This window comes from Alligator mississippiensis, chromosome 13, assembly GCF_030867095.1.
Source record: "Alligator mississippiensis isolate rAllMis1 chromosome 13, rAllMis1, whole genome shotgun sequence".
Taxonomy (NCBI): Eukaryota; Metazoa; Chordata; order Crocodylia; family Alligatoridae; genus Alligator; species Alligator mississippiensis.
In genome coordinates, this window is record NC_081836.1 from 20,561,537 (window position 1) to 20,705,715 (window position 144,179).

The following is a 144,179-nucleotide window of genomic DNA, read 5'->3' on the forward strand; positions in this document are numbered from 1 at the left end:
GCCCCTAGTGACTGAAAATGGTACTGCACTTGGAAAATGGCTCTCTAGGTCCCTTTGGTGACTGAAAACAGTACTGAGCTCAGAAAATGGCTCTCTAGCACCCCCCTAGTAGTCAAAAACTCAAATACAAACCAGGAAATGGCTCTTCAGCACTCCCTGGTGGTTGTTAATGTTGCTGTGCCCAGAAACGGGCTCTCTAGTGCTTCTCTGGTGGCCAAAAACTGTACTTCACCGAGGAAATGGATGTCCTGCACCTTCTGCTGGTGGAAAACTGTACTGCAAATTATGAAGCAGCTCAATAGAGGCCCCGGGTGGCCAGAATCTGTCCTGCTTTCCAGAAAACAGCTCTCTAGGGTCCCCTGGTGGCCAAAAACTGTAACACACCCAGGGAAATGGTTCTCTAGTATCCCCTTGTGGCTGAAAATGGTATTTCACCAGGAAACAGCTCTCTTGTACCCCTGTGGAGGCTGAAAATAGTACTGAGTCTGGGAAATAGTTTTCTAGCACTCTCTTGTGAAAGAAAATGATACTATAACCAGGAAACAGTTCCCTAGTGTGTGCTGGTGGCCAAAAACAGTACTGCAGGAGGGAAATGGCTCTGTAGCACCCCTCCCCAGTGGCTGAAAGTGGTACTGCTGCCTGGGCAATAGCTCTCTAGAGCCCCCGGTGGGCAAAAAAATTGATCTCAGGAGACAGCTCTCTACCACCCCCCAGTAGCCAAAAATGGTATAGCTTTCTGGGAAACAGCTCTCTAGCACCCCCCTGGTGACTGAAAACATTACTGCAACCGGAAAGTATGACCCCCTGGTTGCCAAAAATTATATTGCTTCCCAGGAAGTGACTCTCTTGCATCCCCTGGTGGCCAAAAACTGTACTGCACCCTGGAAAATGGCTCTCTAATACCCTCTGGTGGCCAGAATCTGTACTGGTCTCTGGGAAATGGCTCTCTAGGGCCCTGGTGGCCAAAAATAGTACGTTGCCCCTGGAAATAGCTCCTTTGGGTGGCAGGGAATGGTACTTTGCCCTGGGAAATTTCTCTCTAGCACCCCCGGGGGGGGGGGGGTCCAAAAACAGTACTGTACTCGGGAAATGGCTCTCTAGTTCCCCCTGGTGACCAAATACTGCACTGTACCCATTTAATGGGATTCTAGTGCCCCCTGGTAGATGAAAAGCTTCAGAAAGTCCAGAGAAGGGCCACATATATGATCAGAGACATGCTGGGCAAGCCATATAAGGAAAGACTGAGGGACCTGGGACTTAAGTGTGAAAAAGAGAAGGCTGAGAGGGGACTTGGTAATAGCTTACAGCTATGTTAGGGGACTACTTCAAGGGCTTGGTGAACATCTGTTCACCAGAACACCCTTGGAAAAAACCAGGAGTAATAGCCACAAACTCCTGGAAGACCATTTCAGACTCAACATTAGGAAAAACTTCTTCACAGTCAGGGTGTTGAGACTGTGGAATAAGCCACCACCTCCAGAGGTGGTGCAATTACCTACCCTGGAGATCTTCAAGAGGAGACTGGGCAGTCACCTTGCTGGGGTCACCTGACTCCAGTTGTCTTTCCTACCTGGTGCAGGGGGCTGGATCCAATTATCTTCTGAGGTCCCTTCTTGCCTTATAATCTATGAATTTATGGATCTATGAAAAATGGTACTGCACCCAGGAAATGGCTCCCTAGCAACTGCTGGTGGTCAAAAACTGTACTGCACATGAGAAAACAATACAGTACCACAAGAAATGGCTCTCAACCCCTTCCTCCCCCTCCCCAGCCCCATGGCTGAAAACTGTACTCCACCCTGGAAAACATCTCTCTATCTCCCCATGCTTGCTGAAAACTGTACTGCACCCCACAGAACTGCTCTCTAGCACCCCCTGTTGACCTAAAACTACACTGCACCTGGGAAATGGCTCTCTAGAACCCCCTGGTGTCTGAAACTGGAACTGTGCCCATGAAATGGCTTTCTAGCACCCCCTGGTGACTGAAAGTATTACTGGGCCCGGGAAAGGGTTCTATATCTCCCCTCTCCCCGGGTTGCTGAATACTCTACTGCACCCTGGAAAATGGCTCTCTAGTGTCCCCAAATGGCCAGAAACTATACTGCACCAGGCTAATGGGACTCTAGAGGCCCTAGTTGTGGCAAACTACTGCACCCAGGAAACTGCTCTCTAGTGCCCCCTTGTGGCCAAAAATGGTAACTTGTCCTGGGAAAATGCCCTCTAGCACCCCCTTCTGGCTGAAAATTTCACTGCATCTGGGAGATGGCTCTCTAGCTTCCCCTGGTGGCCAAAATCTGTACTACCCCCAGAAACGGCTCTCCATCACCTCCTAGTTGTCAAAAACTGTACCATGCCCCAGGAAACAACTCTCTAGCACCCTCTGGTGGCCAAATATTGTACTGCAGCTGGGAATCAGCTCTGTAGCACCCCCTGGTGACCAAAAATGGCACGACACCTGGGAAACTGCTCTCTAATACCCCCAGGTGACTAAAAACAGTACTGTGCCTGGGAACAGGCTCTCTAGTACCGCCTGGTGGCCAAAAGTGGTACTGCACATGGGAAACAGCTCTCTAGTTTGGGCTTGTGGTCAAAAACAGTATTGCACCAGGGAAATGGCTCTCTAGCACTCCCTGGTAGCCAGAAATGGTAGTGCACCCAAGAAACAACTCTGTATCACCCCATGGTTGTGCATCAGGAAACAGCTCTCTAGCATCTTCTGGTGGGCTAAAACTTTACTGCTCCCTATGAAGCAGCTCTATAGAGTCATCCAGTGGCCAGAATCTATACTACTCTCTGGGCAAAGGCTCTTTAATGTCCCCTGGTGGCTGAAAATGGTAACCAGGAAATGGCTCTCTGGCACCCTCTGGTGACCAAAAATGGTAATGTACCCCAGGAAATGGCTCTCTAGTGTCCCCTTGTGGCTGAAAGTGGTACTTCACCAGGAAATAGCTCTCTAGTGCCCCCGTGGTTGCCAAAAATGGTACGGGACCTGGAAAACAGCTCCCTCAAGTAAGAAAACAGTACTTCAACAAGGAAACAGCTCTCTAGCATCTGCTGGTGACCAAAAACCATACAGCTCCAGGGAAATGGCTCTGTAGCACTCACCTGTGGCCAAAAGTGGTATTGTGTATTGGGAAACAGCTCTCTAGCACCCCCAGTGGCCTAAAAATGAACTGAGACCAGGAAAGGGCTCTCTAGCATCCCCTGGGTGCTGAAAATTGTACCTCACCTAGGAGACAGATATCTACCATCCCTCATTGGACAAAAATATACTGCATAGTGAAAAATGGCTCTTTAGCTCCCCGTGGGGGCTGAAAATGGTATTGAGCCTGGGAAATGCCTCTCTAGCATCCCCTCATGGCCAAAAACTAGTACACACTGGGAAACGCTTCTCTTTCACCCCCTGGTGGCAAAATACTGTACGGCACCCTGGAAAATGGCACTCGAACACCCCTGGTGTCCAAAAACTGTATTGCATTCTATGAAATGGCTCTCTAGTAGGGCTGTGTGAAGCTTTGATTGCTGATTCAATTTGGAGGAGATTTGACTCAATTCAAATTGAATCTGAATCAAATTGGGAGACCCATTAAATGGTCCGAATTGAATATAAAGTCTCTGGATTCATTCAGAAAAGATTCAGAGAGATTTGGATTGGCCAGAGAGAGGATAGGCACAGCCAAGAGGCTGCAGGTTCTCCTGCAGCTCCTTCAGCTCTGCCTGCCTCTCTCTGGGTGAAAAGAAAGGAAAGGGAAGGAAAGGAAAGGAATCCCCTTGCCTCTCTGACATCCTTGACAGGTTAGGGACTCCAGTCCCGAGTTATCACCCCAATAGCTGGCCTGCCTTCTTCCTCATCATGGGGGAACAGGAGCAGCTCCATTTCACCAGGTATTACTGTCATGTCCTGATTATACACACTATAAGGGCAGGGATCACACTTCAACAGTAACTGAAGACAGCCACTAAACTACTTCTTTGTCAGCATAGGTGGATTAAAGCACAGGCTCATGGGGCCTAGGCCCAGGGTCCCCTGCCAATATGGGACCTCCAGGGTGCCTGGGTTAGCTTGGGAAACAGTGGGTTTCCCCTTGTATGTTGGAGATTGTTTGTCCCCAGATAGAACACTTTACACTTCTCAGTGTTGAACTTCATCTGATTCTGATCTGCCCAACTTGCCAGCCTGTCTAGGTCCACCTGTATCTGCCGCCTATGTTCAAGTGTGACCACACTCCCCCATAACTTGGTGTTGTCTGCAAACTTGGACAGTGATCTCTTCAACCCCACATCCAAATCATTGATAAAGATGTTGAAAAGCACTGAACCAAGCATGGACCCCTAAGGGACACCACTGGCCACTTCTCACCAGGATGACACAGATCCGTTCATCAGAACTCGGTGGATCTTACCCTATAGCCAGCTTCCTATCTACCTAACTGTTGAGTAGTTAAGCCCACAGTCCTCCAATTTTCCCATGAGGACATAATGCGATATGAGATCAAAGGCCTTTTGGAAGTCTAAGTATACAATGTCAACCTCTCTCTCTTATCCAGGTGGCAAGTTTACCTGGTCATAGAAGGAGATGAGATTGGTAAAACAAGACCTGACCATGATCAAACCATGCTAGCTGTCATTCAGAATCCTGCCTTCTGGAAACGTATTCCACATAGACTGCTTGATGAATTTTTCCAGGATTTTCCCTGGGATAGAAGTTGGGCTAATTGGCCTACAGTTGCCCAGGTCCCTCTCCTCCCCTTGAAGATGGGAACAAAATTGAACCTCTTCCACTCTTCAAGGGCCTCCCCCAAGAACCACAAATTTTGGAAGAGTTTTGCCAGAGGCCCCATGATGACTTCAGCCAGCTCCTTCAGCACTCTTGGATGAAGTTCATCCAGTCCAGTCATTTATAAATGTCTAACTTTTCTAACTGATTATGCACTAGCTCAATATGAACAGTAGGAAGGCAGTCATTCCCACCATGCCCATTCTGAACCTTATCTAGTGTGATTTCCCCCTTAATCCGATGAAATACAAAAGCAAACTAGTCATTCAGGAGTTCAGTTTTCTCCTGAGTGTCAGTAACCAGTTGTTCTAAGTTGTTAAGCAATGGCCGCATACTTCCATTTGTTTTTCTCCTTTTCCCTACATACCTAAAGAAGGACTTCTTATTGCCATTGATTTCTGTTGCTAGTTTAAATTCAGTCACCACCTTAGCCTTTCTAATCTGCTCCCTACAAGTGCAGGCCATTGTTGTACAGTCCTCCTTGGGGACTGTCCCAAGCTTCCATTGTTTGTATGCCTCTTCTTTTTCAGGAGGACCATGATATCCCTATTAAGCCAAGAGGGCTTACCAGCCCTTCTGCTACCTATCCTCTACATGGGAATGAACTTCTTCTGTGGAAATGAACTTCTCAGTAGCACCACCACCAGAGTCATTGGTTCACTTCTTCACTGCGTGCTTTGAGGTTTATGTCTTTGAGGAATGACCACTCTTTATGCATTCCTTTCACTTTTGGTCCCTGGTCCCACAGTGCTTCCCCTACTATTGGCCTGAGACTGTTAAAATTTGCTATTTTGAAGTCCAAAACTAAGCCTGCTAGCTATTTTGCCTGCCTTGTAATGGACAGTGAACATCATTGCTGCTGCCCAGGCTACCCTCTATATTCAAGTTGCTCACCAGATAGTCTCCTTTGGCCAAGACGAAGTCTAGGAGAGTGTTACCTCTTGTTGGTCCATGCACTTCCCTAGTCTGGTAGAGTTCTTTGATACAGGTCAGGAAGCAATGAGAACAATCTGACTTAGCTGAGTGTTCCTCCCAAGAGATGTCTGGGTAATTGAAGTCACCCATCATGACCATGTCCCATACGTGTATGGCCTCTGTCAGTTCTCAAGAGAACTCTAGATGGAGCTCCTTCCCCTGGTTTGGTGGTCTGTAGTAGAAACCTACAGTTAGGTCTCTCTCCCCCACCTCCCCATAGTTTGAACCACAGGGTTTTGAGCTGCTCTTCTTTGGAGCTGATGTCAGCCTCCAAGGAGGTGTACTGCTCCCTCACATAGAGAACTACAACTCCACCTTTCTTCCCTACTCGGTTCTTTCTGTGCAGGGTGTAGCCCTCTATGGCTACGTTCTAATTATGTGAAGAGCCCCACTAGGTTTCCATAATTCCTATTAGGTCATAATGCCAACTGGAGAGAGGGAGGGCTAGCTCCTCCTGCTTGTTCCCCATGCTCCTGGCATTAGTGAACAGGCACCTGAGTCCTCTAGTTGAGACCCTCAATTTCCTGTCACCCTGAGGGAGAACCATTCCCCCAGCTCTTGCAAGTGTGGTTCTCCTAGTGTCCCCAACTTCGGAGTCTTCTTGTGTGCTGGTCCCCAGGCATGCTCCAGTCACTGTTTCCCCATCCCCCAGCAATCTTAGTTTAAAGTCCTATTTAGAAGATCAGCCATCCTGGCCAAGAACAGGACTTACTTCTCCATGTGAGGTGGATGCCATCCCTTCCCAGGAGTTCTCTCTCCCTTAAGTGTGTATAGTGGTCAAAGAAACTGAAGTCCTTTCAGTAGCACCACCACCAGAGTCATTGGTTCACTTCTTCGTTGCATCCTTCCCTCATAGGTCCATGGCCTGCAACTGGGAGCAGGGAGGAAAAGACTATCTGTGCCCCTGACCCCTTGAGCCCAGCCTCCAGAGCCCTGTAGTCACTCATGACCTGGTCCAGATTACTCCTGGCTGTGTCATAGATTTATAGATTGTTAGGGGCTGGATGGGACATAGGGTCCAGCCCCCTGTTCTAGGCAGGAAGACAGCTGGGTTAGGTGACCCCAGCGAGGTGCTTTTGGGGTTGTTTTTTTTTGCGGGCTGCAGCATCACACTGCCGGCTCATGTTCATACTCTGGGATATTATTACCCCCAGATCCCTTTCAGTCGTGGTGCTGGTCAGTTTGGCACCACTGAGCCTGTATGTTGGGGATTGTTCATCCCCAGATGGAACACTTTATACTTCTCAATGCTGAACTTCATCTAGTTCTGCACAGACACGTGCATGCATAGACATGCACATGAACAGACATATGCATGGACATCCAGACATACATGCACAGATGCACAGACATGCATGCACAGACATATGCACACACAGATGCATGCATGCACAACACATGCATAGACATGCACACACAGACATATACACATAGAGACACACACAAAAGCAGACACATACAGATGCACAGATGCACACATATGCAAACAGTGAGCACATGAACACACAAATGCGTACATACCAACATGCACACACATGCACTCACATGTACATACAGACATGTGCATGCACACAGAGCTGCACGCACACATGCACACACATACAGACAGAGACACACACACCCAACCACATACCAGTTCTGGGGAAAGGAAAGTGGATGACAAATAAAATTGTGTGCGAACTTTATCATGCATGTGTGTGTTGTGCCGTGCTGTTGTGAGGAGGTGAGGACAAGGGGCCAGGGCAGTGCTGTCATACCATCCTACCTACACTATAGTAAAGTTAAGTGTGTGCATTCATGCACGTTGAGGAAAGAAATGACCCCATATTCATAAAGCAGGCCACCATGCTTAATGGTCCTGCAGGATCACGGAACAAGGCTTTCTGTAAATCCAGCAAGTGAAGCAGTGGTCCCTCACAGGACCTTCTCACTCCCCCACTCTCCAACACTCCCAGCTATCCTGGCCCCAGCCTGCCCCCCCCCCCCAGCCCGGGATGCAGGGAAGCAAATGCAAAAGGCAGGGTTTTAAATTTGGTGCCATTTTTGTTTCCCTGCTGGGAGACAGAAACGTACCAAGTTTAAAATTGTGCCTTTCACTTTCTTACTGATCAGGAATCTGGAGCCTCAAATTGGTAGGGGCTCCTGGGCTCATGCCCAGCTGGCCTATGCATTAATCTGCCTATGGTTATAAGGTGAAACTACCCTGGAAATGCCTTGTAGCAACCAGGGTTATAAGGTGAAAGCCCCCTGGTAACCTCCCCTAGCAACCAGGATTGAGGTGAAAGCCCCCCAGAAACCCTTCTAGCAATCATGGTTATGAGGTAACTAGGGTTATGAGGTATGAGGTGTCATTCATGCCTATGTGGATGAGGAGCATGGGGATTGGATTGGACAAGCCTAGGGACCCTCTCTGCAACTTCCTGGATTCAGGCCCCAGGGAGTCAGCATACCTCACAGGATAGGGGGGCTGGACAGCAGATGGTTCCCTTGGTGCCCTGCAGGAGGGAGTTCTCCCCCCCCCCCACTACCGTGCAGCTCCTCTCTGGGGTGGCAGTTCACTGACTACCTACCTCTTCCTCTGCTGTCTTCATCAGAGCCTTCTCATGTATGGTGAGGGAAGCATACCTGTTGTGCAATGCCAGGGGAGGGGAAGCCCTAGCCCTGCAAGTCCTGGAGCTTGAGACATCCATCTTCCGGGTAGCTCTGGGTGGGTCTTTTTGGCCAGCCTTATTGTTGGCCACCAGGTTGGAACAACAGATATGCTAGTGCCATCCTGGTAATTTTGTTTCTTTTGTCCATACTTTTTTGCAAAAAGGACACCAAAATCTGTGTAGGTAAAAAATGAGCCATGGGTATATGAAGGAGGGTTCTCCACAGGGTGCCTTTTGGGCCATGGCACAACAGAGGGCTAGCCACCAGTCACCCGTGTGTCAAGGCACCAGTCCCTGTTCACAATCTCCATACCTGGTGAGGCAGAGTCAAGATTTGAATGAATGAATGAATGAATGAATGAATGAATGAAAATGTTAGCTATATGGCATGTCCACCCAGAGGAAGGCAAGGAGGAATTCCTCTAAACTGTTAGGGAACAGTTTCAAGTTGGCTGTAAGAAAGAACTTGTTTACTGTAAAGGTGACCAGAAACAGAAATAGACTACCCAAGGTGACTTTTCAGTCCCCAACCTGTCACCAACCATGGAAGTCTTCAATAGGAGAGTGGGTAGATGCCTTCCTGGGATCATTTGATCTTGGCAGTGTTTCTGCCCTGAGTAGGGTGGTTTGAACTGGATGATCTTTATAGGTCTTTTCCAGCCTTTACTTTCTATGAATCTATGATTTCTATCTGGCCATTCATCAAGCATGTCAGCTGAACACTGTGAAGCAGACTCACTCACACATTGTCCACAATGGATGACGGGGAATTGCCATGAATGACAGGAGCCAGCATGCATACAAGGTCTGTGCTGGCTCTGTCAAGTTCAGGAGCATCATGATTATCAAGGGAACACTGGCTTCCTCCCCCTCCACCTCCATGCCCATCATTACTCTGACAGTGGCACAAAATGAATAACCACTTCTCAGCTTTGACTGCTTTCATTTGCCCTTTAAGCTATTATTTGGTTCTCCAACTCCAAGGCTGCACTCATTGGGGAAATACTTTGCCCCATGTTAGCTACTGCTTTCCCCCTGTACATTTCCTGGGTCATACAGAGGCCAGACTTGAGGCTTCTGTCTGTGCCAATGCCAGGGATGGGGCAGGCATGATCATGGTTGGTTGTGGGGGAAGGGTCAGGCAGGGGGAAGGGTCAGGGAGGGGTCAATCGCTCACAATGTCTGGGGCACTGAGTTTGGTAAAGTTTTTTATCCTCCGACCAACTCCTCAGAAACCCCCATGGGTAGCAACAGGCAATTCTGTGCAGGACACTCACAGGAGCCAGTGAAAACTGCTACTATTGCATTGCAGAAAATGTTAGCTGAACAGTGGTCCCAAGACTTTTCACAAAAGCAATGGCCTTGAGGAACCACTGCTACCCCTGTACCTCAACTGAATGATACCTTTTAGTTGTGCTGTTTAAATTTCCAGAACCCACTCCCTAAAGCCACTGATTCACTTACTGAACTTACAGAAAGCCCGAAAAACATTGTTTGGTGATCCTGCAGGACCATTAAGCATGGTGGCCTGCTTTATGAATATGGGGTCATTTCTTTCCTCAATGTGCAGGAATGCACACACTGACCTTTACTATAGTGTAGGTAGGATGGTATGACAGCACTGCCCTGGCCCCTTGTTCTCACCACCTCACAGCAGAGCACAACACACGCACATGCTTGATAAGGTTTGCGCACAATTTTATTTGTCATCCACTTTCCCTTCCCCAGAACTGGGTGGGAGTGAGTGCATCCCTCACACACTCAGGAAGGCATCGACAGAAGCACTGTGGGAAGACAGGGGGGTGGAGAAAAGTGTTCAGAGCAGTGACCACAGTTGCTTGTGGCCATCATCTGATGGGAAACTTCCCACAGTGGACACAGTGGGGTGGGGAGGGGCGAAGCATGTGACAGCCACCTGGTCACTTGTCTGACCACTTGACTTACCAGTCTCACTGTGCACCACTGTGCATGGCCAATGATCTGAGGAAAGGTAGGGTACTGCAGTTGTTGGCAAGCATCTTATCTGTGAAGTGTGCCAAAATTTCACAAAGGCTTGTGTCTCTTGGCTCTCCAGAGCCACCATCTGTATTTGGAGAGCAGTCCAGTTCCAGGTACAAAACACCTCAAGGTCACACACATGGCTAAATATATAAATTGTGTTTAAATATGGAAATCTAAGTCTTTATGTCTGACTTCATGACTATTCTGCCAAAGGGTGCCACTTGCCAACCCTGTATGGGAGGGCACTTTCCTTTTCAATGTAGGATATTACCGAGCCACTTCACATTTCAAAGAGGGTAATTATCACATACTCAGGCTGATCTCCCTGGCTTTGTTCTCCTTCTGCAGCAACACAGAACAATTGACAGAGGGGGGTTGTTAAAAGTTTACCGCCATTCTTCACTTCCCACTCCTGGATCCAGCCATTGTCAACCCTTCCCAATAAAGAAGGCAGAAAGGGGTGGGAAATGCAGTTTAATTCCACATGAGAATTTACTAAAATGGGAACACATAAGAACAAATAGGAAACCCTCTCCCTTCAGTTGGCTTTCTTTCCTGATAGATGGGTGGGAAACTGGCTACAGGGTCAGACCTAGAGAGTACTTATAGATGGAACTATGTTGATCTGGTGGTCCCCCAGGGTTCAGTATTTGGACCAGTACTTTTCAACGTCTTCATCAGTTATCTGGATGTAGGGGTAAAAAGCACACTGGCAAAGTTCACCAATGACACTAAGCTGTGGGGAAGTGTGGCCACACCTCAGGGTAGGCTAACAATTTAGGCAGAGCTAGACAGATTATTTAGATGGGCAGAACAGACAGTGTCCAACACTGAGAATTGTAAAGTACTCCATCTGGGGAGGAAAAATCTGCAACAAACTTAACAGGCATGGTCATGCTACACAAGCTAGCACCACATCTGAAAGGGACCTGGGGGATCATAATTAACCATAAAATCAATATGAGCCACCAATGTGATGCTACAGTTAGCCGAGCAAACTATACACTGGCATGGATCAACCTGATGCATTTCAAGGAAAACTAAGGAACTTACTTTCCTACTCTACTTGGCCTTGGAGAGGCCACAGTTGAAGTACTGCATCCAATTTTGGGCACCATACTTCAAGAAGGATGTGGAGACGCTTGAGAAAGTCCAAAGAAGAACCACTCATATGATTACAGGCCTGAAGAGGAAGCCATAAGAGGAAAGGCTTACAGATATGGGACTGTTCAGCCTAGAAAAGAGAAGATTTGGGGGGATTTGGTGGCAGCTTACAAATATAAAAGGGGTAAGCATCAGGGGATAGGAGAACAACTATTTACCAAAGCGCCCCAGTGGAAAACCTGGAGCAATGGTCATAGACTGCCAGGAGAAGGTTTCAGATTGGATATAAGGAAAAACTTCTTCACAATTCATGTGACCAGAATCTGGAATAAACTCCCAGAGCGGGTGGTGCAGGCACCTACCCTGGAGATCTTCAAAAGGAGACTGGACTCCTTTAAAAGGAGACAGGTGCAGACTCTCAGGATCTGGGCTCACATGAGCATCTCTGACTGGTGGGAGTGAATCATTCTGATGACTTGGAATGATCAAGTGGATTGAGACATTCCAAATGATATGGGAGACATTTAATCACATTATCTCAATGCTGGGGCTTAAAATAGTGAGGTAGGACACTGCCATACTTTGGTCCCTCATGTTGGACAAGATGGTGACAATGGCCATCATGAAACTGGCCACACCCACCAGCCTCCACTACATCACAAACCAGTTTGGGCTCCCTGCATGGCTGGGATGGTGACTTGTGAGGTATGCCAGTTGCTGCAGGACGTCATGTTGAACAACTTTATTTGCCTCAATTACCCCCAGGAAGTTACTGATGGATTTAATGCCATGGTGTTCCCTAACTGTGTGGGGGGCTTTAGACAGCACACACATCCCTGTGCTATTTCTCTTGCAGTTGAGTAGGAACAGGAATGGATTTGCCTCAGTGACACTACAAGCCATGGTGGATCAACAGGACCGGTTCACTAACATTTACACAGGCTGGGCAGGCAGTGTGCATGGTTGTAAGAAAAGAGAAGGGCCACAAGGGACAAAGATTAACCCACCAGAATTGCAAGCAGCTGTTCCAGCCCTGAGGCTGCAAAGAACCATGCAGGGATCCTTCTCCCAGTGTTTCCGGAGGAGAGGGGGAGTAAGCATGAACTCCAAGATAAAAAGAGACCCAGAGTAGGCAAGGAAGGAATGCCCAGAACCAGAAGTTGCTGACTTAGCCAGAGAGGCAGCAGGACTGACTGAAGGTATAGAGGGAACAGCTAGGAAAGGGTTTCAGAGAGGCAGCTCTGTTGAGGGAGCTGCAAGAGAAGTAACCCTGAAGGAGATGCTTTCAGGGAAACTGAAACTGCAGTGAGGCAGTCCGGAGAGACAAGCAGGGAAGGAGGTACTGTAAAGACCCTAATAACGGGTCTGAGAAGAGGTACTGTAAAGACTGGACTATAAGGGCAGGAAGAAGTCCCAGGTTTTGTTTTTTTTTCTTTTCTATTTTCTTTGGAGTGGGAGAACATTGCTTCCAGATATATCAGGATTATGAGACACAACTATCTGGACAATAGGTCAGGAGCAAAAAACTGGTTAAATACAAGTCAGGTCACTGTGTTGCTTCAAGCCTGGCAGAGTATAACCAGTCTCAACATGGCTATTGATTTGTCAGATCCAGAAACGTAAGAAGCATTTAGACATCTGTGAGACAGACTGCACAGATTGTTGAATTAAGACCCAGTGGAATGGGTGAGGGTGTAGGGGTTGGTGGAGCCATTACTACACTGAGGCAGACCTCAAGAGCAACGTCAAAAGCTGCATGTCCAGGCATTTCTTTTCTTCTTTAACAACAAGTCATTGCAGGAGAGATTGTGGGCGTGCAGGAGGTTCCATCAAGACATCATGGTGGGCTTCAGCCAGATGACCAAAGTGATAAGACTGTCTTAGTATAGAAAACAGAGTGAGGAAAAAAGAGGAAACCTCCCAGACAAAATAATGAGTATGTGAGACTGACTAAAATACAGAAAAATTGAGGCAAGCATCTGGCCCAAAGTAGATGGATGGACTTTGGTGAGAGCCTCCTTTGGACAATTATGAGCATGCATTTTGAACTCTGCTGCCTGGCTTGATGGAGAAGCCAATATGTGTCTGGAGTCCCTGATACAGTGATCAGTGGTGTTGTTGTCTCCCCCTCCCCCCCTCCCCCCCGCCTTATTATAGCAGACACTGATTACTCCCTGTAGACCTGACTCATGAAGCCATATGGAGGACATGTAACTGACCTACAAAAGATGGCTTTCAACTACTATCTCAGCAAATGCAAGATGGCTGTTGAATGCACCTTTGGCTGCCTCAAAGCATGGCTGGGGGCACTGAGCAGCAGGCTCAAGTTAGAAGTGGAAAACATAACAATCTTTATAGTGGAAGCCTTTGTGCTCCTGTAGGTGGCTGTGCCTTGTTTGGGTCTGCCACTCAGGTTTCCACTGAGGTATATGCCCACCTGAGTCATCTTGACCCGGATCTCCTCCCACCTCTCTTTTACTACTTTCATCAGCCCATGAGGCTTATGGCTGTCATCTAACTCAAAAGGGGAAAATTGTGTTGAGGCCTACAGTACCTCTTGCAGTGCAAATAGCAAAGGTGTGATCAGAAGATCCCATTTCCATGGGTCCTTTTGGGTACATCAGTGCAATATTCTCTTTAACATCCCATTTTACCTTTCAACTAAGCTGTTGCAGGCCAAAAGGCCCAAGGGGCTGAAAACCCCTATGATGGGGATGGGGGGTGGTGAAAGAATGACAAAGGTTTGGAGAGATGGCCCAGAGAGGGCCACAACCAGGAGATACTTACCCATCCCAGGTGCAGTGGAACAGCAGCCAACACTGCCCACATGGTTTGTAAGTAGACTCTTGGTGAGGCTGGGATGGTGCAGGGGCATCATTAGCCGGCACCAGAAAACACCTACAAGAGCTGACACAGGGCAGAGAGACAGGGGCCAGCAGTGGCACAACAGCTGCAAGCTCCCAGCTGGCATGCCTGGCTGTCCTACACCCTGGAGATGCTGGAGGAATCCTGCAGGGATTCACTACCCCACTGGGAAGGAAGGGACCAAGTACTCAAGGGCCCAGTACCCTTGAGGGTTGCATGACTGGGAGGAGGGACACTGCCTCCCTGCTTTCTACTTTATTTCTGTGGCTATGTCTTGGTTTTTTTATATTAAGGAGATATTATTTTGCTGCCTCTGCTGGGGCCAGGGTGGAGAACTGTACATAGACAGGACTAGAGGGTCTGTCCAACTAAGGGGAGCAGTTCTAGGCAGCAAGGTTGCATCCCAGAAGTTGATAAGAACTGTGAGCAATATCTAACTTTTGTTGAAGTTTCACACATGATTCTGGGTAGGGAGTAACCCCAACCACTTCACAGCAGACCTGCAGCTGCAACGCTTGCACAACTGGCCTCACCTAGAGGACACGGTTCATCTGTCTAGGATAGGACATCAGGCTGTATCATGTAGGAACCCAGACCATTGATCACAGCTAGAGACCAGCAGGCTAGTGCATGGTTGGGGTGTAGGGGAGGTGGAGCCCCAAGAAACGCCTGTACAGAGTGCCTCCATGAGAGTCTGTGTCACATGGGAGCTCCCACATCTACTTCTAAAGCCAAGTTGTGGTGGGTGAGCAACAGAGGCTTCCCTTAGGAGACAGAACCTGGTGGACATTAGTGCCAAAGGCTGCCAAGGCCTAATGTAGGTCACCAGGCCTTGAGCCACTCATGGGGTACTTGCTTGGGCTTAGGAAGGCACATAAGCCATTTGTCTGTAAGTGGTATATTGAGGTGTGGAGTTGTTTTATACGCAGCATTTGACACATTCATGAAACCACCCCTTGGCACAGATGGGAGGGAGTGGAGGGGTTGGGGGTGTATTTTTGAAAGCTACAGTCTCCTGAAGGCTCATACCAATCCTTTCACCCCATTACACCTGTGCCAAGGAGCAGTTTCATTAACCCCCATGCCCTTCCGCAGTCCTCAGTGGCAGCCAGCTATTTATCTAGTGATGCCAATTATTGAGACACCTTTTGATCATATCACACTGGATATCATAGGGCCTTTACCTAAAAGTAGTACAGGGTACCAGTTTATTCTGGTGATAGCAGATTATACTACTCGTTATCCAGATGCTGTGCATTTGGGCACTTAAAAGCCCGTTGAAGATCACTCAAGTATAGTCTAGAGGTCAATGCTGAGAACATCACTTCTTTCGTAGTGGCATGCATGCTTCATAATATCTGTGAGACAAGGGGCAAGGTTTTCAGTAAGTCTAGGAATATACACTTAAGGGAAGCCAGACATGCTGCAAGCTGTTGTGGAAAGATTGAGGATACCTACCTAGAGAACACCCCTGGTCAGAGGGGTCCATTCAGCCACAGCAGCACAGCCATGCTCTGGAGGGACCTCCTGATCCATCCCAGCGTAGCCTTATCAGCTCATTGGATTAATCAGATTGGTTTAATTAGGCTGCTGGGAGCTATTTCTGGCCCCACGCACTGGGATGAGAAGGAGGAAAAGGAGAGAGACAGGGTTGGCAGAGTGGGGTAAATGCCCATCTGCCACCTAAGACTGAAGTCTCCAGGAATGGAGCAACAGACTCATGAGATCTTTAGATCTCAGAGGAGCTCAGAGAAAAAAAGAAAAGAAAAGTGGTTCCATGCTAATTGGCTGACACGGGCAGTCAATTGAGCCAGCAGGACACCAATTACTGGAGAACTGCCATCAAACCTACAGGCTGAGGGGTGACCTTCTCAGCTCCACTGAGGCAGAAAAAGATCTTGGAGTCATGGTTGACTCCAGGAGGAACATGACTCACCCATGTGATAAAGCAGTTGGCAGAGCCAATCATACCTTGTTGTGCATCCATAGGTACTTCACAAACAGGTCCAGGGAAGTGATTCTCCCACTATATGCAGCACTAGTCAGACCGCAGCTTGAGTACTGTGTCCAGTTCTGGATACTGCAGTTCAAGCGAGATGTGGACAACCTGGAGAGGGTCCAAGGGCCACTCACCTGATTAGAGGCCTGCAGGGAAGGCCCTATGAGGAAAGGCTAAGGGACCTTAACCTCTTCAGCCTCTCCAAGAGAAGGCTGAGAGGGGACCTTGTGGTGGTGTACAAATTCATAAGGGGAGAGCAACATGAAGTAGGTGACAATCTGTTCACCAGGGCACCCCCTGGAATGACAATGAACAATGGCCATAAGCTACTAGAGAGAAGGTTTAGGCTGGACATTAGGAGAAAGTTCTTCATGGTCAGGGTTGCCAGAATCTGAAATGGGCTCCCAAGGGAGGTGGTGCTTGCCTCATCCTTGCGAGTTTTCAAGAGGAGACTGGACAGGCACCTGGCTGGGATCACATGATCCCAGGGTTTGTGACTCTTTTCTTGCCTGCCAGGGGCCGGGGGTCAGACTAGATGGCCCACTGAGGTCCCTTCCGACTCTATGAATCTATGAATCTAGTGTATAGTGAATAGTGAAAAATAGTACCTGTTATATAGTATATTTAGCCCGGCCTCACCAGTTATTTGGGAAGAGAGGGGGAACACAAAGTCCCTCCCTTGATGAGAATGTTGCTTGCCTAGAGTGTAAGTGCTAGGGTAGTGGAGAATAAGATACAATAAAAGGGAGGTGGTGATCTCCCCTACCCTGGGGGTCTTCAAGAGGAGGTTAGATAAGCATCTAGCTGGGGTCATCTAGACCCAGCACTCTTTCCTGCCTATGCAGGGGGTCGGACTCGATGATCTATTGAGGTCCCTTCCAGTCCTAACATCTATGAATCTATGAATCTATGAAAAGTGCTAAGCTGGCAGATGCACAGGAAAATGGTACTTGAAAGGGAAACAAAAGCAACAAGAATGTGCTGAATGTGCTATAGACAAAGACCCTTAGCAACTGTTTAGCAATGACAAAGGGCACCACTAGTCAAAGTATGGGGGGGAAATAAAGTACCATATGGGGTTATCATAGTATGCAAAGCAGGTAAACAGTAAACAGGAGTGGAATCATAGAACAGGAGGTAAAAGGCAGGAGATGGGAGGAAACAAGGTGGAGTATATGTTAATTAAGTTTAATAAAAGACTGTTGAGAAGAATGCTCTGGGTCTCCAGTTTTGACTGTCCCAAGTGCTGTCGCAATAAACCACAGTTTTGCTAATCCAGTGAGTGTACTGACCTGCTGCTATCTAGTCTTTGGACATCACATGGAGTCAGGGTCTAACAGTAAGTATGAATGTATGTATATGTTAGGGTGACAATATTTGGATCTTGGGGAGCACTGGGTGTGCAGCTGAATAAAGCAGTTCTCATCCTGCATGTTGCACTCCACCTGACTTTAGCCTGTACTCTCCTCAAACCACTGCATTCACATTCCTGTGCCACCCAGGGGAAACGCTCTCAGTTGGGCTGAGTCCTTCTGTTTCTGGTGTGCTGCTGTCTCTCATCCACCTCAAAACTCTTTCATCAATACAGCATATACACACCCCAACCACTGCTCCCACAATTTATAGGCCTTGAGTGGGTCAAGAACCCCGCCCTTCCCCCATTGGTCTCATTTTGGCATTAAAAAAACGCAAGACAGGCTGGCACCGGGCTGGAAAAATGCACGAAAAACCCCATCCAAAAAGAGCCAAAACAAAATTGTTCCCTGGGCAAAAAATGGCCTGTTACCTTACCTTGTATCCATCAATTCTTTGTTGCCTGGTTTACTGTATTGGGCAGTCTGACTTCAGCCTCACACCTGGGTAAGAAATCAACCATGGTATTATTTTCCCCTGTGCAGTATAGTATTTGGAATTTGAAGGGTTGCAGGGCCAGGGACCACCTAGTTATTTGGACATTATCAGTTTTGGCCCTGCTTAACCACTGTAGGGGCATGTGGTCTGTTATGAGCTTGAACTCCCTCTCCATCAGATAGTATTGGAAATGGTCCATGGCCCACTGGATCACAAAGCATTCCTGCTCTGTTGTGGTGTACCGTGTCTCTGCAGGGAGAAGGTTATGACTCACGTATGCCATGGGCCTTTCAAGTCTGGCATCCTCTTGGGTAAGAACAGCTCCTATGGCTGTTTCTGATGCATCTGTCTGTAAAATAAAAGGTTTGTGAAAATCAGACATGTGTATCATGACATCTTCACACAGCATCTTCTTTAGGAGCTCGAAATTAAGGTTAATCTCCATGGTTCATTTTAGGGTCCCTGCCCTTTGCCCTTTCAAGGCTACCATGAGAGGTGCCACCAGTTCTGAGAAGTGGGGTATGAACTGTTGGTAAAAATTGGTTAACCGCAAGAAGGACCATAGTTGTCCACTGTTTTAGGGCATCACAAAGTTATGAATGGCTTCTACTTTATCCACCAGTGGCCTGATGGTATCTTGTCCTACTAGGAAGCCAAGATATTTTGTCTGTCTCTGGGCTACCGCGCACTTCCATGGGCTTGCTGTCATCGCCACTCTTCGCAGTTCTGATAGTATGGCTCTTAGTGCTCTCTTGCCTATGTCTGGATAAATATGACAATATCATTGATATAGGCTGCAGTGTAACTGGTATGTGGAGCCAGGATCCAGTTCATTAGGATCTGAAATGTTGCCACCACCCTGCGGAGTCTGAATGGCATCCAGATAAATTCGTAGAGGTCCCCTGGGGTTCCAAAGGCTGTTTTTGTGCAGTCTCTTTTGGCTATCAGTATTTGCTAGTATCCTTTGGCTAAATCGAGTGTTGTGATGTAGTCAGTATTTCCTATATGCTCTATCAGCCCAGCTACATGGGGCATCAGGAAGGCATTGGTAATCCACGCTGTCGCAGGGCACCTCGGTGCCCCTGCTCCTGGAAAGGAGAAACTGCCAGGGAGCGAGTGAGCGCGCCCTGGCCTGACATAACGAGCCCAGCTGAGGCTTGCTCAGGTAATGAGCGCAGCTGTGGGTTGCCGGAGCAACCAAGGGGAACCAGCTGTCTGTAGGAGGCAGGGCCTGGCCCTTATAAAGCTCAGGGCTGAGGCCAGGCTGGCAGTTCTCTGCCAGCAGCCGGAGAGGCAGGAGCTCCCTCAGCCAAGATATGGGGAGAAGCCCGATGGGCAAGTACAGCTCATGATAGCCCTGAGAGGATTGGGCACTATGGTTTAGCCAGGGGGCTTTATGTTTGTGTTACAGCCAGGAGGCTTGTGTTTGTTTGGCTCTGTTATTACACCCGGAGGCTTGGGTGAGGCTGTAGGGGTTGGAGGAGGCCTCAATCACAGGGACCCCAGAGAGTGTGGGGTGCCCTAGTGCCAAGAGGGTGCATTATTTTCATAGCGCCAGGGAAGGCGCAGCTCGCACGCCAGTGCGTGAGCAACTGGCGGCGAGGAGCGCGGCCAGTGGGTTGCGGGCGCAACCCGTAGGTTGCAGACGGGGACCTAGACCCCAGATTGTGTGTGGGGGAACATAGACCCCGGCCCCAGAAAAGGGGCGGTATTATTGAGTAGCCCAGCGTGGGCACGGCGAGCCCCAAAGAGGGGGAGCGCCATTGTACGTTATTGAGTAGCCCAGCGTGGGCACGGCGAGCCCCAAAGAGGAGGAGCGCCATTGTACGTTATTGAGTAGCCCAGTGTGGGCACGGCGAGCCCCAGAGAGGGGGAGCGCCATACTGAGCAGCCCTAGAGAGCGGGGCCATATCGAGGAGCCCAAGACGGGCATAGCGAGCCCGGCCGCAGGCTAGTGCGGTAACACCCCTCAGACCGAGGCAGGGCGCTGCGGTTGCCCCGAGAAGACAGAGAGTAGCAGCGTCGTGAGCCAGGGTCAGAGAGGGTGCCCGTGCGGTTGGCCCATAGGACCGGAGGCCCGTTAGAGAGTCCCTGAGTGGAACCACACCGGCAGGGGAGGCCCAGAGTGGGCAAGATGAGAGTTCCAGCAAGAGGCTGGGCATGAGAGAGGGAGCCCAGAGTGGGCCACATTTGAGAGGAGGCCCGGGAAGCGGGCATACAGACCGAACAACGTCCATTACATCTGCGAGGCTTGGGGCGTGGTGTTAGGGGCTGGTAGGAGCCACGCATAGCCCATAAGGCTAGGGTGTCCGAGGAACACCCACCGTATCGGGAGACCCCCAGGGGGTCCGGAAGAACCGCGGGGACAGAGGTCCCGAGTAGCCGTGCCCAGGGAAGACACAAGGCAGCCTCCCAACATTATATTGACCAACAAGACGTGGCGGGCGAGAATTAGAGGGTGTCTTGGGCCGGCCTGACACGGAGCGAGGGACCTTAAGGAGATCACGGCCCTCCGCGAGGACCCCGCCGTGACATTTGGTGCATTGGCCGGGAAAGCGGCCGTGCACGGGGAACGAACCCATGTCCCTGACAAGGGAAATGAACCTTAGGGCTATTTTACAGATCAACAAGGCAGCGAGATTGAGGGGCTTGAGAAGGCAAGCCCAGATCAGGAGAGACACTGCCAGTTGAGAGCGTTTGAGGACGTTGGGTCTGGTTTAAACCGAGAACAGAGTCATGGCAGGTATAGAGGACATGGAGAGCCTCAAACAAGAGAATTTCACCTGGCTATTAAAAGTGAGCGAGCTGGAAGAAGACATTGCGCGGCTAGAGTGGGAGCTGGAGGTAGCCCAATCCCAGAAGGAGCAGGCGAAGGCAAAGGCCGCGGGATTGGAACAGTGGGTACAAGCAGGGAGAAAGGAAGGAGGTCCTAAAGGAATTGGGCGCCTGATTGCAGTAGAGGCAGGGATCACTGCCCTCCGTGAGGACCTCGCCATGACACATGCATAGTCAGAGGGATCCATCTGGTTTTGGAATGGTGACCAGGGGGCTCTGTGGTGGGCCAGTAGGGGGTGCTCCTGCATTGAGTCACCCACCTCACTGTGCCCGGCCACCTTCCAAGCTCCGAGTGCCTCCCTGGGGGCACCTCACGTCTAGCCAACCCCCTTCCTGGAGCACACCCGCTAGCCTGGCGGTTCCACTGACACCGCCCAGGCTTCTGGACTTAACTCTGGCTCTGCACACTCTGGGAAACACAGGCCTAGTAGCCCTCAAGGGTACTTGATTCACTTCAAGAAGTTGGAATGCTTCCTTCAGTCAGAAGCACAAGTAGTGGTCTTCCTTAGTCAGCCGAGCCAAGGGGACCCTAAGGCATAATCTAAACCCACTCCCAATAAGTTTCCCACACTAGGTACAAAGAACTTTATTGGTTACAAAGGGTAGGCTTATAATAGGGTACAGGATAGAGCAATATCAGAGAAATCCCATAGAGCAAACTCCTGTGGCAGGGGTATCCTTTGATCTCGCATCTGAGTTACTGCAAGCTATATATCTAGTTAGATCTCAGGTAGCTTACTCACTAATATCATCCAGAGGCAGGTGGAGAGTCCCTCTGGAGGCAGGCAGTTCCTTGATCATGAGTTTTGAGAGAGAGAGCAAATTTCAGATGGTTCAGCTCATCTCTGTCTCTGAGTTTCCCTCATGGCTGCTGCCCCCTCCTCCTGGGCAGTTCTTAACTTATATAGCCCTTGTGACCTCATTTACCTGGTCCAGCGGAGGCCAGCACCTGTTGGCTGTCAGCCAACCAATTTGAAATACATCATTAGTTGCTGGGCAGACTCTAGCCCACCAGGAAGGAAGCCCCTCACCCAGGTATGTGATACTAGTCACGTAGGCAGAGGGAGCAGGTTTCCCCCCTCCCTCAGGAATGTATCCAGCTCAGATTACCTAAAGAGATATGGTAAAGGTGTGTATCCTCTGCTGGGCCTAACCTAATCAAATTGTCACAGAGCAGAGTTTTTGGGTGAGAAACAAAAGTGGCTTTCTGCCACAGGCTCCACCAGGGGCTCCTGGATGGCTGTATCACTCCCTGCTCTAGTATCTTCTTGACCTCTTTGTGCATCTTGCTGAGGAGGTGATGGAGTCGCCACCTCTCTTTCACTATCACTCCTGGTGGGGTGTTTGTTCTGTGGCAAGTCCCCTGGACCCATCCCAGGTCTTCGCGGAAGACCTTCCTGAAGCTCTGCACCATCGTCCTCGTTTCAGCCTTCTAAGGGGCTGACAGTTCTTCACTTATCCAGACTTGATCTTCTGGCTGGGTTTTTGGCTCCTCCCTCACTATTCCCTGTGTTTCTAGGTCTTCCATCTTGCCCTCCATGAATGTAGCCCACCCCTCAGGCTCGTATCATTCTCTCAGGAGTTTTATGTGGTAGATCTGTCTTTCACGTTGGTGCCCTGGCCTGTGGATCTCGTAATCTACCAGGCCAATCTGAGTATCACCTCCAAAGGGCTTGCTTGTGGATATAGGTAGGAGTACCAGAATCTTCTAGCTGGGCCTAAACTCCCTTTCTCTCATGTGCACATTACATCTGTCTTTCTGGGGCTGTTGTGCTTCCTGAAGTTTATCTTTGGCTAAGTTCAGTGCTGTTTGTATGTGTTGTTGGAATTCCTGTTGGTAGGTGGCTGGGGTTCTCATGTTTCCCCCGTCTTGTTCCCAGCCTGCTCTCAGCGCCTGTAGCAGACCTCGGGGGTGGTGTCCCAAGATGAGCTTGAATGGTGAGTAGTTTGACAAGTCCTGTGGGGTGTCTTGGATAGTGAATAATATCAAGGGGAGAAGTAAGTCCCACTTCTGAGGGTCACCCTGTATGCACCATTGAAACATCTTCTTTATGGTGCTGTTGAGATGCTCCCCAAGACCGTTGATCTGTGGATGGTACACGGAAGTCTTTAAGTGCTTTATCCGCAGAACATGGCATGTGACTCATAATTCCCCGGACATAAAATTCCACCCTTGGTCAGTCAAGATCTCCTTTGGTATCCCTACCTGTGTGATCCACTCTATCAACTCCTCTGTGATTTGCAGTGCTGTAACTGCCTGGAGTGGGATCGCCTCTGGGTAACAGGTGGCATAATCAATGAACACCAGAAGAACCACCAGGCCACCTTGGCTATAGTTTTGTCCCAGCCTAGGTGCCCCCCTGTGGGGTTCACGTGGGCCAGCCACCATATTAGCCAGCAGAACTAAGTGGGCACTATCAACTGGGTGTCCTCCTGCCCTATCTGCCTCCCCAATACAGCAAATGGTTCCTTACCTCATATTGCGAGGCTCCCATGGTCATTCACCGCTGGTCATTCTCTGCTCTGAGGACTCATGTCTGGATTGCTCAGAGTTCCTCATATTCTTCTTGGGCTTCTCTGAACTGGGGCCCACTAATCATGTTGTGCAGATCTACCTCCTCTGCATCAATTCCCTATCTTCAAGCTTCCCGAGCCATCTGTCATGGTCCCAAAGCTGTTGATGCCCAGTCTCAGAGTCCCAGACCCTCTCCAGTACTTCATAAATCAGGGTCCAGTCTCGCTCCAGCAACATATCACATGCCAGTCATGGGACCACTCCGACTAACAGGTCCATCTGGTGTTCCATTACCTGAAGTCAGATCCATTGGCATTCATCCCTTTCCACCTCTCCTTGGAGGCAGGCCCTTCTTACTGGTGTTGCCTTGCTGTCCATCTGGGGAGGGATGATATCTGCCCACACTAATGACTGGGCACACCCTGAGTCTACCGTGGCCTTGATAGGGAAGTTCCCCACCCATGCCCCCATCATGGGGTAGCTCTAGATGGCACCGTCTCCCCTGGACACATAACTGCAGTCCATCAGATCACTGGCATCTAGTTCCTTTCACCTCTCTGCCTGCCCCCTTGGGGAATCATTGGGCCTCCCATGCTCTGTCGGGCTCTCGTGAAAAATGTTCTTTCCTCCCACATTGAAAGCAGACCGTCTCCTTCCGCCTGCCCCATTGGGGTTTCACCTCTTCTCCTTCTCCCATGGGTGTGTGTTCACCAGGCCCAGCACTGGCTTCTCCCAGCTGTATACTATTTCAGATGCCATGAAGGCTTCGGCCAATCTTAAGGGCTCCTCACATTTGGTTGGCAAGTGTTGGTGAACCCAGCGTTATGTGAGCTCATCCAGGTCATTCTGGAACTGTTCCAGGAGTATTTGGTCAGCCAGCGGATCCTGGTCATAAGTGGTCAGGCTCACCCACTTATTCAGAAGATCTTGGAGAAGTTGCATCAGGATCCGAGGCCGTTTCTCATCAGGGGCCTTCTTGGCCTGGAACTGCTTCTGGTAGTGTTCTGGGTTGATCTCGAACCTATATAAAATGATGGCCTTAACCCACTAGTAATTCTGGGTTTTGTCCTGGGCTATGGATCAGTCTGCTGCCTGTGCTTTACCTATGACAAGTGCCCCCAGCTGCCTGGCCCAATAACCTTTATCCAGTCCATCCATAAGAGCGTGCCACTCAAAGGCTTCAAAGTATGCTTCCGGGTCATCATCCTGAGTCATCCTGGGCATCTTGAAGGTGACTAGAGTATGATGCATCCAGTTTTGTTGCCGATCCATCATTTGTTGCTGTGTGTCTATTATGTGGGGGACAGCCTGCAGGTTCTGGCTTAAGACACCAGGAGGGGCAATTGCTGCTAGCTGCATCATGATGCCATTGACTTCCGGCAAGTCCTCAGTCAAGCTCCATCTTGGGTGCTGGTGCAGCCTGTTGTGCGGCTTGGGGAGCAGTCCTGCCGCCTGTCTACACCAGTCCTCCCCCCTCCCCCCCCCCAGACATTTTCCTGCCGCCAGCTTTTATTTCAGCCAGGAGGTGCTTTTCAATGATGTCATCTGCCCACACCACTCCCAGCTGGCAATAAAAGCGGTTGATGAACCATGTAGGCAATCTGTCCCAGCGTGGTTTGTCTGTCTCCCTTTTCCCTGAGAAAGGTAAGCTTGCCCTGTCTTCAAAGCTTTTCTCTTTCTTGTTGGGATGGGTTGGCCCTGCCCTGGGTCCTGCCATGGGAGGGGTCTTTGGGCTCTCTGCCTGCATCCACCTGGGACACACACACAGCATAAGAGAATGGCCTGAGGAGCAGAGCCAGCAGTTGCTGCAGGGATGCTGCCAAGTAAATATCATCAACTAGAGCTCTTCTGTTCCCAGGTACATCTGGAATTCAAGGGTAGGAACTATGGGGGTGGAGGAGGTTCCTAGGGACAAGGTAAGTCTTCGGATGCCTGAGGCCAAGTTTGGGCCAGAGGCCGAGTGTGGCCCAGCAATGGGGTTGGGGGAGTAATAGTGGATTTTGGATGCCATCTGTAAGACATGGAACATGGTATAAGGGAAGGTTCAGAGCTGTGTGTAATGTCCTAGGCATCAGGGCATTAAATAGGCAGCCTCCTGTATTGTTACATCTGGTAGTATTACAGCAATGCATGGTGGGAGAATCAGGGTGGACTACCCTAGATAGGTGGGTGGACTGACATTATGACCAGCCTTGAGACGGTCCCCATCACACAGACTAAAACAGCAACCTTGGATTAATCTGGTCAATTTGGGCCAGTCCAGACTCCTCTGCATTAATCAGAAAAAGTCAGTCCAGACCAGAGAGCTCATGATTTGCTGGGTAAAATCAGGGCAGCAATTTTGGTTTCATTTAAATTAGGCTACTCCAGTGATTTTGGGATTACTGGGGTCAAATCAAGCCAATCTGTCAATTTTAGATCCAATTGGTTGGGATGAGAACAATCCAGTGATTTGGGGATCAAGGGATCATGTTGGATGGGTCCTGGACCCTCAGGATTATTCATGTTAAATTAGGCCTGTTTGGCCACTTTAGGATTAATCAGGTCAAGTAGGGCTAACCTAGGGATTATTTGGGTCAAGTTGGGCCAGCTGTTTACCCTCAGAATTATTTAGCTAAAGTGGAGCCTGTCTGTCAACCTTGGAATTATCTAGGTTGTACTAGGCCAGGCCAGAAACCTAAGGAATATTGAACCTACATGAATTAATTACTTACTCAGAATGAATAAAAGGTGGCTGGACCTGGAATAACCCCATGTGGCCTAGTTCTGTTTGAACTCCATATGTCCTGAATCAGTGTGGGCTGACTCATCTTGAACTGATGTGGCCCCTCTCAGCATGACCAGTTTGGAATGACCTTGTGTGGCCAGACTTAGCATAACCAGGAGGCAGTCCAACTTGGCATGACCTATGTGTTTTGACTTGGCATGGTAATCATGTGCCCCAACTTGTCATGGCTCTTTTGTGAGGCCTGACTCAGTGTGGTCTAACTTGACATAATCATGTGTGCCTGAATTTAACCTAATCTTAGTGTGGCCTGACCATATGTGGCCACACTCAGCATAAATTCTGTGTAGCCTGATTTGACATGACTCCCAGATGCCGCAAAGTTGTGAAATCCTGTGTGGCCTGACATGGCCTGGGAAATACTGCCCCTGCCCCTCCGCCAATGGCCTAAGTCAGTGTGGCCTGACCTGGCACAGTATGGGAACTTTGAATTGCAGGTCTTGGAGTCAACCGAAATTGGTTGTGTGGAGACAAAATATTTGAGCTACATTTATTGAAAATGGGGGAGGAAGCCTTTCCTTAACAATGTGAAGGCCTTAGTAGAAGCCCCAGTGGTCAAGACAAAGAAAAATTAAATTGATTCTTGCACTGGCCAGTTATTATTCCACAGTTCTCCTCTGTTGGATAAACTGTGCATTATGACACCCTGGCTGTAGCATATCCTGGCATCCTGGCATGTGCAGGAACGTTTGGAGAAATCAAAAGGCTACTGTGCACTGCTCCAGTTTTGTGCAGCCTGGATTTTGATGCCTGGTTTATCTTGCAAATGGATGACACAGAGCGATCTGTTCTTTCACAGAAATTTGAAGATGGAAAACACTCCTTCCTCTTTATGAGCTAAAAGATCCTGACCTGAGAGCAAAACCATTTAGTCATTGTAAAGTGTCTCACAATAAAAGTGGGAAGTTGAGCCTTCTGCTATTATTGTCCGGGGGTCCCCTTCACTATCATTACTGATTATACCCATCTAACCTGGTGGAAGGCAACGCATGGCACCAACTCCAGACTCATATGTTGGCACCTGGTTTTGCAGCCATATACTTTTGAGGTTTGTCCTTTACCTGGAACCACACAGACAAATGCAAACTTCTTCTCATGAGAAGGAAGGGGTTAAACACAGAAAAGCAAGTCTCCAACTTCACTTTTATGTGGGGAACTATGTAGCAAGATGCCCTGTCCCCTTAAGAACAGTTAACCAGCCTGGCTAAGTTGCTGCAACTGTGATAAAGCAACCAATGAGGGAGTAGCTTCCTGGGAGTTAAAAATTCCAGAAAGCTGAGCCACTTGATGTGAAAGGAGGGAGGAGCAGGGTGTGAAGGGAAAGCCTTCTGTGTGAAGGCCAGAGACACAGGGGACCACTCCCAGTGCCTGGGGCAGGACATTTTATTTATTTTCTTTGTTTGTTTAATGCTAGAGCCAGTTCAGAAGCTGTCCAGGGAACAAAAACCTGCCTGAAGAAGCTCACTGGTGGTAACATGCTTACAGTCATGAATCATTCCAGGACTCTCCAAAAAGAAGCCTTGTCCAGTCTCCTTCCCAAAGCACCCCCTGGAGCCAACCCTGATGTAGCTTCTGGAGGGGCAATCTTCTGTCTTCAAGACTGGCTTTTATTTGTCCCTGACTGCCTCAGTAATCCATACCACCTTCCACAGATCTTTGCTCAGCTACTGGGAACAGGGGCATTTTTCTCTTAAACAGGATTCAGAATGCTGACATCCTAAACAGTATGTCCAACAAGTCCACTCCAAACAAACAATCTTTAATAAATTGCACATGTAAATGTTCCCTGTAGTATTAACATGGGGAGTAATATCCAACCACAAGAAGCATAATACTATGGAGAGCTAATCAAGGAGCAGTCTCTCTGACCTGCTGTCCGATCCAGCCTAGCATTTCCCTTATTAACCTATTTACAGAAGCTATTTATAAAATATATGCTCACTCTGAGCCAACCAAAATGTTTCCCACAAGAACAGCAAGTTTAAATGCAATCCACGTAGCCTCTTCTGTCAGATTACTGGGATAGCATATTGCATCAGCAGAAAGCTGAGACATTAGAGGATTATGAGCATTTGGAAAGAACAGACAAAGGAATCTGGTTTTACCTGTGCAACGGGCTACCTTAATGCACGTATTTCCTGCCCATGTTAAATAGGGCAGCACTGACTATTGCAGTTGAGCAACTGCATAGGCTTTTAAAGTGATAACTGTATGAATTATCCCAATACCTTTGTGGCAACACCCTCCAAAGAAAAGCAGATGACTGCTTAGGCATTGTGTAGTGTCAGCTCTGACTGTTAAAGGAGCAGTTTTCACATTACAGTGACTCTGGTAATGTCTCTATTGAGATTCAAAAGTTCCATTTTTTTCAAAGCATGGATGAACTGGATGGGTGTCCTTGTCTGGGAAGAGGAAATTTAGAGCCAAATTTCATGACATGAACTTGGAGAAAGACAATGTGCATCAGCAAAGGGAACATAAGTTTCATCTTCTTCCTCTGCTCTTTCATTCTACCTATGCACTCAGGTAAATGCTTAAAATACTCAAAGGTGATGGGAATTAGAATAAGTCTATGGGGACAAATATTTGTTTATTTTTAAGCTATTTTAATTAAAAATATTAAATTAAAACCACTTTGCAACGGCTTAAGACAAAGTAGTTTTGAATGTGAAATATTTGTGTGCAAAATTCAGGGGTTAAAAGCTCCTTGAGGTGCCTAAAATTAATGTGGAACAAAGCCCTAAGTAGGAGGACAGAGGAAACTGCAGAGGCACAATAAAGACTTTGCTTGAAGTAGACCTGTTGTCTGTAGTGTTTGGGCTGTCAGCACTCTGACTCCTTCCACCTCTTTGAAGAGAAAAACATGACCTAACACTAGAACAATCTCATTAAAAGGAAAATTCATGAACAAAAACTAGAAAGAAACTATAAAATATAAAGAATATTTTCAATTTTGGTGAAAGGAAATTAGTCAGCTAATATTTTACTAAAATTATATTATATTAGTCCCAGAATTTTACTGGTCATGTCTACATGTACAAATGCTGCAGGATGAGTTTACTGCTGAGTAATTTACTCTGGAGCAAACCCACCCTGGGCAGGTGTCTACACATGTGCAAATTTGGGAGTGGTTTGTTGCTCTTGCCAATATATGTTACTGCCCCCTCCGCCTCTGCTCTGGCTCCCTGAAGTAGCCAGGGAGAGCCAGAGGCTCCAGCCACAGATGCCTGTGGCCAGCAGCCATCTGGAAAAGGCAGCTCTACTCTCTGATCCTGCCCACCTGTCTTCCTGGTCTGGAGCAGCCTGTAGCATGCTGACACAGTGCTCTGTTGTCAGAGTCTGTGCCCATCAGAGTCTGTGCTGCTCCACTTCCAGGCTTAGGGAATGAATTCCAATGTCCCAGGTTCCTGCTGGCCACCCTGGTCCCTGTGCTGTGTTGTGCTGCCATTATGACCACAACCTGGTTCAAATCAGTAGGAGCCCTGGTAGGGCCCCCACACAGTGCGGCCCCCTGCCCAGGCTCACCATGGCATCACAGGTCACCTGGCACCACACTGCTGCCAGCTGGACCCTGGCAGGGACTCTGATGATGCACACCTGGATGCCACCAGTGGTGCTGTCCATGCACTCCTGGGGCTCCAAGCCCCCACCACCTGTGGGACCACCTGACCAGCAAGGACTGGTAGCTGCATATTTTCCAGAACACCGGGGACAGTGGCTGGCCTCCTTTTGTATGACCCAAGCCACCTTCAAGGACCTCCTCAAGTAGTTCTGCCCACACCATGGTGGTGACCCCTACTCATGGACACCCAGTTGGCTGCTGCCCTGCTTGAACTGCCCACACCAGCCAGCCTGCACTTTGCTGCGCTCCCACTCACCCGAAACCCCCCAGTGACCCCCAACAGCCACGGAGCATCCTGTCAACGCCCAGCACAGCTGGAGGTAACTGGGGCCTATGGTGGGAGGGGGCTAACCCCAGGCAGTGGGAGGAGGCGACTGAGTGGGCTGAGGAAGGTCTCACCCTGCCCCGGCCCCTACTTGGCCCAGCCCCCCAGGGAGAGAGTAGTGAAGGGGAGAGGGTACTTACCAATCCCCCTCCAGTGGGGCAGGGTCCCCTAAATCCCGGGTAGGGTCCCCCCTAGCCCGGGAAAAGCATACCACCAAGGGTGGGCCCACTGTGCATGCGTGCAGTTTAAAAGGGCCTGCAAAACCAAAAAAAAAACCCAGTCAGGCTCCGGGAGTGGCGAGAGACACACGGGTGAAAGCCTGCTGTGCCCCTGCTCCTCTGAAGCCCTCCAGTGCCCCCAACAGCCATGGAGTACCCTGCCAACCCCCAGCACAGCCAGAGGTAAGCAGAGCCCATGGTGGGAGTGGTTTAACCCCAGGCAGTGGGAGGAGGCAGCTGAGTGGGCCGAGGAGGGTCTTGCCTCGCCCCGGCTCCTACTGGGCCCAGCCCCCCAGGGAAAGAGTAGTGAAGGGAAGAAGGTACTTACCAGTCCCTTTCTGGTGGGGTCCCCTAAATCCTGGGTAGGGTTCCCCCTAGCCCAGGAACAGCATACCACTGATGGCAGGCCCACTGTACATGCATGCAGTTTAAAAGGGCCTGCCAAACCCCGCCAAAAACAGTCAGGCTTCGGGACTGGTGAGAGATGCGCGGGTGAAAGCCCACTGTGCCCCCGCTCCCGTGAAGCTCCTCAGTGACCTCCAACAGCCATGGAGTACCCCACCAACCCCCAGCACAGCCAGAAGTAAGCGGGCCCCATGGTAGGAGGGGGTTAACCCCAGGTGGTGGGAAGAGGTGGCTGAGTGGGCTGAGGAGGGTCTCATCCCGCCCCAGCCCCTAATTTGCCCAGGCCCCTAAGGGAGCCACGTGACTGGATCCTTGCAAACAGGCCATGAAAACAGGCACACTTCTCTGCCAGGTGCATGAGTTGGCACGGAGTTTCCACAGGAGGGCAAGCAGGAGAGCCGGGGGCCCGGCCTGTGCACCCTCTTGGGTAGGCATTCCCAGCCGTAGCTGGCCTACCAGCAACATGCCATGGATGGGCACACGCCACAACGCAAGGGTCCTCTTGGGGCTGAGGTACCCCCCTCCGGCTCCTCAGAGGCCTCTACTCAGACAGAGCCCATGGAATCTCTCTCTGTCAGCTGCAGGGCTGCCTGTCACTTTTTCAGGCTCTGGTGTCTGAGAGCATGGCCATCTCCCCTTGTGAGGTATGCTCCCTTTTGAGGTCTCTGGTGCACCAGCTGGAGGAGCTCCAGGCTGCAGTCCAGAGACTGCGTGCCATCAGGGACTGTGAACAGGAGATCAATTCCTACTGCCAGGCCTTTCTCCCCCAGCAGACAGAGTGTAGACCACTGTCTCCCTCCAGGACAAGGGAGGACTCGGGGACCTCCCATTCTGTCCAGCCAAGGGGTTGGAACAAGGTGGTCAAGGGCCCCAAGACCCACCGCACCAAGGTCCCCCCACCACTGGAGCTTTGCAACAGGTACGAACCTCCTGCAGCCCCAGCAGAGCCTGCTAAGCCGCCAGCTCCTGAAGAAAACACGGGCTTTTCTGTAGCTACCACCCCCGTTCTCCCTAAAACAAAATGCAAAGTGTTTGTCATGGGAGACTCCATCCTGAGGGGGACTGAGGGGGCAATCTGCCACCCAAGCCCTATGAGGAGAGACTAGAGAACCTGGACCTTTTCAGCCTCTGCAAGAGAAGGTTGAGAGGCGACCTTGTGGCTGCCTATAAGTTCATCACAGGGGCACAGAAGGGAATTGGTGAGTATTTATTCACCAAGGCGCCCCCGGGGGTTACAAGAAATAATGGCCACAAGCTAGCAGAGAGCAGATTTAGATTGGACATTAGGAAGAACTTCTTCACAGTTCGAGTGGCCAAGGTCTGGAACGGGCTTCCAAGGGAGGTGGTGCTCTCCCCTACCCTGGGGGTCTTCAAGAGGAGGTTAGATGAGTATCTAGCTGGGTCATCTAGACCCAGCACTCTTTCCTGCTTATGCAGGGGGTCGGACTCGATGATCTATTGAGGTCCCTTCCGACCCTAACATCTATGAATCTATGAAATCTATGAACCCCGACCCCTTAGCCTCGGAAGTTTGCTGTTTTCTGGGAGATTGTATCTGAGACATTGTGGAGAAGATCCCTAAGCTGCTCCAGCCCTCTGACCACTATCCTATTCTCCTTATCCATGTGGGTACCGATGACATGGCTCAGAGTGCTCCCAGGCAGGTCATGAAGCACTACTGGGATTTGGGAGTGGCTAAAGGGTCTGGGGGTGCAGGTGGTGTTTTCTTCGATCCTCCAAGTCTCGGGCTACGGGCTGAGGAGGGGGAGGAGTATACAGGTTGTAGACCAAAGACTGTAACACTGGTGTCATTGGGAAGGCTTTGGCTTTCATGACCACAGTCTGCTCTTTGGTGAGAAAAGCAGCGAGCTGCTGGGAAGGGACTGCCTCCACCTCTCTCCACTGGGGAAGAGGCTCTTCTTAGCCAGACTGGCTGACCTGCTTCACTGGGCTTTAAACTAAGCCCACTGGGGGACAGGGGGACTACTGCCACTGCTGGCCCACTGAGCAACCCTTGCAAAGCCAGCAGGCCAAGGTACTTATGGGAGCCCACCCCTGCCCGAGCCCTGGAACAATCTGTAGGCAAGGCAAGGGCCCCCAGTTGGACGCTTGCCTGCCTGTATGCGAATGCCAGGAGCTTGGGGAATAAACAGGAGGAACTTGTCCTCCTGCTTAACACAAATAATTACAATGTCATAGGGATAACGGAAACCTGGTGGGACTCCAGCCATGACTGGACCATGGGTATAGATGGCTATACTCTGTACAGGAGAGATCGAGTGGACAAAAGGGGCAGGGGTGTAGCTCTCTATGTCAAGGAGAGTTATGTGTCCCTGCAAACTGATATTGGTGAGCAGGGTGGATGACTGGAGACCCTCTGGGTTAAAATCCATGGGTAACATGGCACAGGGGAAACGATGGTGGTAGTCTACTACAGACCTCCCACCCAAAGTTAAGAGCTTGACCAGGAGTTCACCAGGGAATTGGCTGAGGCAGCATGCTCCTGGTCTATGGTTGTCATGGGAGACATCAACTACCCAGACATCTCATGGGCTCAGCTAAATCCGAGTAGTGGCAAAGCTTCCTCTCATGTGTGCGTGACCTCTATCTGACACAAGATGTCTATGGGCCAAAGGGAGGTAAAGTGCTGCTCTATCTGGTACTGGAAACTGGGGATGACCTAATCAGCAACCTAATGATCAATAGGAAGCTGGGTGATAGCAACCAGAAGCTGATCACATTCTCTGTCTGCCATAAAGCTGGCAAGTCAGTCAGTAATACAGAAGACCTCAACTTCAGGAAATCTGACTTTGACAAGCTCAGGAGGCTTGTTGGCGAGGCCCTAAGGGACCACAACCCCAAAAGGAGGGAAGTTCAGGAAGAGTGGTTGCTCCTCAAGGGAGCGATCTTCAATGTACAAGCTAATGCTATTCCATTTCAGAGGAAAAGCAGCAAAAGGGCACAGCAGCCCCCTTGGCTCTCCAGGGAACTAGTGGACCTCCTGCAGCTAAAAAGAAAGGCCTACAAAAGATGGAGGATGGGATCCACCTCCAAGGAGGAATATTCCACACTGGTCCAGACCTGCAGGGAGTGAACGAGGAAAGCCAAGGCTGTGACTGAACTCCAACTAGCTACAAGTATCAAGGATAATATAAAGTCCTTTTTTAGATATGTGGAGAGATGGAGGAAAAGCAAGGGCAACATTGGACCCCTGCTAAACCAGATGGGACAACTGACAACTGACACTCAGGAAAAAACAACCTACTAAATGGGTACTTTGCGTCGGTCTTTCATCAGTCCCACAGGATGCCCCTGCCTATTATGGGACAGGGAGGCCTGGGCAAGGGAGATTCCTTGTCCTCCGTCAATGCTGACCTCATGACTGAACACCTTGAGAGGCTGGACACCTTTAAGTCAGCTGGCCCTGACAATCTACACCCCAGGGTACTCAAGGAGCTGGCTATCATCATAGCTCAGCCCCTGGCATGGATCTTTGAGAACTCCTGGTGCTCTGGTGAAGTGCCTGAAGATTGGAAGAAGGCCAGTGTGGTACCTATCTTCAAGAAAGGGAGGAAAGTGGATCCGGCAAACTACAGGCCCATCAGCCTGACCTCTATCCTGGGGAAGGTCTTAGAAAAGATGATCAAAAAGGCCATTTTTAATGGACTGGCCGATGGCAACATCCTGAGGGATAGCCAGCATGGGTTTGTTGTGGGTAGGTCTTGCTTGACCAATCTTATTTCCCTTTACAACCAGGTGACCTATCACCTGGACAAGGGAGAGGAGATTGATGTTGTATATCTTGACTTCAGAAAAGCTTTCCATCTGGTATCCCATGATCACCCCTTGGCAAAACTGGCCAACTGCAGCATGAGGTCCACCACGATCCATTGGCTGGAGAATTGGCTCCGTGGTCGGACCCAGGGGGTGGTGGTTGATGGAAATCAATCATAATGGTGCACTGTGACCAGTGGGCGCCCTCAAGGTTCTGTCTTTGGACCTATATTGTTCAACATCTTCATTAATAATGTGGACATTGGAGTCAGAAGCGGACTGACCAAGTTCACCAATCATACCAAACTTTGGGGTAAAGCATCCACACCTGAGGACAGGAGGGCAATCTAGGCTGACCTTGACAGGCTCAGGAAATGGGCAAATGAGAACCGGTTGGTGTTTAACATAAAAAAATGTGAGGTTCTCCACCTTGGGAGGAGAAAGCTGCAGCATACTTATAGGCTCAGTAGTGCTACGCTGGCTAGCACTACCAATGAAAGGGACTTGGGGGTCATGATTGACCACAAGATGAACATGAGCCTTCAAGGTGATGCTGCAGCTAGTAAAGTGAGCAAAACGCTGGCTTGCACCCATAGATGCTTCTCAAGCAAATCTCAGGACATCATTCTCCCATTGTACTTGGCTTTGGTGAGGCCACAGCTGGAGTACTGCATCCAGTTTTGGGTCCCACGATTCAAAAAGGATGTGGAGAAGCTTAAGAGAGTCCAGAGAAGAGTCACATGCATGATAAGAGGTCAGGAAAACAGACCTTACGATAACAGGCTGAGAGCTATGGGGCTCTTTAGCCTGGAAAAGCACAGGCTAAGGGGTGATCTGATGGCCACCTATAAGTTTATTAGGGGTGTTCACCATGATCTGGGGGAATGATGGTCAAAGGGTAATAAACTACTGCAAGACCATTTCAGGCTGGACATAAGGAAGAATTTCTTTACTGTCCGAGCCCCCAAGGTCTGGAATTGGCTGCCATTGGAGGTGGTTCAAACACCTACTTTGAATGTCTTCAAGAGAAATTTGGATGCTTATCTTGAGGGGATCCTATGATCCTATGAGGGATAGTTTATGCTGGCTATCCCTCAGGATGTTGCCATTGGCCAGTCCATAAAAAATGGACTCTTTGATAATCTTTTCTAAGTCCTTTCCCAGGATAGAGGTCTGGCTGATGGACCTGTAGTTTGCCGGCTTCACTTTCCTCCCTTTCTTATCTTCCTCCTTTGCTTATCTTGCTGGGATCCTATGACCCCAGCTGACTCCCTGCCCTTGAGCAGGGGGCTGGACTCAATGATCTTCCGAGGTCCCTTCCAGCCCTAATGTCTATGGAATCTATGAAACATCCACCACCCCTTCAGCGTGGGTAAGGTGACCACCAGGGAGGCCATTGTAGAGGTCTGAGGTGCCCTCCAGGATGTGCTGGGGCACACTGTGCTCTGGATGCATAACCTCCTGGAGGTGGTGGCAGGGTTCCATGCTCTGGACTTGCCCCAATGTGTTGGGGCCCTGGACAGGACCCACATCCTTATCACCTGGCTGCCTATCAGCAACCACCCCTACTACAGCCAGCAGGGCTTTCACTCTGTTTTGCTCCTGGACATTTTTTACCACTGTGGTGCCTTTACTAATGTGAGCGTTTTCTGGGCAAACGACCACAATGCCTGCATATTCAGCAACTCTGGCCTGCCATCCCTGGTGGAGAGTAGGCACTTTACACCAGGTGTGCTGGACCTCCAGCTGGGCATGGTGTTGGTGCTACCTCTCTTTATCAGGTGCTTACCTACCCACTCCTCCCCTGGCTCATGTGGCCCTACACCAACCAGCTGGAGCCCTCACCAGGCACACTTCAGTAGGTGCCTGGGCTGGACCTGTGTGCTGGTGTGCCTTTGGCTGTCTGAAGACATGCTGGTGCGTCCTCACTACTCAACTTAAGGTCACCCGGTGCACATGCCACAGTGAGACCAGCAGGCAGGGGGCTTATCTGAGGACAACAGCAACCACTGCACTGCTGGCATGGGCAGCTCCACCTCCTGCAGGCAGTGGGCTGAGCCAGCAGAACTCATTCATCATGCTGGCCCCACTGCAGGAAGTTCCTGCTCCAGGGCCCCATAGAGCCAGGGTGAGTCAGAGAGCAGGGCTCAGGCAGATAGTCTGGCTGGCAGGGGCCCCAGAGTTGAAGCTGTGGCAGGGGGACCTGGCTGGTGGAGGTGCTGCTGCAGCTCAGTCCAGGCCCCCTCAGAGACCTTCTGCTGGATGGTAAGTTGCTGCCAGGGGATGGGTGGGGCTGCTGGGTGCTGGCCACAGGCAGCTTGACTTCCCTGCTCCCTTCCCAGACTGGGACAGGCCTGGCTCCTGGCAGCATTTGCTGCTGCAGCTCCAAAACCACTCCCCCTCTTTTTCCTGTAGGCCACCCTGTCTCCTGCACTGCCACCAGGCCCACAGCACTTGGGCTTATGGGTTTGAGGGGCTACCAGCCAACTGGGACACACAGCTGATGGTGTTCCTGGCCTCCCACCAGGGGGCCTGTTCAGAGAGGCACCCTGGGCCACACCTCCTCCCCACACCAGCCTGACTGTGTCCCTGCTGAGTGTCCTGGGCACAACACAAGGAGCTGTTTGAATGAACTGAAGTGCACACCTGAGAACCTGGTGTGGGACCAGGAACTTCAACAGTGTGGCAAGCAAGCCTGTGCTGCCTCTCAACCCCACCGTCACCTGGTGGCTGAGCTACATGCCCCTGACCTCCACAGCTAAGGATGACATCTCCACCAGCATTGATGCATTCCTCCATGTGAGAGAAGTCCATACCTTCCTAGCTAAGGGGGCACAGGCTGCTCAATAAAGTTTTGCACTCCCTCCCTCCCTGCTGTTGGAAGGAATCTGAAGGCAGAGGCAGGGAGGGCCCTCTCACCAGTACAGGGCTTATCATATGGGTGTGACAGGTGTTCCAGGTGGCCCAAGTCCACCCCCACTGGCAGTGAGGACATCCAGCTCCTGGTGGTCTCCTGGGGTGCAGGGGCATGATGCCTGGCTGTCCAGGCACAGGCCCCTTCCAGGGAGGAGCTGGAGCTGGAGGGGGCAGGTAGTTCCATGGCCAGACTGGCCTCCTGAGCAAGGCTGCACACCTGGAGTTGGTGGGGTAGATGCTGGCCCGGGCTCCTGGAACTGTTTGATAAGGCTGGGGGTGGTGAATGCAGTGTGACAGACTCCTGGTACCATGAGGGGATGAACCCTGCTGATGGCTAATCATAGCTACCAGGCTACAGCAGAATCTTGGGCAGGCTGCCCATGCAGCTGCTGCATAAAAGGCATGCATTTGTGGGCAGCCCCCAACTGGTGGTTACAGTGTGTAATGGTGACCCATTGTGTCAGCAAGGCCTTGACTTTTATATAGCACTGGCATGCCAACCAGTTATGCCCATGCTCCTGCATGTGGCCTGTCAGGTCATCATAGACATGTGTGTTGCAACACCTGCTCCAGGAAATTGGCTGAGGACCTCAGCCTTGCCTCACAGCACCATGAGGTCTGCAGGCAGGCTCTTCCTGGGACCTGATGCAGCTGCAGGAGGTGGCATGTGCCACTGGACTTGATGCCAGTGTGGCTCCCTCAACAGCCCACTGGGACTCTGTGTGACAGTCCAGGTGCTGGTGGACTTGGGCAGATACATCCAGTGGCCAGCACATACGGATGGCATAGGATAGACAGGTATACAGCAATGCTATGCTGGGCACCAGTGGCAGGGTCCAGGCAGGCTGCTGCAGCTGCTTGGGGGCCACTGGTGCAGGATCTAGTGGCCATGGCCTGGGTGCAGGTGGCCCAGGGCCCTGGTGTTCCCACAGGCTTAAGGACCAGGGTCTGGGGCAGACAAAGAGCTGCCCCATCCCTGGGAATGGAGAAGATCCCAGCCTGAGGGCTATGGGGCTGGGAGGAGGGTGGTCCCCTGGTGATGTAGCTGACCAGGAGCAAATTTGTTCCTGGTCAGCATTTACACATGCATTGCTGTGCAGTAACTACTCAGGAGTTAAATTTGCTACTTGTATTTGCTGGCTGCAAATTAACTTACAAATAGACCAAATTACTGCTCGGTGGGCACATCTACTAGTGACACTATGTCCATGGGCAAGTACTGTGATGCTGCAACTATGTTGCTGTAGTGACATGCTACCTCATTATAGTGTGTCGCTACAGCAACATAATGTCTAAAAATAACTGTGCAGCACTCATGGCTCTGTCTTTTAGTAATTTCAAAAGGAAGTACTACATGATGGTGCAGTAATGACAGCACCATACAGATACATGTAGACATGCCAAGTAAGTCAAGTAAGCATCTGCACATGTAAACAATGATGCTTGCTGCACAGTAATTTCGTCTATTGCACAGTAAAGTCTCGCATGTAGATGCAACCAGAAGACATCTACACAAGATGCTTATTGCACATTAGCCTAGCAAAACTGTGAAGCATGCATGGCACAGTTTGGGCTATTACAGCTCTGTCTCTTAGTAATTACAAACCATGTAAGCCTACTGCACAGGGTTATTAGATTAATGTGCAGTAAGTGTCACTAAATAACCATGCAGCAGCGCTACTGCACAGTAACTCTAGCTACTGCACACTTAGTACTTCATTAAACAAGCACTAAATTACATGTGCAGTATCTAAGGCATGCCCACTGTAGACATGTCCACTAATATCTAAGACTCTATAAGACTCTCACCTAAAACTCCTAAAATTCTAACACCAATAAACCCTCTGCAGGAAAAAAAACTTCCTCTTCTGTTCTTCTTTTGGATTGACCCATGTTAGAATTGTTGAGGTCGAGGTTATAGGGATAGATTTGTTTTTAAGGTAAACATTAGTTGAAAAGATAAATACAAGCGAGGAGAAAGACCGTGGGGGAGTTAGCATTTTCCAGCCTGTTTCCCTCTGGTGCTTCTTCAAAGATGATAGGAATATCAGTTCCTTAATATTTGGGCCCCAAATATTTCACACCAAAGAAAATATCATAGAATCATAGAAGTAGGGTCAGAAGGGACCTTGTAGATCTTCAGGTCTGACCCCCTGCCTGGGCAGGAAGAAAACTGGTCTCAAATGACCCCAGCCAGGTAGGCATCAAGCAGCTTCTTAAAGACCCCCACGGTATGAGCCAGCACCACTTCCCTTGGAAGTTGGTTCCAGATCCTAGCCTCCCTGACTGTGAAATAGTTCCTACGGATGTCTAATCTAAACCTACTCTTCAACAACTTGTGGCCATTATTCCTTGTTATCCCGGGGGGCGCTAGAGGAAACAAGGTCTCCCCTAACCCCTTCTGGTCCCCCTAGTGAGTTTACAGATGGTCACCAGGTCCCCCCTCAGCCTTCTCTAGTGAAGGCTGAACAGGTTCAGGTCCCATAGCCTCTCATTGTAGGGTCTGCCCTGCTGTCCCCAGATCATGCGGGTGGCCTTCCTCTGGACCCTCTCAATGTTGTCCACATCCCTCTTGAAGTGGGGTGCCCAGAACTGGACACGGTACTCCAGCTGTGGCCTGACCAGTGTCACGTAGAGGGGGAGGATCACCTCCTTGGCCCTACTTGAGATGCACCTGTGGATGCACAATAAGGTCCGGTTAGCCCTGCTGACCATGACGTCGCACTGTCGGCCCATGTTCATCTTGGAATCAAAGATGACTCCAAGATCTCTTTCTGCCTCCATGCTCTCAAGAAGGGAGTTTCCCATCTTATAAGTGTGCTGCTGGTTACTACTGCCCAAGTGAAGCACCCTGCACTTGTCAGTATTGAAACACATCCTGTTTTTGTTACCCCACCCCTGCAACCTATCCAGGTCTTTCTGCAGTCTTTCCATCCCTGCTAACATGCCCACCTCACCCCAAATTTTGGTATCATCAGCAAATTTGAACAGGTTGCTTTTCACCCCATCATCCAAATCACTGATAAATTGAACAGCGTGGGCCCAAGGACCAAGCCCTGGGGGACTCCGCTGCCCACTTCCCCCCAGATTGAATATGACCTGTCCACCACCACCCTCTGAGTACGACCCTTCAGCCAATTCGCAATCCATCTGACTGCATCGATGCCACAGTCACCTAGTTTTTTAATGAGGATGGGGTGGTCGACAGTGTCAAAGGCCTTGTTGAAGTCCAGAAAGTCTACATCCACAGCAACACCTGCATCCAATGCTTTTGTGACCTGATCGTAAAAGGCAGTCAGGTTGGTCTGACATTACCTGCCCCTAATGAAACCTCGCTGGTTGCAATATATTGATGCATCCCATTGACCAAAGTGTTATTTGGACCTCTGTTTTTTAAGCCATGTATTCCTAAAATTTTTGATTCCACTGGGAAAAATCTTCACATACCTCTGTGTGCTCAGATTCTTTGGGTTGTCTTTCTGAAATCCTTCTTCCAGGTCCTAGATGGTAGTAACAAGGGCTAGAGGTCAACTAAGGTGTTTTTACATAAATTGATTAACTTTGGTCAAGTCCCCACCCAGAAATCTGGGAAAATAATTTCTGCTTAGGGGTTGCAATGTGAACTAATTTCCCTGAATCACAAGCAACATTCAATTATGACAGGATTTATTAACAGGGGAAACAAAAAAGTGAGATGAAAAACAGATTTAGGAAAACCCATATAGTACCAGAGACTTAGTTCACCCAAAGTTCACTGATGTATTTCTGTGGTAGGGACCCATGAACATGTTTATCCATTATGGGCCCTGTGTTTTATAGCCATGCTAAGTGTTGACTGTTTTTATTCAGTTTAACAATGGGTTTCCACTACTTTTGGCAGCAGATTAATGGTCAAGGAAACCTCATTAAATACATTTTCATATGAATGTAAAATGAGGGCTTTTTCCCCCTAAGGTAATAGAGGGGAAAATATTGCCTTGCATTTAAGTAAATTAATAAGTATTTAAGTAATTAATAGCCTACTTCAGCTCACTATTAACGGTTTAGCCTGCTCAGTATCTTTAGAGTTCTCTATTAGTCCCGCACAGGGCGAATAGTGTAGTCCGTACAGCCAGTGTAGCTGCTAGTCCAAAGTTTCTTATATCTCACCACCACTGGAGACACCACTCCAAGGCACTCCTCCACTGCTGCTCATCACCGCCAGAGGGGAGGAGGGGGGCACAATTGCACTGCTGTTGTACCTATTTCTTGCCACTGTTGTCAGTGTGCAGTTCCTCTTCTGGTTTCAGAATCAAGCCATTTCTTTTAGACATTGAGAAACTGCAAGGATCTCAGCTCTTTCATAATCTAGTAGGCACAGGTTTCACCTAACCTGCTAGTACCCCAAGGATTTCTGTTCTTTAGAAAAAAAATGGGCAACAGGTTCAGACTGAACTCACTATAGGGATTTGCACAATATCACCAGTATTTATCTCCTTACAGCTGGATGGTGAAATGCAACACCGTTCCCTTATAAGAACTCCAACCTAGAGCATCTCCTCCTCCCTTGGGGATCTCCGACCTGAAGGTACTTTCACCTTAGACAAGTCACAGTGAACAGTCACCCTTCCATAACATTTATCCATGTTTTTTCCAAACAGGATCAGTCCCCAAATAAATTTTATAATTTTAAAAGGCAGGACCAGTGCACAAATCTGACTTCCCTGGTCTCTAATGTTTTAACTGCTTGAATATATTATCACTGTCAAACACAAAAGAGTTTTTAACTCTCTCACTCATGTATACCTTTCATGATGGGGCGGGGGGGGGGGGGGTCCCCAGGGATGGCTGTGATGACCCTAGGGCTCCATGACTGTGTGACTGTGCCTGCTCCACCCTGCAGGTGCCTTCTAATCTTGCCTGCCACATCTTGTTGGTTGAAATAATAAGTTGGGAGGCTTCCCACAAGTTTGTGTGGTCACGGTCCTGCTGAACCCTACTGGATCCTGCTGATCTTGGATCCCTTGCCAGGTCAGTGCCTCCTGAGACACCCTAAGCCATATGGGCTGGATGCATAGCTCCAAAACCCTCACCTTTACCATGCCCCATGCCTCACAGGTGGTATTTAAACTTTGTTCCTTTGTGATGACGCCTCAGTCTGGCTCAGCCTCCTGTCATCACTGGGCCCTTGGCCCCTGTCTCTGCACCCTCTCCAGTGCTGGGGTTCTCTGCATGCCTATCTCTACACCCTTTCTGGCACTGGGACGCTACATGGTAGTGTGTCCCAGTGAAGCCTACTCTTCCCCAGTTAGCCTCATTTTAGTCTACTGGTCAAAATAATAATGTAAATATGAGCCCCTGGGCTACAACATAACCATAACAATAACAATAACCCTGCAGGCCACACTCTTCCACTTTAAGAAGGCAAGCTTCTTCCTCTGCAATGTGTACCTCCAAGCCCCAGGTACTTTAGGAGCTCCTAGAGACCACTCTTACCAGCAGCAAAACAGGCAACCCAACATCTCTAAGCAACTTCTTTCTGGAAGTGCTCCTTCACCCAGGGCTGCTGCCAGGGCTGCTGCCAGAGAACTAACCCCTGCCAGCCCAAGACATGGGGCTTTTATGTTCCCAAGTCCCTGTCTTCTTCCAGTAAGTTGACTGGGTGTAGGTGCTAGCTAATTCCCTCATTAGCCTGCTGCCAAGACTACCTGCAGCTGTGGAACACTGCCTAGCTCTCAGGGCTCTCTAGCTAGGCTGCTTCTACTTAAAGGAGCAAGCACACCTTAGTGCCCTGCGACAATACTAATGAAGGATATGCAGATAAGAGACAGAGTCCCATAATCTGCCTTTGCATACCAATGCAAAGTAAGCCCCACAAAAAGACTGTCACACAGGGTAACATCCTTAAGACTGAAATCTCAGTTTCTGATTCTTGTTATATCCTGTCTAGCTTCTTTCTGCTCCAGGCAACAAGCAGAACTGGCTTACAGATTTTGCATGAGTCAGAAGCATATTTTCCTGTGGATTCATTGATTACACACTGGGCACACCTACATGAGATGTTTACTGCTCAGTAAACTAATTATCTGTGCAGTAAAAATCTCAGCATCTCTGCATATGTCCCTATTAGGCTGGAGTAAACTAATTTATTCTTGTATTTAAAAGTACTATACTGATGCTGAGTGAAAAACTCTGCAGCAGTGCATGTGTATACGCTGCCCTGGCTGGCAGAGGCACAAGGGCACTTCACTTCAGGGGCTGCCTGCTGGCTAGTCCCATGCTGAAGTACCTCATGCTGAAGTACCCCAGCCATCCCCTCCACACAACATTGAGCTGGGGCGGGGGGAGGGGCAGCCCCTGGCTGGCAGGCTGATCCTCTGTGTCCCCTGCCAGCCAGGGCTGCTCCAACTTGTCTCAACATGATGTGGTCCCAGGTGCATGTGTAAACATGGTGCCTGGGAGAAGTAGCCTCTGGTGTGATATGTGCCAGTTTATTGCATTGCATGAATATGCATGTGTAGACATGCTTTTGGAGTGGCATTCTATTCCCCTTTGGCTGTCTACATCAGGGTGGCTAATTTGTGGCATGTCTGCCACAAGTGGCATGGTAGTCTCTGTGTATGACAAGAAGCAGACTGAGGAGGGGAGAGGCGGCATAGTGGCACATAGGGTATGGAGCATAAAACAGAGCAGCAGATTGGACTGGGAGCAGAAGGAAGGAACCAGACAGCACAACAGCCGCCAATTTAAAAATAAGAAAAATATATAACTTCTATATAACAGATAAATAAGCTACAGAGAACAATTCCACAAGGTCTTGCTGAGGTGAAGACATAGAGAAAATAAGGTTATAGATCATTAAAATCTCCACAGTGACATTAGACAGAATATAGTTTTTGTTTAATACAGAATACAAACCATCATATTTCAGGATTAAAATTGACCACTGGCTCACAAAGGGGAGGGGCGGGGGGGGGGGGGGGAGAAATCTCTGCAAAGGTCATTCCATACTGATCACTTTTAAATTTCCTTACAAAACTGTCAAGTTTCTCATTTTTTAAAGAAGTCATGGTATTCTTTTCTGTTTCATTTTCAGTGGGCGTGTCTACACATGCACTAATGCACATTAAATCTAGTACCTCTGAGCATTTTTACACATGCTCCAGGGATGAGGGGGGAGGCACTTTAATTGGCTCTGAGAGCCACTCTAATTAAAGCACCCACAGCATCCCATATATCAGCACCCCTGCACTTCAAAATGGCAGCAGGACCACTTTAGATAAAGCACCCTTACTGCCATTTTGAAGCATATGGATGCTGATACATAAGATGCAGAGGCTGGCTGGAGGGAACTAATTAGCATGCTCCAGCAGACTTGATTAATCAAGTTCACTCTGATGCACTGTAGTTACAGAACTTTGGAGCAACCTCTGGGCGTGTCTGCAGGCATCCTCCTCCATTGTGAGGTACTAGGGAAATGCTTATTAGCCTGTCTTAATTAACTAAAGAGCACAGGGCATTTTTACATGTGCTCTGGGAAGTGTGTGTGGGGGGGCATGCTTTAATTAGTGAGCCGCGCTAATTAAAAGTGCCTGAGCATCACATGTATCAGCATCCCCTGTGCTGAAAAACAGTGGTGAGGTGGTTTGAACTAAAGCTTCAGTTCAAAGCATTCCACCACCATTTTTCAGCACAGGGGATGCTGATACATCTGACTTGAGAGTCTGATGGTGAACATTTATTTCCATGCTCCAGCAGACTCAATTAATTGTGTCTGCTCCTATGCACTGGGTTTGCAGCATGTCAGAGCTAGCTCCCTGCACATCTATTTTGGAGCCCCCAGTTTTTAAGTGTTGCTTAATGCTCATTAGCCTATTTTAATGTGCATTAACTAAATGGCACTTTCTTTTAGTGACATTGTGACAGGGAGCTGTCCCAGGGCTAATCACAGTATCGGCCCACCCACCTATCTAGGGCAATCCACCCTGGTTCACCCATCATGCTTTGATGCAACTAAAACAGATGGAAAATACGAGAGGCTGCCCATTTAATGTCCTGATGCCAAGGACGTTATACACAGCTCTGACCGCCCCTTTACCATGTCCTATGCCTTGCAGATGACATCCAAAATAACTCTCACTATTACTCCCCCGGCCCCATTGCTGAGCCCCACTTGGCCTCTGGCCCAAACTCAGCCTCAGGCATCTAGAAAATTACCTTAGCCACATGCCCCTTCACCGAGGCCTCAACTCATGCCTCCACTCTGGGCTTCCTACTCTTCTCTGGGTCACTACTCTGCCCCCTCACTGGGGCTGCAGGACCTTATCCCCCTTAGGCCTCAGGCGTCTGTCAATGTGCTTGGACCTGACTCTTGGCCTGTGGCCTCACTCTTGGCCTCAGGCATCCATCAACATACCTGGACCTCACTTTCCTTGTGGCCTCCCACTAGGCCCCACTTGACCCTCCTGGCCCCTGTGCTATTGCCCAAGACTCACTCTCAGGCTTTGGGTCTCAGGCCCTCTTGGCCTCCATATTGTTGCCCAAACCTGTTGCTTTTCTGTCAGGGTGTGCTCCTTTACCTTTTCCCCTCCACAGGGTAACCCACAAGGCAGAGGGGTCTGAGGCTTTCCAGTGCCTCATACTCAGGTTCATTAGGGAGGCACTGATGTGGAATTTCCTAAGGACTGCCCTGCCACTGGCAGCCCCACCCTACCATCCTCCCCAGCAGGGTGTAGTTTTAGGTCATGCCCCAGGACCAGTGCAGGACTACCTGCCCTCATCTTTCTTCATCCCTTTGGGCTCCTGGGTGTTCTTCCTGGTCTACTCACTCCAGCACTCTATGGCAGCCTCCATCTCATAAACTGAACTCCTTCTCTGGCCCATCTCTTTCTGACCCCTTATCGGATGCCTCCCAGCCAGAGGCTGAGCTTCAGCCTCTTCCACAGTAACCTGCATGCTGACTGACCCATACCCTCTTTTGGGTGTGATGCCACCCCACAAAAAGGGAACCTTCAGCCTCTTCTAGGCTCTGGCCCTGCCTCCCGGCGAGTCACGGTGCCAGATAGCTCTCTGCAGCCCTGGCCTGCCCCTCGCAGTGGGCTCCATTGCCCTTCAGCCTTTTGGCCCTGGCCCCCTTGCATTGACCAGTCGAGGATTCAGAAAGCTATCCTGGCAGCCACTGACCTGCATACTTTAGAGGGGTCCCTCCTGGCCCCACCATAAAGCTGTCACCCCAAGCCAGGATGGCCTAAAGCCCCAGTGATCTTGTATGAAGCCACCCTTTACTCAACTGGGCTCACCTGAGCTCCTGGCCTCACCCCTGCCAGTTCTAATCAGGGGCTTCCCTACCCCCTGTGTAGGCCCACAACTCTAAGCCCCTTTTGCAAGGCTGGCTTCACTCTTCCCTAGACACAAAGCCTTCTCCCAGGGACTTGGGACCACACTGGGTCCCTAGGAACCTCCTACTTCTCCTCCTACCCTGAACCTCCAGAATGTTCTTTAGAGCAGCAGTAATCTAGTTGGGAGATGTTACTCTGGCAGCATCCCAGCAGTAACTGTTAGGTCTACTACTTATGCTAAGGCTCTACAGTCCTACTCCAATCAGAGGCCTGCTGGATGCCATGTGACTACCTGACTGGCTCTGCAGTCACCTGCAGACTGCAGCCTGCTCAGGCCCTTAAAGTGGCAAGCACCCACAGGTGCACATTAAAATAGGCTAATGCACATTAAAGTGCATGTGTAGATGTGCCCAATATATGCAGAATAAATTTTCAGAAAATGTTTCACTAAAAATAAGGTCAATGTGAGCCAGGCACTAATTAAAGTGCCTGCACAGTCATGTGTATTCACACTTAAGAATAGGGGCAGGGGCACTCTAACTAAAGCTTGCTCAATGAGTTCACTAGGAAAGCACTCCACTGCTATTTTGAAGTGTGAGGATGCTGAATACACATGACAGAGAGGCTGCTGGAGTATGTCAATTACTATGCTGTAGCAGACTCAGTTACTCACATCTCAATTAATTGAGCCTGCTCTGAGGCATGCTAATTAGCAGGGATCCTGGTTTCCTCTGAATAAAAAAAACCCAATTTTCGGATTTAAAAAAGTAGCCCCACATCCATATTTATCCATTGATAAAATGAAACACCACTAATAGATAGATAGCTAGATAGCTAGATAGATAGCTAGATAGATAGATAGATAGATAGTGGTATTTCATTTTAATCACGGAAAAATATGGATTTGGGGTTGCACATATATAGTGCCCGCTGCCCATCACCCCCCAGCCCATCACCCCCAGCCCAGCCTTGGCAATACTGAGGAACCTTTGAAAGAAAGGGCTGAAGAAATTCTAGGAGGGCCATTTAAGCATAAAGAAACGTAAAGAGTTAGCTCACAAACTGATGTGCTAGCCCACAATCAATAACAACATTGTGAACATAGTTAAAAACTCTTAACACCTGTTTAAAATTTCAGCCATATCGTATCAGTAGGCCAACTGCTACAGCCTCTTCCAGCGCACATGAAAAAAGTTAGTGTTGATTTATTTATATGGAATTCAAAGACTTGTTTAATAGTTACACACTATTATTCCTTGTATCTAGAAGTATGCATTGCATCTAGTACTACTGGGAAATTACTGATATCTATCCTGAAGGCCATATTTGCAAGGCATAAGATTCTACAGGAATTTTTAGACGAAATGGACATTGGTTCTTTGGTTTTGAATTTAAACAATTTGCTGAGAACTGGGACTTTTAGGATAGTACATCAAGCTCTAACTATCTCCAATCAAATCATCTTATGGAATGCTCTGTTAAGGTCATAAAAAAAAACCTGCTGAATATATTATTTCAGTCAGGGTGATTTTCTGAAAGTATTGTTAGTGTATCAAAGTACACATCTGGCAAATGACTCATTACCATAACAGCTATTTTTCTATTAATGGGTCAATGGATACATTCTAGTTTACCAATCTGTGACAGCTTAGTGAAATATCAGCAGGGATCTGGGTTTTCCATTTTCCACAGAAAAACAAGGATTTTCCCCTTTGAAGGAGAAATACATGGGTCTGTGGGTCAGATAAAATTCATGTGGTTGGGGGAGCCAAGGCCTGTGGGGAGAGCCAGCAGGGCAGGCAGAGAGCAAGGCAGGAGTGTGTGGGCAGCAATTACCCTGTCCTATGCCAAGGACCAGTGTTAGGACAGGTGTGGGCTGCCTTGTCCCTGGCCATGCTACCTCTTCCCACCATGGCTCATCCCAGCCATGGTGGTAGCCGTGGCAGCTGCTTGGTGCAAGAGGGAGAGGGAGGGTGTGCTGTGCCCCTGCCTGCTGTTACCAGATTTTCCCACTACTTTGGGGTGTGCTTATTTATTAGGGATACGTTTCTAGGGTCTTGGTAATTCTGTCAATGTGCTGCTTGTGTTACTTGTGTTTCTATACGGAGCTGTATATCTCCCTTCTGCAAGTCCTCACTCCCACAATGGAGCTATCTTACAGGACTCAGTTTCAATGGGGCTCGGTTCCTCCAGTCCCCAAATCAGTCATACGCACAAACACACACAGATTAACATGACACGCCTGACCCGGCCAGGTTGATCAGCATGGACAGGCTGACACCCTCATATGCCAAGAATCAGTTCATCAGAGCAACAATAAACTGCAGTCAGACACAAGCACACAGGTAAACAGAATCCCTCTGAATCCAGCTGGGTGTCCAGCTGACACCCTCATGGGCCAGCATTCAGTTCATAAGGGCATGTCTGAATCAAACTGTGTCAATCAGCCTGTACAAGCTGATCCCCTTATGTGTTTCAAACTCAGTATGTCCCAATCTTTGGCCTCTTGATGAGCAGAACCCACAGTATTTTGGGGCTTCACAGGGATCTTTAGCTTAGGTAAAAGAAGTGTTGCTGCAGAGCACATGACGAAGGAGAAGTAGAGAAGGAAACATGTACTCAGTTACTACCAGTTTGATTATAAAAGTTATTTATTGCTAAGTATATGAAATATATAATAGTACTAGTAGTAATAGACATGCAAAGGAAAAACAAATACAAACAATTACAATACTATCCTGGTTTCACTAAGTATTTGGGGAAACTTAGCTCAAGCTTAACTAGTACAGTTCAGGTTCAGAAATGTATGCCTAGAGAGAAGAGAGAGAGAGAGAGAGAGAGAGAGAGAGAGAGAGAGCACTGAGATCTCACCAGTCCAAGGCACTTGTGTCTCAAAGCTGACAGGTAAAGTTCCTAGCACGATCCTTGAAGGGAGACAATTTGTTTTTCCAGCGTCCCGAGAACAACAGCGGGTGGTGTCAGCACACAATTTTTCTTCTTGAAGCACACCCACTGCTGTTTTTTATAGATTTTTATACCCTCAGTTCAGCTTCTTCAAAGCATTCTCAATAGTGTAAATCATTGTCTTTTCTCTTGACAAGGGGTTATCTGATTTGGAACATCTCAAGAAATTGATTGATAATCAGGAGACACATAAGGTTAGGGAGTACCCAGATACTTGGGAGCCAGCTTGAAATTCCTATGGATAGCAGATATACTGATGGGATATCTCAGGTTTTCTTCAGAATCAATAGATAGCTTGCAGCATCAGGATTTGGATTTTTACTTGTTGTGAACAAGCCTCAGCTTAGCATGACTTTTCAAGATCTTTTAACAAGATCTTTTCAAGTCTTTTAACAGACTTAAGGCAATTATTGGGGTGCTTATAACCTTTGGACAGGAGGACTTCCACCAGTCATCCCAGGAAAAGTATACCAACACCTGTGGTTAGGGCTCCAATGGGCTGGACGCTGTGATGAACCCCTTTACCATTGTTCAAATGTTGCCCATACCCCTTCTGACTCAGTCTTTTGCCTCAGCATTCCCTAACTCGTCAATCGAGTTTTAGTCAATCAAGTTTAAATAGGCCTCCCATAGTGGGACCGGGGAATGTACAGCCCGAGATGCCTATTAAACTTAGAGGTTTGTGTGTATCCGGGGCGGGGGGGGAGGGCGGAATCCTTTGTAAATCCAGGTTAGAACTGGTCTGATAAATGCTGAGCTGGGTGTGTGTAAATGTGGGTTGATTAACATTTGGAGCACAGATTCCCCATCATGCAGTGCTCCCCTGCTTCTCTGACCCCAGAATTCACTGCATCCTCTGCTTCAGGCTTTCTGTTCTCCATCTCTCATGTAAATGAATGGTCATCTGGTTCCATCTCAGATGCAAATGAGACCTAGGGCAGTTGTTTCACTCTTGTCACCCTTATCTGGAGGGTCTTAGGTGTGTCTCTCACTGCATCTTAATCAGTTTAGTTTAGGTAGAGGAGGGGAGAGAGGGGGAATTCTTTGTGAGTCAGACAGACTGCATCCTGTGCCAGGGTTCCCCACAAACACAGAGCTGAGACATAACACTGCCAGGCCAGTTACCCTTGCAGCAGGGTTGGGGGCACTCTCCAGCAGGGTTTGGGGCACTGGGGGTGAGCCTTGCCCATCTTCCATGCCTGTTGCTTCATCTCTTCAGTGTGGGGGTGCCTACCAGCTAGCCCCACAATGAAGTTCTTTTGTGCCCCAGCAAGCCCCTCTGTCACATGTCGAGCTGTAGGGAGCAACCCTGAGCTGGCCAACTGACCTCTTCCAGTCAGGGCTGCTCCAACCCAGGTCAATGTACTTTATTTCCAGGAAGTTCCCTTGGAGTTTACTGCACTCCCAGGTACACATTCAGACTATGCCTGGGAGCTATAAACTCTAGAGCAATAAACTACGGAGTTTATTGTTTTGCATTAATTGCACATATAGATTCACCTCTAGAGAATAAAAATGAATGGTTCAGGAATGCAGAACAGGAAGAATCATGGCTTACCTTGAAACAAAAGCTGATGCAAGAGTGCATCCTAAAATTTTATATTCCTGCAAAATCCATAAAAATATTTTGTCAGATGCATCACAGCCAGAATTTGATTCAGTTATTTTGCAAAAATATGATGATTAGCAACCAGTGGCCTATTTATCCAAATCAGTGACCCTGACAGCAATCAGATATGCACAGATTGAGAACGGTTTACTGAGAATACTGTTTGCCAATGAGAGTTTTCACTAATATAGCTATGGTCAGACCGTGTACGTGGAAACAGACCACAAACCCCTAATAGCATTGTTTAACAAGCCATTATATGAATGTACTTTGAGGATTCAAAGAATGATGCTCAAGCTGCAAAAGTATGACTTAGTTTTGACCTACATGCTAGGTAAATTTACGTTTACTGCAGATGCACTCTGGAGCTATACATCCTTCTATAAAATGAGAATTATAGAAAAGTAGAGCTGTAAAGACGGAGGGAGGGTGTGCTGTGCTCCTGCTTGCCAAGCCAGGCATCCTCGGGGCAGAATTGGGGGCACTCCCCAGGGGGGGTTGGGGCACTGGGGGTGAGCCTTGCCCAAATGCAAAAATCTGTACCTCCCAAATACAGTATTAAATTTACATAATTTAGAGATTCTGAGTTTCTTCTGAGAAAGTCCAAAGGAAACATCCAATTTAATGAAAAATCTTACATTTGTGGATTGGGATTCTCTTGGTGGCAATTTAAAAATGTTCTTGTTTGATAACCTTGTTAAAGCATCTCAGATCAAGATATTTATGCAACTTGCCATTATTTTTTTCTGCAATAACTATAGAATTTACCCATTCTGTATGTTCCTGGATTTTTTGTTGCATTTGCAAATTTTCCATTCTTGCTAACACCCTCTTAAATCTACCACACAGAGCAAAATGAACTTTTCTGTTGCATGAATAACAGGAGGCACTTGCTTATTTATCTGCATCACATGTTCACTTGGCTTACAATCTAGTCCTTAAAATAAATCCTTGTACTTTGACAAGAGTGCCTCATATTCTGGGCTTGTGTCTTCCTGTATTGGAAGCAAACACTTAATGAAATTAAGTTTTCCCAAGCTCCTGCCATGGTCCACTAAGCCAGCTGACTTACTGGGTACTTATGGGGGTGGAACTGGGGATGGCAGGGGTAGGATCCAAAAGCCACAATTCAAGAGCCAAATACCAAGCCAGAGCTAGGAGCTGGGAAACAGAAGTTACCAAAACCAAAGGATAATCTCCACAGGATGAAGTACAAGAGCAAGCCAAACCAGGGTCAGGAGCAAGAAAAAAGGTCTTATGGGGAAATCCAAAGCTGAAATCTAGGAAGAGGGTCAGGAAAAAGGAAAACCAGAAACATTGTTAGGACAGGAGATGATCAGAGATGGAAGACCATAGCAGTGTGCATCAAGGCTTAGGTAATGAAGATGTTCCTTAAAAGCAGCCCCAGAACCATTCAGAACAGAGGAGGGAATTATTCAGGGTCCAGAGCCACTGAAGGAGTTTTATTGAACTGTTGTGGGCAGGGGGTGGAGGCTACTGACCGGATATGGTGGGTGGGGAAGGTGCTGACAAGGCACAGTGAACAGTAGGGTCAATTGATCCTATCCATCCCTGAGCCTGTCCTCTGCTGGGGGTGCTGGATGAAGCAGGTGAGATGTCCACGGAAACTTGTCCAGGACCTCTGCAGGGAGGATGTGCTTAGTGCCCAGATGGGATGGGGCCATGGGCAGATGGGGAGCAGCAGTACAGATAGGAGAAGCTGGGATCATGGGGCAGTGACAGTGCGAGCTTGGGGCCTGTGTCAGTGCCATGATCTTATCCCCACATGTTCCTGTGATGGTTTTTGTCATATTGAATGAAATAATTTGAATGTTTGTAATAGTTGCCCATTAGCCAGTTTCAGGAAGAAGACAAGATTTATCTTCTAATCTAGGCCATTGTTTTGGTCTACGTGCAGAAGGTCCTGACTTTGCTCAAAGTCTTAACTTTTGAATTTTATCTTTAGAGGCCTTTAACAAAGAGAACCTAAAAATGACCCTTAAGCAAATATCCCAAATTCCGAGAGATCAAACCCTAGGGCCTTTGAAAAAATTGGAAAGAAAAGGTCACTTCCAGTGGTATGGAAGTTCCCCAAAGTAATTAAAATGATCAACAAAAGAAACTGATTACCAAGCAAAAGAATATGTTAAGTAAGATCCGAGCCCAAATTTGGGGGTAGTGACAGGTTTGGGTAGGAGTGGCCCAGGACGGCAACTCACTCAATAAAAACTGTAACCTACTCTTCCAATTTGGAGGTAAACTTCACTTGCAGAACAACGAAGGAAGAATCGCAAGTGTAGACCAGATCAGACTGATCACCTGAACCACCCTCTCCGTGAACACGAATCTCTTAGTTCATGCTGAAGCTGTGGAGCGCCCAGAAGGGACTGAAGGAAGGGGACTTAGTCCTATCAGTATTGAGGCCAGCCCATTGAATCGTATTGCTGAGGTGAGCCCATTGAACCGTACTACTGAGGCCAACCCATTAAATTGTACTACTGAGGAATGAAACCATATTTAGGTGTTTGGCTTCTTGCAATTCTAGGATTGTAAGTATATTATGAAAATAATAGTATTGATTCAAATTTAACTTTTGGTTGTAATTGTAGTTGTTTTTGTAATACTAATTCTTATAGCATTGTTTGGGAAGGAAGTGCATTTGGAGCATTGTTTCTGATATATGTAATTATTGTGTTCTTAATGTTTGTGGTATTTCTTAAAGCTAAGCAGTGTTATATGTGTAGCAAAGAATTTTTAAATAAAATTGTGTTGTATGAATTAAGTGTGTAATCATTGTGAAATCATGCAATCAACTAACTACTCCCCCAGCCAGTGCATCAAAACGAATCAGTAAATTGTGTGGAATCTTCTCTATTCCATAACCCACTAGAGACAGTTTTATCTGGTTTTATGAAAAGGGATGTGTGGGAAGTGGACATGGTTTCATGGGAAGGGACATGTGGCCTGGGCTCAGCACTGTTACTACCCCATGATCCTGGCCCTAACCCTTCCCACCCATCCTGCTTTTGGATACTGCTCCTCACCTGCTTACAGCCCCATCCCATCTGCCCAGCCAAGTACATCCTGCCTGTGGGGGTCCCAAGTCGGTCTCCATGGAGACCCTGCCTACCTGCTCCATCTTTCACCCCTGGCTGTGGGTGTGGGCTGGAGGGGCCAGGGTGCCTGTGCAGTGGGGCCAGGTCTGGTGTCAATGGTGGAGACACTGGCAATGACAGTTGGGCAGAGTGAGCTGTCACTGTGGGGGCTGCCAGGAAGCTGAGTCCACCCACTTTGCTGTCCCCACCTACCATGGATCTGGGGGCAGCAGGAGCAGCAACACATCCCATGGCCTGGGATGCCACCCTCCACCACCCATACCTGGGCTTGGCAGGGATAAGGGACCTGCCATTGGCCAGATAGAATTCCTTGGTGGTCCAGTTCTGGCCACAGACTGTATTTTGCCCACCTCTGACTCAGAGGGAAGGGGCTGGAGATCATCTGGCCATGATTAGTTCTAACTGGGATAGCCACGCTTAACAAGGACTGCACAGCAGGAGCTACCTGAGCTTTAAATGGTAGACCAGGGGTGGGCAATTATTTCAGCTGCAGGGCCACTTAATGAGTTTTGGTGAGCTGTCAAGGGCCACAAGGGTAGCTCTGCCCCCCGGTCGCCATCTTGGGACCAGAAGTCCTGTCCCTAACCTTTGACCTTTGCTGCCAGAAGTCCCTCCCCTTGCCCCTGGAAGTACTCCTTTTGGCAAAGGGGTTTACCGTCTTGAAATCGGGGGAAAAAAAATATATATATTAAAAATCAAACATCTGCAATAATATATTTTAATTTTATTTAAAAAAATTTTTTTTTTATTTGTGTGTATTTGCATACTATACATAGAGGTACACTACATAATATAGCTCAAAATTAAGTCTTATTCTTGTATATTGTGGGGTGGTATAGAGGGACATGAGGGGTAAGAGTGGGTCAGTATGGGGCTTCTGGGGAGCTGTGGGTGCATGAGTATGTGGGGTGGGGGAGCCTATGGGTGGGGTATGTGGATGTTTGGGGTTGTGGGTGTGTATGGGGTTTGTGAGGGGCTTTGGGTGTGGGATGTGCATGGGGTGCGGGGTTGCCTGCATGTGTATGGTAGTGAGTGTGAGTGGTGGGTGTATGTGGGATCACCTGTTACAAACACACCCTCCTTACATATGCCTCCACTTTGCACACAGCCCCTGGCCACCAGTGGCAGCAACAGGCGGTGAAACCTCAGGGTGCTCAGGACCCATGGCAGGTGGAGCTCACAGGCAGTGCACGGTCCCAGAATTATATGTGGCTGGGCTGCCAGCTCCATCATGTGGGGCTTACATGCCTGAGCCCCATGCTGTCAGGGGGAGCCCTGCATGATGAAACCAACAGTGGAACTCATGGGGTTCAGCTTGGTGGCAGGAAGAGGGACGGAGTGAGCCCAGTTCTAGAGCACAGAGCTCCTTGCCATTTGCCATGACCTGTGCATGGCAGTGAACAGGGTTGGGCTGCTGGCTCTATCATGCAGGGCTCCCCCTGGAGGTGCGTGGCTTGGGTGCAGAACCAAGGAACTGGATATGAGCCCTGTGGAGCCCCGTGTGATGGAGCCAGGTGGGCCCCACACCCCCGGTCTCCATGCTCCTGTTGCCCTGCACTCCCACCCAGCTGCCACTCCACTCCCACTCACTATCACTGACCCTGCCTGACACCCTGCTTCCCCCTACCCCTCCTCCACCCACCCACCACCACTGCTGCCACTTCCCCCAACCCTGCCCACCACCACTGCCCTTCTGCTACTGCTTCCCTTCCTTCCCACCTACTGCCACTCCTCACCTCTGCCCATGCTTCCCACCCACCCACCACTGCTGCTGCTCTCCCCCCACCACCCTTCCCCCATCTGCTGCCACTGCTTCCCTTCCTGTAGGGATGGGGTCAGGGCCATCCCATGGCAGAGGGTGGAAGTGCAGTGTGTGCTGCTCGTATGTGAATGAACAGGTCTCAGCCCCATGCAAACACAGCAGAGGCACCCTGGAGCTGGGCCAGATACAATTAATCAGTAGGCACCTGCCTGTGGGCTGCAAGAAATCACCTGGTGGGCTAGATCTGGCCCAGGAGCCATATTTTGTCTGCCCCTGTGGCAGACGGGGGAGAAGTCTTATACTGTCAGACCACAAATTGGTGTCACTACCTTAAGTACCACAATAAATGGATATTTATACACCCTATTTTTATACTGAATACTAACAATGTACCTCCCTTTCATTGGTATATTTGTTCCTCAATAGCCACTTATTTTTATGCTTGATGGACTCATCTTTGATCTCTGTTTTAAATTCCCTATATTAATCTGTGGTAAAATATTAACCGCTGCTCTAGTGAAGATGTAAAATATACTGTTGTCCCATGCACTCCCACTGGCAAAATCCAGTTATTCTTATTGGTTTTACTTCATTCTACCACAGAAACATAGAGGGCTGCGAAGGTACTGTTAGACCCCAACTCCATGCAGTGCCCAAAGACTACGGAAATGATGGTCCAATTGCTCATGGATCCTGGTACTCATTAGCCAGAGCAAGCAGGGAGCAAATATCAGCACACATTGCTTGAAACAGCTTTATTTAGAATGGAGACAGCTACAGGCGAGTTCCCTCAGAGATACCCAGTCTATGAACACAGGGAGCAGCCCTGAACAATAGTTTTTTTTCCCCACATTTATACACTTTGGTTTATACTCCTTAACATTCACTCCACCTCATCCCTCCTTCTGTTCCACCCATTTCTCCTCCCATCTCAATCTCCACCTCTGTTTAATTTTTGCTTCCTTAGCATGGACTTGCCTATGCATTTCATTCATTTACATTTCCTTTGCTATGAGTGCATGTCTAAGACCTTGACTCCTGCTCTTCAGTCAATGGGCGGACTTTGACCAAAACCTGAAAGCTTCTGGAGGCTTCTTTATCGATCATCATTCACCTTTTTGCATATGTTCATCTCGAATTCTGTTACCAATTACATGTTGTTTTTCACATTCCAGTCTGTTTTTTAGTCTCAGGCTGTACCATCTTCCACATTCCTAAAATGTCATCTCATTCACAGCACACAGACTCACACAGATTCACTTGCTGCTTTTTCCTCAGAAAATGGTTGACACAGTTAAGATGGTTACTTAGCATAAGCAAATGGCTGGCTTAGATATCATTCTGCCTTGTGGTTAGCAGCTTTTGCTAGCCACAGGTTAAAGCCTTGTTTCAGCTGCAGATTCAATGCTCCCCGAACATCCACATAGTGTTACCCTAATAGGTACCTCCATAGGTCATCTAGTCCAATGCCCTGCCTGAAGTAGGACAATCCCATACAAGCAGATCCTGGGATGTCATTCTTCCATTGAGGCCACAGCTGGAGTACTGCATCCAGTTTTGGGCCCCGCAATTCAAAAAAGGATGTGGAGAAGCTTGAGAGAGTCCAGAGAAGAGCCACGTGCATGATCAGAGGTCAGAAAAACAGACCTTACGATGACAGGCTGAGAGCTATGGGGCTCTTTAGCCTGCATAAGTGCAGGATCAGGGGTGATCTGATGGCCACCTACAAGTTTATCAGGGGTGTTCAACAGGATCTTGGGGAACGATGGTCAAACAGTTACAAACTACTGCAAGACTGTTTCAGGCTGGACATAAGGAAGAATTTCTTTACTGTCCAGGCTCCCAAGGTCTGGAATAGCCTGCTATTGGAGGCAGTTCAAGCACCTACATTGAACACTTTCAAGAGTAAATTGGATGCTTATCTTGCTGGGATCCTATGACCCCAGCTGACTTCCTGCTCTTTGGGCAGGGGGCTGGACTCGATGATCTTCCGAGGTCCCTTCCAGCCCTAATGTCTATGAAATCGATGAAATCCATAATCTAACCTCTTAGTAAAACTGCTGACACAACAGAAAACATGACACCCTAACCTGCCACAGTAAAGCAAGGGGGCCATGGTGGCCAATATCCTGCTGCTGCAAGGTGGTTAATATATGCTTAAGAGATCCCAGAAACAGGACCACACCCCCTACTAGAGAGGAAGGCAAAACCTCCTACAGTCCATACCAATCTGAATGGGGTAAAATTCCTTCCTGACCTCAAATACAGAAATTGGTCTGACCCTGGTCAAAGGCAAGGCAAGTCCCTCTAGCTGAGATCCTCCAGATTAAGTTCCACCAAAAGCACTGGCACACCCCAGTCAAAAACCTCAGCCTTGGCTGTAGCCAACAGCCAATGCCTCTGAGGGAGGCTTCAATGCACCCTGACATCAGTAGCAGAAAAGTGGAGAGGAGAGGGTTGCACAGCCAAGAAACTTCAGAAGTATATGAAATATGTATAGTACAACATAGTCATAGCTATACCTAGATCATCCCCAGTGGCCACTGGCAATGCATAGGGGGTGCATTGGGTGCACATGTACCCCCTGAGATTGGCCATGCACCCTCTGGAACCTCCAGCCACAAAACTGGAGGTGCCAGTGGAAGTGCACTTCTGATTTCATCGCTGGCTTGGTGATGTACTGCTTGGACCTCTCCCCCCCAGTCGATGATCAGCTGCTGGTAGACCCCCCCCCCCCAATCAGTGATCTGGTGCCCCCCCAGACTCAAGAGGCACCAGTTGCCCATGCTAGTGGCTGCCCAACCTCCTCTTAAACACCTCCAGTCCAGTCAGTTTAGTCCACTATCTCAGTGTTCTAACAGCAAAGAAGAGTTGTCTTGGTATGCAGTATAAAACTAATTTCCTGCAACTTCAAGCCATGGGTCTGCATCCTCCTTTCTCCAGCAAGAGAGAAAAGGTGTTTTTCCTCTTCTTTATGCATGTCACAAACAAAGCCCTGTGACATTTTTGTTCCCTGCCTCTAGACCCTTTCTAACTTTTCAATGTCCTCTTTAAAATGTGGATCCCAAAACTGCACACAATACTTTAGATGTGGCCAAACCCGTGCCAAGTAGAAAAACACTATCTCTTCCTGTGTCTAATGGCACCTAATGCTTCTATTGATTCATCCCAAAGCCACATTTGCCTTTTGTACAACTGTATCACATTTCTGAATTGTATTGAGTTTGTGATCTACCAGGACTCCCAGATCCTTCTCCATAGTGCTGCCATTCAGCCAGGTGTCACCCATTTTATATTTGTATTTTTGGTTATTCTTCCCAAGATGTAGCATCTTGCATTTCTCAGCAAGATCATCCTGTCAGCTCTAGATGAGTTTTGCAGTCTGTCAAGATGCTTCTGAGTTGATCTCTCATCCTCCAACACATTCACAATACTTCCCAATTTCATGTTATTTGCAAACTTGCCAGCATCCAAATAATTAATGAATATGTTGAACAGCACTGGGCCTAGAACAAAGCCCTGTGAGACACCACTGGAAACCTCCTGCCATCCTGATATGCATCCATTTATAACTACCCATTCTTACAGCTATTGAGCCACTTGTCTATCTACCTTATATAGCAGTTTTGTCTAGCGCACATTTCTTTAATTTGTTTGTGACATGCAGGACCTTGTCAAAAGTCTAGATAGACTATATACAGGTTGACCTGGACAGGCTTGTGAGATGGGCAGACCTCAACCTGATGTTGTTTAATACAGAAAAAAGTAAAGTGCTCCATCTGGGAAGAAATAATCCACAGCACACTTACAGGCTTGGCAGTGCTACATTTGTTAGCACCACAATTGAATGAGACCTGGCTGTCATGACTGACAACAAAATGAACATGAGCCACCAATGTGATACTGTAGCTGGCAGAACTAATCAAACACTGATATGCATCTACCAAGGCATCTCGAGCAAGGCTAAGGACATGGGCGACTGGTGCCACCTTAGTCAAGGGGTGCACTTGCCCCCCTGTGACCATTCCCACCGACCAGGGGGCGTTCCCCCTGTGGTCAATCCTGCTAACCGGGGGGGTGGGGAGCCCTCGTGGCCGATCTTGCTTCCCTGGGGGACCCCCACAGCCAATCCCATGATGGCCAATCGCTGTGGCCAATCACTGCAGCCACTTCTGGGAGCAGCTGCAGCGATTGGCCAGCGTTTGCAGGGGGTGCACTAGTACTCCCGCCTGCCCCCCCCCCCAATAACCGAAGCAGTGAGCGTGGCCAGTCAGGGTGTGCACCAGCGCACTCAGGGGGTGCACATGCAACCCTGTGCATTCCCTATGCATCACCACTGGCTAAGGTTGTCATTTTCCCTCTCTTCTTGGCCTTGGTGAGACCACAGCTAGAGTTCTGCATTCAGTTCTGGGCACCACACTTCAGGAAGGATGGGGAAAAGCTCAAGAGAGTCTAAAGGAGGGCCACATGCATGAATAGAGGCCTTAGAGAACAGGTCATATGAGAAGAGGCTGAAAGATTTGGGACTGTTCAGCTTGGAGACGAGAAGACTCAGAGAGGACTTTGTGGAAGGCTATAAGTATATCAAGGGCATACATCAGGGCTTGGGGGAGCATCTATTCACCAAGACCTCCCAGGGAAGGACAAGAAACAATGGGCACAAGCTGATTGAGGATCGCTTCAGACTAGACTTAAGGAAAAACTTCTTTCCAAGCTGAGTATTGAGGGTTTGGAACAGGCTCCCCCTAGAAGTGGTACAGCCATCCACCCTGGCAATCGTCAAAAAGCATTTTGATGCTCATCTTGCTGGGGTCACCTGATTCCAACAGTCTTTCCTCCCCAAGTAAAGGGGAGCTGGACCCGATGAGCTGCAAGGTCCCTTTCAGCCCCTAGCAATTATGAAACTATGAAACTATATCCATAGCATTCCCATCACCCACCCTGGTACTTAGTTTGTAAAAGAAAGAGATTGTGTTTGCTTTACACAAATTGTTCTTAGTAAATTTATGCTGTGATCAACTTTTCCTTTCCAGATGCTTGCAAAATGAGTTACTTAAGATATGCTCCAGTAACTTCCTGGGTGTTGAGGTGAGGCTAACTAGTCTGTAGTTCCCTGGATACTCTTTTTTTGCCTTTTTAAAGATGGGCAATATGTTGGCCCTTTTCTAGTCCTCTGGTACCTCACCCATCTCCCACCATTTCATGAAGATCATTGCCAGGGGCTCCAAAATCTCCTTCGCCAGTTCCTTCAGCACCCTCAGTTATAACAGATTTTCAAATATAGCACAATGTTTAGACCCATGTTGCCTTCCACATGCTGCTGCATGTGCACCTATAAGCTCTTTCTCCTAGCATGTCCGTTGCCGGTGGAAAACCCCATCCTATAGTTTGGCTTCCTACCAGCAGAAAATTCCACCTTATGAAATGACTTTTTCTGGCCATATTCTTCCATGCCTACAACCCCTTGTGGTGCATCCAGCTCTTCATCCTGGGCTTTCAAAGTCTCTGCTTTCCTTCAGATTTGTTTAATCTTTTCTAGGGACAAATTTCCCTCACCCAATAGCCTTTCTTGTGATGCAGTGTCTGCAATGCCACAAATAATCCTATCTCTAATCATAGATTCTGCCAAGGTCCCAAAAGCACAGTTCTTATTCAATCTCTTTGTTCACTAACATATTGATCTATACTTTGTCCTGTTCTTAGTTTGCACATAAAAAAATCTGTGCCTTTTAAGGGTTTCATTCTTTTTTAGCATGTAGTACTCCTCAAATGTTGAAATTATTACAGTTAACTTCATATTTTGCCCTTCTGCAAAGGTGAAGGTCTTATAAATAGCCACAACTTTCTTCTCCATGGGTGCATCTACATGAGATGCTAACTGTGCAGTAGCCTAATAACACTGCACAAAAGCATGCTGGGCAAAACCCATGTTAATATACTACTGCATAGTAGTATTAGGCTACTGCACAGTTAGCATCCGTAAAAATGCATGTGCCAGTGCTACTGTGCAGTAGCATCAGTTACTGTGAACTGATTTAGTACTTGGTTATGCAAGTACTAAACTTAATATGCAATAACTATGGCACATTAGTGAATGTGTAGATGCACCCCATGATATGCAAGAAGACTGGGGATTTGACTGTATCTTTTTTGTCTTATGCCCCTATGCCTGCTAGGTACCATGCAAAACGTTTTGTGAATGCCCTCCAGTTCTCTGCCATATTGCCTGATAACAGAAGGGCTGGTGGAGGTTGCAATGCTTCTATGACTAACTGTCCTTTTATTTAGAGTATATGTCTGTGAAGATTCATTACAGGGTCTTTGTTTTTCCATATGGCTGTGTTGTACCACTTGCTCTCAGTTTCCAACTTCTTTTTTAGTCTGGAATTCAAATTCTTTCACTTCTTTGTCATTCACCAGTACTGACACCATGTAGTGATCATCAGGTTCAATGAAGATAACTGGGAATGAATTAGATGAACTAAACAAATTTTACTGTAGGACAGTAGACAAGCCTCTACAATCCTTTAGTGTCTCTAACTGGTTACTCCCTAACTGAGGGACCATCTCACAATTCCTAACTCTTCTAAATTACAGAATGTGTTCAAAGTATAACTTTTATCCCTACACATAGCTGGGTGCCTGTAGGTATGCCAGGAGGCTGCTCCAGTGTGCTGTAATTACAGCACATCAGAGCAGACTCAATTAATTGAGTCTTCTAGAGCATGCTAATTAGCACATTCCAGCCAGCCTCCATGTCTCATGTATCAGTGTCCCCACACTTCAAAATAGTGGAGGGGGCACTTTAACTAAAACTTGTTTGATGAGCTTTAGTTCAAGCATCCCTGCTGCCATCTTGAAGCATGGGGTTGCTGATACATGAGATGCTGCAGCACTTTAATTAGAGTGACTCTCAGAGCTACTCAGATTAAAGCACCCACGGTCACAGAGAACATGTAAAAATGCCCCATGTTTCCCTGTTGAGGAAGCTAACATAAGCCATTTTCACCCCATGATACTTGAGGTTCCTCCAAGCCTTATTATTGGTTGATTTGAAATGGCATAGTATTGGAGGCCCTGTTCTGGAGAGACTGTTCTAGATCTGTTTAACATATTTATTAATAAATTGTGTGCAGGACTAAAGAGCTTCCTGGTCAAGTTTACAGACAATATATAACTGGAAAGGTTTGCAAATTTTTGGAGGATATAATCAGAAGTCAAAAGAATATTAGAGAATTGGGCTATTTACAAATGAAATTTTATTTCTGGCTGCATAAGTCCTCGGCATGTAGATGACTATATACCCATGCAGACTGGGTAAGTGGAGTAGGATACATGTGCCCCTGGCTACATGTATGCAACTTTTGTTTGGCATCTAAGGCCTGACAAACATAGTTAGCTGAAATGCACGACTAGAAAATGTTGGACAGAGGAGAAGGGCATTTCTGTCATCTGTCCACAATGGCTGAGTAGGAAGGCACTACCCAGGAAAATAAAAAACCCAGATTCTAGTTCCCCCTTGCTCAGAAGAGATTTGAACATGCAATTTTTCACTTCCTAGCACAGGACTTTAACCACAACACAGATCATGCACTAGCTATGTTTTCCAGCACTTCTTTTAAAACTGGTCTCCTGGGCAGCCGCAAGATGAAAAGTGGGACCAGGGAAAACAAGAAAGTCAGAGTGTGTGAGGCTTGGTGTTTTGGCTGTTAGCCCTCATAAAGAGAGAGCTCTGGGTTCTGTCTTGGAGCCTGTTCCCAGTGAAGCCAAATGTTCTCTGTATACCCTTCCACCCATGCTTTCCAATTATTATTAAATGCAATGCTTAGCTTCAAAAGAAGTACAAGAGAAGGCACTACTAGGATTACCATATGTCCCCATTTTCCCAGACGTGTCCTCTTTTTGGGTCCTCTGATATCTATTCAGGCTGCTTTTTGAAATCTGAACAAATGTCTAGGATTTTTTTCTGCTCCACTGCTGGGAGCAGGGGGGAGAGTGATTGGAGGCAGGAGTCACCACATGTGTGTGCACATATGCACTAGGCTGGCATACAGCCAGGCAGGGTGTTGGGAACAGCCTCAGCAGCTGGATGCAGGTAAGTCTATGGGAAGTGGGGATTGGAGGACCAGGGTTTGAGGTCTGTCTGGGGGGTGTGTGTGTGTGATGAGCTAGCTGGTGGTTGCTTGGCCTGGATGTTTTGAAAAGTTCAAAAATGATTGTGGGGGGAGTATTTCCTTTTCCCCACCAGTCAGGCCCCAGAAAAGGAGAAGGCTTGCCCCCTGCCACTCAGGGGCCAGGTAGGGAAGCTGGACCTGAGAGCAGATTCACCTCTCATGTTGCTTGATTGGTCCCACCAGCCACCTGGAGGGGGATAAAAAGGGGAGAGATCACTGAGGAATGAAGAGGAGGGGCCCTGAAGAGCTGGTGAGATCTGCCCAGCGGGGGTGGAGCGATTGCCCCACAGAAGCCCAGAAGCCAGCAGAGGGTCCAAGCTGCAAGCAGTGGCTCAGCTCAGCAGCAGTAGCATGCACAGTGGATCCCCTGCTTGGATCAAAGCCCCAGGCCGCAGACGGTGGCTCAAGCTTTGGGAGACCAGGCAGATTGGCATGCAGATGGTATGTGGAGGATCCAAGCCCCAAGCTGCCCCCTGGCAGTGTGAGGCCAGGCTGCTTGGAGTGCAGATGACATCTGGAGGATCCCAGAGGGGTGAGAGCCTGGAACCCCAGACAGCTGCCCAGTCATTGATAGCTCAGTGGTAGAGCTTTCATCTACCATGTGAGAGCACCAGGTTCAATCTTTGGCTAAGGCATTGAGAGGGTGAGGTGTTGGGGAAAGGAAATACTCACTGGATTGAAGGGCTTCCCCCCTCTGGGGTGCCTGCATCTTGAATCTGTGCCCGAAATTTTGTGAAACCCTGCGACTCAAGCTTGTTGTTGATTTGTCTCTCCTAGATGTATATGTGTACCTTACCTTTACTGAATCCCCTCTTGTTCTCCTGCACCCATTGCCTTCCCCACCTGTGTCACATCTTAACATGATATGACATGTTAACCCTATTAAACCCATATATGATTAAGTTCCAACTGGTCTTGGCTCTACTCTATAGGGGATAGGAGGGAAACGGCTACCCCTCCCACAGTATACTAGCACTTGCTAAATCCCTTCAATTGGAGAGGGGGTACCTTTTCTGAGTACCACCTGGGTTACATACATTTGTATATGTGTATGTCAGGGGTGTGTGGAGTGGATGGGTGTGTGTGAGGGGGAGGGTGCATGGCAGTGCTGGAGGAAACTATCCAGGAACTGAGGCTGTGGCAGGACAGAGGGAGCAAGGGAGGAGGCACCTGATCCTCCAACGGGGAAAGGGGAAGTGGGGCTCTTTGAGGGCAGCAGAGAGCTCCGTGACTGGGCTGACAGCACCAGGGCCAGTGCCCATGGTTGTAGGGTCAAGGTGACCAGAAAACACCACCTGGGAGAGGCATGGACAGGCCATCTGTTGCAGTACTGGAGGCCCAGCCCAGGGTGGGGGGGGGGGGGTGCCACAGGCCTCCCCTCTTCTTCCCTTCAATCCATGCCAGGGCCAGACATGCTCTGCTGCTGCTCAAAGGAATTGGAGTTGTCATGCTCTGGCCTGGTTGCCAGCAGCCCCCTCCAGCAGGCCTGGGGGTGGCGGGGCAAGGGGCTGTGGGTTGGGAGTGAGAGTTACCGGTGTGGCTGGAGGGGCTGTGACTTGGGAGTGAGGAGCACAGATGGTGAGGGGCTGTGGATTGGGATTGCAGGGCACTGGCAGCACCAAAGGGTTGCACGTCAGGAGTGAGGGGCACCAGCAGGGACAGGGGGCTGTGGAAAACTGTGGGTGAGGAGTAAGGGGTACTAGCATGGTCGGGGGGGGGGGGAGGCAGGGAACTTTGGGTCAGGAGTGAAGGTCAGCAGCAGGGATGGAAGGATGCAGGTTGGGAGTGAGGGGCAGTGGCAGGGACAGGGGAATGTGGGTTGGGAGTGAGGTGTCCCCCTGACAGGTGTCCTCTTTTTTGGAACTGGATATACGGTAACCATAGGCACTACCTAATATCTGAATGGTGGAGTGGTGGTTAGCACACTGTGTTGGAAAGTAACAAGGGTGTAAGAAAATCTGAAAGGAAAAAGGCTGAGGAGAGATAGAAAAGGAAGAGATGGTACATGGTGTTTTGTGACAAAGAGATGCTAGTTAAAGACATACAGCTCCATACATGAACTGGGAAGAGAAAGAGAATGTTTTGGTTTCAGTTACTGTTTTTGTTGTGGGATGACAGAAGCATTAGCTATTGATGGGTGATAAATGAGAATGTAAGCATGGAAATACAAAGTGTGATGTAATAATTCTGTCATGATGTGGAGATGTGAAAATAGAGATATTTAATAAACTAAATATCTGAAAATACAGATTGTGTTGATATTTTTATTTAAAATACAGTGAAATAATGAAATAGTGAAACAAAATGTTACTTCAAAATTTCCTTCCAAAAATGTGGAAATGTAATGTTTGACTCAACTGAAATTTTCAGGTCTTTTCCCTGACCTGCTCTCTTTATTTACTTACTGGTTTATGAATCTGCTTCAATAACTCTTAAATAACAAAGATGCATGGTTTTTATTTTAAAAAGCCAAGCTGACCTGGGTGTTCTGTGCTCCTCTCATCATTAATCATTTCAGCCTGTCTAATTAATGTTAAATGCTTTCATAACTCTTGAGTGTCAATGACAAAAGTAAATGATGAAGTATAGTCATTAGTTCAGAGTGTAACATTCCAGAATCCTCCTAAACTGTGATATTCATTTATCAAATTGTAATATGTAGGGCTTTTTTCTTACTTTTTTTGTGGAAATCCTAGATAAAGAAGCTCTGCTGCCAGCTCCTCAAAATATCTCTATTTTTTCCACCAATATGAAGCACTTCTTAACCTGGAGTCCGGTGATCATCCCTGGAGAAACTGTGAGATACTCTGTTGAGTTTCAGGGGTAAATTTCATTTTTTTTTCTCCACTGAACATTGCATTGACTATACTTGTTTACATCATTAAAGTTGTCTCCATTATATGCTAGTGTTTTCCACACATACATGCAAGTACTACTTTTGGCACACAATTTTGGATTCTATTTTTGGCACATTGCAGACACACAGCATCCATACACCAACTGAGCGTAGTCAACATAGCTGCCTTCTGGATCAAGCACAATAATCTAGCAGTCCTGGAAAATCCCATGACTAATGGGTGATCGATACCAGAGGGAGAACAGGACCCTCCTATGATTTAGCTAACTAACCAAATGGTTGGCCACCTACACCACATACAAAAGGGATTTAAATCTATATTTCCCAGCATAATGCAGGTGATAGCAATGTAAGTGGAAGTAGAATCTAAACTCTGTGTAAGTGCCAAAAATTGTACTACATAAATACCGCTTAGGTACAGAACACTGAGAGTGAGTGTAGTAGATGTGTAGGGAGGCTGTTTGCTCTGACATGCTGTAATTGAGTCTGCTGCAGTGTGCTAATTAGCATGCTTCCAGCAGCCTTTGAATCTTGTGTATCAGCATCCCCACACTTCAAAATGGTGGCAGGGGCACTTTAACTAAACCTCTTTTGATGAACTTTGGTTAAAGCATCCCCCACTGCTATTTTGAAGCACAGGGATGCTGATACATGAGATACTGTGGGCCCTTTAATTACAGAGGCTCTTGTAATCACTGTAATTAATGTGCCCCTCCCCAACCCCAGAGCATGTCTACAAACACCCTGAAATAGTATTTGATTATTCAAATGTTAGCTATGTTTAAATACACATTACACATTCACATTAAAGGAGAAAATCATGGGAGATGGCAGGTTCCTTTTGCAGGCTGGCAGAGTTCCAGCCTGTAAGGGGCTGTTTAGGGCTGGGGGGAACAGGATACAGGGGACAGAGGGTGCCATATGCATGTGCGTGCACACACGTGCATGTGGCACCCAGGCAGCACAGCAAAATACAATACGCTCACACAGAACAACACAGCACAGCAAACACTGTTCAAGTTTCTGCAGAAACTTCCTTAGCCTGAAGAAGGGTTTTTGAACCCGAAAGCTTGCTTAATAATTTTTTCCAACTATTTAAGTTGGTCTAATAAAATATATCAGATTCACCCAAAGAACCTTGTCTGCCTGTGTCCTTAGACCAACACGGCTACAACCTACACCCTTATACATGTGGGGAAGCTGATGCTTGATACAGCCCTTAGAAGATATAGCCTGATTAAGGGGTTGGATTACAGAACTACTAATGTATTTTAAATCATTGTATGGTATCTCTTTGCTTTCCCTAGGGAGTATGAAAGATACTATGCCAATGAGAGCTGGATTCCCATCAGTGAGTGCTCATTCATCATTGTTACTCAGTGTAATGTGACAGAGGACATCTCTGCTACTGTGCCCTATAATCTGCGTGTTAGGGCAGATGTTGGTACTCAGGGTTCAGAGTGGGGCACCCTGAAACGTCTCTTCAATCGCAATACAAGTAAGTTCCTTGGCTGCATTTGTTAGGAATATCACTACTTCATCTAAGCATGATAAACTGTTCATTTTTTAAATAATAATTTTTATTCATGCTCAAACAAGCAATCAAGTCACAGTACTATTGTATAAATGCTACAAGCTACAATGTAGTTACTATTTTAACTGTAATGGCTAATTATGGCTACAAACAGACCAATTACTTGTTGTTTACTAAATAATCACTTTGTATGACTTAAAATCAATGCATAGCAACAAATGCTATTTTAAAATTAAATCTCTTAAAAGATTAACACATAAGAAATTACTGAATAATTTACCTTTCTGCTTAAGCAAGGACAGGTGACATTACAATTACACATTACACTGATTAAACATTACAATTAGATCTTGTTAAGGGCATTTAAAACTTGAAGGATTGCAATTTCAAGCTCCTTAACAAATGTTAAGTACCTACTAGGCATCCTAAAGTTATACCACACCAAGTGAGGATTATGTTTGAGTTGTGCTAGGTAGCTCAATTTAAAGGGTGTGTTTACATATTACAATTAGCATCTGCCAAATTTAAGGAATGTTAGATTTTTGTTAAAATTAGCTTGTGCTGGAAGCTGTGTGAGTATGTGTTCAGGGTTAATCCCCTCTGGGATGTGTACAGCTCTGAGCTCTCTTCAGAGGGCTGGCTGTACTATTCATGCCTCCTGCGCATTGTGAATGTGTGTGTGCTGTACTGTGTTAGTTATCTGTGTATGCTCTGCTGTGCTAGTTTCCACTGCATGTGTGTGTGCTGTGCAGCACTGTGTGAGTGAGTGGATGTTGTGCTGTTCTGTGCTGTATGTGTTGTGCTGCAATGTGCGAGTGTGTGTGCTGTGCTTTGCAAGTGTGTATGTTGTGCTATGTTGTGATGGGCTGTATGAGTGTGTGCTGTGCTGCAGTGTGCAAGTGCATGTGTTGTGATGCACTCAGGGTGCTGTGCTATGTGTATGTACTGTGCTGCACTGTTTATTGAGTGTGCTGTGCTACGCTGTATATTTGTGCTGTGCAAGGGGGTGGGTGCTGTGCATGTGTTGTGCTGTTTGTGTGCTGTGTTCTGCTACTCTGTGGGAGTGTGTGTGCTGTATTGTGTGTATTGTGCTGTGCTGTGCTGCATTGTACTGTGTGAGTATGTGTGTTCTGCTGTATTGCTCTGGGAATCTGTGTGCTACCGTGTTGTGCGAGTGTGTGTATTGTGTTGTGCTTTGCTGCACTGTGCATGTGTGCTTTGTGCTCTGCTGTGCTGTACTAAGCTGTTTGTATTTGCTGTGCTCTGTTGGGTTGCACTGTTCAAGTGTTTGCTGTGCTGTGTTGTTCCGTGTGAGTGTATTGTGTTTTGTGTGTTGTACTGTGCTGTGTGTGTGTCTGTGTTGTGTTCTGCTATGCATTTGCTGTTTGTGTGCTGTGCTGCTGTGTATTTTAGTATTTGGGACTGTCTCTGTGTGTGTTGCTGCTTGGGGCTTTATGTTTTTGTGTGTTTTGGGAGTTGGGGCTGTCTGTGTTGAAGGTTAGGGTTGGGTGTCTACCGGGGATTGTGTGTGTGTTTGGTGTTGGGGGTGTGTGTTGGCAGTTGGGGCTGTGGATATCTGTGTAGATTTGGGGGGATGTGTGTGTGTGCCTGTTCAGGCTTGGAACTACATTCATATGTGCGGTAGGTGTTGGGTCTCTGTGTGTCTGTGAGGGGACTGTACACCTGAAGGGAAGCTGCTCTGATGTGCTGTAATTGCATGGCATTGGAGCAGACTTGATTAATTGAGTCAGTTACAGTGTGGTAATTAGGGTGCTCGAACCAGCCTCTGTGTCTCCCTGTATCAGTGTCCCTACATTTCAAAATGGCACCAGGGGTGCTTTAACTAAAGCTTTTTCGATGAGCTAAAGTGCCCTGCCATCATTTTGAAGCATAGGGCACTGGTACATAAGACACTTTAATTATAGCAGCTCTTGGATCCACTCTAATTAAAGCATCCTCCCGCCCACACTCCAAGAACACATGTAAAATCACCCAGTGTCAGAGGTTTAGGGCTCTGTGTGTGTTGGGGTTTGGAGCTATGTGTGGGGGTCAGGCTGGAGCTGTGTGTGTGTGCTTTGGGGGGGTCGTTGCTGTGGAAGTCTGTGTGTGCATGTGTGGTGTTGTGGCTGTGTGTGTTTTGACATCTGCTGGAGATTGAGGCTGCGTGTTTGGTGTTTGGCTTGTGTGTGGCTGGGGCTGGAATTATATGTGTGTGTGTGTGTGTGCACGCTGGGTGTTGGGGCTGTGACTATTTCTGTGTGTGTTGAGGGATGTGTTTGTGTGTGTTGTTCAGTGTAGGTGCTGTGTGTGTGTCTTGGCAGTTTGCACTGTGTGGGTTTGTGTCGGGGCTTGGGGCTTTTTTTGTGTATTGGAGTTCTATTCATGTGTTGGGATCAGAGGTACTGTGTGTGTTGGAAGTTAAGGCTGTATGTGTGCATGGTGGGGATGGGGCTATGTGTGCATCTTGCAGATTATGTCTGTGTCTGCATGTTTTGGGTGGTGTGCATGTGTGTCCATGTGTGTTGAGGGTTCAGGCTCTCAGTGTGTTTGTGGGTCAGAGGATTGGACTCTGTGTCTCCGGTGCTGGTGATGGTGTGTGCATGTATAGGAGATTGTGGCTCTGTGTGTGTGTGTGTGTGTGTTGGTTGTATTGGGGTTTGGACTGTATGCATGTGTTGTGGGGTTCTGGCTGTCTCTGTGCATGTATTAGGGGTGTGCAAAATGGGCCGTATTCAATTCTGCTTTGGATTTGGCCTGAATTGGGGGCAGTGATTCGATTTGTTAATTCAGATCACTGTCCCTGATTCGATTTGGCCGAATCCAAATCTGAAAGATTCGATGCTGATTTGCAGAATCAGCAATTTGGCCATAGACACAACTTCAAATGTTTTTTCTACATACCTCAAGGTACCAGGCGCGGCTCGTGAATGCTGTGATGCTGGGGAGGATGAAGCGTCCCACAGGAGGGCAAGGGGCCCCCTGTGTTCTTAATGGTGAACCCAGAAGTGGACCAGAAGTACTTCCAGTCCACTTCTGGGCCCACTGGGGAGCAAGCTGGGGGACCCTCCCATGCCCCCCTGGCTCCATGATCAGCTGCAGGGGGACCCTGGGTGCCCCCCCAAACTCAAGAGGCACCAGTTGCTGAGCCAGAGGGGCCCCCCAGAACACTCTCCGGCAGACCCAGAAGCACTTCTGGTCCATTTCTGGGTCTGCTGCCAAGCATGCTGGGGAGCCTCCTGTGCTCCTGTGGGATGCTCCATCTGCCCCAGCATCTCAGCATTCACAAGTCGCCTGGTACCTTGGGGTATGTAGAAAAACATTTAAAGCTGTGTCTATGTCTGAATTGCTGAATCTCTCTGAATAATTCGGAGGGTTCAGATTCAATTCAAAAAGATTAAAGGGTCTCCTGATTCGATTCAGATTCAGAGATTTGGCCACTGAATTGGCTGAATCTCCATCAAATCAAATTGGGGACTGAAGCTTCGCAAAGCCCTAGCGTGTATAGTATGTATTGGGGATGTGTGTTTGCCTTTCAGGATTAGGCTCCATATAGGTTTGTGTTGGAGGCTCGGGCTGTGTTTATGTATTGGTAGCTATGTGTGTGTCAGAGGAGTTGGGACTTTCTGTGTTTTGGGACTTGGGGCTTTGTGTTACAGTTTGGGGCTGTTTGTGTGGCAAGGGTTTGGGGTGGTGTGCATGTATGAGCCTCTGTGTGTGTGTTAGTGTTTGGAGCTGTGCATACATGTTTGGGTTGTGGCTGTGCATTTTTGAGGGGTTTGACTATGCATGTGTGCATGTCTTGAAGTATTGAGCTGTGTGGGTGTGTTGGGGGTAGGCACTCTGCTTTTCTCTTGGAGGTTGAGGCCCTCAGAAGTTTTGTGCTGGGGGTTGGTGCTTTGCACTTTTGTTGGGGTTTGGGTCTTTGCATGTGTGTGTTGGGGGGCTGTGACTCTGTGAGCTTGTGTCAGGGTTGGGGTTGTGTGTGTTTATGTCTTGGGGGTTATGTGTTTTGAGGGCTGTAACTCTGTGTGTGTGTGTGTGTGTGTGTGTGTGTGTGTGTGCATGCACACATGTTTGTGTGTTGGCTGCTGGGGCTGTGGATGTCTTTGTGCGTGTTGGGGGATGTAGATGTACGTGGTTTTGTGTTAGGGATTGGTATTGTGTCTGGGGGTTGTGTGTTTGCATTGTGAAATACCTGTGTGTGTTTTAGGATGAGTCTGTGTGTGTTTCTTGCAGGTTGTGGCTGTGTGTGTATTTGTGTTGGGTGGGGGGGGGGTGTCCATGTAGAGTGTTGGGGCCTGGTATGTCTCTGTTGTGGATTGGGGCTCTATTTGTGTGTATTGGAGTCTGGGGCTTTTTGAGTATGTGTGTTTTGGTTGTGCTGTGTGTGTTGTGCAGTGGGAGTGCCTGAGTTTGTTGGGCTTTGTGGTGTGTCTGGTGGTTAGGGCTTTGTGTGGGGGGTTGTAATTGTGTGTGTGTTTGTGTTGCAGGGTCTTGAATGTTTGTGTGTTGTGGGTCTGCGGTGTATGTCTATTTCTGTTAGGGGTTAAGGCTGTCCAATTTGTGTTGTGTGAATGTGTTGTTTTGTGGTATGCTATTTTGTTTCTTGTGCTGTGTGTGTGTTGCTTTCTGCTGTGCAAGTGTGTGTTCTGTTCTCTATGCATTGTGCTGTGCTGTGTCAGTGTGTGTTGTTTTATACTGTTTGTGTTGTGTGTGTTGGAGGTTGGAGCTGTGTGTCTATTGTGTTTGTGTGTGTTCTTTGGTTTGGGGCTGTGTGTATTTGTGTATGTGTATGGGAGGGAAGGTATTCAGGTTGTGGCCGTATTAGTCTAGAAGCAAAAAGAATCTACCAGGACTCATGGTAGAGGTGATATTTTTTATTAGACCAACTAGATTTTTGCAAAAATAAATTATTTAATTGCAAGCTTTCAGGCACAAACACCTTTCTTCAGGCATAGGAGAAAAGATTGTAAAAGTTCTCCTGGGTAAAAATAAAAGTACATATTTCATAGGAGAGTTGAAGGTGTGGTAAAATCTCCTATTTGGAACAGTTCATTTTCTATGCAGATTAGGCTCAGAGAAAAATTGGAATAGTCTGCTTACCTCAAAGTTGGTTAGTGGTAAGCAGGATGTAGGTGCATTGTTCTGATTGCTGGGGCTGGGTGGATGTGTTTCTGCTAGAAAGCCAGGCAGAAATGGACCAGACTTGTCAACTCCTAGCTGTGCCCCTCCTTTCTAGCCTTCTAGCTACAGCTCAAAGCTGTAAATGTTATAGAGTGCTTTAACCCCACACATGCAATTTATCACAGCACAGTGGTATCTTTAAAGAATGGTAGGCCCTTGTTTAAAGTTAGCATATGATGACTGTAACTTGTAAACACATTCTCAGAACAGGACACAGATTGAACAAGGCCTGCGTGACCCCACAGGTTTCCCTCACCAACCACTGGGATTAGGTTCCTGGAAGTTTCCGTGGCTGGCAAAACTGTGGTTAGCAAGACACAAGGCTTATGGGAAAATGGCAGGTGGTGGGCTGATGTGTGGCCATGGAAAACCCTGATTATTCAAAACTGTATACTGTGGTAGCCAAAATGGTAAATAAAATATTAAGTGTGGGTATTCAAAACCGTGGTTGGTGAGGGGAACCTGTAATATGTTCTTCAAATTCTCACCTTAATTTTTAAACATGAAAAGTCATTCTCTTCTCCTTCCATTTATGGCGTAACTGCACATGTGACTCAAATCTACACTTAGCACATTGCTCAGTGTGCACTTTCTTTTATGTTATCACAGCAGTGGGAGTAGAACTAATTACATCAAACACCACTGCTCTAATAGTGCTACACATTCAAATGAAAGCTGGATAGAAACCAGTTGCAGAGTTGTTACACTTTTTCAAGCACTAACTTTATAGGTGGTTGGTTCTTTTTATAGCTGGATAGGCATTTCATTCTGTAATAATTACTTTGCACTCATGGCCCATCTAAATTTATTGAGGACTTTACCATTGAATTGCATGATATTGAAACCTGTAACAGGGGAGTATGTTTGGCTGTACTATTAGAGATGCCCTCCTTCTTTTGCTGGAGTGGACTTGAATGACATTTTCAGCTACTACAGCCAAAATGCATAGTGTGAAAACTTTAGACTGCAGAGTCTGCAGCAGTAACTTAGAGGTACTTTTTAATACAGGTTTTTTCAACTTCTTTTAGTAAGTGTACCCCCAGTGGCCAGGAGGTGAGGTGTGGCGCATAGCTGGGGGGGGGGGGGGCATGGTGCATGGCTGGACTCAGAGCTGGGGGGTACACTTACTAAAAAATGAACAGAGTGGTGGCAGCATGGGGTAGTGGGAAGCAGTAGCATGGTGGAAGTTTCCCGTTCCTGCATCTGGCTGGCCAGGCAGTGCCTGCGCAGCCCGCAGAGGGGCGCCACTGCCCTCGCCCATTCCTGGCCCTGCTCCTGGGAGGTGTTGGTGCTCTGTCCCCACCTGCCCACACATACCCCTTACCGCCCTCCCAAGTACCCCCAGAGGTAAGTGTACCTCTGGTTGACAACCCCTGTTCTAATACCTTGATCTCACACTCAGCAACACAAGCTGTGAATTTCCCATGTTTGTTTCAGTATTTAGTGATGATATTCTGCTCATGTTTCACTCCTATAATACTGATGAAATGAAAATCTGAAATCAGAACAAGCCATGAGTATTCTAGTAAGCAAGAAACAAATAATTTACAATAGTACTTAGATACAGGAAAGAGACTATAAAAGTCACAGACAACTGACAGGGAACAGCCTGATTAATTCCCATCAGGGCCACTTGAGAGCCACATGCTTGAGAATCAGGGCAATAGAAAACAATGTCAGAGAAAGAAATGATAAGTATTTCCCTAAGAGGCAAGGGTTTCTTAGAGTGATATTTTTTATTGGACCAACTAGGTATTTTATTTGGGATTAAGTTAGACAAGCTTTCAAATGCAAAATATTCTTCCTCAGTGGGTGCATCTACACAAGACACTTACTGCTCATTAGCCTAATAATACTGCGCAGTAACACATTACAGAATAAACCATGCTAATAGCCTACTGCACAGTGTTATCAGGCTAATGTGAAGTAAGCATCACTAAATAATCATGTAGTGGAGCTACTGTGCAGTAACCCTTGGTACTTCACATTTAGTTAGTACTTTATTAAGGAAGTGCTAAACTAAATGCACAGTATCTAAGGTCCATTACTGCATGTGTAACTGTACTCAGTCTGATCACAAGAAGCCAGGCAGAGCATAAACTAGGTGGCTGGGTCCTTGTGATCAGACCTGAGGAAGAATGTCATGAATTCAAAAGCTTGTCTAGCTCTATCCCAGCTACATATTCGGTCCAATAAAAGATATCACACTAAGAAATTCTTGCCTTTTGCATAATTTCTGGATCATTGTGGCTACAACATCTTTCTTAGGTCTACAAATACTTGTTAATTAAGGCTCAGGATGAGAGCCAGTTTTAGGCAGAAGCAGCCAGGGTAATGTCTGAGGGTCCACAAGTGCTAGGAAGGTGCTCATTCCTATGAGTTAATTCATGTAATCCAAAATGTAGGTAGGAGGAGTCCATGCACTAGCCTCAAGTTTAGGCCAACATGGACTTTTCTAGGTACAGAGCATATAGTATCAAGCCTTCATTCTCCAGGGGGTCTAAGGCTGTCTCACTGAAGTATTTCTGGTTCGGGAGTGTACTAGAAGGTGCAATTGAGCACATACTGTGAATTTAGGGCCCTCAGTGCTGGGACTCAGTTAGGGTGACCATCTTTTCAAAGTAAAAAGGGGGGACACATGCCTGCCTCTCTCACCTCCCCCACCCTCCCAGTCGGCAGTGCAGCCAGTGCAGGGCTCCTGGGAGAAGCATAGCAGGGCAGGGAGCCTGCAGTCCACAGCAGGTAGCCTGCATCCACCCCTGCCCTATGCATAAATCTGGGAGGCATATGCCCTCCATACCCCCCAGGAGTGTGCTGAGCAGTAAGCAACCACCCCCTTGCCCCCTGGTTGAGCCGCTTATGGCTGCAACCTTCTCCATGGGGCCTGGGACTGGGTAGTGCCCCAGCCCTAGGCCCCATGTACTACCCTGGCTGGGCAGTGCTCACAGCCCCAGCCCCACTCCCTCTGTCACTGTGGAGGCCTCAATCTGACCCTTACACTCCTATACCTCCTTCCCCCTCCCCCTATAGACTTACCTGCAGAGAACTGCTCTCCATGCTTCCTGACTATATTCCCAGCCACCTGCATGTGTGCACGAGCACACATGCATGTGGTGTTCCTTGCATCCCGCTCCTGGCAGCCCCAAGCAGCCCCTTGCAGGCTGGAATACTGCCAGTGTCCAACAGGAAACCTGCCATTTCCTGCAAGGAATGGTTATGGATCCCTGAATGATACTGCAAATCCAATGCTGTCCCAAAGTTATGCAGCCCAGGACTGGGATATGATCTGCTTTTCTCAGCCTCCTGTCCCTTCCTCCCTAGCTGGTTTTATTGATATTTCTAATATGGGGCCTATAGGCAAAATAGGTCCTCCACTACAAAGAAAGCATTTCCAGTCTATATAGTTCAACTATTGCTAAATGTCTGTACATGCTGAAAGAATCAAATTTCCCCTCCTCCTCAAAGGTTTTGCTGTTACTCTAGAAACATAACAAAAATGGTAAGGTAGATGGGGAAGAAAACTAAGGTTAAGTGCTCAAATTAAGCAACTAGCTGCTATGCTATACATGAAAGGTTTTGTGTTTCATTATGTGATGTAATTTTCTGCCGGTACTAGGTGATGACAGTTGCTGAGAAAGAGGATTACTTTTGGTGGTTGTAATGGTACTGTTTCTGTGTTGTTGACAGCTTTGCTCACCCCTCCCAGGATAAAAGTTATTGCAGATGGGTATCATTTACTGGTAGAGTTGGAAGACATGGGGCCAGCCTTTCAGTTTCACATACTCTATTGGAAGAATGGGCAGGAAAGTTCGGTGAGTCTAGCCTTTGCTTTCTACATAAGAATGGAGAACATCATGCATGTCAAAGTGAGAGGGCACAGAATATTTTTTGGAGATCAATGTTCCCTTCACCTTTTCTGTAACCATGCTGTAGCAATTACAACCGTAACTTTATGCTACTAGAATGGGAGTACTCTCTGTCTTGTTGCACTCTATTTTCCAGAAGTCATAGAGTGAGTTATTTTCATTCTCAGACAAAATTAGTTAAAAATTATTGTTAAATATGGTTAAAATTTTTATTTACAAAGTTCATTCTGGGTTTATTTTTTTCTCTTAATGAGATAAAAGTCATCCAGACTAATGTGTATTCTGTTCTTTTCATGTGTGGAACCTAGCAACCCATAATACATATAGTTTCATAGTTGGTAGGGTTGGAAGGGACCTGAGCAGATCATCAAGTCTGACCCCCTGCCATGGCAGGAAAGATTACTGGTGTCAAACAACCCCGGCAAGGTGTTCATCTAGCCTCCTCTTAAAAATCCCCAGGGTAGGAGCCAGCACCACTTCTCTTGGAAGTTGGTTCCAGATCCTAGCCACTCTGACAGTGAAGTAGTGCCTCCTGATGTCTAGTCTGAATCTACCCTCTGCCAGCTTGTGACCGTTATTTCTAGTCACTCCTGGTAGTGCTCGGGGGAACAGGGACTCCCCCAGTGCCTGCTGGTCCCCCCTGACTAGTTTGTAAATGGCCACTAGATCCCCCCTCAGCCTTCTCTTGTGGAAGCTGAACAGGTTCAGGTCCCTTAGCCTCTCCTCGTAGGGCCTGCCCTGCTGCCCCCTGATCATGTGAGTGGCCCTCCTCTGGACCCTCTCCATGTTGTCCAAATCCCTCCTGAAGTGCGGTGCCCAGAACTGGACACAGTACTCCAACTGTGGCCTGACCAGTATCGCATAGAGGGGGAGGATCACCTCCTTGGACCTGCTTGAGATGCATCTGTGGATGCATGACAAGGTACAGTTGGCCTTCCTGACTGCGTCCCCACACTGTCGGCCTATGTTCATTTTGTCATCAATAATGACTCCAAGATCCTTTTCTGCCTCTGCACTGATGAGAAGGGAGTTCCCCAGCCTGTAGGTATGCTGCTGGTTCTTCCCCACAAGGTGCAGTACCCTGCTCTTGTCAGTGCTGAAACCCATCCTGTTCTCATCCGCCCACCCCTGTAACCTCTCTAGGTCTGATTGCAGCCTATTCCTCCCTTCTAGCATGCCTGCTTCCCCCCACATCTTAGTGTCATCTGCGAATTTGAATAGGGTGCTTTTTACCCCCTCGTCCAAGTTGCTGATGAAGATGTTGAACAGTGTGGGCCTGAGGACGGAGCCTTGCGGAACCCCACTGCCCACATCCCTCCAGCTTGAATAAGACCCATCCACCACCACTCTCTGGGTGCGGCCCTCCAGCCAGTTAGTGACCCAATTGACTGTGTAGGTGTTGATGCCACAGTCCCCTAGTTTTTTAATGTGAATGGGGTGAGAGACAGTGTCAAAAGCCTTCCTAAAGTCCAGAAAGACTACGTCCACTGCTACACCTGCATCTAAGGATTTTGTGACCTGGTCATAGAAAGCCACCAGAGTGGTCTGACAGGACCTGCCTCTAATGAACCCATGTTGGTTACTCCTAAGCATAACCTCCCCTGCTGGCCCCTCGCAGACATGCGCCAGGATAATTCTCTCAAAAAGCTTACCCAGGAATGAGGTAAGACTAACTGGCCTATAGTTTCCTGGGTCCTCCTTCCTCCCTTTTTTGAAAATGGGAACCACAATGGCCCTTTTCCAGTCCTCTGGCACCACACCAGAGCACCATGAGTGCTTGTAGAGCCATGCCAGGGGTCCTGCAATGACCTCTGCTAATTCCCTCAGTACTCTGGGGTGGAGATTGTCAGGACCAGTTGATTTAAATACATCCAGTCCCTCCAGAAGTTCCCTGACTAGGTCCTCACTGACCCTAGGTCTGGGTGCGCCTCCCCTGGGACCTACGGGGATCCCCGTGGGGGGGAGGTGACCCGGTCCCTGCTCAGAAAAATGGAGGCAAAGAAATTGTTAAATAGGTTAGCTTTGTCATCTGGTGCAACAACCAGATTTCCTAGCATGTCTTGCAGAGGCCCCACATTACCTGGTACCTTCTTTTTACCCCCTATGTATATAAAAAAGGACTCCTTATCCTTGATCCAGGTAGCTAGTTCCATCTCCGCCTTGGCCTTTCTGACTGACCCCCTACAGCCCCAAGCAGCCAAGGCATATCCTCCTTGGTGATGGCGCCTCCCTTCCATTGGGTGTACACCTCCTTTTTAGCTAGGAGACATTCCCATATGCTTTTGGTGAGCCATGGGGGCTTTTGCACCCTTTTGCCCCCTTTGATTTGCATTGATATTATCTATGAATACAATCATCAGAAGAAGAATGGTTGTCCCCACAATTCCTATCCATGCTTAGTAAGGTTGATTTGCCCCTTTGCCAAGGTAGGCCAGGTTAGTTCTTCTTCAGCCAGTTCCTAAGCAATTATATGTACCATACAATTGGTTTATCAACAAGATCATTTTTTAAACTGTAGTTTTATGTGGGGTTAGCATTGTATGCCGCAATGATGGTCATAATATTGGAACCTGAATAGGAAAGACAGTTCAAGACTAGTTCTTTTTGGAAATGCATCATTTTTGGAGGTTTTTATGTTGTAGTGGCTGAATACATCACACAAAAATACAAACATAGAGCCAGGCTTAGAACCCAAAGCCTCAAGAATTTCTAAACTGTGTGTCATCACCTTGCTAAAGGGATAACTATCTGAATCTGGCTTCATCTGCAGCTTTGCATGATAAGTTATTCTGCAGCTTAGACCATGAGCTTTTGAATGCAGCACCCAGAAAATCAGGAACACACAAATAATAAACACCAGTGAAGTTTGGTTCTGATGTTTCTCCCAGTATAACACAAGATCTGTAAGACAGGCACAGATATAGAATACCCTGTTTACTAGAATAAAAGATAAGGCTTTTCTCCCCAGCTGGCATGGGGGAAAAAGCACCTTGTCTTATAATCACAGGGAAGGAATTCTCACTAAATACACTGTCAATCACTAAACTGCTGTCACAGCAGCATGTGCTTATCAATGGAAACCAACTATGAAGTTGATTACATGCAGCCAACACTTTGACATGCAGCCAACACTGAGCAAGACTGTAAAACACATAGACCACACTAGGAAAACATTCTGATGGGAACAATTTTTTGTTTTTTTTTGTGGCCTTTAAAAAGTGGGCAGTTGCTCCCCCAAGGAGAGAATAGGTACTTGGCCTGGAAGTACTGCAATACTAGGCTGGCATTCAAAGAGGCTGGAGAAAGCTCCAACACCCTCCCATGGTGCTAAAAATGTGATAGTAACCTACCACAAAGATAGGTGAATGCAGCCTTTTTTTTTTTTTTTTAATTTCATATCTTAGCAGTGACGTCACATAGGGGGTGCACATGCATCCCCTGAGAGTGCTGGTGCAGCCCCTGACAGCCAGTGTCCCTAGGCAGGAAGGGCAGGTGAGAGTGCTGGTGCCCCCCCCAAAGTGCTAGCTAAGGAGTGGGGGCGCCAGGAGATGTGGTCCCCCCCACAGCCGATTGCACTCACCTGGAAGTGCCAGTGGTGCTGCTGGAAGTGCCAACGGTGTGCTGCTGTCACTTGCAGGTTGGCAGGATCAGCTGCGGGGGACCCCTTGCCCCCCCTGGTCTGTGGGATTAGCTTCAGTGGGACACCCCCCGGTTGTTGACTGCCCGCCAGGGGGCAGGGGCAAGTTCCCCCCCCCCCCCCCCAACTCAGGAGGCACCAGTTGCCCATGTATCTTAGGTCAAATTAACCAAAGCAGTTCCAAATTCTATTGACTGAACAGAGCTCAATCACTAAAGTCTGAACGGTGCCACCACTGGCAAGCATCCCACCTCCCAGACTCTTTATCCTGGGACTTCAGATATTCCCAAATCCATGACAGATAACCTATGTGCAAACCCCAAAGCCAAAGGGATTGGTGTTCAGATGTCAGGTGTTTTTCTTGCCCCTAACCAAAGGTACCTCCCCTGCCAGCACAATGCCATCTAGCCCACTTTTTTTTATGACATCATTTTTTTTTATAAATGTTTTTGTATTCCATATCAAATTAGCCAAATCAGTTCAAAATCCTTTTGATTGAGCAACACTCAATAATTCAAATACCATATGTGGTGCTACAACCAGCAAGATACTCCCAAATCCATTGGCAGGCATCCTACATGCAGGCCAAAGCCTGGAGGCTTGGGGTTCAGATGTCCCCAAGTATCACTTACTCTTAACAAAAGGCCACAGGAGCAAGCTAGTGAGGAGTCCCCCATTTCCATAAAGTAGGCATGGAACTGAGATCTTCCCACTGGAAGCTGGCCAGTGGGAAGCTAATTATAAGTCTCATAGGGCATCCTGTCTGCACTGAATTGGACAGGGGTGCACCCTCCATTACATAATGCCATTTAAATCCATCTTGGTTCAGGTAATAAACCAGTGTAGTGACTACAATGCATGCTCCAATAATTTTTTTTTGGTAAAAATATATATCTATATCTATAGCTACACATGTAAGTTATATATATCTATATATATCTTTATAGTTATATATATATATATCTATATATAACTATATATAGATACATATAAGTTATACACACCTTCTAGCAATTTAGCACTGTCTCCAGGTCTGGTTGTCTCATTGTCACTGTCCATTCCCCTGCTGGGGGTGGGCAGTCTTGGAAGATCCTGTACCAAGTGTCCCTTTGCCAGGTGGAATTGGCTGCATCCTCACTGTCCTCTGCTACCGATTTCCGGTAGTAGGACTGGAGTTCACTCAGAGCCATTAACACAGTCTAGCTCCCTGAGGTTCTTGTGTCTGTACATCAGGATGTTCCTGGATTTCCACAGGCTGCTCCTGATGCAGGACACAAACTGATCAAAACAGGCCAACGAGCTCCCTTGGTGTTTAGTTAGGTGCCTGTACAGTGCTGCCTCTCTTGGTCAGCTGCCCGACCCCTGTCACTGCTTTGCACAGCCACTTTACCTTTTCCCACACCTCCTTGGTATATGAGCAGAAATCCATTCTAGAGCCTTCCTGGTCCCATAGAGGCACCTGCCCAAGGTCTGAAACAGGCATCTGCTCCAAAGGAGCCCAGTACATGAGAGCCTGAGGACCCTGGCCCCCCTTGGCTTTCACCTGAAATGCATAAAATTGTCCATATGTCCTCCATCTTAGGCCCCCATCAGCAAAAATAAAAGTCAGTCCCTATGATCTGCTCAGTTTGCTATTGGATGTTAATGCTTTTACCCCACACCCATGTATCCATGCAGACCTTCAACTGTACAGACCTGCTCTCCATTTGGCCATGTTTCCCACCCTGTCCCTCTACTTTCATTGTAAAGTTTCCTTCCCCCTTTTAGCCACTCCTCCCTGACTTCCACTGTCCTGTTCTGCCTTAGCTTCACCTTGTGCTAAAAGCAAGGCTAATTTTGATTTTGGAGCCCTATGATTTCATTTGGTTACTGATATTGTCTGTCACAGGTGCAAAAGATGATGGTGAAAGAGATTACCTCTGCTGTTCATCTGGACACAGTGGAGGCAGGAACTGACTACTGTGTCAAAGTCCAGACATATGTAGAGGCCATTAACAGGAGCAGCAACTTCAGCCAGACACAGTGTATCAGGGTGCAAGGTAGCAGTAAGACTTCCTCATCATTTTCATCTAACAGCATTATACAGTGGCTTACCTTCGATTTGTCTGTCATTCTGTTCACAAAGACACTGCAAAGATTTTTTTCTTGAGGAAAATAAATGATTCATTCATTTTCTCACTGATGCCTCTTCTTGAATTGACACCCAACATTTCTGATTAATATTGTACTGCTAGAAGTTATTAATTAAAGATGCTCCCTAACAGGAGACTGGCAGAGTTGAGAATTGGGAGATTGTCCCCCAGTTAGGAAGCAGCTAGGCAGTCAGTCAGTGCCAGACAAAGTATTTGAAGAGCTTTCCCACAGCTGCACAGTAAAGCTTGTTTTAATTCTTCTCATTCATGTATGCCTGTGTTTATTGCACCAGGTGGTCACTACAGATTTGGACCTTGTGGCTTCTACTGAAGTCACTGGTAAGAACAGTTGAAGGACCTCTTTCAGGACTGGGTGCTGAATCTGGACCTGGGAAGCTTGATTCAAAGTTTCTCTGCTAAAATGCTCTGCTAATATAAGGTGCCACCCTGCCCTACTTTCTGCTAACATTCTGTCTTATTCGTTTGTCTTTAGATGCCAGATCTACATGGGTAACTATTACTCTCATCTCCTTTGCTGGTTTTATTATGGCTGCTTTGGTCCTGCCTTTTCTTATCTGGAAAATAAGTCGAATCTTCGAGTATTCCTGTTGTCCAGTTGTTATCCTGCCGGAGACTCTGGTAATTTCTTTGTCTTCCTTGTTGTCTCTGGGGTGAAATACAGGAGCAAACTGATGGATTGAAGGAGAAGATGAAGATGTTGGAGGAATTGTTTCTTCCAGCATTGAAGTCCAGGTGAAACCCTGTAGGAAATAATTATAGCACATTGTCCAAACTGAATGCCTAAAGCTAGGTGACTAGATACAAGCTGAGGCCTCAGTCAGCAATGCGACTATCAGAGCAGGCAAGCACCCTGGCTTAATTGGCAGGGATTCAGGAGCTTTCCAAATCAAGCCACTCACTGAGGCTCCTAAACATGGATTTAGGAGGTCAGTATTAGGCTTTGAAGTTAAAAATATTGTTCTGTTTTGTTTCATGTCCATGTTTGTGTGAATCTTTCTTAATTATATGGAGCGCACATTGGCAATGGCCTGGAAAACCTGAGCATGCCTATTTCCACTCTCGGGCCAGGAAGGAGGAAATACTGTATTTACCTAAATCCAAGATAACGTTGAATTTAAGATGATCCCCAAAATAATTAGATTCTATACATGGAAAGTTATAGTTTTCCATGTATAGAATACAACTAGTAGAAAGCTATCTTAAATTTGGCCCCCATGTTGCTGTGGTAGGGAAAGGAGCCCCTGCCCCTAGGCCCACCCACGTCTACCTTCCTGCTGCCTTTCCACCACTGTACCCAGCACCTCCCTGCAATGTGCCCCATGTCCATGCCTGCCTTCCCCACCATCTGCTGCCACATGCAGCTTGGCCACCTGCCCCCAATGCCATGCTCCTGTCCCTGATCACTCTCCCCTTATCTTATGCTGCAGCCTCTGCTTTAGATCTCACTCAACAGCAGCAGTGGCCCCATCCACCTTAGTCCAGCCCAGCCAGCTAGAAGTTGCAGCAGCTGGGCTGCATCAGGGCAGGAGCGACTGAAGCTGGCAGTGGAGGGAGCAGGAGGTAGAGGGCAGGCACAGTCATGGGGAACATGGGGTGGAGGTGCAGGTTGCAGGTTTCGCTTCCTTCTGCACAGTCCGCTCTGCCACAGGCCCTCTCCCCATCCGGATCAGTCATTCAATCCCAGGGTAGGTAGCAGCTCATCTCTAACTTGGGCCTCAAACTCAGGGCCAAAGCCAGAGATGACCCACCCCCTGCCCTGGGCTCATACTTAAATCCAAGACAAGGGCTACATTTTCCCCAGGCAGATTAGAAATACAAACCCTCATAGATTTAATATATTTCTAGTGTCAGAAGAGACCTTGGTAGATCATTGAGTCGAACCCCCTGCCCTGGGGAGGAAAGAGCATTGGGGTCAGACAACCCCAGTCAAATGCTTGTCCAGTCTCCTCTTAAAAACCTCCAAGGTAGAAGAGAGCACCCCCTCCCTTGGAAGCCCATTCCAGATTCTGGTAACCCTTACTGTAAATAAGTAGATCATTAGATCTTCCTAATATCTAATCTAAATCTGCTGTCTGTTAGTCTGTGGCCATTGAGTCTAGTTACTCCAAGCATTGCCTTTGTAAACAGAGTATCTCCTACTCCTTGCCCCCTTCCCTGCCAACAAAGTTGTAGATGGCCACTAAATCACTTTTCAGCCTTCTCTTGTGGAGGCTGAAGAGATCCAGGTCCCTCAATCTCTCTTTGTAGGATTTTACCTGCAGGCCCCTAACCATATGTGTGGCCTTCTTCTGGATGCTCTCAAGGTTATCCACATCCCTCTTGAAGTGCGGCACCAAAATCTGGGCACAGTACTTCAGCTGTGGCCTTACCAGTGCTGCATAAAGAGGAAATATCACCTCTTTAGACCTGTTTGTGATGCACCTGTTAATGCATGATAAAGTGTGTTTAGTTCTATTGCTTACTTCATTACATTGTTGACTCATGTTAATCTTTGAGTCAACTATGCCTCCGAGATCCTTTTCTGCTGCTGTGCTGTTTAGAAAGTCATCTCCCAGTCTGTATGTGTTGGTGATTCCTTCACCCTAGGTGCAGTACTTTGCACTGATCTTTGTTAAACTGCATCCTGTTTTGCTCTGCCAACTTTTCCAGCCTATCCAAATCCACCTGAATCTGTTCCCTGCCCACTGGTGTTTACTTTGTCCCATAAATTGGTGTCATCTGCAAATTTGGATAGAGCATTCTTCACACCCTTGTCCATTTCACTGATGAAGATATTGAACAGCAGTCCAAGGACCGAGCCTTGGGGGACATCATTGCCCACGTCTTTCCAGGTTAAGACCAACCCATCTACCACCACTCTCTGGGTGCATCCCATAAGTCAATTCACCACCCACCTGACTGTGTAATCATCTATATCACAGCCACTTAGTTTATTTATGAGAATGGGATGAGACACCATATCAAAGGCTTTTTTTAAATCCAAGTATTACCTTGACTCCTGCATCTATGCAGTTTGTGACCTGGCCATGAAGGTCTGTCAGGCAGGATCTCCCTGCTATGAATCCACCATGCTGGTTGCCCTTCAGCATTCTTTTTCCTGATGAGCTCCTACAAATGAAATCCTTACTAATTTTTTCAAATGTTTTCCTAAGGATAGAGGTGAGACTAGAGTTACCTGGATTCTCCTTCTTCTCCTTTTTGAAAATAGGGACCACACTGGCCCTTTTCCAGTCCTCTAAGACTTGTCCTGAGTGCCATGATTGCTCAAATAGTCTTGCCAGTGGTTCTGCTATGACACTGGCCAAATCTTCCAGCACCCTTGGATAAAGATCATTTGGGCCTGCTGACTTAAACACATCAAGCCCCTCCAAGTGTCCCTTCACGAGGTTGGTGCTAACTGTTGGTGGGCTGGTGTCCCTCCTGTGCCTGTCTATAGTCCAATTTGGAGATATGTCTTTATCCATGTTCAGGAATACTGATGCAAAGAACTCATTGAAGAGCTCAGCTTTGTCCCTCCTATCTGTCATTAATTGCCCTACCTGTCCTGTAGGGGTCTTCTTTTTGCAAGAAGAGGGGGTAGCACCTTCTTTTTGCTTTTTGTATACCTGAAGAAGGACGTTTTGTTGTCTTTAACTTGTATTGCCAGTCTGAGTTCCATTGCTGCCTTGGCCTTTCTAATCAACTCCCTGCAACTGTGAGCCAAGTAGGTATATTCCTCCTTGGTGGCTACCCCCTGCTTCCACAGTCTGTATGCCTCTCTTTTCATCCCTAGTCTTTGCTGGGTTTCCCTGTTCGGCCAAGAGGGTTTCTTGGCCCCTTTGCCCCCCTTTATGTACAACGGGATTGTTCCCTTCTGTGCCCAAAAGATCATTCCCTTGAGGAACGACCACCCTTCCTGAACTCCCATCTCACCAAGTCCTTGTCCTTCAGTGCCTCACTTACTAACCTCCTGAGCTCATTGAAGTTAGCCTTTCTGAAGTTTAGCACTTCTGCCCTACTGGTTATCTTTCCCACTTTTTGACGGATACTAAATTCTAACAATTGGTGGTCACTATCTCCTAGATTACCTTGTATCTACAGCTCTCCCACCAGGTCATCCCCTGTAGCAAACACTAAGTCCAGTAAGACATTTCCCCTAGTGGGACTATATACCTCTTGTGTTAGGTGAAGGTCCTGTCTGCAGGTTAAGAACCTATGTGAACGGTTGGATCTAGCTGACTGCTCCTCCCAGCTGATGTCAGGGAGGTTAAGGTCACCCATGACAACCATGTCCCTTGAGCGTACTAACTCTGAGAGCTGCCTTGAGAATTCCAGGTCTAGCTCATCTTGGTGTGGCAGTCTGTAATAGACTCCTACTACCAAGTCCCTCTCACCCTGACCCCCTTGCATTCTGACCCACATTATCTCAATTTGTCCATCTTGATTATTGAAGATGTGTATTGCTCTTTAACAGAGAGCAACCCCCCCCGCCCCTTTTTTCCCCACTCTATCACATCTATACAGAACTATAGCCCTCAGTGCCTACTGCCCAATCATGGGTAGGGTCCCACCAGGTTTCAGTTAATTCAACCAGGTCAAAGTCCTTGTCTGCAAGAAGGAATGTGAGTTCCTCCTTCTTGTTACCCATACTCCTCGCATTAGTATAGACACACTTAAGTCCCCCAATAGGTGCCTTTTGTACCCCCCTGTCCTGATGCCTATCGGGCCCCTCAGTACTAATGTGTATTGTTCCAGCGCACGGTTCATGGTTTATTGTTCCCAGGTTCTCTCTGTCTTCTGCATCCCTGTCCCCTGACACACCTAGTTTAAAGCCCTGCATAGATTGGCCAACCTGTAAGAGAACAGCTCTTATCTTTTGAAGAGAGATACAGACCATCACATCCCAGCATGCCCCTTTCATGGAAGTGCGGCTCATGGTCAAAGAAGCCAAAACCTTCATGATAGTACCAACTCTGGAGCTGCAAGTTGACTTCTCTAATACAGCTGTCTCAATGCTGGCCATGACTGCTGACCAGGAGGATGGATGAGAAGACTACCTGTGCCCCTGATCTCCTAAGCCTCTTAGAGCCTTGTAGTCACTCGTGATTTGGCCTGGACTACTCCTGACCATATCATTTGGATGGAGGACCATGGGATAGTAGTCGGAGGGCCAGAGGAGGTCAAGAATCCTCGCAGTGACATCCTGAATCCGGGCTCCAGGCAGGCAGCTTACCTCCCATGCTGTGGGATCTGGGTCACAGATGACTCCCTCCATTCCTCTCATGAGGGAGTCACCCACCACAATGACTCAATGCCGATTGTCCCTTAGTCTGCATGGAGGTGGCTGTGGATGTGGCTTCCTCTGCTGCACTCTCCTCTACTGATGCCAGGGCCTCGTCTCTGTTCCCCAGTTGCACTGGGGAAGTTGCCTCAGCAGTGTGATGTCTGGTTTTGGAGGTGGCAGTCTTCCACATGTCTGCATTGGGTCCCTCCCACACTGACTTCCCGCTAGCTGTGTGGGCCTGCAGAGAATGAAAGTACCCATCAATCTTATCCTCTGCAGCCCTTATCCCCTGCAGCCTGCTAATCTCTGCCTGGAGTTCCCTCACTTGCCTCTCCAGGGCCTCAAGCTGGGGACATGTGGGAGAGGTGAGGGGACTCCTGTCCCCCCCCACACAACCTCTAGGCAGTCCTCACAGGCAGGGGGCCAGAGTGCTGCCGACCTCCCTCCATCAAGTGCTTTGTCTGGGTGGAGGCCTCAGAGAAGCCCCAGGTGGGGGGTATCATAGGGCAAGGGTTGTTGTATTCAAGTAAATACAATTTATAGATATCTTGAGAAGTGGGGTCTGCCTCAGGAATATCAACCAGAGAATTGTTGGTATCATTGTGGGGGGAGGAGAGGGGAGTAGAGTTGAGGATCAAAATCAAAGAGTTATCTATTCAAGGGAGAATTTTAAATGCTATAAGCATTTCATACAACAAAAGTCATTCTATGATAAAGGACTGGATGCTTAAATGCAACATAGCAGGAGCATCTACATATGAAATTTGAACATGGGAACAATTAAATCTGGAGCAATAAGCTCCATGGTTTACTCAGGCACAGCACATGGAGTCTGAGCAGAGCAGCCCCAGCTGGCAGGGGACTCTGGAAATCTGTCTGCCAACTGGGGTTGCTCTCCCTGACTCAGTGTGCTGCAGAGGGTCTGGCTGGGGTATAAGGGAGCTTCAGAGTAGGGCTAGCCAGCAGGCAGCCCCCACAATAAAGCACCTTCGTGCCTCAGCCAGCTGTGGCATTATCTACACGTGCTCTGCAATGGAGTAAATTAGTTTACTCCAGCCTAGTAGAGGCACACCTGTAGCACTGAGATGTTTACTGAGCAGGTAATTAATCAACTACACAGTAAGCATCTCGTGTAGATGCACTCAGCAACACCCATTCCATAAAGACCCTATGCCTCATGAAACCAAGACAACCACAATCCCTTACCTTCTTGTGTCAGTCTCACATGTCTCCAGGGGCCTGGCCCTTTTCCTTTTTAGTTTTAACTACCTTTCTTTGACAATCTCATCCCTTCCCTCTATCAACTGTGGAAACTACAGATGGATCACCTCGCTGTCCTCAAGGCCAACTTAAAAAATGCAGTGCTGATGTCAACTCATGAGAGACTATTACCCAGGACCTCTCCAAATGGAGGAGTAGTCTGTCTCATGGTTCTCAGTGCTTTGAAGCCTCACTACAATAGGATATGGAAAAGTGGGAGTGGCAGAAACAGTGTTTCATGAGCCAAATAAAAATTCCAGTGCCACCCCCTCATTGGGAAACACATGTCCAAGCTGCAGTAGAGTCTGCTGATCCCAGATTGTCTTATCTGTGTGTCTGAAGATGGCTGATCAGGCCTATCATGGAAGACAAGCATCCTTGACTGCAACGGATTGCTAAAGAACAAGTTGTATGGCTTAGGGGTCCCTGTGCAACAAGGGCTCCATTCTCATACACTACCTGCTTCTACATCCTTGGCCAGTCCCTGGACAGGCTGCTCTGGGATCTACACTAACACCAAAACCAATCAGGACTGCAGCAACAGTAGTCATTGCTAATGGGAAACAGCTGTGCAGGAAATATTGGTAACAACTGAACTATGGCAGTATAAGTGTGCAAATGCTACACAATAGCCTACATGCAACTGTGCAAATGCTGTACTGTACCCTTTCCAGTGAAAAAGTGCCAATGCTTCACTAATGGTGGACCTCTAAGGTGAGAGCAGACTAATAAGCTCAGGGAACTAGTGGATAGAATTCCCTGGGATGCAAATTTGATGGGGAAAAGCATCCAGGAAAAATGGTTGCTCTTTAAGGATGCCCTCTTAAGACCACAAGACCAAGCTATGCTAATGTGACAGAAGAATGGGGAGTACAAAAGGAGACCATCTTAACTATATATATAGCAATATCTTCAATATATTGAAAATCAAAAAGGAATTCTCCAAAAAATGGAAATCTGGTCATAGTACTAGGGAACAGTATAATTATTGCATAAGCATGTAGGGAGAAAATAAGAAAGGTCAAGGCATAATTTGAGATGCAGCTTCAAGGGACATAGAAGACAATAGAAAGGGGTTTTAAAAATATGTCAAAAGTAAGAGGAAGACCAGAGGAACTATAGGTCCCTTGCAATCTAGTTATGGGTGATGCAGAGAAGGCTGACACCCTTTTTACTTCAGTTATCATAAATAGGGGCATGTAACAGGGAACTGTAGCCCTGGCACCAGAAGACAGGTCTGCCCCTTTAAGGCCAGAACTTTCTGGGCATGGAGTGCTGGTAAGAAAGGGGTTAAATGCTGAGTCTGCCAGCTAGTCAGCTGACTGGAAAGGTCAGGCCAGGACTATAAAAACCCTGGGCAGAGCAGCAGTGAGGGGCTAGGAGCCAAAGGGGAAGGAGTTCATCCCAGAGCTCCATGGAGAGGTTTGGTGAGCAGTCTAAAGGTGAGAAGAGGGGAACTACAGAAGCCCCAGAGAGATGGCAGCTGCACCACAGCAAGGACTGTAGCCAATGGTGGGGAGCCAAAGCACAAGCCCTGCAAATGTAAGCTGACATGCTGTTTTCCTTAAGCACATTTTTTTGGTGGCAGTGATTGCCCACAGACAGGACAGTTTATTTTTCTTTTGGGTACTGAATAAGTTTGGTGGTTTGGGTGAGGCTATTAGAGGAAGGAGGCGGCCTCATTTAGTGGCCCACTACAGAGTGGGGACCCCGGTGCCAGAGAGGACATGGCTTTTGGGGTGCAGACACTGGTGCCAGAGAGGGCACAGCTTTTTTGGGGTGCAGACCCCAGCACCTGTGAGGCCATGGGTTTTGGGGGTACATTGGGCCCAGTGCCAGTGAGGGTGCAGGATTTTGGGGTGCACTTACCCCAGCACCAGAGGGCGTGATCTTAAAAGGCTGGGATGGCTTGGTGCACCTGGTGTACAACTTTATTTATTTATTTTTAGGTGGACTGCAGTGGTATGTGTCCAGAGCCATTCCCTGGATTTGAATTTGCAGCCCTCTGGCTGTAGGGCCAATGGCTGGGCCTCTAGGCCAGAGAGACCAGGCTTTAGATTGTAGTAGAAAAGAGGGCCATAAGCCTCAAATTACCGGAAAAAGCTAGAGCCTCGGGGTCAAACCCTGTGTGGTGGGTTTAGATGGGGAGACCTAGCTAGAGAAAGACAGGGTCAAGCCCGGGTAGACAAAAGGCCCAACATACAAAATACAATAGGTAGACTCCTGCTCACAAGAACATCAGCAGAATAATTTCCATCAAGAAGTGGCAGGAAAGTAGAGGGCGGGACATAAGAACTTCAAAGAAGACTCCAAGAGCAACATAACTTCAAAGACTCCAAGGTTGCCCCACAACCTTGGGAAGATGCCACTGGGGAGGATGACCTGCTACATTGGTGCATTGTCCAGGAAACTTCCCAAGGTAATATGTACCCTGAGACGATGGTTGATCCGAATGAAAGAAAGAACCCTTGGGTCCAAGAAGAAGGCAGGAAAGATGGGACGGACCCAAATCTTGGATTTAAAGGCACAAGAACAGGGGTTGGAACTCATGTGTCAAATGGTCCAGGGTCTGCAGAAACAAGCAGAAAGACAACAGGCATTGCTAGAGAAGATGGTGAGGGACATACCAACAAACCAAGACCCCCTCCCCCCCCTTCCACAGGCATTTATGGGTATGGTGCCAGGGTTTACCCTGAGCAAAGAGAGAAACGGCCCGTGCTTACCGTAGATGTGAGGCTTGAGGGACAGAAAATGCAGGCTATGTTAGCTTCTGGTTCATCACACATGATAGTGTGGAGAGACATCTTACCAAGAGGAGAGAGGGAAGTAGCAGACCAGATCACCATTCAATGTTTGTGCACAAAGACAAAGACCGAGTGTGGGTTACTCTGCAAGTGGGTGAGAAACTACGCCGAATGCTGGTCGGAGTGGCTGAGCATTTACCCTACCCGTTGATGCTGGGATGTGACTGGCCGGAGCTTCTGACAGTCATAGCCCAGGCATACAGTTTGAGAGGGGTGAGTAAAAATGGAGGTACCCCACAATGCTACCGTAGTTGCACTAGGGACAAAGCCTCTGAGGAGAATTCAGAGGCAGGAGAAGGCCCCAGCTGGAGACCACTTGAAGCAGGGAAAAGAAGATGCAAGACAACGAGGTCCAAGATGGTACTTGGGGATGATCCTACAACAGAGGCATTTGCCGGTGAGCCTGAACTACCTCTATCAGATGAAGAAGCAGAACAGGAGGTGGACGTGGCACATTTGTGGGAGGATGAACATTTCAGATTGGAACAGAGCAGAGAGGAAGGGTTTTGGTATGCCTTCCAGGAACACCTAGCCCAGCGGAATGGGAAAGTGCTGAGAGCAGAGTTGATCCAGACCACCCCGCGATTTGAGGTGAGGAACTATCTTCTATATAGAGTCAAACAGGGAAAATATGGGGAAGACGAAGTAATACAATTGCTGGTACCTCGTCGGTACTGAAAGGCCTTACTGAAAGTAGCCCATGAACTCCCTATGGGCGGACATTTGGGGTGAGACAAGACTGAGGCTCGCATTAGGGGAAGATTTTTTTTTTTTTTTTGGCTGGGGTTAATACAGGAAGTGGCCAAGTACTATGCATCTTGCCCCGTGTGCCAAAAAGAAAACCCCAGTCGTCCTCCAAGAGCTCCGTTAGTACCACTACCATTGGTGTAAGTCCCCTTTGAGCGGGGATATTGTGGGGCCACTGCCAAGAAGCAGTGCAGGGCACCAATTTGTTTTGGTCCTCCTGGACTATGCAACAAGGTATCCGGAGGCTGTACCTATGAGGATAGTGTCCACCCCCAGGTGGCAGAAGAGTTACTAAGAATATTCTTCAGAGTGGGGAATTGTTGACGGACCAAGGGATGAACTTTACATCTTGTGTATTTGAAGGAGTGAGTAAAACACTGGGAATTAAACACCTAAAGACCATGGTATACCATCCCCAAAATGATGGACTAGTGGATCAATTTAGCAGGACCCTGAAACAGATACTGAAGAAGTTTGTGGTAGACAGAACCCAGAAGTGGGATCAGATGTTACCACCCTTGTTGTTTGTGATAAGAGAGGCACCCCAAGCCTCAACAGGCTTTTCCCTTTCACACTGTTATACGGACAACAACCAAGAGGAATTCTTGATTAAAGAAAGCTAGGAAGAAGAACAAAGTAGAGGCCGGAACATGATACAACTGGTTCAATACATGAGAGCGGCAAGCGACCCATTACAATTGAGGGGCTTGAGAGAGGAAGTTTGAATTAGGAGACCGTGTACTGATTCTCTTGCCGGCTCAGGAGAGTACGTTTCTAGTGCGATGGCAGGGCCCTTATGAAATAAAACACCAAATAGGGCCTGTATATTATGAGGTACATCAGCCAGAGAAGCAAAAGAAAAAACAACTATACCACGTTAACATGTTGAAGCCATGGCAAGAAGGAAAGTGCCTGTACTTGGCCCTCCAACCAGATGAACCAGAACTAGGATCCTCCCTGAGGGAGAAGGAAGGGAGAAGTGAAGTGGAAGTGGCTCCCTGACTCTCTGAAGAGCAGAGACGGCAGGCAAGGGAACTAGTGATATGGAGCTGTGACCAGAATCTACTGTGAAGCAACTAGAGAAGAATAAGCCAGCATTGTATCACCAAGAGCAAGTCATGCCTGACCATCTTGATTTCCTTATATGATAAGGAAATGGGCTCTATGGATGGGGGCAGAGCATTGGACATTAAATACCTAGAACTTAGCACAGCGTTTGACATGGTCTCTCAACATTCTCATTAACAAGCTAGGAAATACAGACTAAGTATAAGTACTGTATGTGGCGGGCCAGTAGGGGGCGCTCCTGTGTTGAGCCACCCACCTCACTGCCCGACCACTTTCCAGGCTCTGAGTGCCCTCCCTGGGGTGCCTCATGTCTGGCCCACCCCTTCCCTGGAGCACACCCGCTAGCCTGGGGTTCCCGCTGCCACTATCCAAGGCTCTGGACTCAATTCTGGCTCTGCGCACCTTGGAAAACACAGGCCTGATCATCCAATAGGTACTAGACCCAATACAGGCACTTGGGGCACTTTTCCCAAGTCAGGGGCTTATTAGGAAAGTCTCCCTTAGTCCACAGACTTAAGGGGCCTCCTTGTCATAATTTAGACCCACCCCTCAATAAGTCTCCCACACCGGTCACAAAGGAGAACTTTATTGATTACAGGGGGTAGGGTGAAAACCGGGTAAAAGGTAGATCAATATTAGAGGAATCCCATAGAGCCAACTAGGATGGCTGAGGTAGCCATTTAAACACGCATCTGAGTTACTGTAAGCTAAATATCTAGTCTGATCTCGAGTAGCTTACTCACATGCATCATCCAGAGGTGGTTGGAGTTTTCCTCTGGAGGCAGGTCACTCTGAGCATGCGGTTATGAGGAGGGACCAAGTTTCAGATTCACCTGGATGACCGCATGGCTAATGGCTGCCCTTCTTCCTGGCCCGGGCCTTTTTATAACCTCTCTGACCTCAGCAGCCTGGTCCAATCGAAGCTGCCAGTGCTGGCAACTCGCCAACCAATCTTAAAAAAGCATCACTGGCTACCTGGGCCAGTGAGCGGGGCTTTTCCCTCCTCCTCCCCAGGTGACCAGAGCACCCACCTCCGAGGCACCAGGCTTTTGTCATGTAGACAGGGAGGCCGGTTCCCCCGCCCTGAGGAATTCAACCCCAGCCTCTCATGCTGGCAGAGACAGATTTCTGAAGAGGGACACAAACAGTGGCATTTCTGCCACACTGTAAAGGTGGCTACATAACTGCTTATGTTCAACTAGTAGTCATTAATGGCTTGATGTCTATCTGGGATCAACTGGGGCTCCCCAAGGGTCTGTTCTGGGTCTGATATTATTTAATATCTTCATTAAGTATTTTGGTGATAGGATCAAATTCATGTTTAGCAAATTTGCACACAACACCAAGTTGTGTGGGGTTGCAGTTATTCCACAGTGTAGGGCTTTGATCCAGAATGATCTGAATAGGATGGAGAAATGGTCCCCAGTCTATCAGATGAGATTCAACAAGGACAAGAGCAAAGTCCTGCACTTGAGATGGAATAACCATATGCACAAATATAGAGTTGGGAATGACTGGCTGGGCTGCACTTTTACAGAGAATGACCTGGGGGTTACAGTGGACCATAAGCTGAATACAAGCCAAAACAGAGCTCTTTTTTTTTTTTTTAAGCAAAAGGCAACAACATGCTGGGTTGTATTAAAACTGCCACTTGCAAATTGAGGGAAGTGATTCTTCCACTCTAATGACCACTGACAAGGCTTCACCTGAAGTCCTGAGTATACAAACTTTGCACTCAATCTCCTAGAGTAAGTGTACTAGTACAGCAACAGAATTACCCCAGTTCAAGTGTGCAAATTATAATCTCTATTCCAACTGTGAAACTGCAGCTCACTACTAAGGTGGGCATGTAGACACTAACATTCCCAACTGTGAGGATGCAATCACTGTACCATGACTCTGTCATGAATGTTTAAATGCTGCACTACAACCCTAATTATGTATATGCAAAAGCTAGGGGCCATGACCCCACTCTTTCCCAGAGTGCATGTGTGTATAAATGCTGTGCTGTGGCGCCTCATGAGATCATGAGAGTTCTGAATCATGCTACCGGTCTGAGCGTGCAAACACTGCAATCCACAGAGTGAGCTTCAAATGCTGTACCACAGCCTCAAGTCTAAGTGATCAAATACTGTGCCATAAATTCTAGCTGTCATGTATAAGCACTAGAGCTGTGCGAAGGTTTGGTCCCTGATCAGATTTGATGGAGATTCAGCCTGATTAGGTGGCCAAATCTCCAAATCTGAATCGAATCAGAGGACCCTTTAATCTCTCTGATTCTATTCAGAGAGAGACAGACAGATTTGGACATCCCACAGAAGCACGGAGCACTCCCCAGCGCACTCGGCAGCAGACCTGGAAGTGGACCAGAAGCACTTCCGGGTCCACTGGGGAGCGTGCTGGGGGTGCCCCCCCCTGCACCCCACCTAGCTTGGTGACTGGTGCCTCCTAGGTCTCGAGGGGCACCCAGGGTCCCTCTGTGGCCGATTCCTGGGATGGGAAAGGGTGTGGGGGGTGAGGGGAAGCACTGCATGCTCCCTGGCAGACCTGGAAGTGGACTGGAAGTACTTACAGTCCACTTCTGGGTCCACTGCCAAGCCCCCTGTGCTGCTGTGGGATGCTTCATCCACTCCAGCACCGCAGTGGTCATGAGCCATGCTGCTATATGAAGGTATGTAGAAATTTTTTTTTAAAGCAGATTCGGCCAAGTTGAATTGGTGACAGTGATCCAAATCAATGGATCGAATCACTGTCCCCAATTCAGGCTGAATCCAAATCGAATAGGGCCTGTTTTGCACACCACTAATATGCATGGCATAGGAGTCACATAGCTAGTGTGCAAACATTGGACTATGATCATCCATTGTGAACTGATAAATTCTGCACAGTGTGAATGATCAAATGATGCACATTTAAGTCTCTGGTGCTATGGTTAAAACTGTGCAACAGATCTGACTACTGTGAATATGGAAATGCTGCACCATGGGTCTCAACAGAAATGTGAAAATTCTCCCCAGTTAATGTGGCCCAGGGGGTGTACACTGCTCCCCCACCTCCAGCCACTTAGAAGTTGGACAGGCCTGAATTAGTATTTAGAGGAATTGCCTAGGATAAGAGAAACATGAGTTACTTTCCCCATCCCCTTGGGAAGGTTTGAACCTACATCTTATATATTCTAATAGAGTGTCTCCAGAAGTATTGTAATGGAGAATGGCATGCAAAGAATTTCTCAATAGTGTAGTCTGGGTATCTATTCCAGCCCCTCAGGGAGGGAGTTTATTGGTGGAATACCTACAAAGAAGACTGCTGTCTGCTCCCAGTGCTATTTTTGCATTTTTGTTCAATGACTCGTTATCATAAAAAATAGTGAAAGCCAAGGTTCATCACCCCTCCTCACCTCACCCTACCCCATCCCTTTTCTAGGGCAGTAACTGTACCCCTGAAAAGTCAGATTTCTTCTTGCCTGTGTTCATTCTCTTTCCACTATATTGTTCACCTTGGCTGCTCAGCATCCTAGTCTTATAATGAAAGTATTATAAGACCTGCCTGGGCTTTGGCCTGGTGATCATCACAGATCCTAGTTTTCTGTTCACCATGGAAAACCACTGAAAAAACACAGAATCCACATTTTCCCATGACCTACTGAAAGTGCAGTGGCATCCCACAGTGAATAGCACCATTTCTTCTCTCTTATTTTTGTCACAGTTGTTGCCTCTTGGCCACTCAGTGGCTGAATGTCTTCTCAGGTGCTTCCCACTTTTTGCCTTAGTTCAGTTCACTGGGATTGCTTGCCCCCTTGTTCACAGTCTCTGAGCATCTGGTAGCCTCCTATCACAATCCCTAGGTAGCCTTTGTGTCTACTTCCCCTGACCAGCCCCTCCTGGTCAGCACAATTTCTCACAGGGTTTGAAATTAGCCCACAAATCAATTCTTTCTGCACAGCCAGCACTAATTTTGGCCTCCTGGGCCTAACCACAGCCTGCAGTCTCCCCCATAGTCATGCCTATGCTTTTCAGGTCTTACTTTAACTCCATTCAGTGGGCCTTCTAACCCTATACTGCCTTCAGCTGACCAGGTCCTTGACCCTTGAAGGGTTAAAAGCATAGAACACTTTCCCTCCCCACACCATCCTTGGACTTTAATGACCCCTTTAGCCACTCCCAAGCATCCAGTTAAACTCAAACAAGAATAACACAAACCACTTAGCTCCACATGGGCCTTTCTGCAAAGCTCCTTTCTCTCCACAGATCATGGCTAGACTGTATCTCAACCACCAATGCTCAGCAGACTCCCTGCACTAGGTGCAGGGGTTGCTAATGACCTCTTCCGCCCTTTCCCATTCTGCTACCTGCAATTATCCAGCCATCACTGTTGACTGAGGTTTTACAGCCTAGACTGTATAGCCCTTTAGCTCCCCTGTCTGCTTAGTAAGTATCCCTTATACTTTATTTTTTTCTTGCTATTGAAAGAGATCATTTAATTAATAATCTTATTTAAATAGTATGTTTTGTAAGCAGATAAAAGGGTCTCTATTCTTGCAAATGAGAGGCTTTTTATTTAATATTGTCTTGTACTATTTATTCAGAAAACACTTATAGCTGTCAGAATTCTCCTTCAGCTTTGATATATGAAAATGTAATATTCTTTGGTAAGCCAGAGGACCCTGTTCACCAATGTGTTTATTAATTGCATCCCAAAGCACAGGAATAAGCACATATATCTGTGTCTATGTCTACTTGCAATACCATAATACAGATTTTTCACCTGTATTGCTTGTGGAGGATGCATGAGGGAAGAAGGCTAGCAGCAGGTTGTCTTCAATTTGCTGAGGTATTCCCAAAATCCATACTGTCCCCCTTTCCCCGTCCGTTTTACACTCAATATATAACATATTTTAATAGATATTTTGATTGGTGTTATTCATATATGGTTCTTTCACTGAGACTTTGGGAACTAGACTGAAACAGTTTTTCTGTGGACTTGGAAGATTTCAATTAGCCATGTGTTGTGCATCTGTGTCACAAATCCATCTGCAGGGGACCCCAGAAGCCCAAATTTCTCCCCACTGTGCTGCCACATTTTCCAAGGAACAGATTAACATTGCCCTGAGAGAGTTCCCTATCCCAGTACCTTATTTTTTCTGCCCTTACACCATACTCTGCAACTGCAGTGAGGGATCCTTGCCAGCCCTGGGTGATTTCCACTTCTGGTTGTGGAAGAGAATATAGGTCCCCCTTTTTCATGGAGAGAGTCATCCTGGAATATCACTTGCCCAGATATCATTCTTTCCACTGGCAAGTAGTAAGAAGTCAAACAGCAAAAAGGTTTACTACATAGGATGAAAGTTACACAAACAAAAAAGGCTATAGGTTTGGAGTCAGAAAAAGAAAACAAGTACAGATGTTCACCCTCTCATCTTGCTACTCCTAGTTTCCCATAAGAGTCCTTGCCAGAGTTCTAGAGATCAGCCTTTCTGCTGACTCTTCCTGTCCTGGTAACTGGGGCCAATGAACCCCCAAAACCTGAGATTTGAAGACAAACATTTTATCCTAGATAAGCTCTAAATATCCTGCAAGCCATGCCCCCAATTACCATTATTCTAATGATCATGAATCACCAGAATCCTCCAGATGTCCTGGTGTGCCTGGGGTACCTGAAATCCTACTGGCCTGATGGGACATTGCTCCAGATGCCTTTGCTACTATAGAGTGGATTGCACCCATCATAGATGGAAAATCCCCAGGGATGCCCATTTTACAAGTGGTCCCTTTCAGCTCTTATTGAGTAATAATTTTCCTGGCACTAGAACACGATGGTAAGAGATTGTTAGCAGTTCTGCCTGCTCCTTGAATTCCCTGGCTAAACTCTTTTCCAACTCATAGTGATATTCGTAGCCAGAATAACATAATAGATACAATGACAACAATAGCATGAATGGATACAGCATAGCATAGGCTTCTCCAACAAGACCACACATGTCATATCAGTAAAATAAAACAGACACAAAAATATGACATGCTGCAAACCCCCAAACATAATAGGGTTCATGATACTGTGTCCTTGTGAAAATTACAATTCAGGGAGAGAGGACTTCTTATCTCTTTCCCTCACAATCTGGGAATGTTGCTGAACATGTTCTGTTTCTTCTACTTTGCTGACTGGGTTAGTTGTAACATTTGCAAAAAATCACTTTGGAACAGGTTTTGCAGCCTTCTACTTTAGCTGCACTTCTGCAGCTTTGCATAAATACGTTGAAAGTGACCAAGACTGAAAAGAAGTTAATAGAGACATGGTTATTTCAATAGATTCTACTTGACTGCATACAATTCCATTCTTATCAAAAGGCAAATCATTAATTGTTACTTTTAGCTTCTATTAAGCAGTTTTTCAAGAAGCACTCTGTTCAGATTTGGCCTAGCCTAGCATTGATAAACAGACTTTAATTTTACTTTCCCAGGGTACTGCTTATACTTTAAAAGTAAGGTTGCTGATTATGGATTGTATACCAGCTTAAACACATATTCATAACTGAAGCTTTTGCTCAGCCTATAGACTACCTGTCATTCTGGTATGTCAGTAACTGACCATGTCTACAGCCTACACTGTGCTTTATGGCAGAGCTGAACCACAACTGAGCATAAATGAGCTTAAGCACTTCCAGGGCAGTACTGAATTGCTTTTGAGAATGCACAGTACTGTGATTTATCTGTAAGTCAGAGGTGAAATAGAATGCTGTTGGGTGACTCACCTGAAGACTGCATAAGTGACCCTTAAGTGTCCTAGGAGGGAAATAGAATTAAGTCTTGAGAGTCTCCCACTTGCAGCATAGGTAGGCAAATACCACACATGCCCCTGCATAGATGTGTACGCATTGCATAGCACCCCTTCCCTCCAACTATGTAAGCATGGTGCTGTTGGCAGGCATGTTATCTTCTCCTGATTTCCCCATGCAGACAAAATCTGAGTGTGAGTGGAGACAGCAGACCCTACATCAGTCCCAGATGCGGGTATAGCAGCAGTCCCAGATTTTAGTAGACTCACTATGTAGGGCCTGGTTTGGGGTCAGACCTTGAATTTAGCTGTGTACCAAGTGCAATTGGGAGAAAACTAAGGCTTCAGACTATTTACCTAGGTCTTAATACTGAGGAGTATCAAAGCAGCATAACACCACCAAGGCTGGTCCAGCCCATCAGGGTTTGGTAATCTTTTACTTTGGCAGGCTGCAATAGGGCAAGATCATTGGTGCAGTTGTATTGGGACCAACTAACTAAATGTGGACAATACTCTTGAAACCTGTGAGAAGAGCTCCCTGAAGGGACACAAATTATCTGGCATGTTGTTCACTGAGTGCAGGGACAGCATCATCCTGGCTCCTTAAGTTCATAGGAAAGTTGTGCTGGAAAAGACTTCTAGTTCATCTAGAGGTCATCTAGTTCAAGTTCCTGTTCAGGGAAGGATCAGCCATGAATAAACCACCCCAGTCAAGTCTGATCTGTTCCTGAAAATATACGTGTGCAGATCCCATAACTTTTCTATGTAGCTTGTTCCAGTGCCTAACTACCAACATAGTAAGAAAGCTTTACCTAATCTTCAACCAAAAATTCCTCTCTTGCACTTTGAGGCCATTTTTCCTAGTTCTGTCCCCTACAGTCGCAGACGTAATCTGTCTCCATCCTTTTAAATTCCCTTCAGGTATTTGAAGATTGTCATCAAATCTTTCCTCAGTCTTCTATTCTCCAGACCCTAGTTCTTTCAACATGTCCTCACAAGGCATGTTTACAGGACTCTAATAATTTTTGCAGCTCTCTTCTGGACTCTTCAATCTGTCCAAATCTTTTTTGAAAGTGTGGGGACAAAGCTGGGCACAGTATTCCAGGGGAGGCCTTACCAGCATTCAGTAGAGTAGAAGAATTGCTTCCCTTGATTTGAAAGTGACACTCTTATTAGTACACCCCAGCACACTTTTGGCTCTTTTTTGTTTTTTTGAAACAGGAGCACCCATTAGGATCATATTTAGCTTATGGTCCACTGTAACCCCCAGGTCCTCCTCTGCAGTACTGCAGCCTAGTCAGTCACTCTCCAGTCTGTATTTGTGCATGCAATTATTTTGTCTCAAGTGCAGGACTTGGCATTTGTTCTTGTTGAATCTCGTCTCATCTATTGTAGACCACTTTTCTCCAGTTTATCTAGGTTATTCTGGATCCTAGGCCTCCCTTTCTGAGTGTCTGTACCTCTAACTGATTTGTTTTTTTCTTCCTCCTACATTTATTTTGGGGCTCAGCAATTCTTCCACTGCACCTTTGGTTTGTGTGACAGGGTGAGGTGTTAGCCCCGTCACGAAATGCCGAGAAGGCAAAGAACAAAGGAATACTTACTGCACCAGCCAGCCCAGCTAGGGGAAAAGCCAAGCTGAGATCCCCTGATGTTAATTAGCCCAATCATCTGGGAGAGCTGGCTAAGCAGGGAATGAGATGCTGTAACCCGCTTACAGCTGATCAACATGAGGGAATTAAAACGAGAGCTGAGCAGGCAGTCAGTGTTGGCTGGGGAGAGAAAAATTCCCAGAAAGAAACCAGAGGGAACGTGGGGAGATGGCAATGAGGGACCAACCAAGGGGACTTGGGAGAGAGCATCCCAAAGACTGGCTTACCTGCAGACATAAGCTACTGGTAGGGGGCACTCAGGGGTGCATGTTCCCTCCCCTGACAGGGCTGGTGCCCTCCCTGATGGCCGACTGATGCTGTTGGTAGGGCTGGTGCCCCCCCTGACAGGACTGCCAATGGCGGTGGCTTCTGTGGATGCCCCCCAAGATTCAGGAGGCATCAGTCAGCAGAGGCAGGGAGATGAGGCAGCTGTAACATCCACACTGGTGAGTCCGAATCCAATGGGTGCGGGCAGCCACACCAGGGCTCTTACTGGATTGAATAGTAAAGTAGCAAGAAGCCAGTATGTATGCAAGAAATCCAGTCAGTGAAGATATAAATTGAGGTAGTCCACGGGTGGGAGACAGGTTGAGGTGGGGGGAAGGGGAATGAATATAGCTGGTAAAAAGTGGAGAGGTTACCTGGGGAGTCAGATGTTAGGCAAGTTGTAATGTGTCATAAATCCAATGCCTATATTTAGTCCATTATTTCTTTTTATCCAGTAGATTAAAGTGAAATTCATAGGCTCACCTGTGAAAGGTGTTTTGTAAATTCCCTTTGAGGATTAAAACAGAGATTGGGGAGAGATTGCTTTTTCTTGTGAGAAATGTTCCCCCACAGGTAATTGGGTATTCTTGTCTTTTGATAGAATTTTGGTATGTGTTCATTCTGGTATGCAGTTGCTCTCTGGTTTCTTCTACATATTTTCCATCAGGGCATTTGGTGCACTGGATGAGAGATTACATTTCTGAAGGTACAGGTGTAAGATCCAGGAATGTTGATGGTTGTGTTGTGGGGTGTAATAATTGTGGGGGCAGTAGAAATGTGTTGGCAAGTTTGACATTTTTTTTTCATAGCATGGTCTGGATCTATTTGGTGTGTTTTGGGCCATAGGAAGTTTACTTTTGGTGATGAGGTTGGTTTGGTTCTTATTTAAAAGCTAGGATATGTGTTTCTGGGAAGATTGCCTTAAGAACTGGGTCTTCTTCTAGTATCGGTTGTAGTTGTTTGAGGATTTTCTGTATTATCCCAGGGAGGGATAATATGTCACAGCTGTGTGGTGACACACAGTGGTGTGCAATTCATGGGGTTTTTCTTTTGTACTTCAGCTGTTTTTCATGTGGTATCCATGTGGCTCTATCAAAAGTGCAATCTCTCTGGAGGAATGTCCTTGTTGAGTGAAAGTTCTTTTGAGATTTGTGAGGTGACAATCATGAGTGTTATCCTCAGTGCAAATTCAGTGGTATCTGAGGGCTTGGCTGTATATTACAGTTTTCTTGGTGTGTTTAGGGGGATTGCTGCTTCTGTGCAGATATGTATGTTGGTCTGTGGGTTTCTTGTATATGGTGGTCTGTATTTTACCATTCCGGATAGTGATCATCATATCTAAAAAGGAAATGTTGGTGATGGAGTATTCAAGAGAGAGTCTGATGGAGGGGTGATGCTTGTTGATTTTTCTGATGGAAATCAATTGGAGTGCAGGTTTTATGTCCAAAATGATGACTCCCCAGGTTACCTCTCCACTTTACCAGCTACATTAATTTCTTCCCCCACCTGTCTGTCACTCATGGACTACCTCAGTTTACATTTTTACTCACTTGGTTTCTTGCATATGTACTGGCCTCTGGCTGCTTTACTATTCCATTCAGGAGAGCACAGACTAAATGCAGATGCTTTCTCAGCCTGACAAAGGGTATCTGTACCTGAAAACTTGCAAATAATTTTTCCAACTATTTGACTTGGTCTAATAAAAGATATCGGATTTACCCAAAGAACCTTGTCTGCCTATTTCCTTAGACCAGTACAGGTACAACCTGCACCCCTGATATAAGCATGCAAGCATTTTTAAAATTCTCTGGGCTTTCCAGGCAAACCCTTGACTAGCTCCTGGACTGAGCCAGCGTTAGGGGCACAGTCTCTGATTTGCTCTGCTCTAGCTGTCATCCTTCTCACCCCACACTTCCCCCTTCAGGAGTATGAGACTTTTTGGTGGACTTTTCCCATTTTCCCCCGCCCCACTTCAGGAGATGGGCAGTGTATCTTTTTTTTCCTCTCTTTGCTCCTGTTCTCTCCCCACACCTTTCTAGGAGATGACTTTTTGCTGGCTCTTTGCCAGGTTTTTTAATGTGGCCGGTTCCTTGTGAAAGCACGGGGAACTGGCTTTATTTCATGGGAGACTGCCAATTACACTATTTCTGTAAAATCCATGAAATCTTGTATTTGCTAGGTTCCTAATAATAGAAAAGGGTTTTTGCTCCTGAGGCTGTAAAGTTGTCTTTTAAAGTAGGCATCTAGTTTAGGTCATTTGAAACTGAAAAAGGCACTAGAAAGTAGACCATAGAAAGTTTCTACTTTGGACAAGAGTTCTCTAAATAAACTATAGGGAGGATTAAGGAAGAAAATGTTCCAATTTTGGAAATCCTAAGAGGTTAACACAATATGTCTGCCTGGCCTGCACCAATGTATTTTATGTTTGTTTTTCAGAAAGTAGCAGAGCCCACCACAAAGTTATTCCTGCGTGGGATTGAAAAAGCTGAATACTGTGATATGTCTCTGTGTGTGATGACCCCTGAAGAGGTCTTTCACCTGTGGATTCAGGACACACTTTCATATGACTTATGAAGAATTGACCTGTAAAAAGCCTCTCCAAAAGCATCCAACACTAAGAGCTATTCATACAATCCTACAGGTATTTGGTGAGCTCAGAGATGCCTGATGCTGGCTGAAAGGACTTGGAACAATGACAGAAATATAAGAAATAGATTTGCTCTTGTTCAAAGAGCAATGTGGAGCTTTACTTCCTTTGAAAATGTGAGCCTCATATCACTGTTCAGGACCAAGGGGTGGGTGGTCAGGGAAGGTCACATAGTTATTGGGCAAAGTCCACAAATTGGGTCCATAAGGGGGTAGGAATCAATCCAGGGTCACAGTAAGCCAGGAAGTAAAAGCAGTGTTCCAAGTAAGCTAGGACTTAAAGCCCCTTCTACACATTACAGGTATTGTGCAATAACTGGTTAATTATACAATTACCTGAAGACCAGCTACACATGCAAAGAAACTATCACACAATGAAAAGTTCCAAACCAGCTATACAATTAGACCTCAAAAATATGTACTAACTTTATACCTGGTTGCTATCAAGCTTTAATTTACAGATGTAGGCGGGTGCATGAAACCCCCTGGCCCTGGGGATCACAGCTGCAATGATCCTTAGAGCTCCAGGGTGGAGGAAACCCCTAGGGCCAAAGGACTGCCACAGGGTGCCCCCCCCCCAAGATGTAGGAAATACTGTGGACTGGAGGATTGCCATGACTTTTCAGACCCAGACTTCTGCACACCCCTGGAGTGGGGAAGGGAGGAAGTAACCCCTTCAGTGATCCTTCCATCCCCCCAGCATTTCCTGAGCCCCCTGGGGTGCAGGGGGACATCATCTCTGTGGTGATTCTCCAGTCCTGGGGAGTTTCTACAGTGACAGGGCAGGAGGAAGTCACTGCTGTGGCTATTCATCCTCTGCCCCACCAAGGGGTTTCACACACCAATGGGACGGGGAGATCACCACACTTGTGATTGGGGGCCCTTCAACTGGGGTGCATGGGGCACCACCAGTCCCTGCCTTCCTGGGTTTTTGAACTAATATGATTGGATTTTTTTGAATAGGACAGACCTGACTCAAGCATTCATTTGGACTGTATGACCTCCTAAAGTCCCTTCCAGTCACACATTCTTTGATTCTATTATATGACCCCCAGCAATGTAGTGGCAGCAATCTACCTTGTGTATAGGCCTAGTGTCTGGGCCTACCTTGCACTTGCCACTTTTGGCTGGTATCGATGGTAGAGCCCTGGAGTAAATGAGTGACCTCTGGTGGTGAGGAGCAGTGGTTTGCATTGTAATTTGTCCCCTCTCAGGATCAGGCCTGAGAGACTGGAGGCAGAGTGTTTTTTGGTGAGGAATGTGCCCCCACAGGTAGTTGGGTTTTGTTGTCTTTGACAGATTCTGGTGTGCAGCTTGTGGGGGTACTGGAGATAGTTGGCAGGTTTTGTGTCTTGAGCTGTAGGAAATTGGCTTCAGTTCTGGTGATGAGGTTAGGTGCGTGTTTGAACGTACAAACCACTTTTCAGAGCTGGGCCTATGAGCTGCACTTCATCAGCCTCCTAGGTAGTAGGTACAGAAACTCATGGACTCTATATAGACAGTGGAGTTCTGGCACGCTGCAACCGGCCAGACATCTGACACCCCAGGCACCCCAAGCTCCTCTTTTACCTGAACTGCTACATTCCCCTTTTCCCCCCTACCCCCCACCTTAGCCTGTCCCTCACCCCCTGACGCTTCCATTTCCATTTTCACTGACTGGCTTTCTTTCCTGCATTGCATGTCAGGCCAGCCTCTGGCTTCCTTACTATTCCTTCCATCCAGGACCAACTACAGGTACTTCCTCAGCCTGATAAAGGGCTTTTCAATCCTAAAGCTTCCAAAGATACATTTTTTTAAGTACTCCTTTTTTTTCATAATGCACACACAGACATAAAAAAAACAAGATAAGCCATCACACACCATGAATAGCATCATATGTCCAACACAACACAACGTCTTTGCTTCTTGCTGTTCATTCCTTTATAAAATGGAACTGTCACACAGCCTGTCATTTGGGTACCTTTGCTGCTGCTACTGCTACTACTGGTGTTGAGCCAGCTTAAGTTATTATACCTGTTGTCAAGTAAAGTGGAGGACCGAGTGTGAGGCTGAAGGGGAGGAGGAGGCCTCAGTGGAGCACACTACCGTGTAGTGCAGAGGCCCCAGTGCCAGGAAGGGCGCACCTTAACACACGCACACTTTCACCCACCCACATCATGAGTTTTGCCTGTCGGCAGCTTGGGGTGCAGGGCCCCAAATGACAGACTCCCCCAGTGAGAGACACACACACAGCTGGCAGGCTTTGTGGCCTGGCAGGGCCCAGCACTCACTCAGGCCTGCTCTAGGACACACACAGCTGGCAGGCAGACTTCGCAGCCTGGCAGGGCCCAGAACTCAGGCTTGCTCTAGGACACACACAGCTGGCAGGCATTGTGGCCTCGGGAAGAGCCACGAGCCCTGCAGTTTTCATCTCCTTGTGTTGTAACACATAGACGTGACAGGAGCTTTGCTTTCAAGCATTTGGGGTGCAGTTGCCTCCCAAACCCCTGACCCAATTTTCTTGAAACTTAGCAGGTTTTGTGGCCTCAGTAAGAGCTACCACCCCTGCAGTTTTCAGCCCCCTGTGGTGTAACACACAGCTGTGACATGAGTTTGGCTTTCAAGCATTTGGGGTACAGTTTCCCCCAAACCCCTGCATTGATCTTCTTTAAGCTTGGCAGGCTTCATACTCTTAGCAGAGGCTACCACCCCTGCAAGTTTCATTCAAATCAGACAAAAACCAACAAAGATATAGATATTTCATTGATTCCCCTATGGCCAGATCTCCGAGGCGGCTCTGAAGCTTCGGAGCTGCTTCGGCCAGATTGAGGTGGAAACCCGGTCCAGAGCTCTGGATCAGATCATGGCCATTTGAAGCGGCTAGATCTGAAGCTGGATTAGATTGCTGCTGACTCGCACAGTCCTAGGAGATAGGAGATCAGACTTAATATTGATCACCTGGTGAGTAGGTAGTTACAACATTGAACCAGGAGAAGAATAAGGACAAGTACTCCTGTTACTGGTTAAGACTTTTCATGAAATGGAGATGCTCCAAATTCTTGTGGCTAGGATCTGTACCCAGTGTCATTTGTCCTCCAAGTGGTGGTGCCATTCTGCAAAAGAGCATCTTGATGGCCACACCTCTTTATTAAAGATTTTGCAGTTGTATTCAGTGGAAGTTATTTTCCAGAAGTAAAAACATATGGGGGGTTTATACATGTGCTCCAGGAGTGAGAGGCGGGGGAGCACTTTAATTAAAATGTTTCCGAGAGCCACTTTAACTAAAGTGCCTGGAGCATCTCATGTATCAGCATCCCTGTGCTGAAAAATGATGGCAGGGGCACTTTAACTAAAGTTCATTGAACAAGCTTTAGTTAAAGCACCCTTGTGGCAGAAGGCCACTTGTGTTTCTCCTCCAAAAATCGGCTCTGTGACAATTTGGGCCCTGCAGAAGGTACACAACTTACCCTATCTCTTTAGGTAACCTGAGCTGGATACATTCCTAAGAGAGGAGGGAAACCTGCTCCCACTGCCTACATGACTAGCATCACATACGTAGCTGAGGAGCTTGGGATCCCTGGTGGGCTAGATACTGCCTGTTTGTCCAGCAACCAGTGATGCCTTTCAAATTGGTTGGCTGACAGCCAACAGGTGCTGGCCTCCATTGGACCAGGCAAATGAGGTCATAAGGGCTGTATAAGTTAAGGACTGCCCAGGAGAAGGGGTAGTAGCCATGATGAAAACTCAGAGAGAGAGAAAAGCTGGACCACCTGAACGTTGGTCTCTCTCTCAATACTCATGATCAAGCAACTGCCTGCCTCCAGAGGGACTCTCCACCTGCCTCTGGATGATACTCATGAGTAAGCTACCTGAGATCTAGCTAGATATATAACTTGCAGTAACTCAGATGCGTGATCAAAGGCTACTCTAGTCACCCTGTTTGCTCTATGGGATTTGTCTGATACTGCTCAACGCTGTACCCTATTTCAACCCTACTCCTTGTAACCAATAAAGTTCTCCTTTGTATCTGGTATGGGAGACTTATTGGGAGTGGGTCTAGATTATGCCTTGGCATCCCCTTGGTTTGGCTGACTAAGGGAGACCATTACTTGTGCTTCTGACTGAGGGAAGCACCCCAAGTTCTTGAAGTGATTTAAGTACCCTCAAGGGCTGCTGGGCCTGTGTTTCCCAGGGGACATCATGCCAGAATCAAGCCTATCCCTGGGTGCTGGCAGCTCTACCCCCAGGCTAGTGGGTGTGTTCCAGGAAGGGGGTCAGCTAGACATGAGGCACCCCCAGGGAGGCACTCAGAGCCTGGAAGGTGGTCAGGCACAGTGAGGTGGGTGACTCAGAGCAGGAGCATCCCATAATGGCCCACCACAACCCCTGCCACCATTTTTCAGCATGGGGATGCTAATACATGCAATGCTGGAGTCTGGTGGAGCACAATAATTACCATGCTACAGAAGATTTGATTAATTACAATATGTTGGAGCAGCCTTGCTGCACATGTAGAGGTGCCCATGAGTACAGCAGTTCCTAAGCTCCCTGACATTGAGACAATACTTTTCCAATCACAAAGTTTCACACTTCCACCTGCAGAGTGGTCCAGGACTGTCATAGAGGCAAAGGCCTTTTTCAGGTGTTCAAATGTGGATTGAATTTTTGGGGAAGATTTGAACTGGATGTTTTGAGTTTTTTGAGATGTTATAAGACCTATCTACTTCGACAACTGGACAGACTTCAGTAAAAGTCTGTGAAGTCCAGGAATTGTACATTCCTTGGAGGGTCCCAATCCAGTAGAGGGTCTATTCACAGTTCATTTCAAGGGTTTATTCACAGTTCCTACAGACTGCTGATATATCCTGGGAATTCCACAGTGGGGCAAGTCAAACACACTTACCCAGCTTCACTTTCAGGTGATTCTGGTGGAGCCATTCTGGAAAAAGGTGGGCCTGCTGGTTATTACATTCCCAGGTATCAACAAATGTAATAATATCATCCAGATTTACCAGTATGAACTGGTTTAGAATGTCCCTAAAGATGTCATTTACATATTGCTGGAAGGTGGCATGGGTATTGAAGAGGCTGATGAGTATGAAAAGGCATTCATAATGGTCATATCAGATGTGGACCACCATCTTCCATTCTTTCCCCTACCAAATAAATTTTAGGTCCCCCTTGCTTAACTTGGCTTATGTAGTCAGGGGTTTGTTTTAGAAAAGTTTCTTGGAGGAGCTCTTCAGCCACTCCTCTCAGATAAAACAGTCTTTAAACACAGAAAACAAAATCGTACCTTCCTGTCCCAAACACTGGGAGAGGAACACCTTTATATTTTACTCCAGCACAACAGTCTTGTCTCTCCATGCAGTAAATGGTTCACAGTGGCATACTGACAGGGTGAGGGATGGGATAGAGGTGCCAGCTGGGCCCTCCAAGGGGTACTTGGTCTCCCAGCAGCACTTCTGGTTTCTCCACTGGTTCTCCACTGGTTTCTCCACTGGTCACCAGCATTTCTGGGCTTGGAGATCAGATGGGGTGGGGCACAAATGCAAGTATTGGCCTCCGGGTGCCGGAGACCCATGGTATGTCATTGTTGTTTCATCCTGCATCTTGCTGCTTCTTCTGCTGTTTAAATCCTGGAGTTTAAGCTGCCAATGGGATACTTTCTCATTATCCAAATGCTCTCCAGTTGGGTTTTCTCAACACAGTTAACTTTTCCCTCTTAAAGGGACAGATTGCCCTGTTACCCCCCTCCCTGATCCAATTTTTTGCAGATAAGTACTTGCCCCAGTCTTTGATTAGTGAAAGAAGTGCCCCATTCTCGTTTCAAATGCCAAAATCTCCATGCTTTCACAAGAATTCCATACCCTATTTGGCTACAAAGCACCAACTCACAGGATCATCATAAAATTCTAGTTTATTGGACGGATGCAAAAAGACCATAAATCTTGGTGCTGATCCCCTCAAACACACACACATTCACGCATACACACACACACTCACAGTAGCTATCTCTGAACACTAAGCACTGGGGTCAAGATATACTTATCCCCAAGCACTGGAGTCCACCGTTGATGGCCAGTCGAGGCTTCTTTCAGTACGATGTTGCTGTAGAAGGGGGTCCCTGGTTGGTCCTTCTGGCTGGACAGGCAGGGTGCTGGTCAGGTCAAAGAGGGCACCATTGGGGATCGTTATTCACTTCCTTTTATCCCTTTCTGGCAGACTTTGGTGACTCCCCAATTCTCGGGCTTACCCAGTCCAGGGGTCGTTGACCTCGAGGGACATCTCTCTTGGTAGCTGCTGGATGGCATCTGTCAGCCCCAGTGGTCACATCCGCACATACGTGCAGTCTCAGGAGTCCATTGATAAATTTTGATTGATTTACTGGCGTGATGAATAGAGCTTTGGAAGTGGTTGATCAGGGGGTATTTCAACCCCAAGGGTCTGTTTCCAGCATTGATTAGTTCAAATGGGGGCTTCTGTACCTTTAACAATGAAGTTTCTGGGAATTCCTGGCTCTTTATTGATTCTTTCTTCTCCTTGGTCTCTGATTTCGTAGGTGTTTATTGCTGCTCATTAACATACTTATCCAGACTAGCTGCCGTGTTACACAATCAACCATGATTCATTCAGGGACCTACTCCCATACAGAGATTCCTGCTCTTGCTAACATTGTTACATGGTACAACTTACTTTTAAACTTAAAGGACATTTATAAAAGCATCTACAAGCTCTATTTTCACTACGAATACATCTTATATAAAAATAATAATGATATGATAAAAGAAAAAGAGAGAGAGAGGTAGGAAGAAAAGGTAGAAAAGAGAAAGCATCCCCAAAAAGGGAGAAAATACTAAAACAGGGGCTTTTGCAATATGGTGGAGCTTCACATTTGAAGCGGGGCAGACGAAAGGGTTTCTTGCTACGTTATTCCCCCCCTTGACATCGGCCGTCAGGGTGATGTCACTATAATATTCAGCCTAGTCCTTTAGGCTCATCTATGCTACACCCTTATCTGAGATCCTGTTTTCCAAGCCCCAGCTCTCCCTTCATGGGGTGGGCTCTAAAGGAATTCTGCAATAATGAAAAGTATCTGGGAATGCAGGTGAACAAAGGGCCGGATGAAAGCAGTAGTGATCCTCATCCACTTGGCACCTGCCTCTGTCATCATCTGAGCACTTGGCTATTGCTTTGCTTGTTTGTTTGTCTTTTCATTATTTCTGGAATCCTGCCCTGGCCATAGGCAAAACAAAGGTGCACTGTGTTGAATGAAAAAGAAAGCAAGCTCTGAGCAGAACAACTCACCTCACGAGTTTGATTCCTGTCAGTGTCAACACTTGGGGACTGAAGAAACAGTTTCCTGGAGCTGTACTCACTCTGTGGGGTTTGCATGAGTCCCCAGACCTAAAGGTTTGTGGTTTCATTTTTCATTTGCCAGAACACCTGTGTGGCATGACCAATTCTCCATGTATGGGATTTCAGTGTCACATGCATATAAGCAAATCACTTGCCAGAGTGTCAAATAAGACAGGGCCAAGGGAAAGTTGAGTTAGACTACAGGGAAATGATCTGTGGCTCCACTGAGTTTTGAACTCAGATTGCTGGATTCAAAATCCAGAGTACAAACCATTATACCATGGAGCTTCATCTCAGCTTATTTGTTTACTTCATTAGAGGATGAGTGCAGGATAGAGGATGCAGGATGGAGCGCTCTCAGAAGAGACTCAAGCAGATGAATGGTTCCCTGTGCTAGGAAGGCCTTTGAAGGTTGGTAAGAGGCAAGTATATAGGCAGGATCACCACAACAGGGATGTAGCTCAGTGGTAGAGTGTCTCCTTATGTCTGAGATCTTGACTTCAATCCTGGTAGTATCCTTCCACTCCTGTTGAAGGAAGCTGTAGGATCCCCTACCTGGGAGATTGCCAAGCAGAGGTATATGGTTTGTGACAGGGCATCTTGCAGCTGAGTTTTGGCCTGTACCAAGTGGTCCTCAAAGTTACTCTGACACAAACCTCTGTGGGAAATGGAGAACAGCCTGAATTCCTTCAGGTTTTGCACCTTTGCCAGCAATACCACACCTAAGCATGTTCTCCAGACGACAAAGTGAAAGTGCAAAGGGATCCCAGGGTCTTAGGGGCACAAGTTTTTGAACAAATTGATAAATTAAATACTAGTAAGTCATCAGGACTGGATGGCATTCACCCAAGAGTTATGAAGGAACTCTCAAAAGTGAATTTGAAAAACTGTTGACTTGCCATTACGAATGTCCCTCATGACAGAAGACTGGCAGGTTGCCAACATAAACACTTATCTTCATAAAGGGATCCAGAGGCAATACTGGGAATTACAGACCAGTGAATCTCACTTCTATCCCTGTCAAGTTGGTAGAATGTATAATAAAGTATAAAGATCAGTCACATGGACAAATATGGTCACTGGGGAGGAGTCAGCATGGTTTTTGTCAAGGGAAATCATCTCTTACTACTTTTCTGGAGTTCTCTGAAGGTGTTAAGCATGTGGACAAAGGGAATCCAGTTGACATATATTTAGACTTTCAAAAATCTTTCAATGTGGTCTCTAACCTAAGGTGTTTTTTTTAAAACTGTGTCACCATGGGGTTTAATTTTTTTTTGTGGATTGATAAGTGGGTAAAAGGTAGGTGGCAAAGGGTGGGGCTAATGTTCACTCTTTGGGATGGAAGGAGGTCAAAAGTGGGGTCCAAAAGGGTTCTGTTTTGTTCAAAGTTTTTCTCATTGACCTGAAAATGAAGGTACACAGTGAAATCTCTAAGTTTGACAGATGACTCTGGGTAGTCTGATCCCAAGATGATGGAGAGGAACTACAGAAAGATCTTACCAAGCTAAGTGGACAAAAAAAAAAATACAGATAAACTTCAATGTTGACCAGTGCAATGTAAAGCACATGGGGGGAAAATAACCAAAGCTATATGTACACAATGCTGGGTTCTGAACTAGCTGTTACAACTCTGGAAAGAGACTTGGAGTCATTGTAGGTAGTGTAGTTCTCTAAAAAATTCAAATCGGTGTATAACAGCGATAAATAAAAAACCCAATAAAATATTAGGCATCATTAGGAAGGAAATTGAAAATAAATTGGAGACTACTGTGTCATTATACAAATCTGTGGTGTACTCACATCTTGAATACTGTGTGCAGTTCTGGTCTCCACACCAGAAAAAGGTGGTAGTAGAATTGGAAAAGGTACAGAGAAGAACAAAGTGATCAGGGGAAAGGAGCAGTTGTCATACCAGAAAAAACTATAAAAGGCTAGGCCTTTTTAGTTTAGAAAAAGAGAAGGTTGAGGTGGGATATGATAGGAGTCTATAAAATCACGAAGTGTACGGACCAAGTAAACATGGAACTGTTATTCATCAATCCCCAGGATACTAGAACTAGGGGGCACCAGGTATCAGGTTTAAAATAAGAGAAAGTACTTTTTCACACAGCACATAGTAAATTTGTAGAATTAATTGTCTCAGGTTCAAAAACAGACTAGACAGATTTATAGATGACAGATCTATTAATAGCTGTTGACTGAACAAATAAGTGTTGATGACAGGGAGAGTAATGAATAGGGGGGGTAGATCACTCTAAGTTGCTCCAACATCCACTTCTGCCACTGTCAGAGAGGAGTCTATTTTTGACACCATGGGGATAAAATGGGCCAAGGCCCACTGAAAAAAAAGTAAGCCTCCCTCAATAAGGGAGGACATTGGGAATGCAATTTTGAATTACTTGGTCCAAAAAAAACCCAAACCAAAACCAAAAAAAATGTCAGGGATGGGAGTGATGGTCACAGGTTAATGAGAAAGCCAAAAGGGGACACTGAGCAGAGGACAGCAGCCAGTGCCCACTGCTCCCTGTATTAGTCAAAGGAAGCTATGGATGCCTGTAACCCAGGTTTGGACTCTAGGGTGGTTGCATCTCCCACTGGTGGCCAAGTAACCCTTACTCTGATCCACTTCTAGGATGCCCTCCACTTCTCATTTTCCCACCACACCTTTGATGCAATTATTTGATTGGAAAGGAGGTTGTCTAACAGGTCCTAGAGAAAGCTACAGTTCCTCTAGATGCCAGCTAGTTCTCTAAGGACACCTATTAGCCTTAATGGCTCCAACCACCACACCCATGCCTCACAGATGTCACCAATTAATTACTTTGGTGGGCTTCTGGCCCCAATCCAATACCAGGCCACCTCAGGCCTTCACCCTTGTAGGGTCCTCATTTTCCTGGTCTCAGCCCCTTCTCTTGCTGGTTCCCTTAGTCTAATCCCACTGTGCCATGCCTGACTTCTGGGTTCCAGCCCAAGTCTTTTCAGGTTGTGCTCTGCTTCACCTCCAGGCCACTGGCCCTCATCTCACCCCCTAGGGCTGGCCCCACTGTGCCTCAGGCACTCAGACTGCTCTGGCTCCATCTCAGCCCCTGGCTCTGGTGTTCTTTTCTCTGGGCACTTGGCCCTAGTCTCAATAAGGGAGGCCATTGGGAATTAACTTTTTATTACTTGGGACAGAAAAATAAATAAAAAAAGATGGGGATGGGAGTGATGGTCACAGGTTAATAATGAGAGATCTAGAAGGGGACACTGAGTTCTGCATTCCCTGGGCAGTGGGACCCCTGCCCCTGTCTCCACCCTGCTCTGGTTGCTGAGCCTACTTTGGCTTTCTCTGCCTGGGCCCATGGCCCTGCCTGGCTTACACCTGACATAGGCTACCCTCTCCTTGGCTGCCACCTGCTTTTGGTGGAAATCCCACCCTGTCCTGGATCCCTAAACTCTAGTGGCACAATATACGACAACAGAAGGAACCTGGAATCAAATTTATAGGATGGTGCCCCCTCCCAAACACCAGCTTCTGTGGCAGAAAGACAACCAAACAATGGTTGTTCAGGTGGTGCAGCTCAAAAAACGGAAGCCGCCCTATACTTGAAGGACAACGGGCAGAAACTATAGTTTTCTGACAGGCAAGTCAAAGCTCTCAAAGGAACAAAAAAGGTTTAAAACACCTGCACTCACTTGGGGCATGTAATGGAACCCGAGATAATAGCAGTGAGTAGGGGAAGCCCACTTGCAGCTGGAACAGACTTGAACCCAAGTGACAGGAGGCTGACAACTTCCACTGTACTAAATAACTCACTGCCTTCTAAGAAGAAGGGGCACATGACATACCTCAGGTTTACAGGATCCTCAGCACTCCACCTAAAAACTATCCACGTATGACACCATGAGGAGCTAAGGCACTCATCCTTCTTATAAGGAGGTGCCAGCCCTCTAAGGCCCACTGATCCCAAGGTCTATGGGCAACGAAACCAAAAAAAAAAAAATAAAAAAATGTCACCATGTCTAAGTTCCCTTACCTTTCCTGGGCTGCCATGGTTTTCTTCCGTCCTTGTCAGCTGACTGCTGCTTGTGTGTCATCTTTCCTGTTTCTCCTCCCAGGGCCTATAATAAACAGAGACAGACACTGCATTCAACTCACCACATCAAAGGATGAGTCTACAGTCTGCAACTATCTCCCTCTTTAACCCATACCTGAATCTGTTGCCAATCTGTCCTGTATCCATGGAAATGGGGGACGGCAGATATCTGCAGGCTCAGCTGCTGACATCCGTGCCAGCCAGGAGCAGCATATGATGGGCCAGGATTCTGGACAGAACTGCTAGGGCGGCACCGTGAACAGTGACCACAGGCACCAGCAACCTTGCTTATAGGATGATGCTCCCTCCAGACAGCTGGCTGGTGGGGCATGAAGTCCAGAGAAAGCCTGAAAAACCCTGAATGCCAGCTGAAAGGTTTCACAGCTGGTCTCAATCAGAGGTCAAAGCTGCCCTGTGTGTCCGGAGCACAAGAGGGCCACTACTTCAGCCTCCTGTCACAGAATCCACAGAGCCCAAAGGGCTAAATGAGGCCTCCTCCCCCCAGGCCAGAAGGGGTGGGGGCACAGGCCTGTTTACAAGGTGCTGGGGAAGACCATCTCAATAGTTCCAAAGCAGCAGAACAGAGGAGCAGAGACCTGGACCTGAGTTACACGAAGGTCATGAAGCCTCAGGGTACCAACATGCTCAGTATCCTCCAGAAGCCTGCAACCTTCCCTGTAATCTGTGGGTATCATCTCTGGTCAGCCTCACCATGGGGAAGGACAGAGCTGTCCTCAAAGGCTAATTGAGACCTGGACCCTGCTTACAGGGTAGTCCACAGCTCTGCAGAACCTAGCCCTCCACGAGGGGCATGAGATTCGCACCCTCGTTACAGGGCAGTCCAGCCATCCAGATGTGGAGTGCCAGGTATAGATGCAGGAAAGAGGACAGGTGCCTGGACACAGGGAATGGGAAGGAGGCCACAGGCTTCCATTCAGCCATGGGAAGGTCATCAAGCTCTGGGTTATAAAGAGTTTGCTGTCACCCCATGAGACTCAACTCCTGTCTGCAAGGTCGCCCTGTGGCACAATGCTGCAGACTGCTCCGGCTCTCTCAAGGACACCTCTCTGACTGACTGGCTATGGCAGTGGACATGGCCTCCCAATTACAGGACATCAAGGGCTAAGCACAAATCCACTCTCCTTCTCATGTGGTAGGAGGCAACACGCACCCCTCCTATGGGAGGTTGTGCCATCAGCAGCCACATCTGGCAGCTGGCCTGGACCCCGATTACAGGGCAGCTGCACTGCACAAGACCACCAACCAGATTCACAGCCATTACAAATGAGGTGGCAGTGACACACAGCTTGCTTACAGGGCTGTCCACCTTCCACCTGACTGCTGCAGAAGTGCAACAGCATCAAGGGCAGAGACCCATTTCCAGCTTACAAGGAGCTTGCCCAAAGGCTCCCGCAGCCAAAATTTGGCCAGTACATGACCAAAGCCATTCTGTCCAGAGTCCCTTTTCTTCACATCCTGGTTTGCTGGCTTTTTGCCTCTCATGGTTTGCCTGCTTCTTGTCCTTCTGGCAGCTACCAAAAGGAAAAAGAAGAGAAATAATGACCCACCCCAGGAAAAAATGGGGAGGCACAGCCCTGGGTTAAGGCATGAAGCCAGAGACTAAGACAGGGAGTTGTAATGTCTCTCTGTTTGGTCCTTCCCTGTAACCCCTGGTGATTTGTCTTCTGTTGGACAGAGGGACGAGCAGAAATCTCCTTGTTCAGCTTCCAAAAACTGGGCCAGTTGGACATAGAAAGCCATGGGCCACAAGCCCACAAGCCCAACTCATAGACAGCACCAGAATGCACCTGGAATCCTACTTACAGGATGGTGCCCCCTCCCAAGCACCGGCTTCTGTAGCAGAAAGCGATCCTAACAATGGTTGCTCAGGTGGTGTGGTTCAAGAAAGTAAGCCGCCCCACACCTGGATGAGAACGCATAGAAACTACAACTTTCCTGACAGGGAACTCAAACCTCTCAAAGGACCAAAAAATGTTCAAAACACCTGCATTCAAGTGGGGGATGTAATGAAACCCCGGATAACAGCAGTGAGTCGGGGAACGAGTGCCTGCCCACTTGCAGCTGGAACAGACTCTGATACAGTGACAGGAGGCTCCAACGCCCACTGTCCTAAAGAGCTCACTGCCTTGTAAAAAGAAGGGGGACATGACTTACCTCTGGTTTTCAGGATCCTCAGGACTCCACCTAAAACTTACCTACATATGACAACATCAGGAGCTAAGACATGAAACTTGCTTATAGGTCTACAGCTTTACAATTGATCCCAAATTGATCCCAGGGTCTACAGCTTGACAGTGGAACCCTCCTAACCCCCCACCCCCGCCGAAAAAAAAAAAAGTTCACTGCCTCAAAACTCCTTTACATTTCTGGGCTGGCATGGTTTTCTTGCCTCCTTGTCAGCTGACTCCTGCTTGTGTGTCTTCATTCTTGCTTCTCCTCCCAGGGCCTATAATAAACAGAAACAGACAGTGCATTCACTCATCATATTGGAAGACAAGTCTATGGGCTGCAGCTTCTACCCCTCTTTAACCTGTACCCAAATCTGCTGTCAACCTGTCCTCTATTCATGAAAATGGGGGAGGGCACACATCTGCAGGCTTGGTGCCAACATCCCTGGTCAGCCAGCAGAATGGCATGGGTCATGACTCTGGACAGAACTGCTAGAGCAGCACCATGAAGGGTGACCACAAACACCAGCAACCCTGCCTACTGGGTGGTGCTCCCTCCAGACAGCTGACTGCTGGGGCATGAAGCCCAGAGACAACCTGCAAAGCCCTGAATGCCAGCTGACAGGTGCCTCAGGTGGTCTCAATCAGGGCTCAAAGTGGCCCCATGTCAGGGGACACAAGGGCCATGACTTCAGCCTCCTGTCACGGAAGCCACAGAGCCCAAAGGACTAAACAGAAGGGGTGAGGATGCCGCCTTTCTCAGAGGGTACGATGGGGAGGCCATCTCAATAATGCCAGGAGCAGCAGAACAGAGGAGCAGAGACCTGGACCTGAGGTAAAGGAAGGTCACTAAGCCTTGGGGTCCCAACACACTCAGTACCCTCCAGAAGCAATGCACTCATTACCCTTCCCAGTAATCCATGGCCATCTTCTCTGGCCAACCCCACCAAGTGGAACAAGACCCAATGCAGAGAATCAAGGAGACCTGGACCCTGCTTACAGGCTGCAGGCTGGGGGCAGAAGCACAGAAGAATGGCTGGCCAAATGCCAGGACACTCATCCCCAGAGGCTCAGGTATGGGATACATAGCCTTATCTCAAGGAGGGCAGTAACCCTTTACATGAGCTAGCAAGTCACCTCCACACTTCCCGCCCAATGTGGCCCCACCCCTTCTTCTCAGTGCTGGCCCTGCCCTCTCACTGCTCACCTCATGCAGCCCCGTGCCTCCTGGCCCCTTCCCCTCCATGCCACCTGCTATTCCTTGCGGCCCCTCGGGTGGTGGCAGGTTCTGGAGCCCCAGGCCAGGGTAGGGCAGGGTGAGCTGCTCCTGCCATCCAGGCCAGGCCCTGCTCCATGTGTGCACACCTGCCCAGCAGCCCATGGCCCAACACCGCCTGTCCCAGGCCCTGGCCAGCCCGGCGCCTGCTGCTCCCTGCCCTGCCCCAGCACTGCCTAGAGCATCTCTGCAGCCTCCTCCCCTACCGTCCCCTGGCCCATCTCACTGTGCTTTGGCCTGGATCCCTCCTGCTGTTGGTATTGCAGCACTGAAGCACAGGCGGCGCAGGCCTCACTCCCCTCCATAGTCCCAACCGACCTGGTCCCACCCCCTTCATCTCAGCATGGCCCTAGGCCCCACCTCTACACACTACTTCTCACCCCTTTGTGCTTCCCACCCTTTTTGGCCCCATCCCCTTTGCATCAGCGCGGCCAGGCCAGGCCCCCAAACTGCCACCATTCTCAGCTCACACTCACCGCTGTCCCACATGGGGACCAAAGCATCGTACTATTGCCCAACCGAAAACAGATTTTTTGGGGGGGGTTGGTTAGAAGAGGCATTTGTGTTTTCAGTCTTCAAGCTCTCTCCACTCCAAAGCTGAGGTCCCTTCCAAGCCTACTTTTCTATGATTCTGTGAATTTTCACTAAGGTGAAATTTGAAAGCAAATGCAGCTTTTCCTATGTATTTTGAAGCAGTAAATAGCTGCTTCCCAGAATGAGAAGAAAACCACCCCCAACACAATGGCTTTATTTAGCCTGAGTTTTGCTAAAGTTTTCAACCCTGCAGTGCTCTATTTAAGCCCTGAATGCTCTCCAGGCTCAGATCCCATCATGCTTGGGCATTACCAGGGAGTGAGCCTGGTGCTCTGTGTTGCCTTACCCAGAAGAGTTGAAACCGGATGAGCTTTTTGCAGTTTTGGAGTGGCTCTGGGATGTACTGGGGCTACTGGCATGGAGCACTGTGCCAGGTGAAGAGGGCCAGCTGGAGTTCCCAGGAAAGCACCATGATGTTACTGTACAACAGGAGAGGCCAGAATGAGGTTTGTATTTTGGAGTTAGTTCTCTCCTCCCCCTCCCTCTTCTCTCCTTTTCCTCAGTCCTTGCTCACTGCACCAGCAGGAACATTTAATCTGGTGCCCTGGCCCCGGGCTGTAACCGACCAGCCAGGTGGGGCTCCGGGGGCATTCTCCCCATGTTGGAGCATGGCTGCTGGAGCAGACAGTTCCTTCACCATGAGATCTGCCAGTGCCAGTAACATCAGCGTTCTTCTCCACAGACCCCCAGCCCAGGACATGTGTTCCCAGTCCAAAGCCTTATGGTAACCAGAGGAGGCATAAATGGGGCAGGTGAATGAGAGAATGGCAAAGGCAGACAGTGATGGAAGTAAAACAATGAGCAAGGAAGGAATTGGAATGAACCCCAAGCTGGGGCAGATAAGTCTTGTTCTTGAGCACATCACACCAACAGGGATAGGCCTGGACCTCTAGATCCAGGGCCAACTAGGCAGGTCATTAGATTACAGGATTCTGCCTTGGTTGCAGCCATAAATATCTGCTTGCGATCTCACAGAGAAAGCTATTCCAGTGATGGGAAGGGGTTGGCTAGAGAGAGTCTGCAGATTTTACCCTTTGCTGTCTTTGACCTTGGACTTGGCTACACTGAGCAATCAGTCAGGGCCAGACCAATGGCCCCTCTCATACTGTGTGAGGATGCTGGAACCCAAGCATCTCTCAGAGCTAAGCAAAGTCCACAGCACTCATAAATGAAATGAAAGAGCAAAAGTGTGGTTCCCATGAAGGACATGGGAGAGGTATCTTCGTGCCTCCTGGGATTACCTGCCCCTGGCATGGTGCTATGGACTGGGTTGACTGAGGGAGGTCCCAGGGACCCTGAGGTAGGGACGTGAAAGGGAACAGAAATGGAGTCAATCAGTGACTTGGGAAGAACAGAGATCGTGGAGCACTGCTCCCTTCCTCTTCCCATGGGAAGTCCTTTGTATCCTGCATGTCCCCATACAGATCTCTCATCCACATAGAGCTGAGACTCATATGAATGGCTCCCTGTGTGACACTGGGTACAGCCCACCTTGCCCCTAGATTACACATGTGCAGACACTGATCCTCTTGTACCACACCCCCAGGCACCCACCCACTCTTCCCAGAGTGCAAGAGTAGACAGGTGCAATCTGCAGTCTGTAAGGCAGGGTTCTCAGTGTGTGGAGCACTTCTTAATACACAAGCCGTGTCTCCTCTCCCAATAACCATCCTTGGGAGCTGCTCCCAGCTCATTCACAAGCACCTACCATTGCTATGTTAACTAGGGTGATTGCTTGCCTGACTGAGGAAAGCTTAGGGGAGGATTTGTTTATTTTAAGTTGACTTAGCATGAGAAATGTTCTACCCTTTTTCTAGAGGACAAACACTCTTACCACCTCTCCTGGCATAACTAGAATACCCCCTAATCAGTGCGACTCCTGGTCTCTGGCTGTAACAGGCAGCATGCACCTCTAGACAAGGACCAATTAGCTTCTCCTCTTTACAACAATGCTTGAATGCCAAGTGTTATAATGATACTGGAAAGACATTCCTTGGTCCTGCAACATTCCATCCGTTCGCTTCAAACTGCAACAGCAAAATCCATGATGGTGCTCATCTGACATCCACCCCTGCTGTGTCTGGACACCTCAAGATCATTAATAAAGGCATCCTCAAGCACTGGTATCCAGAAAGGAAGTATATTAGCACTCCGAGGCATAGTGAGATTAAGTGATTTGCCCATGTTCACTACAGAGAATTAGTAGCTGAGCAGAGGCGCTAAACTATAGCTCTTAAGTCACAAGTCAGTGCCTCAACTACCAGCTAATGCAGACAGGACCAGTCCACACTAAAAGAAGGTTTAATATTTGAGTTCCAGTCCATTGCATCCAAGCTGCTAGAATAACATGTCATTCCTCCTGTTCTGGATTTTAATTCAGTTCATGCTCTTGTTTTCCCTCTGTCCTGTCTGAGCCTTCTCTGTAACAAAGGAAGTCATAAGTGATGTTAAAAGTAGTTGTATCCAGATGGCTGGATCACTGAGTAGTTGGGGGGGGGGGGGCAACCTTCTTAGCTCCATCCCTTCCTCAAATGTTACTCCTATCCCCTTTCCCTGCCCAACCTGCTGCTCTCCTTTCTGCTCCCAGCCCTGTGGTCCCTGCCCTTCCAAATCTGCTGCCCATGTCACTTGCAGCACCCATGGTGCAGGGTGCCTAACCCTGAAACAGTAAATGATTCTGTGCACATAGGATCCTGGCAGAGCAAAAAGAAATGAGCAGGCCAAAACTGGTGAGCTATTCCTAGTCTGTAACTAGACAATGCTAGTCATAATTTTTTGCCTGGGTACATGAGACTGCACCACTAAACTCTTCTGCAGGGGCTCCATTTCACCATGAGTATTTTATCTGCAAAGAGGCAGAGATGCACGGTGGTCTTGAGTCAAGATTTACAAAGCTGTTGAGCACCTGGCCTGTGACAGTCAGGGCCTTTCCAGTGGTCTCAGGTTGGACTCACATGAACAGAGGCACCCGAACCACTCGTATGATCTTGCGCTTTTTCCTTGTAGCCCTTCTTCTTTTGCTTCTTTGCAGAAGTTGCTGTTGGATGCTTGTGCTGCAAATTCTTCTTTTTATCTTTTTAATTAGGGTATGTCTGGGTTTCTAATAGGCCTTTCTCTCTGGTTCTGATTTGTGTACATCTAAATAAGTAAATGCAGCAAATTGTTGAGAATGGTTGATGAATGGCTCATGAGATCATACTACAGCTAAGGTAGTTGTGCGAAAACCTTACCAAACCCACTGCTTGGAGGGCTCACTCCAGGCAACAGGAGACCACCTAATTTCAAGATAGAAGCATCCCTTATAAATATCCCCCTCCCCTCGTATAGCATATGAAACCTCAGTGCCTGCAATTCTGCAGCCAGGCTCCTAGTATATCAAGTCTGTTAGCCAACAGCAGCAGCAAGCTGTTACTAACAATGCCTATGCTGCTATAGGGTTCCATACTCCATTGCATGAATAGAGGTCCACAGTGACTATTGCCAACAAAAATGCCTTTTGTGCAACAAACAGCAGCAGCATACGATGTTGTAAGACAGTATTCATGGGGAGAATGTCTGCAGATGCTTCTAAAGCAACGTTCACCCCAAACGCTCACCACATCTATTAGAGTCTCAGCAAGCTACAGACCTGCTGTTATGTCTCATCTGTGTGTTCTTGGGCAACCCTGGCACAGAATGCAGTCTGTCTGACTCACAAGGACTCACCCCCCTCCCTCCCCTCCTCTACCTAAACGAAACTGATTAAGATGCAGTGAGAGACACACCTAAGACCCTCCAGATAAGGGTGACAAGAGTGAAACAACTGCCCTAGGTCTCATTTGCATCTGAGATGGAACCAGATGGCCATTCATTTACATGAGAGATGGAGAACAGAAAGCCTGAAGCAGAGACTGCAGTGAATTCTGGGACCAGAGAAGCAGGGGAGCACTGCATGATGGGGAATCTGTGCTTCAAATGTTAATCAACCCATGTTCACACACACTCAGCTCAGCATTTATCAGACCAGTTCTAATCTGGATTTACTAAATCACCCCTCCCCCCCCCCAGACACACACACACACACAGCTCTAAGTTTAATAGGCATCTCGGGCCGTACATTCCCCGGTCCCTCTATGGGAGGCCTATTTAAACTTGATTGACTAAAAACTCGGTTGCTGGGTTAGGGAATGCTGAGGCAAGAGACCGAGTCAGAGCGGGTATGGGCAACATTTGAACAATGGTTAAGGATTCATCACAGCGTCCAGCCCATTGGAGCCCTAATCAAAGGTGTTGTCATACTTTTCCTGAGATGACTGGTGGGAGTCCTCTCCACAAAAGGTTATGAACACCGCAATAATTATCTTAAGTCTGTTAAAAGACTATAGTAAGATCTGGAAAAGTCATGCTAAGCTGAGGCTTGTGCACAACAAGTAAAAATCCAAAATCCTGATGCTGCAAGCTATCTATTGTTTCTGAAAAAACCATGAGATTTCCCATCAGTATATCTGCCATCCATAGGAATCTCAAGCTGGTTCCCAAGTATTTGGTTACTCCCTAATCTTAAGCGTTTCCTGATTATCAATCAGTTTCTTGAGATGTTCCAAACCAGATAACCCCTTGTCAATAGAAAACACAATGATTTACACAATTAAGGATGCTTCAAAGCAGCTGAACTGAGGGTATAAAAATCTGTAAAAAGTGTGTGTGCTTCAAGAAGAAGAAGAGAGAGGTGCTTCAGAAAGAAGAAGAAAGAAGAAGAAAGAAGAAAACTCCTGTGTGTGTAGGCCGGGAGTGGTCCAAGGCTTTTGGGGGCTCACGGCGGGCTGTGGCCAGCAGTCCTGGCACGTGGGTCGGGGAATTCTGCACGACAGACTAGAATTAGGCACAGACTCGTAGCGGTTGATTAAAGATTATTTTACTTACACCGTAGATGGTTGCGGTTCAGGCAGGAAAACTTGCTTGCGTTGCAGTTACAGATAGAAAAGAAGAAGAGCAAACAAGAGTTCTAACCGCGAACTCTGGTCCAAGGCTGGCTGAAAGCTCTAAACTCATGAGCCCGTCGAATCAACCGGACAAAATAACCTTAGAAGAGCTCTGGATACCATGATGAGAGTCCGAAAGGTGGCTCTCCACGAAAGCGCGCAGGGAAGGGTACGTCGAGGGATCAGGCAGCGACGGGGAGAGGCTAGAGGTTGATCAGACCCCTGTATCCTCCTCTAAGGTACACGCTGGGTTCGTTGAACTCCGCAGCGCACTTAGAGTTCTCCACAAGATGGTTACGGAGTCCTCCCTTGTGGGGTTCTCCTCGGAGTTCTCCAACTTGGGTGGAAACCGCTCAAGCCTCTTATACGGCTAGCAAGCCAATCGCTAGCCGCCACATGGGAATAATTTAGAACTGGCCAATAGTGGGTCACAAATTTGCACGCAGGTGGCGGGAACTCTTTTGCACCAGGGTTTTCTTTATGCAACTGAGAATTGCACTGTGCAAAGAAAGCTCCCTGTGGTGGGAAATAATTCTGCAGTGCCGAAGCACACACAAAATCATACCCTTTGGGTCATGACATCCCCCCTTGCTGAAGGCACAGCTGAATTATACCACATGCTCGTCACTTGGGTCACCAGTAGCTCTTATAACGGGTCATTGAACTAAATGGGTAAACACAAAATCAGCTAACATAAGAAGTTCGTCCTCCAGGGATCGAATTAAAAAATAGCTGGCACAAATACATACACACATAACCAGATTCATAACAAAAAATTGCATGATCAGGGCTTCAGTGGGCGTCATGGCGAAGTCGCGTGTCAAGCCCTCACTTCTGCCGACGATGTTATCCTTCTTGGGGCTTCTCTCCGCCACGCACTCTGAATCCTGGATCTGTGAAAAGAGTTCTCTTAAAACAGTTATTTCACTAATATTTACAAAATTCACATGGAACCACACTATCATTTCTAAAACATATAATACAGGTGTTTGCTACTCCGGACAACCATCTCTTTTACACTCAACTAGATGAAATTGTCGAGGAGTCGTCATCCACTTCTTCTAAATAATGGAAACCTAACTCATAGGCCAGTTGCCATTGGCCTGCGTCCCCTAAAATCTGAAGTTGCCGCTTATTGAGTCCAGAATGCTGTAGTAGAAATCCAAACATGTATCGCTCCTCTGGTGTTCTCTGTGGCAATGATGGAAGATTCACAATGTCTTGTGCCTTGAGCCTTGGCCGGGTGTCGACGTTCCCGATCACTGGATAATCTTGGCTCCATCAGGATACGCAGTCGTGACAACTGAAGCAGAAGATTACTCACAGGTTGGTTCACCGTTGGGTTAAGCAGAATCCAGAGGACAATGATGTTCTTTCGCCCATAAACCTCAAGACAACTATCTATGCTGTGAATGGTCACTGGAACGGTTCCAGGATTTTGTAGATGACGGTGAGGCCATGGTCTTATTCGCTGGAGTGATGTCAGTCCTAGTGCACATGCTCTGGGGTTCCAGGCACAGTACGAGACTCTGATAATCGCTAGCATGAGTTGTTCTGCGCCGGTATGTTCTGGCCGTCCGTCATGCCATGCGTGGGCTTTTTGACCGATCAGTCCTGCAACAAGCGCCGGCAGTGGAATAGGCCAGTGAACGTTAAACGCCACCATGTCGATGCCAGTGACATGTCCTCTACTCCACGAAGCTTGTCTGATCAAGAAGCTTGCTTCTTCCTGGTTTAGCAGGTCGGACCCAAGTTCCACGACCAAACATCCCAACCATACAGCTAGAGTTTCTTCAGGTTAGATTCTTGATTCTCTGCACAAATCCTGCAGTTCAGTTCTAGTGCGAGCATAGTAGGTAGTAGCAACTCGGTTAGTTGTGGTTACAGGCTGAGGTGTTGCTTCAGAAGTCGCTGCTGTTGTTATTGTTTTAGGCAGGAGGGGTGGATGTACTCCTCCACTCGATTCTCCCTTCCGTCGACAAGAAGGCATGGTCGCCGGAAGCGACGCTGCGTTGGTGGGCGGGGTCACCGGCCGAACTCTAGCGAGTTCCTCCGAAGCTCCACACTTCTCTTCCGGTTCTTCCATGCGGTCTCCCTCTTGCTCGGCCCCATCTTGGCGTGGCGTCTCAAGATTTTCTTTCGCAGCCGCTTCTTTCACCGCTTGAACGGCCATACGCAGCTGGGCTTTCAAACTTAAATTCTTTTGCATTAAATCGGTTACAGTGCGAAAAGTTGCAGTTAGCATTCCCTCCTTGTCGCATTTCGGGGCCACCCTTTCATTTGCAGCGCGTTCCTCCGTCTCCAGATCTTCGCAGAGCTCAGATGGAAGCTCGCGACCCCTCAATCTAGATGCCACCATAAAAAGGGGCGAACCGGTCGATTGGCACCGGTTCTTCACTCTCCCGAGCACATCTTAGTCAACGGGAACACTCCCGGGTGAGGGTCGGGTTTACCGTGCCTTCTGGGTTGACTCTGGCAAGGGACACAGTGTCAAGGGGCCTAAAGAGGACCCTCTCATCATTCATTATACACCCGAATGCCACGGGGTGAAGATACACTTCCCTCTCTCTTGGGGCTCCATCTTCAGAAGCTCCCTCTTATCCCTTCAGCGAAAAGCATCTGCTGATAAACCTCTCACCCATTCCGCCTGCCTGGTGGTAAGCGATATGCACCTCCAGTTCCATGAAGTTCTCTACTTGGCGTTTTCCACTGTGCCAAGGGCAGTTCTTAACTAATTCTAGTTCCATCATACTTTCCCCGGATCCCATCCTCGTCTCCATGTGCGGGCCGGGAGCAGTCCAAGGCTTTCGGGGGTGCGCGGCGGGCTGTGGCCAGCAGCCCTGGCACGTGGATCGGGGAATTCGGCATGACGGACTAGAATTAGGCATGGACTTGTAGCGGTTGATTAAAGATTATTTTACTTACACCGTAGATGGTCGCGGTGCAGGCAGGAAAACTTGCTTGCGTTGCAGTTACAGATAGAAAAGAAGAAGAGCGAAAAAGAGTTCTAACCGCGAACTCTGGTCCAAGGCCAGCTGAAAGCTCTAAACTCGTGAGCCCGTCGAATCAACCGGACGAAATAACCCGAGAAGAGCTCTGGATACCATGATGAGAGTCCGAAAGGTGACTCTCCACGAAAGCGCGCAGGGAAGGGTACGTCGAGGGATCAGGCAGCGACGGGGAGAGGCTAGAGGTTGATCAGACCCCTGTATCCTCCTCTAAGGTACACGCTGGGTTCGTTGAACTCCGCAGCGCACTTAGAGTTCTCCACAAGATGGTTACGGAGTCCTCCCTTGTGGGGTTCTCCTCGGAGTTCTCCAACTTGGGCGGAAACCGCTCAAGCCTCTTATACGGCTAGCAAGCCAATCGCTAGCCGCCACGTGGGAATAATTTAGAACTGGCCAATAGTGGGACACAAATTTGCACGCAGGTGGTGGGAACTCCTTTGCACCGGGGTTTTCTCTATGCAACTGAGAATTGCACCGTGCAAAGAAAGCTCCCTGTGGTGGGAAATAATTCTGCAGTGCTGAAGCACACACAAAATCATACCCTTTGGGTCATGACACTGTGCTGACACCATCCCCTGTTCTTGGGACGCTGGAAGAACAGATCATCTCCCTTCAATGACTGTGCCTGTCAGCTCTGTAGCCCGAGTACCTTGGACTGGTGAGATCCCAGCTCTCTCTCTCTTTTTTCACTCTAGGCATAAATTTCTGAACCTGAACTGTATCAGTTAAGCTTGAGCTAAGTTTCCCCAAATACTTAGTGGAACCAGGGTAGTATTGTCATTGTTTGTGTTTGTTTTTCTTTTGCATGTCTATTACTCTTAGTACCATTATATATTTCATATACTTAGCAATAAATAACTTTTATAGTCAAACTGGTAGTAACTGGGTATATTTTTCCTTCTCTGCTTCTTTTTCCTTCTGTGCTCTGCAGCAATGCTTCTTTTACCTAAGCTAAAGATCCCTGTGAAGCCCAAATATATTGTGGGGTCTGCTCATCAAGAGGCCAAAGATTGGGACGTGCTGAGTTTGAAACACATAAGGGGATCAGCTTGTACAGGCTGATTGACCCAGTTTGACTCAAACGTGCCCTTATGATCTGAATGCTGGCCCATGAGGGTGTCAGCTGGACACCCAGCCGGATTCAGAGGGATTCTGTTTACCTGTGTGCTTGTGTCTGACTGCATTTTATTGTTGCTCTTATGAACTGATTCTTGGCATATGAGGGTGTCAGCCTGTCCATGCTGATCAGCCCGGCCAGGTCAGGCGTGTCACGTTCATTTGTGTGTGTTTGTGTGTATGACTGATTTGGTGACTGGAGGAACTGAGTCCCATTGAAACTGAGTCCTGCAAGATAGCTTCTTTGGGGGTGAGGGCTTGCAGAAGGGAGAGATACAGCTCCGTATAGTAACACAAGCAGCACATTGACAGAATTACCAAGACCCTAGAAACATATCCCTAATAAATGAGCACACCCCAAAGTAATGGGCAAATCTGGTAACACTGCCTTAACAAGCAACTGCCTGATGCTCATGGGTGGAAAAACAGGCAGCTGCCCTTTGATGTTCAGTGCACCCCAGTTGATATGCCAACTCTTGTTAAGCAGTGAAATGGCAGACTACTCCCCTGTCACCACCATCAACCCAGAGGAGGAACAACCACCACCTGCTCTCCAGTTTGGGATTGCAACACAGTTCTGTAAAGGCTCATAGAGTTTTGGGGATGTGACTTTCTTCTCTCGGAATTAGCAAAGGACCTAAGCACCTGCTTAAGTTAATTCAGTTAAGTTACTCATGGCCTTAATGCTCTCTTGGACCAGGGCAGAAAGAAAGAGGAGCCACTTGAACCTGTTTTATAGTTTGCAAAATAATGCTTCATTGCCCATTCAGAAGAGAACAGGCCCCTGGAGTGTCGTTTAAGTAACATATTAAAACATGACAGAGGTCCTTGGTGCAGGCAAAGCCATACTGGGTTTCAGCTGGTGGGAGCTGGACAGTTTTAACCTTATTTTTCCCAGTAGATTTATCTAGGTCTAACTGTCAGTGTTAAAAAGCTTCTGTGCAGCCCCAGACTGGAACCTGGTCCATGCCAGCCTGGATCTGACCCATGGACCTATTTCTACCTTCCTCCCACTGGAAGATTGGACCCATGAGGCCACTCCAGCCCAGTATTGCCATCCACCCTTGAATCCAATCCATGGGCACAGTATTCCTCCAACCCCATCCTCCTCTGATCAGGCCAGTGGACCTCTCCCACTGTCCTGCTTTCACTCATCCCCTTGTACTCACTGATAGCATAACCCAAGGCATCAATTGACTCAAAGTACAGATTATTTATGGGTTAATCCTGGGGATGTGACAGATCCCAAATATAGCCCAGGAGTCCTGAGCCACAGAACCTTCCTCCCATCCTCTCTTCACACAATCCCACACCCCTTCCCTCAGCTAGAGACAGGACCCAGGAGTTCTCCCAAACTATGCTCCTCACTATGACATCCTGGACACCTTCCAGGTTGTGCCCTTCTCTTTTCCAATAGCCAGAGCAGGGCACAACCTACAAGTCCTGGGCTTAGCGAACACCACATGGGCTTTCTGTTTCCCTGGGTAGGAAAGAAAAGGGCCCTGAGACAAGCAGGGTGAAAGGAACATCCAATCCCTTCTCTTTCCCAAAAATTACATGATCCAGCTTCCCACCCCCCCACCCTCCACTGACAGCAGCTCAATGCCCTGCACTCCAGCCCAGGGAAAGGACAATGCTACTGGAAGTATCTGTCCCCCCTATCCCAGCTTTCCCCTGTATTGCCAAACCCAAACCACTCCCAGGGGCACAGTTCCAGCCTCTCCCTGACTTCTTTCTCAGTAGCCAGGCCTCACTTGTGGATTCCCAGCCTGTCTTCCCCTTTGCCTCAACCCTTACCTCCTGATCAGCCCCCTGCACCCTAAAGCCCTAGCTCCTCCATACTCACCCTCTCCCCATCACCTGGGCCTCTAGGAAAAGTTTGGGATCATCATCCTTGGTCTTTTGAGGCATCCCTGAAGGCCCCAGGCTGACCACTGAGGCCCCTGCACTCTGTTCCCATGTCTGCACTATGGCCCTCCTCATTTCCATGACCCTGTGGCAGGCCAGTAGGGGGTACTCCTGCACTGAGCCACCCACCTCACTGTGCTCAACCACCTTCCAGGCTCTGAGTGCCTCCCTGGAGCACCTCACATCTGTCCGACCCCCTTCCTGGAGCACACTCACTAGCCTGGGGGTAATGCCACCACCACCCAGGGTCTGGAATGATCCTAGTACTGTGCCCCCTGGGAAACACAGGCCTAGTAGTCCTTGAGGGTACTCGACCCACCCCAAGAACTTAGGGTGCTTCCCTCAGTCTGCAGCACACATAGTGGTCTCCCTTAGTCAGCCAAACCAAGAGGCCCCCAAGGCATAATCTAGACCTATTCCCAATATGTCTCCCATGCTAGGTACAGAGGAGAACTTTATTAGTTACAAGGAGTAGGTTTGGAATAGGGTACAAGGTTGAGCAATATCAGAGAAATACCATAGAGCAAACTGGCATGGCTGGGTAGCCTTTGATCATGCATCTGAGTTACTGCAAGCTATATATCTAGTTAGATCTCAGGTAGCTTACTCACAAGTATCATCCAGAGGCAGGTGGAGATTCCCTCTGGAGACAGGCAGCTAATTGATCATGAGTTTCAAGAGAGAAAGCAAGTTTCAGATGGTCCAGCTTCTCTCTGAGTTTTTCTTATCATGGCTACTGCCCCTCCTCCTGGGCAGTCCTTAACTTATATAGACCTTATGACCTCATTTGCCTGGTCCAATGGAGGCCAGCACCTGTTGGCTGCCAGCCAACCAATTTGAAATGCATCACTGGTTGCCATGTAGACTACCATTGCTTAGAACAATAGGGAGCCTAAGCCTTCCACCCAGGTATGTGATGCCAGTCATGTAGGCAGAGGGAGCAGGTTGCCCCACTCCCTCAGGAATGTATCTGACTCAGGTTACAACTCAGGGTTACCTAAAGAGATGGGATGTCTCTGCAGGGACCATGTTAACCAAATTGTCACATAGCAGTGTTTTTGGGGAGAAACAGAAATGGCATTCTGTCACAGTCCCCCTTCAGCTGCTCAGTGGCCTCTACCTGCTGGTGTACCAATGCAACCATGTGGGCCCCTTTTTGCTCGGTGTGTTCCACCACTACTGGCTGCTGCTGCACTAGGAGCTGCAACACCTGTTTCATATCTGTGGCTAAAACCACACTCCAGCTGCCTCTTAGATCCAGACAGGTAGCTGTGGATGAGTCACAACATCACTTGTGAGACACCCAGGTAGTTGCATTCCTGGAGGGGTGTTGTTGGGCATGTTGGGTTGGATGTACCACTACCCCCTGACCACTTTTACTCTAACTGCAGAAGGCTGGCTGAGGACCCTGGCCTCTCTGGGCATCTGGCCTGAGGCTTGCCTTTGGAATTATAGGCTTTCCTCCTGGCCCCGGGCTTCCTCCCTAGAGTCTATAACTGCTAACTCAAAAAAATAGTAATGAATAAAGAAAAGAGGCTGCATTTATCCTTTTGCTTGCTGTCTGTTGTCCCTGCCACCTGTGTAAGGTGTCAGCCAGAATGCAGGACCCTAGGAGGGTCATTAAGGCAGGAATACAGATTGCTAGAACATCTGGATCAGGTATAGGTCAGAGGGGCTGAGAATATGGCAAACAAGTTCCAGGAGGACCAAGAAGTGAAATATGAGAGTCCTAAAAGCAAGCTGAGATCAGAAACCAGGGATACCTGTACATGAGCATGGAGACTAGTCTGACGCACTATAATTACAGCATATTGGAGCAGACTCAGCTAATTGAGTATGCTGGAGCATGGCAATTACCACACTCTAGCAGAACTTCTGCATCTTGTGTATCAGAATCCCTGTGATTAAAAATGGTGGTGGAGGTGCTTGAACTAAAATCTCATTGAACGAGCTTGTAGTTCAAGTACCTCTGCCACCATTTTTAAGTGAGGGGATGCTGAAAGATGAGACTATGAGGTGCTTTAATTAAAGCAGCTTTTGGAGTCCCCCCTCCATCCCTGAAGCATGTGTAAAAGTGCCCCAGGGCAGGCGCATAGCACCACGGGAGATCTGAGATTAGTGTCAGGAAAAGCTGAAGTCAAGTCAGGAGCCAGGAGAATCAGAAAGAGCAGTGAATGTGAGACTGAAAACAGAACAGACTAACCTGAAGTTGCAGGTTTGTTTAAAAGGGAGCAAGCATCATCTTTAGCAGCCAACTTGGCTGCTTGCTTCTGCATCAAACTAAGGCAATCTCATTTTTCAGGGATCAGGGGCAGCTGGGATGGCTAAAATGCTTGGCTCAGCTGGGCCTGCTTGTTCAGAGGCCCAGATGCTATCTAAGCTGGCTATCTATCTGAACAGGAAGGAGGCTCTGGATGGGAGGACCTCCTGGTGATTGTGTGACCATCATCTTGCCCCTCATCTGGTTACATCTCTGGGCAGAGTTTCATTATGTAGTGTCTGCTGGCCTCTTGGACTTGTTCAAGGGCCAGCAGGTGTTGGCTAGTGTGCTCTGCTTAGTGTCCTCCCTTGGAGCAGTTATTAGCCTCTGACCCTCACTCCTGTCCCTGTTTTTTGCATTTTTTTTGTCACAGGAATTCAATTGATGCACATTCAATGGGCTTCTCTAGGAACAGAGGGGACTAACAGTTTCTGTGTAGGCTCATGCTCAGTTCTCTATGTCCATCAAATAGGCCTACATTCAGGTCCTGGGGACAGTCCTTTATCTGGTCACCATCCTCTCACTGGGGTGCTGAAACCCTATCTTGCAGCACATCCAGTCCTTAAACCACCAAGTTACCATCCAGCTGGTGGCAGGGGCAGAGGCAGGTGTGTGTGTGTGTGTGTGTGTGTGTGTGTGGGAGGGGAGGGGGCTTAATGGTCCCATTCCAGAAATCCCCAATCAAAATGTCTTATACAGCAGGGAAGGTGAGGTGCTTCCAGTGCCAGCAACTAGGGCACCTCTGCCAAGAGTGCCTCCTAAACCAGTAAAGGGGAATGCCACTGGTTCCCATTGAGGAGGGGGATTTCAATGGTACCAGCACCCCAGGTACCCTGGTCCCAGCATCTAGCCCCCCAAAAAGCTCAGAGGACCCCATGCCACATCCACCAGAGAGGTCCAAGGGCAGGGGGATGCAAAAAGGGGAGGGTGAACAGGGGGGAACTCCTGTCCCCTCAACCACACCACCACCACCACCTCCTAGTCCCACACCACTCCCACTATCTGAAGCTGACCCATCCATGGGCGACCCTATCACTGAGTGAATGCTGGTCCCTTATTAGTAGTGATCTGTTACCCAGAGCAAACACAAGGCTATGGTACAGCTTGAGCCCTCTGATGTGAGTAAAGTCCCACTTCCACCACCTAAGATGGGGGGTGATCTTGAGGTCACACCTACCACCTCCCAGCTGTGCCAGGAATTCCACCCCCAGCAAAAATAAAACAAATTATGACTACAATAGAGGAGGGCCCAGGATGTTAAAGTCTTCCTGAGGTAGAGGAGCTCATGGAGGAGACTCCCAACTCCACTGGCCATGACCTGGTCCCCACCAGTGCAGATGCTGAGGCCCAGGCCTCAGCCACCCCTCAGGCACATCTGGATCTGACACTTTCTCCCCTACAAACACCTGGGGGAGGTGAAAGCCCCAGTGGAAGAAGATTACCTTCCCTAGGTCTCCAAGGAAGGCATTGCCACCACACAGGTCCCTGAATCATCACCTTCAGCCCATGGCAACCTCTGCCACAGACCACAACACACCCTGTGGCCCCAAAACAGAGTAGGGAGAAGCAGGGTCCTCCACCAGCCAGACCAACTCCAATAGAGACCCTGTACTGCCCCCCCCCGCCCTTTGCCCTTCCACTCCCTGTGTCTACTACTCCCCAATGCCAAGGGGATGCATCACACCCTGTCAAGGGATGTAGTGGACCAGGTAATGCAGACAGTGGTCCACTGGGCCTCTTTCCTGACCAGGGCAGAGCAGGGAGAAACATCCACCCCACTTGAAACCAGGAGGAGCCTGCCAAACCACAGGACAAGGAGAAGGATAACTGGAGTCTTTGGGCTCCATAAATTCTACAACTCTCAGCGCCAGCAGTACCAGAGAGGAGCTGCTCCAATTCTTGAAGAGCATGCTGTATTTTGGGAGAAAGGTGCTGCTTGCTTTGAACTGCTGGGGAGATTTTCATCAAGTCCTCAACTCTATGAGGGCTCTAGGGGAAGGCAAGGGGAACGTGGTGCAACACCAGGAACTGCCATCAGGTCTTCTGCTTCCTTGAAATCCTCTGTGCCTATGGTGTTACCAAATTTGCCCATTACTTTGGGGTGTGCTCATTTATTAGGGATAGTTTCTAGGGTCTTGGTGATTCTGTCAATGTGCTGCTTGTGTTACTATATGGAGCTGTATTTCTCCCTTCTGCAAGCCCTCACCCCCAGTGAAGCTATCTTGCAGGACTCAATCTCAATGGGACTCAGTTCCTCCAGTCACCAAATCAGTCATATACACAAACACACACAAATGAACGTGACACACCTGACCTGGCCGGGCTGATCAGCATGGACAGGCTGACACCCTCATATGCCAAGAATCAGTTCATAAGAGCAACAATAAAATGCAGTCAGACACAAGCACACAGGTAAACAGAATCCCTCTGAATCTGGCTGGGTGTCCAGCTGACACCCTCATGGGCCAGCATTCAGTTCATAAGGGCACGTCTGAGTCAAACTGGGTTAGTCAGCCTGTACAAGCTGATCCCCTTATGTGTTTCAAACTCAGCACGTCCCAATCTTTGGCCTCTTGATGAGCAGACCCCACAATATTTTTGGGCTTCACAGGGATCTTTAGCATAGGTAAAAGAAGCATTGCTGCAGAGCATGGGAGGAAAGAGAAGCAGAGAATAGTAGTAATAGACATTCAAAAGAAAAACAAACACAAACAATGACAATACTACCCTGGTTTCACTAAGTATTTGGGGAAACTTAGCTCAAGCTTAACTAATACAGTTCAGGTTCAGAAGTTTATGCCTGGATAGAAGAGAGAGAGAGAGAGCGAGCGCTGGGATCTCACCTAGTCCACGGTACTCAGGCTGCAAAGCTGACAGGCACAGTCCGTAGCACAATCCTTGAAGAGAGAGATGATCTGTTCTTCCAGTGTCCCAAGAATGACAGGGGATGGTGTCAGCATGGGAGTTTTCTTCTTCTTTCTTCTTCTCCTTTCCTCCTGCTTCTTCTTCTTTTCTTGCAGCACACACACTTACAGATTTTTATACCCTCAGTTCAGCTGCTTCAAAGCACCCTCAGTAGTGTAAATCATTGTCTTTTCAATTGACAAGGGGTTATCTGGTTTGGACCATCTCAGGAAACTGATTGATAATCAGGAAACACTTAAGATTAGGGAGTAACCCAAATACTTGGGATCCAGCTTGAAATTCCTATGGATGGCAGATATACTGATGGGATATCTCATGGTTTCTTCAGGAACAATAGATAGCTTGCAGCATCAGGATTTGGGATTTTTACTTGTTGTGCACAAGCCTCAGCTTAGCATGACCTTTCCAGATCTTACTATAGTCTTTTAAGAGACTTAAGACAATTATTGGGTGCTCATAACCTTTTGTGAATAGAACTCCCACCAGTTGTCTCGGGAAAGATATGACAACACCTGGGATTAGGGCTCCAGCAGGCTGGACGTTGTGATGAACCCTTAATCATTGTTCAAATGTTGCCCAAACCCCCTCTGACTCGGTCTCTTGCCTCAGCATTCCCTAACCCGGCAACTGAGTTTTAGTCAATCAAGTTTAAATAGGCCTCCCATAGTGGGACCGGGGAATGTACGGCCCGAGATGCCTATTAAACTTAGAGCTGTGTGTGTGTGTCTGGGGGGGGGGGGGGGGGAAGTCCTTAGTAAATCCAGATTAGAACTGGTCTGATAAATGCTGAACTGGGTGTGTGTGAACATGGGTTGATTAACATTTGAAGCACAGATTCCCCATCATGCAGTGCTCCCCTGCTTCTCTGGTCCCAGAATTCACTGCAGTCTCTGCTTCAGGCTTTCTGTTCTCCATCTCTCATGTAAATGAATGGTCCTTTGGTTCCATCTCTGATGTACATGAGACCTAGGGCAGTTGTTTCACTCTTATCACCCTTATCTGTAGGGTCTTTGGTGCGTCTCTCACTGCATCTTAATCAGTTTCATTTAGGTAGAGGAGGGGAGGGAGGGGTGGGGGTGAGTCCTTTATGAGTCAGACAGACTGCATCCTGTGCCAGGGTTGCCCAAGAACACACAGCTGAGACGTAACAATGGGAGGGAAGCAGGATTTCTGCCAGGCCCTGAAACTGGTATTGCCCTTTGTGAAGGTCATGCTAAACCTACTAACACCCCTACTAATGAGGTCCCTCACCATTGTGACCCTCAAGGTGTGTGGCTGAGGATGGTGCTCTGAAGGTGCCAGGCCCAGAGTAAAGAACCTGTTAGAGATCCACATGACTCTAGATAACCAAGCCAGCTGATAGCTGGAGTAGGGAGTCAGAACCTCTTTTAGCTCAGAGACATCCTGTAGGGTGGTAACTCTGTTGACTCTGAGCCTGAAGCCGGAGATCTTCCAAGCTTTTGAGGTGGTGTCAGGACACCTGCTTCATCTCCAGCTCCAAATACAGCAGCTCAACCTGAACCTCATTAACATCTATGCTCCTGTGCGGGACTCAGAGATGACACACTTCTACCAGAAGGCAACCAACTATCTCAACACCCTTAGCCATCATGAGTGCCTGGTCCTTGGCAGGGACTGTAACATCACCCTGGTGGTAGAGGACCGAATTGGCAGGGAGTGGAGCTGGGCCACTGTGAACGTCCTCAGGGAGATAATCTCTGACTACTCCCTGGTGGATATCTGGAATGACCAACACACTCAGGAAACCTCTGCCTTCACCATTGCCAGGGTTGAGGAATGCCTGATAACTACCAGCAAAGCTCCAGGATTCTGTGGGCTGACAGTAGAGTTCTATCATGATTCCTGGGATGTCCTTGTTCCAGAACTTGCCATGGTCTGGGACAAGCTCAAGAGGATTCAAACATGATCCACACTTGCATGAAAGGGGTATGCTGGGACATGATGGTCTGCATCTCTCTTCAAAAGGTAAGCATCTTTTCTCTTGCAGATTGGCTGATCTTGTAGGCAGGGCTTTAAACTAGGTTCATCGGGGGATGGGGATGCTGAAGACAGGGTGAGCCTAGGATCAATGAACCATGAACCATGCATTGGAACACATAAGTACTAAGGGGCCTGTTAGGCATTAGGACAGGGCGTACCAAGGGCACCGATCGGGGGGGGGGAGGGTTTGGGTGTCTCTATACTAATGCGAGGAGCATGAGGAACAAGCAGGAGGAACTTGCACCCCTGCTTGCAAACAAAGACTTCAACTTGGTTCGGTTAACAGAAACCTGGAGGGACCCTACCCAATTGAGGAGTAGGCATTGAGGGTTATAAGCTGTACAGATGAGAGAGAGTGGGGAAAAAAGGTGGGGGGGGCATTGCTCTCTATGTTAAAGAGCAATACACATCTTCAATAATCAAGGTGGGATCAGAAGAGGGGCAATTTGAGGTATTGTGGGTCAGAATACAAAGGGGGTCAGGGGGAAAGGAACTTGGTAGTGTGGGTCTATTACAGACCACCACACCAGGGGAATGAGTTACACCTGGAATTCTCAAGGCAGCTCTCAGAGGCAGTACACTCAAGGGACATGGTTGTCCTGGGTGACCTTAACCTCCCTGCCATCTGCTGGGAGAAGCAGTCAGCTAGATCTGACCATTCATATAGGTTCTTAATCAGCATACAGGACCTTCACCTAATGCAGAAGGTATATAGTCCCACTAGGGGAAATGCCTTACTAGACTTAGTGCTTGCTATAGGGGATGACCTGCTGGGTGATCTGCAGATACAGGGTAACCTAAGGGATAGCGACCACCAATTGTTAGAATTTACTATCCAGCAAAAGGTGGAAAAGGTAACTAGCAGGGCAGAAGTGCTAAACTTCAGAAAGGCTAATTTCAATGAGCTCAGAAAATTAGTAAATGAGGCACTAAAGGGCAAGAGCATTGGTGAGGTGGGAGTCCAGGAGCAGTGTGCGTTCGTCAAGAGAATGATACTTCAGGCACAAAAGGGGACCATCCCAGTGCACATAAAGGGAGGCAAAAGAGCCAAGAAACCCTCTTGGATGAACAGGGAAAACCAGGAGAGCTGTGGGGAGGCAGAGAGAGGCATACAGACTATGGAAGCAAGGGGTAGCTACCAAGGATGAGTGTACCTTCTTGGTTTGCACTTTCAGGGAATCAGTTAGGAAAGCCAAAGCAGAAATGGAACTTAGGCTGGCAACAAAATTTTAAGGCAACAAAAAGTCATTTTTTAGGTACATAGGGAGCAAAAAGAAGGTGCATGGCAACATTGGACCCCTACAGGACAGATTAGGACAATTGGTAGCAGATAGGAGGGACAAAGCTGAGCTCCTAAATGCATTCTTTGCATCTGTGTTCCTGAACATGGATAAAGACATATCTCCCAAAGGGGCTATAGATAGGCAGAAGAGGGACTCCAACCTACCAACAGTTAGCACTGACCTAATAAAGGGGCATTTGGAAGGGCTGGATGTGTTTAAATTACCAGGTCTGGATGATCTTCATCCAGGGGCGCTTAAGGAATTGGTCAGTGTCATAGCAGAACCCCTGGCAAAGTTGTTGAGCACTCATGGCATTCAGGATGCATCCCAGAGGACTGGAAAAAGGGGTTTTGGGTGGACCCGGATCCAGATCCAGCCCCCCAGATCCAGTTTCCTGGTTTTCTGGATGACCTGGCTCCAGATCCATCCCCCCCCGGTTCCGGTTTCCAGGCTTTCTGGCAGACCCGGCTTCAGATCCAGTTTCCGGGTTTTCCTGTGGACCGGGTTCCAGTCCATCCCCCAGATCCTGTTTCCAAGTTTTCCTGCAGACCTGGCTCTAGATCCTGCACCCTGGATCCTATTTCTGGGTTCTCCAGGGTCTCGGCTCCAAATCTGGACCCTGGATCTGGTTTCTGAGCTTTCCAGCAGACCTGGCTCCGGATCAGGCCCCCCGGATCCAGTTTCCAGGTTTTCTGGTGGACCCGGCTTCGGATCCAGTCCTCCGGATCTGTTTTCCAGGTTTTTTTTCAAACCCAGCTCTGGATCTGGACCCCCGGATCCAGTTTTCAGGTATTGCTGCAGACCATACTCCAGATCCAGCTTCCAGGATCCAGTTTCTGGGTTTTCCAGCGGACCCTGCTTTGGATCTGGCCCCCAGATCTGGTTTCCCGGTTTTCCGGCAGACCCGGCTCCAGATCCAGCCCCCCAGATCTGGTTTCTGAGTTTTCCTGCGGATGAGGCTCTGGATCTGGACCCCCAGATTCAGTTTTTGGGTTTTCCTGTGGACCAGGCTTTGGATCCAGCCCCCCGGATCCAATTTCTGGGTTTTCCGGCAGACCCAGCTCTGGATCCAGCTCTCCAGATCAGGTTTACGGGTTTTCTGGTGGACCCGGCTCTGGATCCGGGCCCCTGGATCCTGTTTCCATGTTTTCTGGTGGATCTGGCTCCAGATCTGGCCTCCGGATGTGGTTTCTAGGTTTTCCGGTAGACCTGGCTCTGGATCCAGCCCTCCGGATCCTGTTTCCGGGTTTTCCAGTGGTCCTGGCTCTGGATCCAGACCCCGGATCCAGTTTCCAGGTTTTCTGCTGGAACCCGCTCTGGATCCGGTCCATGGATCTGGCTCCTGGATTTTCCAGCAGACCCAGCTCTAGATCAGGCCCCCCAGATCCATTTTACGGGTTTTCCGGCAGACCCTGCTCTGGATCTGGCTCCCCGGATCCTTTTTCTGGGTTTTCCAGTGGACCCTGCTCCAGCTCCTGCCTCTGGATCCAGTTTCAGGGTTTTCTGGTTTACCCAGCTCCGGTTCCAGCCCCCACATCCAGCTTCCGAGTTTTCCAGCAGGCTTGGCTCTGGCCCCTCGATGCAGCTTTCGGGTTTTCCGGCAGACCCAGCTCTGGCCCTGGCTCTGGCCCTTGGATCTGGTTTCCAGTTTTCCGGTGGACTCGGTTGTGGCTCTGGCCCCTGGATCCAGTTTCTGGGTTTTCCAGCAGATCCGGCTCCGGCTCTGGTTCCTGGCTCCTGTTTCTGGGTTTCTGGCGGACCCAGCTCCAGCCCCCAGTTCCGATTTCCGGGTTTTCCAGTGGACCCAGCTCCAGATTCGGCCCCCTTCCTCCTGTTTAAATGTTTTCTGGGGGACCCGGCTCCAGATCTGGCTGCCCGGATCCTGTTTCCGGGATTTCCAGAGGACCAGGCTCCGTATCCGGCCCCTGGATCCAGTTTCCGGGTTTTCCTGTAGAGGTGGCTCCAGATCTGGACCTCCAGATCTGGTTTCCAGGTTTTCCGGTGGACCCGGCTCCGGATCTGGCCCCCCAAACCTGGTTTCTGTGTTTTCTGGTGGACCCGGCTCCGTACCCAGCCCCCAGATCTGGTTTCCAGGTTTTCCGGTGGACCCGGCTCCGGATCCGGCCCTCCGGGTCTGGTTTCTGGGTTTTCTGGCAGACCTGGCTCTGGATTCGGCCCTCCAGATCTGGTTTCCGGGTTTTATGGCAGATGCAGCTCCAGATCCAGCCCCCTGCATCCTGTTTAAATGTTTTCCGGTAGACCCGGCTCCAGATCCGGACCCTGGATCCTGTTTCCAGGTTCTGCAGTGGTCCTGGCTCCGGATCTGGACCCCAGGACCCGGCTTTTGGGTTTTCTGGCAGAACTCGCTCTGGATCCAGCCCCCAGATCCAGTTCCCAGGTTTTCCAGCAGCCCCCCGGATCCAGTTTCTGGGTTTTCCTGCAGACGGGTATCCAGATTGGGACTTCTGGATCTAATTTTCAGATTTTGCTGTGGACCATGCTCCAGATCCAGCCTCTCTTATCCGGTTTGCGGGTTTTTCGGTGGACCCAGCTCCAGATCTGGCCCCCAGGCCTGGTTTCCAGGTTTTCCGGCAGACCCGGCTAAGGATACAACCTCCCAGATCTGGTTTCCGGGTTTTCTGGTGAACACAGCTCCGGACCCGGCCCCTGGATCCGTCTTATGGGTTTTCCGGTGGACCTGGCTCTGGATCCAGTCCCTGGCTCCGGTTTCTGGGTTTTCCAGCAGACCCGGCTCCGTATCCAGCCCCTGGATCCATTTTCTGGACTTTCTGGCCAACCTGGCTCCGGCTCCAGCCTCCCGGATCCTGTTTCCAGGTTTTCCAGTGGACCTGGCTCTAGAACCGGCCACCAACTCCAGTTTCCATGTTTTCTGGAGGACCCAGCTCCGGATCCAGCCCTCCAGATCTGTTTTCCCAGTTTTCTGGCTGACCCGGCTCCAGATCTGGCCCTTCGCA

At 48.0% G+C, this 144,179-nt stretch overlaps 1 protein-coding gene and 1 pseudogene across 1 annotated transcript; one reads left to right on the top strand and one right to left on the bottom strand.

The window, feature by feature from the left end:
• Positions 1–28,550: 28,550 nt before the first annotated feature.
• On the top strand, positions 28,551–110,279 carry IL20RB (interleukin 20 receptor subunit beta). Its single transcript, XM_006258621.3, has 7 exons — positions 28,551–28,884; positions 67,257–67,383; positions 68,725–68,915; positions 77,823–77,947; positions 83,527–83,677; positions 84,264–84,409; positions 106,060–110,279. Exons 1-7 carry the CDS (start codon positions 28,815–28,817, stop codon positions 106,195–106,197), a joined length of 948 nt encoding a protein of 315 aa, XP_006258683.2. The 5' UTR covers positions 28,551–28,814; the 3' UTR covers positions 106,198–110,279.
• A 32,116-nt stretch (positions 110,280–142,395) lies between these two features.
• The window catches only part of LOC109281550 (uncharacterized), a 17,269-nt pseudogene continuing 15,485 nt past the window's right edge, over positions 142,396–144,179 (bottom strand).

Excerpts from the sequence above, each read along its gene's own strand:
- IL20RB (XM_006258621.3), top strand. The coding sequence starts at position 28,815 with ATGTGCATCAGCAAAGGGAACATAAGTTTCATCTTCTTCCTCTGCTCT. Across the intron at positions 67,384-68,724 it reads TACTCTGTTGAGTTTCAGGG|GGAGTATGAAAGATACTATG; the intron begins GTAAATTTCATT and ends TGCTTTCCCTAG. Across the intron at positions 84,410-106,059 it reads TTATCCTGCCGGAGACTCTG|AAAGTAGCAGAGCCCACCAC; the intron begins GTAATTTCTTTG and ends TTTGTTTTTCAG.